This window comes from Macaca thibetana, chromosome X, assembly GCF_024542745.1.
Source record: "Macaca thibetana thibetana isolate TM-01 chromosome X, ASM2454274v1, whole genome shotgun sequence".
NCBI lineage: Eukaryota > Metazoa > Chordata > Mammalia > Primates > Cercopithecidae > Macaca > Macaca thibetana.
In genome coordinates, this window is record NC_065598.1 from 79,071,217 (window position 1) to 79,215,395 (window position 144,179).

The 144,179-nt window shown below is 36.8% G+C and overlaps 1 pseudogene across 1 annotated transcript; it reads right to left on the reverse strand.

Annotated features, from left to right (window-relative positions):
• Positions 1-7,110: 7,110 nt before the first annotated feature.
• LOC126946264 (zinc finger Ran-binding domain-containing protein 2-like) lies at positions 7,111-106,550 on the reverse strand (annotated as a pseudogene). Its single transcript, XR_007722620.1, has 2 exons — positions 106,541-106,550; positions 7,111-8,212 (listed from the first exon to the last, which is right to left on the reverse strand). The product of XR_007722620.1 is annotated as a zinc finger Ran-binding domain-containing protein 2-like (transcript).
• Between the last annotated feature and the right edge of the window lie 37,629 nt (positions 106,551-144,179).

Sequence of the window (144,179 nt, forward strand, 5' to 3'; positions counted from 1 at the left end):
ATTCCACCTCTCTGAACACATCTTAGAACACTCTGAGAAGTTAACTGAAATGTCTAGGCGATTCTGTTTGTTCTTATCCTGGCAAGTTTGCACAAAAATAACATATTATCAAATTGTATTTCTCAGTTTCTTAAGATTCCCATTGTCAATATTTAGTTAATTTACCTCAGTGAGACAGAGTTACCCAGGGCCAGTATGGCTCTCACTGGCCCCTGCACTATCTCCTTGTAGCTATATGTACTACAATGACTGTGGTACTATTTTACACATTTCCTTTATGAATATTTCACAGCTCATGAATAGAAAAAACTTAATTGGTGCATGTTGATTTTGTCTTCTGAAACTTTACTGAATTTATTTTATAGTTTTAATGTGATTTGTGGTATCTTTAGGGTTTTCTTTTTTTAAAAAAAAAAACAAGGTGGAAGTTTTAATATGGGATAAAACACAATTTAAGGTGCATATTACATGAGGAAAGATGAATTGAGTATTACACATATTGAATATTATACATATGAATATTATACATACATAAGTAAAGAAAACATAAGGATCAGGCACATGTAGGCACCTAAAAAGTAATCTCAAATACATAAGGCAATAACGGAAAGAACCATAGGGAGAAATAAACAGGTTTAGCTGGAGAATGTCATACATCTATTTCTGAAACTGAGAGATCAAGTAGACAAAATAAACAGAAGTTGGACAATTTGATTAACACTATAAATAAGGTCATACTAATACATTTATACTCAACAAAGAGAGAATACAAGTCTTTTTTTTTTCTTTTTTTTTAAATTTATTTATTATTATTATACTTTAAGTTGTAGGGTACATGTGCATAACGTGCAGGTTTGTTACATATGTATACTTGTGCCATGTTGGTGTGCTGCACCCATCAACTCGTCATTTACATCAGGTATAACTCCCAATGCAATCCCTCCCCCCTCCCCACTCCCCATGATAGGCCCCGGTGTGTGATATTCCCCTTCCTGAGTCCAAGTGATCTCATTGTTCAGTTCCCACCTATGAGTGAGAACATGCGGTGTTTGGTTTTCTGTTCTTGTGATAGTTTGCTAAGAATGATGGTTTCCAGCTGCATCCATGTCCCTACGAAGGACACAAACTCATCCTTTTTGATGGCTGCATAGTATTCCATGGTGTATATGTGCCACATTTTCTTAATCCAATCTGTCACTGATGGACATTTGGGTTGATTCCAAGTCTTTGCTATTGTGAATAGTGCTGCAATAAACATACGTGTGCATGTGTCTTTATAGCAGCATAATTTATAATCCTTTGGGTATATCCCCAGTAATGGGATGGCTGGGTCATATGGTACATCTAGTTCTAGATCCTTGAGGAATCGCCATACTGTTTTCCATAATGGTTGAACTAGTTTACAATCCCACCAACAGTGTAAAAGTGTTCAGGTTTTCTATATATAAGATTATGTAATCTTGACACAGTGAAGTTTACTTCTTTCTGTTCAACTTGGATGACTTTTATTTTTCTTGCTTAACTGCTCTAGCTAGTACTTCCAGTACTATACTGAAGAGAAGTGATGAGAGTGAATACCTTTGTCTTGTTCATGATCTTAGAGAAAAAACTTTCAGTTGTTTTACTCTTAAGTATGATATTAGCTCTGGGCTTCTCATGTATGGCCTTTATTAGGGTTGATATAATTTTCTTCTACTCCTAATTTATTGAAATTTTTATCGTGAAAAGGTGATGATTTTGTCAAATACTTTTTCTGCAGCAATGAGAAAATTATATAAATGTATTCTTCATACAGCTAATGTTATTGTATGGCAGTGATTGGTTTGCATATATTGAACAATCTTTGCATCTCAGGATAACCCCTAATTGGTTATGGTGTGTGATTCTTTCGATGTGCTGTTGGATCCAGTTTGCTAATATACTGTTGAGTCTTTTTCAATCTGTGTTCATCAAAGATATTGACCTGTAATTTTCTTTTATTGCACTGTCCTTGTCTGATTTTGGTGGCAGGGGAATTCTTGCCTCATAAAATGATTTTGGAAGTCTTCCCCACTCTCCAAATGTTTGGAAGAATTTGAAAAGGATTGGCCTTATTTCTTCTTCAAAACTTTGATAGGATTCACCAGTGAAGTAATCTGATCCTGGGCTTTTGTTTGTTGAGAGGTTTTGGTTACTAACTAAATCTTCTTATTCATCATTGATCTGTTTATATTTTCTATTTCTTCTTGATTCCATTTCCGTATATTCTATGTTTCTAGGAACATAGGCATTTCTTCTAGATTTTCCAATGTGTTGGCATGCAATTGTATATTGTAGCTTCTTATGATCCTTTATATTTCTGTGCCATCAGTTATAAGGTCTTCCCTTTAATTTTTAATTTTATTTATTTGGGTCTTTTCTCATTCTTTTCTAATTTGCTAAAGCTTTGTCAATATAGTTCATCATTTTCAAAAATCAACCCTTAGTTCTATTGGTTTTAAATTGCTTGTCTAGTCTCCATTTTATTTCTGCTCTAATCTTTGTTATTTCTTGCCTTCTTTGGTTTTTGTTTTCACTTCTCTGAGATTTAATCATAGGTTGTATATTTTAATTATTTCCACTATTGTAATGTAGACATTTATTGCTACAAACTTCCCTATGGTGGTACAGCTATTGTTGCATTTCATAATTTTGGTGTGTTATACTTTAACTTTCAGGAATGTTGATATATTTTCTGATTTCCATTATGACTTCTTATTTGATCAATTTAATTTCTACGTATTTCTAAGTGTTTCAATGTTTCTTCTGTAATGTATATCTCATTTTATATCTTCTAGTCATAAAATATATTTCATATTATTTAAATCTTCAGTTTGTTAAGACTTGTTTCGTGGTCTAACATCTATACTAAACAATGTTCTGTGTGCACTTGAGAAAACTGTATTCTGTTGCTGTAGAATAGAATGTTTTATATATGTTAGGTCCATTTGTCAATGTATTCAGGTCTCCTTTATTTTTCCTCATTGATTTTCTTTTCTGATGTTCTATCCATTGTTGAAAGTGGAATATTAAAGTCCTCTACTATTATTGTATTGCTGTCAATTTCTCCCTTTACTTTTGTTAATACATGTTTTATATACTTAGGCACTCTTATGATGGATATATATACATATATATACACACATATATATATGTATATATACGGATGTATCTTCCAGATGAATTGATCTATCATCATATATTGTCTTTCTTTGTCCCCCATTACACTTTTTAACTTAATGTCATTTTTTTTTCTCATGTAAGTATGGCCAAAACTGCAGTCTTTTGTTTACCATTTGCATGAAATATCGTTTTCATTTCCTTCACTCTCATTGTATGTAGTTTTTTAAATCTAAGTGAGATTTTTATAGACAGCACATTATTGGGCCTAGATTTGTTAATTCATTGTGCCACTCTATATTTTTGAATTAGCTAGTTTAATCCATTTATATTTAACACAATTAACGACAGTGAAAGACTTACTGTTGACATTTTGTAAATTGAGTTATGTTTGTATTGTAGCTATTTTATTTCTCTTTTATCTCTTATTGTCTTCTTTTATATGTTGTTAATTTTTGGTAGTAATATTCTTATATATTTTCTCTTTGGTTTTATGTGTCATCTCTTGGTATTTTCTCATGGTTCCCATGAAACATATAAAATATTTAATACATATGATAGTTTATTTTAAATTAATAACTTAAGTAGCATCTACACTTATAGTTACCCCACATACAATTTATTATTGATGTTGAAATTTACTTTTTAAAAATATTTTATCTGTTAAAAATATTTTGTTGTTAGTTATTTTAATATGTTTGACTTAATGTTGTAATTGAGTAATTCACTCACTGCCATTACAGTGTTACAGTATTATTTCTGTCTATATAATTGCCTTTATGTAGTAAGCTTTATACTTTCATATGCTTTTGTGTTGCTTTTTATTATCCTTTCATTTCAACCCCAATAACTCCCTTTAGCATTTAAGTCATGTCTAATGGTATTAAATTCCCTCGTTTTTTATTTCCCTGGGTAAGCCATATTTTTTCTTTCGCTTTTGCCTTAAAGAGAGTTTTGCTGAATATAATATAGAGCATCAGTTTTTTTTTTTTCCAGCACTTTGTATATATTACCCCCCCTTTCTTCTGAGCTGCAAGATTTCTACTGAGAAATCTTTTTATAGTCCTATGTGAGCTCTCTTGCATGGGGAGAGTCATTTTGCTCTTGCTGCCTTTAATATTCTCTTTGTTTTTGACTTTTGAAAATTTGATTATAATGTGTCTCAGTGTAGTCTTCTTCGAACTTACTTTACGTAGGGTCCTTTGGGCTATATAAATACAGATGTCACTTACTTCCTCGGATTTGGGGAGATTTTGGCCCTTGTTTCTTTAAACAGTTTTCTGCCCCTATCTTTCATTTTGCCTTCTGTAAATCTCATAATGCATATATTGGTTTACTTAATGCTGTCCCATAAGTCCTGTAGGATTTCTTCATTATTTTTGTTGTTTCTTTCTATTTGCTCTTTTAGTGGAATAATTTCAAACTACCTGTCTTTGAGCTTATTGATTCTTTCTTACATTTGAAGAAGTCTCCTTTAGATGCCCTCTATTAAATTTTTTCACTTTGGTTACATTACTCTTCAGTTTCAGAATCTGTCTCATTCTTTTATTTTTTTTTTGAGACTGAGTCTTGCTCTGTATCCCAGGCTGTAGTGTAATGGCACAAATCTCGGCTCACTACATCTTCCACCTCCTAGGTTCAAACAATTCCTCTGCCTCAGCCTCCGAAGTAGCTGGGATTACAGGAATGTGCCACCACGTCCAGCTAATTTTTGTATTTTTAATAGAGATGGAGTTTCACCATGTCGGCCAGGTTGGTCTCGAACTCCTGACCTCAGGTGATTCACCCGCCTCAGCCTCCCAAAGTGCTGAGATCACAGGATTGAGTGTTTCATTATTTATATGGTTTCTATATCGTTGTTGATATCCTTATTTTGTTAATGTATTATTTTTCTGATTTGTGTTTAGTTTTCTATCTGCCTTCTCTTGTAGCTTATGAAACTTCTTTAAAACAATTATTTTGAATTCTTTGTCAGGCAATACACAGATTTCCATACCTTTAGAATTGATTACTGGAGATTTATTTTGTTCCTTTGGTAGCTTCTTATTTCCTTGATTCATCTGCTGAAATCTGTGTGAGCTTCTGGGATCTATGTCAGCTGCTGAAAGGTACCTGGTAAGTTAATAACTGTGCCATCTGCTGAAATCCATGCTGTCTGGCAAAATCTGCACTGGCTTCTGAGAACCACACAGTCTACTGGGATCCGTTGCAAATGCTATGAGCTGTGCTATCTACCAGGATGTGCACTGTCAGCTGAGAACTGCAACAGATGTTCGGATCCATGCCATCTGCTGAGTCTGCATCAGCTGCTGAGATCTGTGTTAGATCCTGATAACTGGGACATCATCTGAGAGTATTACCATATTCTGAGAATTGCACCAGCTGCTGAGAGTCACACTGGCTGCTGATATCTATATCATCAGCTGATAGCTATTTTGGTTGCTGATAATTGTACTATTTTCTGAGGCTCATGCTGTCTGCTGAGATCCATGTCCTCTATTGAGATCCACACTAGCTGTTGAAATATGTGCCATAGGCTCAGCTGCACCACTTTCCGAGAAATACTCCCTCTTTGCTCTTAGCTTCCCTGACTCATTACAATTATGCTGGGTTCCCTCAGTGCTCTAGGTGAGGTGAGATGGAAGCAGTCCTTTTGAGTAGGAATCCATAAATCTAGGGATGCTGGATGCATACTTTTCTCTCTAGTTCCCTCAATTCCATGGGAGAAATCACAGGCCAAGGTAATCTCTCTCTACATGGAGCTGTGCCAGATTGGGGTAGGGCATGGTACGGGCAAAGTGGAACTGTTCCACTTATCTGTTTCGTTGTGGCTGTTCTTAGTCTTTGACTTCTCTGGGATGCTACAGCTTCTTAACTGGATTCTCATGAATGTATTTTTGTCTATACTTGATTATTAAATTGGTGTTTCTCTGAGGGTATCTTTGCTGGGACATTCTATTTTTTTTTTATCTTGTTGACATCACTCAGTATTTGATTACAGTACACAAATTTCCGTAGTCGATAGTCCAAGAATTATTTTATGACTTTCTTATGAATACAAGTTCATGAGCCTGGAGAATGCTTTTTCCTGCTCGGTTCTCATTTTCCTTATTTTCACATTCTAAAGGAATGGTAGAATCTAAACTACTAGACATATCATGACTAATTAAATGAGTTAATAATATATAGGAAAAGTTAGCTGAGGTCTTCCAGCATCAGTATCTCAAATTTGTATTGCATTATATTCTGTTGGATTGTACAAATTATTCCAAGCTTCAGTACATTAAATTCTCATATTAAAAATTAAAAAATTTGCATATATAACTCTCATTATGTCCCTTAATATCTGAGGGACATTCAGTCACAGCCTCTATTCATGAGTTTTCACACTGCTATAAGAAACTGCCCAAGACTGGGTAATTTATAAAGGAAAGAGGTTGAATTGACTCACAGTTCAGCATAGCTTGAGAGGCTTCAGGAAACTTTCTATCATTCCAAAAGGCAAAGGGAAAGCAAGGCACCTTTCTCACAAGGCATCAGGAAGGAGAAGGAATGCAGGAGGAGCTACTAAACATTTATAAAACCATCATATCTCATTACACACTTATTACCATGAGAATGGCGTGGGGGAAAACCGCCTCCATGATTCAATTACCTCCACTTAGTCTCTCCCTTGACACGTGGGGATTATGGGGATTAAAATTCAAGATGTGATTTTGGGTAGCAATACAGCCAATCCACATCACCGCCCAAAATGGAAATAAAACAATGCTATTACACAATCGCAGATGCAAAGGATACCAGAAACTGGTATGAAGTGTTTCTTTTTGCATATCTGCAAAACAAATTATCACATACTTAGTGACTTAAAACTACACCTATTTATTATATCACAATTCTATAAGCCACAAACCCAGGCATTTATGACTGAATTACCTTTCTTTTTTTTTTTAAGATGTAAATTTTAATACATTATTTCTTTTTTGAACTTGAACGGGAACCAGAATGGGATGATCCAGAAGATGACCTGTGGTGTCTGGGTAAAGTAGTGGTGTTCCGTAGGGGTTGGCCCTGGGCTCAGGGTTGTTTAGTGTTTTCACCAATCACCTGGCTTTTGGGTGACCGTGATCTTGTTCATCTTTTTTTGCGATCACCAGATGAAGAAGATCTAGAACGACTTCTCTTTCTGTTCCTCTCAGGAGAAGATGATGAACTTGAATAAGATCTTTTTCATGGGGAAGAAGAGCCCCTGTGGGACCTGGAGCTGGATCTTGATTTCGACCCATGAGATCTCGAAAGTTCTCTGGAACTGGAACGAGATCTTGACTGTGAACTGGAAGAACTTCTTGAACGGGACCTGGACCTAGACCTTGAACTTGAAGGGGAGGATGAGCGTGATGAAGATCGTGAATGTGAAGATCGAGACTTTGAGCGACTTCGTCTATTAGATTTCTTTTTATTACTATCTTCTTCTTCACTGGCATCAAGATTATATTTTGAGAGATCAGCATCATCTTCATCCTCATCCTCATCTAATTTGTATTTAGAAAGATCTTCATCCTCATCCTCTTCTTCTCCCTCTGATTCTTTATCTTCAACTTCCTTTAATATAGATGCAGGACCAACTGCTTTCCCTCTGTATTTTTTCTTTTTATGTCCAAACTCATCATATTCACCATCAGATTCTTCTCTTTCTATATATTCAACATTTTCTCTTTCATTAAAACCACCACCATATCCTGTTCTTTCTTCTAATTTAGCATACTTTGGAGTATTACACATATTACACTCTGATCTTCTGGCCTAATTCACATTGCTGCAAGTTTTACATTGCCAGTCATTAGCACTAAATAGGCCTCGGCTCTTTTCTGCAAGTGTCTTTCCTATTTCAGTGCCCCCAGCTTTCATCATCTTGGCCTCAGTTGTTTTCTCCCGACCACATCGATTACAGCTGGTTCTTCTAGCAAAGTTTACATTTCCACATGTTTTGTCAGGGCAAATCCAGTCCCTGTCACTGACTCGGAAATTCTTGGTCGACATCTTGAACGCCACCAGCACAGCCACCCGCAGCTATCTGAATTATCTTTCTAAGGACATCACAAGACTGAAATTAAGATGTCCACTAGGCTGTAGTCTTATATAGAGGGTCTGGGAAAATATTTGCTTATAAGCTCATCCATATTGTCGGCAAAAATCCAGAATAAATTTCTTGGTTTATTGCTGGCTATCAGCCAGCAATTTTTCTCAGCTTCCAGTGGCCATACTCAGGTCCTGTGCTGTGGCCTACTTAAGATCAGAGTTCACAAAGTCATGGTAAATTTTTCTCATACTTGGAATTGCGTTGACTCCCTTTTTTGCTAACAGCTAGAAACAACTTTTTAGAAGGACTTGTGTGATTACATTAGGCCTATTAAAAAGCTGTCTGATTAATAAGCCATCTGAAAAATCCCTTTTGCCATGTGTATTAGTCCATTTTTATACTGCCATGAAGAAATACTCAAGACTGTGTAATTTATAAAGAAAAAGAGATTTAACGAACTCACAGTTTCACATAGCTGGAGAGGCTTCAAAATCATGGCAGAAGGCAAAGGAGAAGCAAAGTCACATCTTACATGGCAGCAGGTAAGAGAGCGTGTGCAGAGGAAATGCCCTTTGTAAAACCATCAGATCTCATGAGACTTATTCCCTATCATGAGAACAGCACAGGAAAAACCGGCCCCCATGATTCAATTACCTCACACTGGGTTGCTCTCATGACACATGGAGATTGTGAGAGCTGCAACTCAGGATGAGATTTGGGTTGAAACACAGCCAAATCGTATCACCATGTAATGCAACAGAATCACTGGAGTAATTCCAGAGGTCAAACGTCACAGTGGAATTATGTGTACCACATACATGTAAATGTTGAGCCTTAGATCCATGCCTAGGGTCCCTTTTATCTGATATCCTCTGGGTATATTTTGTTTGTATACCCCCATCCATAACAGGCATTGCTCATTTATGCAGCAAGGCTCATCCTTGCAACAATGAATGATGTTAAGGACAAGAAAGTCATTAATCCTACCTCTATTCTGTAGTAGACTATGAAGCCAGTAGTAGACTATGAAGACCATAGTATTCTTTCTTAGAAGCAGGAGTAGGTCTTTCAAGATTCTTCAGAGTAGAGCATGGCTAAAGCAAACTACCCTTGCTATTGGCAATACAGTCTCCAATTTATGATGGCGCATCTCAAGATTTCTTAAATTTACCATGGTGCAAAATCAATATACATTCAATAAGCACACTCCTTGTCTTATAGTAGGGTATATACAGAGAAACTTATTATAAGTTGAAAATATGGTAAGTCAAATATTGCAAATATTGCATACTTTGTAGCCCCACTTCTTCCCCAGATGATAATCTTGTGCATGTCATCATGATGCATACAAATATGAAAATTATTTGCATACACATTTTCTCATATTGTGCCTTTCCAATTTTCAATTGAGATATCCGGAGTACCCCATTATTCCATCTTTACAGATACCTAGGTAACAAACCTGCATGTTCTTCAAATGTATCCCAGAACTTAAAGTATAATAATACAAAAAAGCTACTGATTTTTGTACATTGATTTTTTTATTATGAAACTTTACTAAAATTGTTATCAGTTCTAGATGGCTTTTGGATAAGATGATGGAGTTTCCTAGGTACACAATTATATAATCTGTCAAGAGAAAAACTTTGGTTTCTTTTCTTTCTTTGAATGCCTTTTATTTCTTTCTCTTGCCTGATTGCTTTGGCTAGGACTTTTTGTACTATGTGGAATAGGAATGATAAGAGCAGGCATCTTTTTCTTGTTCTTTTTCACAAGGGGAATGCTTCAATTTTACCCATTCGGTAAGCTATTGGATGTGGGTTTGCCATAAATGGCTCTTATTGTTTTCAAGAATGTTCCTTCAATGCCTGCTTTGTTTAGGGTTTATAACATAAAAGGATGTTGGATTAGGTTGCAAGCCTTTTCTGTGTACATTGAGATGATCATGTGTTTTTTTGTTTTTAGTTCTGTTTATGTGATGAATCACGTTTATTGGTTTGCATATGTTGAACCAACCTTGCATCCCAGACATAAAATCTACCTGATGGTGGTGGATTAGCTTTTTGATATGCTACTGGATTTGATATGCTACTACTTTATTAAGGATTTTTTTGCATCTATATTCATCAAGGATATTGACTTGTAGTCTATTGGTGTTTTGTCTCTGCCATGTTTTGGTATCAGAATAATGCTGGCCTGATAGAATGAGTTAGGGAGGAGTTTATCTTATTCAAATTTTAGGAATAATAGCAGTATGCATGGTACCAAATCTTCTTTGTACATATGCTGATACTTGGATGGGAATCCATCTGGTACAGGGTCTTTTATTATTATTAGGTTTTCTGTTATTAATTCAATTTCTGAACTCATTATTGCTGTTTTTAGTGTTTCAGGTTTTCTTGGTTCAATATTGGTGGGTTGTATGTTTCCAGGAATTTATCCATTTCTTCTAGATTTTCTAATTTGTGTGCTTAAAGGTGTTTGTGATAGTCTCTGTGGATTTTTTTTTTTTTTTCGTGTTTCCATGGGGTCTGTGGTAATGTCACCTTTGTCACTTCTGATTATGTTTATTTAGATCTCTCTTTTTTCTTTATTAATGTAGTCAGTAGTTTTATCGATCTTGTTTTTTCTTTCAAAAAACAAATTTTGGTTATGTTCTTTTATGTAAACTTTTGCACCTCAGTTTTTTCAGTTCAGGTCTCTTTTGGTTATTTCTTTTCTTCTGTTAGCTTTGGTGTTGACTTGCTCTTGCTCTTGTTTTTCTATTTCCTCTAGGTATAATCTTAGGTAGTTAATTTTAGTTCTTTCTAACTTCTTGATGTAGGCAGTTAGCACTATAAAATTTCCTCTTATTGCATTTGCTGTGTCCCATAGATTCTAGTATGCTGTATCTTCCTTTTCATTAGCTTCAAAGGCTCTTGATTTCTGCCTTAATTTTATTTTTTACTAAAAAGTATTTCGTAAAAGGATTATAAATTTCCATAGAATTCTGCAGTTTTGAGAGATCTTGGTATTGATTTCTATTTGTATTTTGCTGTGCTTTGTGAGGGTGAGTATAATTTCAGTTTTGTTAAAAATTTGTTGAGGATTGCTTTAAGGCCAAGAATGTAATATATCTTAGAGTATATGCCATGTGAAGATGAGAATATCTATTCTATTTTTTGGAGGGGTGGAGTGAGGGTGGAGTATTCTGCAGATGTCTGTTAGGTCCACTTAGTCAAGTGTTGAGTTTAGGTCCTGAATATCTTTGTTATTTTTTTTTTGCCTCGATAATCTGTCTAACACTTTCAGTTGGGTATTGACGTTTCCCACTCTTATTGTGTCATTATCCAAGTATCTTTATAGGTATCTAAGTACTTGTTATATGAATATTGCTACATATATATATATATATGATGGTCAAGTCTTCTTGTTAAATTTGTTCATTATTATTATGTACTGCCCTTTGTTCTTTTTGATTATTGTTGGTTTAAAGTTTTGTTTTGTCTGAGATAAGAATAGTGACCCTTGCTCTTTTCTTTTCCATTTGATTAACATATATTTCTACATGCTTTTACTTTGAACCTATAAGAGTCATTTTTTGTGAGATTGGTCTCCTAAAGGGAGCATACCGTTGGGTCTTGTTTCTTTATCCAAGTTGGCACTCAGTGCCTTTTTAGTGGGGCTTTTAGCCCATTTATATTCAATGTCAATGTTGATATATAGGGAATTGATCTCGTCATTATGTTGTTATCTGGTTGTTATGTAGACTTGATTGTATGTTTGCTTGTGTCTGTGGGCTATGTACATAAGTGTGTTTTTGTGGTGGCATATTGGTGCTGCGTTTCCCTGTTTAGCACTCCATAAGAATCACTTATAAGGTAGGTCTGCTGGATATATCACATTTTCTTTACATAGTCCACCACTAATGGACACCTAGGTTGATTCCAAGTCTTTGATATTGTGTATTATGCTGTGATAAGCATACAAGTGCAGTGTCTTTTTAGTAAAGCAATTTATTTTCATATATATATACATATTTTTATATATACACATATTTTTATATATACATATTTATATATACATACACACACACACAGTATGCTATATGAGATTACTGGTTCAAGTGGTAGTTCTGTTTTAACTTCTTTGAGAATTCTCAAAACAGCTTTCCACAGTGGCTGAACTAATTTACATTTCCAGCAATTGTGCATAAGTATTCCCTTTTCTCCTCAACCTCACCAGCATCTGTTATGTTTAACTTATTAATAATGGCCATTCTTACTGGCACAACATAGTATCTCATTGTGGTTTTGATTCGTACTTATCTGACAATTAGTGATACTGAGTATCTTTTTATATATTTGTTGGCCACTTGTATGTCTTCTTTTGAGAAGTGTTTGCTCATGTCTTTTGCCCACTTTTTAATTGAGCTGATAGTTATTTCTTTGTTGATTTATTTAAGTTTCTTATGGATTCTGGATAGTAGATCTTTGATGAATGCAGTATGCAAAAATTTCCTCCCATTCTGAGGGTTGTCGGTTTACTCTGCTAATATTTTATTTTCCTGTGCAGAAGTTCTTATATTTATTTAGGTTACATTTGTCAAGTTTTAGTTTTGAAAAAATTGCTTTTGAGGACTTTGTCATAAATTCTTTCCAAAGGCCAGTGTTCAGAATGTTATTTTCTAAATTTGTTTCTAGAATGTATATAGTTTGAGATCTTACAGTTAAATATTTAATTCATCTAGAGTTAACTTTTGCATATGGTAAAAGGTAAAGGGTACCATTTTATTTTTCTGCATGTGGCTTGGCAGCTATCCCGGAATTATTTATTGAATAGAATGTCTGTTCCATATTGCTTATTTTTTCTGACTTTGCTGAAGATCAAATGGGTGTAGGTTTTCAACTTCATTTCTGAGTTCTCTTTCCTGTTCCATTAGTCTGTGTGTGTTTTTCTAACAGGATCGTGTTGTTTTGATTACTGTGGCCTTAAAGTGTTGTTTGAAGTCAGGTAATTTGATGCCTCTGGCTTAGTTCTTTTTGCTTAGCTTTGGTTTGGCTATTGTCTTTTTTGTTTTCCTGTGAATTTTATAATTTTTTTCTAATTCTCTGCAAAATGATGTTGATATATTGATAGGAATAGATTAGAATCTGTAGATTGCTTTTAGGAAATAAGGCCATTTTGGCAATATTGATTCTTCCAATCCATGAGCAGGAGATGTTTTTCAGTTGTTTGTGTCATACATGATTTCTTTCAGCAGTGTCTTGTAATTCTCATTTTAGAGATTTTTTACCTCCTTGGTTAGGTGTATTCCTAAGTTTATTTTTGTGGCTATTGTAAATTTTATTTTATTTTATTTTATTTTATTTATTTTATTTTTGAGAAAGAGTTTTGCCCTGTCCCCAGGCTGGGGCACAGTGGCGCGATATGGGCTCAACGCAACCTCTGTCTTCTGGGTTGGAGCGATTATCCTGTCTCAGTCTTTTGCATAGTTGGAATTACATGTATCGCTACCACGCCTGGCTAATTTTTGTATTTTTAGTAGAGAGGGGGTTTCACCATGTTGGTTAGACTGGTCTCAAACTCCAGACCTCAGGTGATCCACCTGCCTCGGCCTCCCAAAGTGCTGGAATTACAGGCATGAGCCACCGTGCCCGTCCCCTAAAATTTTATTCTTGACTTCGTTCTCAGCCGGAACATTGTTGGTATATAGAAACGCTACTATTTTTTGGCTCGGCACGGCGGCTCAAGCCTGTAATCCCAGCACTTTGGGAGGCCGAGGCCAGCTGATCACCTGAGGTCGGGAGTTCAAGGCCAGCCTGGGCAACACGGTGATACTCTGTCTCTACTAAAAATATAAAAATGAGCCGGCCACGCTGGCGTGTGCCTGTAGTCCCAGCTACTCGGGAGGCTGAGGCAGGAGAATCGCTTGAACCTGGGAGGCGGAGGTTGCAGCGAGCCAAGATCATGCCACTGCACTCCAGCCTGGGAGACAGAGTGAGACTCCATCAAAAAAAAAAAAAAGAAAAAAAAAAAGAAAAAAAAAAGAAAGAAAAAGAAAAAGCTACTATTTTTACATTAATTTTGTATTCTTAAACTTTATTAAAATAATTTATTAGATCTGGGAGCATTTGATGGGGTCTTTAGGCTTTCTCTGTAAAGAAAATAATTACATTGACAGTCAAGAGAAATAATTTGATTCCTTTTCGAATTTGGATGTTTTTCATTGTTATCTCTTGCCTGATTACTCTGTGTAGGACTTTTAATAACATATTGAATAGGTGTGTGATAGGGTGTTTCCTTGTCTTTTTCCTGTTCTTAAGGGAAATGCTTCTAGCTTTTGTCCATTCAGTATGACAGTTGTGTTTTTGTCATATGTGGCTGTCATTATTGTGAAGTACGTTCCTTCAATGCCTAGTTTGTTACATATTTTTACGATAAAGGTATGTTGAATTTTATTGAAAGCTTTTTCCACATCTACTGAGATGATCATGATATTTGTTTTTAATTCTGTTTGTATGGTGAAACATGTTTATTGATTTGCATATTTTGAAGCAACTTTGCATCCCAGATATAAAGTATATTTGATCTTGGTGGATTAATTGTTTAATGTATTGCTGGATTTGGTTTGCTAGTATTTTGCTGAAAAATTTGAATGTATGTTCATTAGGAATACAAATCTGTATTTTTCTTTTATTCATTGTGTTTTTGTCAGGTTTTGGTATCCGAATAATGCTCAGTTTAGACAGTAAGTTAAGGAGCCATTCCTCTGCTTAAATTTTTAGAGTAATTTCTGTAGAATGTGTCCCATCTCGTCTTTGTACATCTGGCAGAATTCAAATGTGAATCCATGTGGTCTAGGGTTTTTTGGTTTCATATTTTTTTTAGTAGTAATTCATTCCTGGAGCTCATTATTAGTCTGTTCAGGTTTTTAATTTCTTTTTGATTCAATCTTTGGCAGTGTTATGTTTCCAAGTATTTTACTATTTTCTCTAGATTTACTAGTTTGTGTTCATAGAGGTGTTCATAAGTTTCTCCTAGGATCTTTTGTATTTCTGGGAGATTATTTGAAATGTCACTTTTGTCATTTATGATTAAACATATTTGAACCTTCTCTCTTAAAATTAATTCAAGTTAAAGCAGTAAAAAATCATAAACTTCCAATGAAAGAGGAGTCACACAGTTGTCGGCATTTAGCCATAAGGATAGTCATGATGTCTAAACAATGTGTCTTTTGACCACACTTAATTCACTATAGTTAAGAAACTGTGTTACATTAAAAAGCAATACCAAACTGAGACAAATGGGGGAAATACGGAAATGTACAAATTGTTGCCTTTCCTGACTATATCGTTTGCTAAATAATAAATTATATGCAGAGAGTTGAGAAGATTTGAGTTTTATTCTATTATTGGCCCTTGACTAAGATACCTTACTCACTTTGCCAGCTAGGTATACTGTATCATCTGTGAAATAAACTGGTTGGACCAAATGTTCTCAAAGGTATTTTCTAAAACTAAAATATTTATATTTCTCCATATATCATCTGTAGAGTTATCCATTTTGTTTGATAGAAATAATAGCACTTTATTACTTTTGTAAATAAATACATGTTTTCCCTGAGCAATGATATAATTTCTATAAGGAGAAAGAATATGGGAAAAAAAAAGTCAAGCTTTCCTTCAACATTATCTTTGTTCTTTTGGCCTCAGAATAATGTTCAAGCTCCACGTCTCTATTACAAGTCCTGGTACAGGCAGACCATTATGTGATTCTGATAATGAAGGTTATAGAAAAGATGGCATCTATTTATGCTAAGATGTATTTTGCACTTATAGTGTGTCTGCCACTATGCTAAGCACTCAACAAAAATTTATTTCATTTGATGATAAAAACCTTTTAAAGTGCCTAATGCTAAAGTATAGTTAGTAATGAGAAAACTCAGGTTTCAAAAGCTTATACATCTGTCAAAGATAATACAATACTAGTGAGTCAGGATTTAAACCTAAATCTTCTTGACACTCGAATTATGAGTGTTTTCGTGTGTGTGTGTGTGTGTGTGTGTGTACCTCTATGCAATTTAACACATGTGTATCTTTATATGACCTCTTCCACAATCCAGATACTTAACTGTACCATTAGTACATGATTCCTGGGTGCTACTGTGTTATAATCGCACCATAAAAACCCCTACTTCTCCTTAACCACTGGCAACCGCTAATCTGTTCTCCATCTCCACAATTATATTATTTTACAAATGTTAAATAAATGAAATCATGAAATATGTATCCATTCAAGATTGACTTTTCTCACTCAGCATAACTTGCTTGAGTTACAAACAAGTTGTTCCATGTATCAGTGGCTCGATTCCTTTTAATTGCTGAGTAACATTTCCTAGTATATTACAGTTTGTTTAAATATTCAAATATTCACCTATTGAAGGACATTTGGGTATTTTATAGTTTGGAGTTATTACAAATACAGCTGCTATGAATATTTGTGTAAAATGCTCCTTATAAAAATAAGCTTTTATTTCTCTGGGATATATACTTAATAGTGCAATTATTGAGACATTTGATAAATTCATTTTTAGTTTTAAAACAATTTTACAGATTGGCTTTTTACATTTTGACCAGCAATGTATGAGTGACTTGGATTCTCAAAGTTCTTGACAAAATTATTTTAGTGTTGTCATCGTCTTTTTTTACTTTATCCATTGTAACAGATATGCACTGATATTTCCTTATGATGGTACCTTGCAATTTCTTAATGGCTAGTGATATTGCATATCATTTAATGTGCTTATTTGGTATACATATATGTTGAATTTTTGATAATTTTATTTTTAATGTTGAGTTTTAATACTTATTTTTTATGTTCTAGATATAAGTCCTTTGTCTGATATGGGAGTATGATAGGAATAATAATGACTAGCACTGCCACCTTTCAAAGATGTCCACATACTAATTGCCAGAATCTAAGAATATGCTATGCTAAAGAGCAAGGGAAATTCATATTTGCAGACAGAAGTATAATTGATAATAATTTTACCTTGAAAAAGGGAGGTTATCTTGAATTATCTAGAAAGACCAAATGTAATCACAAATATACTTATAAGTAAAATAGGTAGGCAGAGGAGTTAGAGTCAAAAGAGGAGACATAATTATGGTAATAGAGGTTGCACAGTTGCCATTTCTGGCTTTGAACATGGAAGAAGGCCATGAACCGAGAAATTAGAAGAGGCTTTAGAAGCCAGAAAAGACAAAACAGAAAATGAAAAAAACAACAAAAAAAGCAGAACTAAGATTATTAATTTGAGATTTTTGAAGTACTAGTTGAGCAACATGTGATCAGGTGTTGTCATGCACAAGAATTAAGCCCTTTCTGTTGACTAATGCTGGCTGTAGGCCTTGCAGTTTTCAGTGAATCTTACTGATTTGCTGAGTATACTTCTCAGATTTAATGGTTTCACCAAGATTCAGAAAGCTGTAGTGGATAAAACCAGCTGCAGACCAACAGTGACTATGACCTTTGGTGCAAGTTTGACTTTGGGAAGTGCTTTGGAGCTTCATTTCAGTCCAAACACTGAGCTGGTTGTTACCAGTTGTCATGTAAAATCCACTTTTCATCACACATAACAATCTGATTAAGAAATGGTTTGCTGTTGTTGCATAGAATAGAGAAGATGACACTTCAAAACGATGATTTTTTATTTTTTTCTCAGCTCATGAGACACCCTTTATCAAGCTCCTTCACCTTTCCAATTTGCTTCAAATGCCAAATGACTATAGAAAGGTCAATGTTGACTTCTTCAGTAACTTCTGTGTAGTTGTAAGAGGATCAACCAGTCATTGTCAACTTTCATTGGGCAGTCAGTACACTCCTTATCTTCAAGGCTTTCATAGCCTTTGAAAAACTTCTTGAACCACCAGTGTACTGTACGTTGGTTAGCAGTTCCTGGGCCACATGCGTTGTTGATGTTGTGAGTTGTCTCCTCTGCTTTAAAACCCATTTTGAACTCCGATAAAAAATCCCTTGAATTTGCTTTCTGCTTAACATCATTTCCATGGTCTAAAATAAATATAAAATAAAGTAATAAGTAAACACAAAACAAGTAATAAGTCATTAGCAAAAAAACATAAAATGAAAAATGTGCATTAAAATGATGTACAATGTAGCTACATTTATTTAAGAATGCATTCCAATATCAAAACAGCAAATTTCAACAATGCAAAAACTGCAATTACTTTTGCCCCAACCGATACTACATTTTTAATTGAATTCTACATCAACAAACATATATGTCCACATCTTGGCTACCATGAATAATGCACAATGAGTGTGAGGATGCAGACTTCTCTTTAGGATGTGAATTTCTATTTTTTTAAAAATATATACCCAGAAGTGGAATTTCTGTAGTACAGGGTAATTACATTGGTAATATTTAGAGGAACCTCCATGCTGTTTTCAAAAATAGCTGAACCAATTTACAGTCCCAACGAGAGTGTTCAGGGGCCACCTTTCCTTCACAATTTGCCATCATTTCTTATCTATTATTCTTTAAATAATAGCCACCCTAACAGGTATGAGTTAATATCTCATTATGATTTTAAGTTGCATTTTCTTGATGATGATATATTTGATCTCATTTTCATATATTTGTGAGCCATTGTATTTCTTCTTTGAAAAAAAAATGTCTATTCACGTCTTCTGCCCACATTTTGATGAGGTTACTTGAACTTTTTGCCACTGAATTGCAGCAGTCACTTATATTTTTTTGCATATTAAACCCCAATCAGGTATATATTTATCCAATTCCATAGGCTGTCTTTTCATTTTCTTGGTTCTTTCTTTTGCTGTGCAGAAAGTTTTTAGTTTGATGTAGTTCCACTTATTTATTTTTGCCTCTGTTGCCTGTGCTTTTGGTGTCATATCCAAAAAGCCATTGCCAATATCAATGTCAAGGAGCTTTTTCCCTATTTTTCTTCTAGCGGTTTTATGGTTTATAGTCTTACATTTAAGCCTTTAATCCATTCTAGTTTAATTTTTTTGAATCATGTAAAATAAGGATCTAGTTTCATTCTTCTGCGTGTAGATATCCAGTTTTCCAAACACTATTTATTGTAGTCTTGGTACGTATGTCGAAGATTAGCAACCCATATATGTGTGAGCTAACTTTTGCATTCTCTGTTTTGTTCCATTGTTCTATGCATCTGTTCTTGTGCCAGTACCATACTATTTTGATTACTATAGATTTGTAAAATAACTTGAAATCAGGAAGTGTCATGACTTCAGCTTTATTCTTCTTTCTCAAGATTTCTGTAGCTATTTCAGTTTTTTGTGGGTTTTATACAAATTTTGGGATTTTTTTTTTATTTCTGTAAAATACAGTACTGGGATTTTGTTAGGGATGGCATTGAATCTTCAGATCTTTTGTGTAGTATCAACATTTTAAAAATATTAATTCTTCAAGTTCATGGACATAAAATATATTTTCATTTACTTGTGACATTTTCAATGTCTTTCATAAATGTTTTATAGTTTTTAGTTTACAGTTTTTTACCACCTTGGTTATATTTATTCTTACACTTTAATTCTTTTGATACTAGTGTAAGTTTAATTATTTTCTTAATTTTTTGGGGGTAATTAGTTGCTAGTTTATAGAAATGCAACTGAATGTTGTGTGTTGATTTTGTATCCTGAACCTTTACTAAATGTGTGTATTAGGTCTAAAAGGTTTAATTTAGTTCAGCCTTTATTCTTTTCTAGATATGAGATCACATCATCTACATGAGAATCTACCTTCTTCTTATCAAATCTGCATACTTTTCTTTGACTTTTTTTTTTTTTTTTTTTTTTTTTGGCCAAATTGCTCCGGTTGGGACTTTCAGTACTATGTTGAATAGAAACATGTCTGCCATTTTATTACTTTTCAGTCAACTATCACAATTTTTAAAAACCTGATATTGTTTTTACTAAGACTAGATGACTTACAGCTGATATCTATGATAGTGTGCGGTGGCACCTTTAAAAGAGACTACTAGTTCTTTAGTTTCAGTAGGTAACATTCTTGTTGATAATTCACAGTAGTTTCTCTCTGTTGTACTCTGTCAAACACATTTTCAGACATGAGTAGGCACCCAATTCATGGAATTGTACAACAGTCCAATAACAACAACACAATTGTCCAGGCATTAAAAGAAAAAAAAAAAAACAGAAAAAATAGACCAATGGAACATAACAGAGATAACAGAAAAAATCTACATATTTAGAGTCAACTGGTTATCAACAAAGGAGCCAAGAACATAGATTCGGAAAAGGATAATCTCTCCAATAAATGTTGCTGGGGTAACTGGGTATTAATATGTAGATAAACAAACTAGAACCATATATCTCACCATATACAATATGGCTTAAATACTTAAATGTAAGACACTACTATGAAACTAATAGAAGAAAACATAAAAGATACTCTTCAGGACATTGGTCAGGGCAAAGATTTTATGGATAAGACCTCAGAAGCACAGGCAACTAAAGCACAAACGGACAATAACATTATTTTTATTTTTATTTTTTTTCTAAAATTACATCAAACTAAAAGGCTCCCGCAAAGCATAAACAAAACAAAAAACACCAAAAACAAACCAAAACACCCCATAACTGACAACACAGTGAAGAAAACCTGTAGAATGAAACTATTTGCAAACTATTGATCTGACAAGGATTGATATTCAGTGTATACAAGAAACTCAAACAACTCAACAGAAAAATTAGATCTTATTTTTAAAATGAGGAAATGATCCGAATAGACATTTATCAAGAGAAGACATACAAATGGCCAAGTAGTATATAAAAAATACTAACCATCACTAGTCATTAGAGAAATGCAAAATAATAGCACAATGAGAAATTATCTCATAGCAATTATAATAGATACTATTAAAAAGTCAAAAAAAGCTGATGAGGATGCAGAGAACAGAGAACTATTAGTGTGATATTAAATTTGTAGAGCCATTATGAAAAACATATGGAGGTTCCACAAACAACTGCAGATAGAACTATCATAAGATCTAGCATACATATTCAAAGGAAAGAAAATCAGTGTTTTGAAGAGATACCTGTAATCCAATGTTTGTTGCAGTGCTATTTACAATAGTCAAGATATGTAATCATCCTAAGTTTCCATCAACAAATAAATGGCTAAAGAAAATGTTGTATATGAATGGATTGCATTTTTTAAATCAAATTTGCCACCCTGTGCATTTAAATGGGACATTTAGATCATTTACATTCAAGGTTAACATTGATATATGAAGTTTTGATTCTATCACGTAGTTGTTAGCTGGTTGTTTTGTAGTTTCTATTGTGTAGCTGCTTTGCACAATCTGTGTGCTATGCACTTAAGTGTGATTTTGTGGTAGCAGGTATTGTTCTTTTGTTTCCATGCTTAGAACTCCCTTAAGGATCTTAAGTAAGGCTGATCTAGTGGTATAGCATTTCTTTAGTAATTGTTCATCTGAAAAAAGACTTTATTTCTCCTTCACTTATGAAGCTTAGTAGGCAGGATATGAAATTATTAGTTGGAATTATTATTATTAATTAATTAATTAATTAATTTTTACTTTCAGAGTGCTGAAAACAGGACCCCAATCTCTCCTGGCTTGTAAGGTTTCTGTTGCAATGTCTGCTGTTAGCCTGATGGGGTTCCCTTTCTCCATAGTATGACTTTTTCTCTAACAGCTTTTAAAATTTTTATTTTTTTGGTGTTGACCTTGGACCCTTGGACAGCCTAGTGAGTATATGCCTTGGTGATGTTCATTTTGGATAGTATCTGTTAGGTATTCTCTGGATTTCATGCATCTGGATGGCTAGCTTTCTAGCAAGATTAAAAAGTTATTATTGAATTCTTCTCTCAAATATGTTTTCAAGTTACCCATATTACATGTAACAACATTCATTGATTAAAAGTAAAAGTTTGGAGAAAAATTTATCACACAAATGAAAAACAAAAAGAGCAAATGTCACTATTCAGATACTAAATGAAATAGACTTTAAACCAGCAACAGTAAAAAGGGACAATTAAGGGATTTATAAAAATAAAGGAGTCAATTTAACTAGAAGACTTAACTACCCTAAATATTGCACCCTACATTGGAGCACCTAGGTTTATAAAACAAGTACTTCTAGACCTATGAAATAAAAAACAGCCATAAAACAAGAGTGGGAGACTTCAACACCCCACTGATGGCATTAGACAGATCCTTGAGGAAGAAAACTAATAAATAAATACTGAATATAAATTTGACATAACCAATTAGACCTAATAGACATCTATGAAACACTCCACCCATCAAGAACAGAATATGCATTCTTATCTTCTGTACATGGAAAACAGTCTAAGATTGACCACGTGTTCAGCCATAAAACAAGTCTTAATAAATTCAAAATATTCAAAATCATACCAACTATAATTTTGGACCACAGTGGAATAAAATATGAATCAACACCATTAAGATATCTCAAAATCACAGAACTACATGGAAATTAAACAAATTTCTCTTGAATGACTTGCTAGTTAAAAACGAATTTGAGGCAAAAAACAGAAACTTCTTTAAATAAAAATAGAGACACACTGTATTAAAATTTTGGGGATACACACAAAAAACAGTGTGTAACAGAGTAAAATTTATAGAGCTAGACACCTACATCAAGTTCGAAAGATCTTAAATTAATACTCTAACGTCACACTTAGAGGAACCAGAAAAACAAGAACAAAATAACTAAAATCAGAGCAGAAGTGAATGAAATTTAGACTCTAAAATCCACACAAAGTGTCAATGAAACCAAAAGCTGGTGATTGAAAGGATAAACAAGATGAATAGACTGTCATCTCTATAAACAAAAGAGAGAGAAAAGATCCAAATAAATGAAATCATAAATGACAAAGTTATATTACAACAGATGCTATAGAAATATAAAAAAATCTTTAAAGACTATTAGGTATACCTCTATAAACACAAACTAGAAAATGTAAAAGAAGTAAATACATTCCTGGAACCAAAAAGAGGCCTGGACCAGATGGATTCACAGCTGAAATCTACCAGAGGTACAAAGAAAAGCTGGTACTGATCCTATTCAAACTATTTCAAAATATTGAGGGACTCCTTCCAAATTCACTCTGTGAGGCCAATGTAACTCTGATACCAAAATCTGGCAAAGTCAAAATAAAACTATGGGTCAATATTCCTGATGAACATAGACACAAAAAACTTAAACACAATACTAGCAACAAACATTCAGCACCACAACAAAAGTTAATTCGTCTTGATCAAGTAGACTTTATTCCAGAGTTTTAGCATTGTTTCAAAATATACAAATCAATAAATGTTGTTTATCACATAAGCAGAATTGAAACAAAAACCATATAATCAACTCAATAGACACAGAAAAAGCTTTGACAAAATTCAAGATTCCTTCATGATAAAAATCCTCAACAAACTAGTCATCAAAGGAATGTTCTTCAATATAATAAGAGCCATCTATGATGATCCACTAGATAACATTATACCAAATAGTCAAGAGCTGGAAGCATTTCCCTTAAGAACAGGAATGAAGCAAGAATGCACACTCTCACCATTCTTTGTCAAATTATCTCTCCTTGTGGATTATTTGATTCTACATTTAGAGAAACCTAAAGACTCCACCAAGGATTTTAAAAACTGATAAATTAATTCAGTAAATTTACTAGACACAAAATCAACAAATGATAATCGTACCATTTTTATATACCAATAACATTGAAGCTGTGATTCAAATCCAGAAGGCAATCCCCCTCACAATAGCCGCAAGAAAAGGAAATATGTAGGAATGCATCTAACCAATACGGTGAAAGATCTCTACAAGCAGAAGTACAAAACACTGCTGAAAGAAATCATGGATGACACAAACAAATAGAAACACATAACATGCTCATGGATTGGAAGTATCATAATCATAAAAATGTCCATAATGCCCAAAGCAATCCACAGATTCAACTCTCTCCCTATCCAACCACCAATGTCGTTTTTCAGAGAATAAAAAATATATATACAATTCATATGGAAACACAAAGGAGACTGAATAGCCAAAACAATTCTAAGCAAAAAGAACAAAGCTGGAGGCAACAAATAACCCGACTTCAAACAATACTATAAGGCTGTAGTAACCAAAACATCATGGTACTGGTACAAAAATAGTCACATAGAATGAAAGAATGGGATAGACAATACAGAAATAAAGCCACGTACCTACAACTAACTGATATTTGACAAAGTTGACAAAAGTAAGCACTGGGGAAGACTAGTCAATAAAGGCTGATGAGATAACTGGCTAGCCGTATGCGTAAGAAGGAAACAACCTCTGTTTTTCTCCAATATACAAAAATTAACTCGATGTAAATTAAAAACTTAAATCTAAGACCTAAAACTATAAAAATTATAGAAGCAAACCCAACAAATACAATTATGAACATCAGCCTTGGCAAATAATTTATGACAAAGTTCCCAAAAGCAATTGCAACAAAAATAAAAATGGAAAAGTGGGACCTAATGAAACTGAAGAGCTTCTGCACAGGAAAAGAAACTACCAACAGAATAGAAAGATAGCCTACAGAATTATAGAAAATATTCACAAACAATGCATCTGACAAAGGTCTAATATCCAGAATCTATAAGGAACTTAAGCTACTGAAAAACTAATGCAAACAAGCAGAAAAATAACCTCATGAAAACTTAGGCAACAGACATAAACAAACACTTTTCAATAGAAAACGTACAAGCAGATAACAAACATGTAAAAAATGCTCAATATCACTAAATCATCAGAGAAATGCAAATCAAAGCAATAATGAGATACCATCTCATGCCAGTCAGAATGGCTATTATTAATAAGAAAAAAAAAAACTATGCTGGTGAGGCTGCAGAGAAAAGGGAACACTTAATTACTTGGTCAGAATGTAAATTAATTCAGCCACTATGGAAAGCAGCTTGCAGATTTCTCAACAATCTACCATTTGACCCAGCAATCCCTTTTCTGGATACATATCCAAAAGTAAATAAATTGTTCTAACAAAAAGACACATGCACAGGTGTGTTCATTGCAGCACCATTCACAATAGGAAACACATAAAATCAACCTAGGTTCTCACCCATGGTGGACTGCATAAAGAAAATGTGGTATATAATGCAACATGAAATACTATGCAGCCATAAAACAAAACAAAACAAAAATCATATATTTTGCAGCAACATGGATGCAGCTAGAGGCTAATATTCTAAGTGAATTAATGAAGAAATAGAAAATGAAAAACCACATTTTTTCACTTATGAGTATGAGCAAAACATTGACAACAGGTGGATATAACAATGGTTACAATACACACTGGAGACTACAAAAGAGAGAAGGGACAGTGAGGTCAAGGGTGAAAAAACTACCTATTCAGTAATACACTCAGTACCTGGTTGGTGGTGTCATTCATACCCCAAACCTCAGCATCATGCAAAATGTTCATATTTAAAACCTACATATGTACCCTCAAAACCTAAAATAAAAGTTAAAATTTAGAAAATAGAAAATATATTATATAAACTCAATGGAATACTATTTAGCCATAAAAATGAAAGCCTGCCATTCAGAAAAACATAGATCACTTTATTTTAAGTGAAATAAGCTAGGCACAGAAAGATAAACACTGCACATTACCACTCATATATGGAAGCTATAAAAATGAACTGATATATGCAGAGATTATAATAGTGGTTATTTAAAGCTGGAAGTGGGGAAGGGATATAGAGGATGGGGCAATTGGTTAGCTGATACAAATTGGAGGAATACATTTTAGTGTTTTATAACACTTAGGGTGACTACAGTTCATTATAATTTATTGTATATTTTTAAATAGCTAGAAAATATCATTTTGAATATTCTCAACACATAAAAATAGTAAATTTTTGAGGTAATAGATATATTGATTTCCTTGATTCAATCATTATGCATTGTACACATGTATTAAAAATTACACTGTACCTGAAATAGGGACAATTAATGTGTCAACTAAAATAATAATAAAAGCTAAACAGATAAATAAATTCAACAACAAAAATAACAAAATAGTACATAACTTAAATTTGCCTTAAATTAGGCATGAACAACTTCTTTACCACACAGAACTAACTCTGTTATCTGACATTAAATGACAAATAATTTATTTGCTATTTTTGTCTTGATGTTTATAACCATCTCAGTTTTCCCGTGAAAAAATTTTATCTAGTATTAAGGAATTGTGGTGAGTATAATGTAAGAACCACATTTTCAGCTGTCATATTAAATTCAAGTATAAACTGGTGTATTTAATTTCATGTATCTAACAATGTAATAAATACTGTAGAAGACACAAAGACACATATGTCAAGGTCCATGCTATCAATATATTTTTATTTTCAATAGCGATATGATCCTGATGCTAAATGACAAGATGTAAAGAGAATGTTTAAATATATTTTTTATGGTCAGGCACAGTGACTCATGCGTGCAATCCCAGAACTTTGGAAGGCCGAGGCGGGTGGATCACTTGAGGTCAGGGGTTCGAGACTAGCCTGGCCAACATGGTGAAACCCTATCTCTACTACAATACAAAAATTAACTGGGCATGGTGGTGCTCACCTGTAATACCAGCTACTCTGGAGGCTGAGGCAGGAGAATTACTTGAACCAGGGAAGCGGAAGTTGCAGTGATGTGAGATCGAGCAAGATTCCATCTCAAAATAAAATAAAAATAAACATTTCTCAAAAGAAGACATTCATACAGCCAACAGACACATGAAAAAATGCTCATCATCACTGGTCATCAGAGAAATGCAAATCAAAACCACAATGAGATACCATCTCACACCAGTTAGAATGGCGATCATTAAAAAGTCAGGAAACAACAGGTGCTGGAGAGGATGTGGAGAAATAGGAACACTTTTACACTGTTGGTGGGACTGTAAACTAGTTCAACCATTATGGAAAACAGTATGGCGATTCCTCAAGGATCTAGAACTAGATGTACCATACGACCCAGCCATCCCATTACTGGGGATATACCCAAAGGATTATAAATTATGCTGCTATAAAGACACATGCACACGTATGTTTATTGCAGCACTATTCACAATAGCAAAGACTTGGAATCAACCCAAATGTCCACCAGTGACAGACTGGATTAAGAAAATGTGGCACATATACACCATGGAATACTATGCAGCCATCAAAAAGGATGAGTTTGTGTCCTTTGTAGGGATATGGATGCAGCTGGAAACCATCATTCTTAGCAAACTATCACAAGAACAGAAAACCAAACACCGCATGTTCTCACTCATAGGTGGGAACTGAACAATGAGATCACTTGGACTCAGGAAGGGGAACATCACACACCGGGGCCTATCATGGGGAGGGGGGAGGGGGAAGGGATTGCACTGGGAGTTATACCTCATGTAAATGACAAGTTGATGGGTGCTGACGAGTTGATGGGTGCAGCACAGCAACATGGCACAAGTATACATATGTAACAAACCTGCACGTTATGCACATGTACCCTAGAACTTAAAGTATAATAATAATAAATAAAAATAAATAAAATAAATAAAATAAAATAAAATAAATAAAAAAGAAATATATATTTTAAAATACCTGAATAAATGGAGATATGTATGTGTCTAAATGAAAAACTTAATTTCATAAAGACGATAATCATCTCCTCTTTAGTGTCCTATATAATTGCAATTCCAATTCAAATCATAATAGAATTTACTCGGAAAATTGTTCCAAAACTACTTGAAAGTGTAATGTGCAAGAATAGACCAAACAAATTTGAAGAAGAACAAAAAGTAGAGATATTTTCCAACCAGATATCCAGATATGTCATAAAGCTATAATTAATTAATTTTTTTTTTTTTTTTTTTTGAGACGGAGTCTCGCTCTGTCGCCCAGGCCGGAGTGCAGTGGCCAGATCTCAGCTCACTGCAAGCTCTGCCTCCCGGGTTCAAGCGATTCTCCTGCCTCAGCCTCCCGAGTAGCCGGGACTACAGGCGTCCGCCACCGCGCCCAGCTAGTTTTTTGTATTTTTTAGTAGAGACGGTGTTTCACCATGTTAGCCAGGATGGTCTCGATCTCCTGACCTCGTGATCCGCCCGTCTCGGCCTCCCAAAGTGCAGGGATTACAGGCTTGAGCCACCACGCCTGGCCTTTATAATTAATTTTTTAAAAAATGGTATTTGCACATGTTCAGATTACAAGATTAATGGAACAAACTACACAGTCCAAAAACATGAATATATTTCTGCATATATACGTTTATATAAATATAGTTATTACCAAATAGAGGTGGAATTAGTGACTGGTAGGGAAAAATGTTCTGTGCTGTATCAAATTTTGGAGTGATTGGCTATCTATATGAAATATAATACAATTAATTTTTATCTCACACATCCCACAAAAGTGAATGCCATATTTACTGAAGACATCAAAGAAATAGGCAAAACGACAGCTCTTTTATTAAAAAGTGCAAGAATATACATATCAAGATAAAGAAGGAGGTTTCATGAGTAAGATACAGTGAGCACAAACCATAAAAGAAAATATTAATAAATTTGATTACATTTTAACAAAAAAACTTCATGGAAAAATGTTATAAACAGAGTGAAAATGCATGCTAGAATCTAGGATAAAATATTTTCAATTTATAAAACTTAACTTACAGAAACCAATAAGTTAAAGAACATATATGAAAATAGACACACGATGGGTAATTTCTAAATGAAGAAATCTAGATAAGCAGTAAGTATAAGAAAAGATCAACTTTGCCAATCAGAAAGAAGCAAGGTAATATAACAATGACATATTTGTCCAAACCCATAGCACTGACAAAATGAAAAAAAAAAATTAACAACACTAAAAGGATGGTAAATTAGTCAACAATTTTGGTGAACAATTTGAAAAAACAAACATGAAATTTACATAACCAACAATTCACCAATAATACTCTATGGTACATAAAGAACCTCTATTACATGTATACAAAGAAATCATATATTTGAATATTTATTGTAGCATTTTTTACCACAATGGAAATTTGAGAAGAAACTAAAATGAAAATATGGTTTAAAATCATACAATAAAACATGGTACAGCCACTGAAAAAATAGAAATAGAACCACATGTATCAACATGAATATATCTGAAAAACAATACTGAATGAGAAAAGGAAGTTCTGTAAGAATATATACAATATAATGTAATTGAAGCACATTATAAAACATAAAAACAAAACCAAATAATATGTGAATACATACACAAAAATATAAATAGCATGGATCAACTTCAAGATAACAGTTGCCCCTGAAGGAGAAGCACAAGAAAGGAATGGTGAAAAGTAGGAAGGAACTTCAATTGTATTTGCAATGTTTCTTTCTTTAAAAATTGGAAGCAAATATGAGAAAGGGTTAACATTTTCTAACATTAGAAATGGCTAACATATTAGAAAATATTGAGGGCATCTAGGTGGGTGTTGGTTATACAAATCACTGTATGCTTGAAATATTATGTAATTTTTAAAATAAAAAGCACTCAAATTTTGCAGTAAGATAAACTTGAGCTCAATTTGAGAGTTATTGGTTATGCATGACATTATTTAAATCCATTGAGCCTCATCTTTATCAGTAAAATAGCAGTGATCATATCTATCTTGCAGGATGTTGGTGATGAGGAAATAATATGAAGCATGTAAAGTGCCTAGCACAGGGCCAAATATCTAGTAGACATTTAATAAATGTTAAGTATCTTTTTTTTGCATATTTACCAGTACTCTAATTGAACCATTCTATTAGTGCTACTGGAGACATGAGATGCCAATGAACTCAGTTAAAAAATTAAGCTTCCTGCTAGTAATGACTACGTTATTTTCTAAGTGCTTACAAATCATCTGATTGATAATCCATTCTATAGTTTTGTCATAGAGCCAAGCATATCAAAATTTTCTGAGAGATATTTCCGAAATTCATTTTTTAAAACTGTAAAACCTCAAGCCATTTGTCCATTCTTATTCTCCTGGTACTTTTTCCATCTTCAAGCTTCTATTGTCACTGTCTTTCCTCCATACATCTTTTCACTATTTCTAAAAATCTATCCACATTATTACACTATAAATTTATCCCACTGAAATTGTTCAGAAAAAAATATGCCAAAAGATTTTACGGAATGTCAAGAAAAAAATTTCAAAAATACCTTGAGCAATAGCAGCATCTCAGGAACTACTTTACAATTTCCCCAGCCTTTTCCTTTGATGAGAACAAGTACTCATTGAATTGGATAAGTTCTGTGCATTTTGTAAGCTTACAACTTCATTTCTGTGCATGAATTTTCTAAACCCTGTTACATAATAAAATGTTTTACAGCAAAGATTATGTCATCATCCACTTCACTATCTGTGACTGGGACATAGTAAGTGATGTTTATATGCTGAATAATAAAATGAATGCCCAAAGTTCTTCTTCTCCTAACATAGTTCTTATTTTTTTTTCCCTCACTGCGTGCTCATGAATGAAATACTGATTGGTAAAAAATGCCATGGAAATATAACACAATCAGTAATTTCATGGTAAGAAAGAAGCAATGTGTTAACTGATTTTGCCTCCCTTAGTACTTAAATTAATGCGTAAATTTTTTACTACATTTTTACTCTGTTTCCATTTAAAAATCTGTAAGTGATAGTCCAGACATATTTGGTTTTGTGATAATTTGAGATCCCTGATGGATTTGTCTCTTTTCCATCCATCACCTGAAAAGAGCCACCTCTGAAACAGACCTGACTTCAACTCCATTCCAGTTCATCCTAGTTGCTCACTGCTTGACTATCTCTCATTTTCACCAGTTCTTGTCTTTTACATTAAATGACTGAATTCATGCTTTCCAGAATTGGACCTCTAAACATTTTAAAACTTGGTTTGGATACTACCTCTGAGTCTTCCTGCTTTTGGTCGTTTTGTATATACTACCTTAGCCAACATAATTCCTACTGCTGGGGCTAATAGCTAATGGCTGCTCACTAATAAATCCATTTGAGGAACCTGATTCAAAAGGAGGATCTCATAAACTTCTAGAAGCAATTTAAAAAAGGCAGGCCTCTTGCTGTGTGGTTTATGGGTCCCACCATCTACAAATGTAGCTTCTCCAATGCCATTGCAATATCTACGCTGGAAGCAGTTCAGCAGAACTGCAGAGTAAGTGTGTGTTATCAAGTAGTTATTTGTAAAGGAGAAAAAGCTTTCTGAATGCCTTTCATAGCATGCCTGATAATCATACTGAAAATACCTTGGCAAATGAATGCTACCATTTGTAGCTTTCATCAGATTAAGGAGCCAGTCTAGTTGTGTAAAACACAATTTAATCTCAAAGAGGGGTCATGGAAAGCTGCTGTTGTTTGACCTAGTTCTAAGAGCATATTTCATCAGATTTAAGAAACGAATTGGCCCATATTTTTTAGCCTTGCAGTTAACCAAGCTAATAAACTCTACACCCAATAGAGGCATAACTAATCCTCAAATCTCATCTCCTCAGCAGCATTTGCAATAATCTGTAATGACACACTTTCAGGGTAGGACTGGATAATAAGCTGAAGCCAGTGAGAGGGGCCAGCCATGACCTACTGATAAAAGACAATGGGCTAGCTTAGATTTAGCAGCTATGCCTACATTATGATAGATCTGGCCACATCTCACAAAAGTGACCCATATGGGTCATCTCTAGTGGCTCTATAAAAAGATGCCACATTGATGTCACCTCAATTTAATATTTCATACTCATCTATTCTGTGTCCTCAGCAGAACCTCAAAATATCTGTACTTTGGGTGGAACAGTAAATAACTGGATACTGCCTACAATTCATACCCTGGAGAATTTTGGACCATCAGATAGTTTTGGAGATCAAATTTTATTGCAATAGCTACCAACTTCAACTCCATCAAAAACCTTGTATCAATAGGACTAGATATAATAGGCAAACCCCCAATAGTAGGGTGCTGAGACACATAGAAGTTCCTGACTACAGAACTTAATATTAGAGAGCATTTAGAACTATTGATGAATTCTGTCATTCATTGTTCATATCAGCCTTGTTCTTGAGATCACCCTAACTGGAAACCCATAACATTATGTCTTTATCCCTAGTCAGCAGAAAACTGAGCTTCCATTCCAACTACTGCTATAGCCATGGCTTAGTTAAAGGGATTGAGAGCCTGTTTTCTTCCCTAGCACATAGAACATGTATGGAACTAACAAGATGTTTCATAGTTTCATAGCAAGAGTTCTCACCCAGGCTTGTGACTTTCCTTTACACCCGGTGACCAAGGTCCATTGATAAGGTATATACCTCATCGGGACCCTAAGCTCAAATTTTCTGGGAATATTTACCAAAACGTTGACAATAAGGATACATTAGACCTTCAATCTTTCCTACTGGGCACCAATGCTCACTCTTGTATAGAAAACTGATGCCTCTATGTATGAGTGACAACATGCAGCATTTGCCTTTCTGTGCCTGGCTTATTTAACTTAACATAATATCATCCCACCAATCATGTATAAGCTCCCTTTTCTTCCACATCCTTGCCAGCATTCAATCTCATAGAAGTAGAGAGTAGAGAGTAGAATAGTGGTTACTAAAGGCTAGGGGGAGTACAGGAAAGACAGGGCTTAGGAGAGGTTGGCTAATGGATACAAAATTATAGCCAGATAAGATAGATAAATTTAGTGTTTCATAACTTTGTAAGGTGACTATAGTTAGCAATTTATTGTTTTGTTTTGTTTTTAGAGTAATTTTGTTTTGTTCATATAGCTAGAAGCCAGACACTGTGATTCATGCTTATAATCCCAGCACTTTGGAAGCCATTATGGGAGGATTGCTTGAGGCAGGGAGTTCGAAACCAGCCTGGGCAACATAGCAAGAGCCCATCTCTATGAATAACAATAATAATAATAATAATAATAATAATAAATAATCACTAGGCTTTGCGACACACACATGTACTCTCGGGAGGCTGACACAGGAGAATTATTTGTTGAGACCAGGATTTTAAGGCTATAGTGACATATGATCATGCCACTGCACTCCAACTTGGAGAGTGAGCTGTCAAAACAAACAAACAAACAAACAAACAAACAAAAAACCAAGATAGAAAGATTCTGAAAGGTCCTAACACATTTGTGAAGTGATTGATTTGCAAATTATCCTGATTTGATCATTACACATTGTACACATGTATCAAAATATCACATGGTGCCCCATAAATCTGTACAATTATTATATACTAATTAAAAAGTTAGAAAGAAAAGATGAGCTATAACTATATTTAGAACACTGTAGTTCAATTTACGAATTACACTGGATTGCTTTTTCACTCTTCCTTGGCCCTGAATTATTGGTAATTCCCAAATTTATGCATACTTTTTTCAAACTATAGCATAACTATTGTAAGTAATTTAATCCATAGTAAATAAATTTCAAATAAGTACTGAGTCAAATAGTCCAGGTTTACAGAATTTATATAGATCCATTCACTGTTGTCAGTGCTTGATTCTCAAACAGTAGTTAATTAGCACTCAATATGAATTGTATTAGCTATGGGGAAAATTCACAAGGAAAGGAGTAAACACAGCTCCTACACACAACAGCTTTTCATTATAATTACAATTATTTTATACTTTCTGATTTTGCTACAAGTAATATATATTATATTTGAAACAGTCTGTATTAATCATTTATCTTTCTCTCTTATCTGTTTCACTAATTTTCCCTCCTCTCTGCTCTTCTGCCCTCTCCTCTTTCTTCCACTCTCCTTCTCTTTCTCTTTTAATTTCCCTCCCCCTTCTCTTTCTCCCTTTTTCTGTATCTCTCTAGTTATCCCTTTCTCTCTACTTCTACTCTTTTCCAGTTTATTTTTACCTTTTATGATTCTATCAATCTCACTCCATTTCTCTTTATTTTCCTTTCTTGGTCTGTGTGTTTGATTTTGTTTCTCCCTTTCAACCTTCTTTTCTTTAACTTCCTCTCTCACTCTCCTCCTTCTTTATTTGTCTACATATATTGTTATCCGAAGGTATATCCCTATTTCTCATTTGCTTGCTCTCTCTCTTTCTCCTGATCTCTGCCTCTCTTTTCTTCTAAGTCTTTTCCTATTTGTCTCTTTTTCCCTACTACCCTCCCTCCTCCTTTGTCTCGTTCTACCTTGGTTGCACCTCTGGGGTCCCTTCGTATTTCCTATTTTGTTTTTTCTCTCTTTCTTTTTATTTTAATTTCTTATGATTTAATTTTGCCTATAGTTTACACAGAATAAATTAAATTTATTTTTAGTTTAGAGTAATATGAGTTTTAACACATATACAGTACATATAACCACTAACACAGTCAGGATACAGAACAGTTACAACACCTCAAAAAACTCTCATTTTTTTGTCTTTATACTCATGCTATCATGCTGTGTAGGGGTGTGTGTGTGTGTGTGTGTGTGTGTGTGTGTGTGTGTATGTATATGTGTATGTAAAATACAATGATAAAGCTATGTTTTATTTTGAGGTAAGTTTTAGAAAAGATTTACGGCTAAAATCAAATTTCATTTTATATGATTACTTATTTGTTTTAACTCCATTGATGAAAAGACTATATTTTATTCATTGAATTACCTTTGTATCTTTGTCAAAAATCAGTTGGACTTATTTGTATGGGTTAATTTCTAGACTTTTAACCTGTGCAGTTTGCCAGTATGTGTGCCCCTTCACCAATAACAAACAGTATTGATAAGTTTTATTTTATAAAAAGTCTTAAAATAAAATAATGTGTGACCTCCAACTCTATTTTTTTCAGCACTATTCTGATTATTCTAATTTCCATGCCTTTCTATATAATTTTTAAAATAAGCTAATTCATATGTAAACAAAAATTCTGCTGTAATTAAGATTTAAATTACATTATATTTATAGATAAATTTGAGGAGACTTAACATACTATCTATATTGACTTGCCCAATCCATGAACACAGTTTATCTGCTTATTTATTTACAAATTACTTATTTCATTCATCAGCATTGCAGAGTTTGTTGTGTACAGAAAATGTACATGTTTTGTTATATTTATACCTAAATATGTCTTTGTGTTTGTTTTAGAGCTATTGTAATGGTTCTTATTTTTAATTTGCTAACGTAATAAAACACAACTATATTTTAGCTTTAGCTTTTGCTTTTCTGTAGAGATAGAATCTCACTATCTTGATCGGGTTGGTCTCAGACTCCTGGCTTCAGGCAATCCTCCCACCATGACCTCCCAAACTCTGGAATTACAGGCATAAGCCACTGTGGCTGGCCTCCCAAGGGATTTTTGCAGGTTGGTCTTGTAACTTCTGACCTTAGTAAACTCACATATTGGTTATAAGAAATTCTTTATATTCCTTGAAATTTTCTATGTAGACAATTCTGTAAATCAAATGTGATCTGCAAATATAGATAGTTTCATATAATTCTTTCTAATTTGTATGCCTTTTATTTCTATTTCTTGCCTTGTTACACTGGCTAGGCATTCCAACACAATATTTAATAGTTGTGTGAGAATGGACATTCTTACGTTGTTCCAAATTTTAGGGATATAACACTTAGTCTTTAACTGAAAAGTGCTACTAGCTACAGGTTTTTGTAAATGCCTTACCAGATTGAGAAAGTTTTCTTATATTACTAGTTAATTGAAAATTTTTGTCTGGAATGGTTGTTGAATGGCATCAAACACTTTTTCTACGTGAATAAATATCATCATTTAACCATTGTTATTTAATATCTTAATATAGTGGATCACGATGATTGATATTTGCATATTAAACAAGACATAATCCTGGCTTACACCTCAATTTGTATTTGTGTATTATTTTATATAAATATTACTAGGTTATAATTGCTACTCTTTTATTGAGAAGTTTTGAATCTATGTCTGTGAAAGGTGTTGGTCATTTTTTTATTTTTTCCTACACATTCTATGGTTTTGTTACCAGAAAAGGGAGCTCATCCCAGACCCCGAAAGCTAGTTCTTGGATTTCATACAGTAAGAATTCAGTGTGAGTCGCAGAGCATGGTAAAGTGAAAAGAGTTTATTAGCGACTCCTCTATTACAGAGTAAGGCATCCTCACAAAGCAAAAGGAGGAATGCCCTTCCCTTAAAAGTAGTGTTAGCTTATACAAGTTTTTAAGAACAATGTTCTTTATTACAAAAGCTTGTGATCAGCTTGTGACAAGCTATTGATATTGTGATTTTTCTCTGTTACTTTTGATTTCAGCAAGAATGTATGAGTGTACTACTATCTTTAATGCAAAATCTACTCTTAAAACAGAATGCTTTTTGTTCTTAACATATTGGGACATTCTCATAAGTTCTGGGTCTTTATTTAGTTAGTGTATTAGTCAAGGTTCCATAAAGGGACGGAACTAATTGGATAGATGAACATAGGAAGGGGAATTTATTAAGAGAATTGACTCACACACGATCACAAGGTGAAGTCCCACAATAGGTCGTCTGCAAGCCGAGGAGCCAGGAAGTCAGTCCAAGTCCTAAAACCTCAAAAGTAGGGAAGCCAATAGTGCAGCCTTCAGTCTGTGGCCAGAGGCCTGAGACCTCCTGGCAAAAGTCACTGGTGTAAGTCCAAGAGTCCAAAAGCTGAAGAACTTGGAATCTGATGTTCGAGGGCAGGAAGCATCCAGCAAAAGAGAAAGATGGGGGCCAGAAGACTGAGCCAATCTAATCCTTCTATGTTCTTCTGCCTGCTTTTATTCTAGCCACACTGGCAGCTGATTAGATTGTGCCCACGCAAATTGAGGGTGGGTCTGCCTTTCCCAGTCCACTGACTCAAATGTTAATCTCCTTTGGCAACACCATCACAGATATGCCCAGGAACAATACTTTGCATCCTTCAATCCAATCAAGTTGACACTCAATATTAACCATCACAGGTAGCATTATTAACTTGTTCCTTCAACCATAAACATTTTGAGACCAACAGTGTCTAACCCCTTGGGAATGTAACCCAACAGATTTGGCCTTATCCAGCCTATATTTAAGATGGAATCACTCTAGTTAGGACGCCTCTGACTGTTTCATCATCGGCTAATAGTGAATCATAAAATGAGTTGGAATGGCTGTTTCTCCTTTATTTTTTTTCTGAAGAGATTATGTAAATTTGGTATTATTTCTTTATTCAATATTTAGTAGAATTTTCCAATAACACCAGTTGGGCCTGAAGTTCTCTTTGTAGGAAGGTTTTAAACCACAAAGTCAATTTTTAATAGACACAAGACAATTTCAGGACATTTATCTGTTAGTGGATGAGCTTTTAGCTTCAAGAAATTGGACCAGTTCATCAAAGTTACTGGATTTATACGCATATAATTATTTGTAGCATTCTCTCGTTACTCTTTTAAGATCTGTTGGGTCTATAAGTGAATACTCATTGTGTTTTCATTTAGTATAAAATATTTTTAATTTCCCTTGAGACTTTAATTTAACCCACAGATTATTTAGACGTGCATTCTTTAATTTCCAGGTGTTGGAAATTTATCGTCTATCATTCTGTTATGGATATCTGATTTATGTTCCACATAGTCAGACAACGTATTCTATATGACAGAAGTTCTTTTATATTCATCAAGGTTTGTTTTATAACCCATGTCATAATCTTTTTTGGTGAAGACTCCGTGGACTCTTGAAAGAAATTTGTATTCTGCTATTGCTGAGTAGAAGGTTCTATAAATGTCATTTATATCATCTTTATTGATGATGTTGTTCAGTTTTTCTACATCTTTGTTGATTTTTTTCTGTCTAGAAGTTTTATGAACTTCTGAGTTGGTTGTTAACATCTATCAATTTCCATTTCTCCTTTCTCTATTTTCTATTTCTCTTTTCAGTTCTATCAATTTTTTGCTTTAGACATTTTAAGCATTTTTTGCTTTTTATATTTTATATATTATTAGGTGCATGTACCTTTAGAATTATTATGTTATACTTTCTTGATGAAGTGACCCTTTTATAACTACATAATGTTCCCCTTTTGATACATAGTACTTTTCCTTCCTCTGAAATCTCCTATGTTTGATAATGCCATTCAAGTTTTCTTTAAATTAGTTTCAATGAGAAATATTTTTATCCTGTTTCCTTTAAAGGACCTATGTCATTATAGCAAATAAAGTTTCTTTGTAGATACCATATGATTTAGTCTTTTTAAAAAATACACTCAAACCATCTCTGCCCTTTTAATGGTATATTTGGACCAGCTACCTTTAATGTTAAGTATTGCTAATGTTTGAATGTTAGAGTTTCTGTTACAGTCCTATACTCCTCCATGGCTCTTTTAATTTTTGTTAGTCTTTAGACAGAATATTTTTTCTTGATTTGTCTTCAAGCATGTCAACTTTTTCCTCTGTCATTTCCATTCTGTTATTAATCTAATACAGTAAGTTTTAATTTTGGTTTTTGGATTTTTCATATCCCTAGTTTTTATTTGGATCTTCTTTACATCTATTACTTTGCTGATACTTTCTATTTTACCATTTGTTTGAAAAGGGGTAGCCTTTACTTTTTGGAATATAATTATATAATAGCTGCTTTAAAGTCTGATTTTTTCATAATTATAACATATGTATCATTTTTGGATTTATATCTGCTAATTATCAGTTCCCTTGAAAGATGTGACTTCCTGATTCTTTATATACCATGTATTGTTGGATTATTTCTTGTAATTTTGGATATTATATTATGGAGACTTAGATCTTGTTTAAATTCTAAGTGGAATTTTGATTTTTCTTTTGTTTTGTATTAGAAGCAGTTGACTTAATGAGGGTCAAGCCACAATTTTCTACCCACATTCTGTGGGCTTTTTTCAAATGTCACTACAGTTTTCACAGTCTCTATAGCACTTTCAGTCTGTACAGTGGGTTTGACTCTTTAGGCCCTGAATTTTGAATCCTAAGGAGAAACTTGATTTCTTTTTTTGTTTTGTTTGTTTTAGTAGGCAATAAACCTGGTCTAGTCCATAAATTCCTACATGCCCTCTGTGGTCTGTGAATCAAATATCATCAATTCAGTTTATATAACCTTTATAATGTTATTTGGATGGGTCTTGCATGTGTACCACCAATTATCTGTTCTGTAACCTTAGTGGTAGTTTCTTCTGGAGATCAATTTTTAAAGCCATTGGTGTGCTCTATAAGAAAGATCCATGCATGTGATCATTAGAGATGACCCCAGGTATACATATACCACTTTATGAAATTGCTTATTATTTTCATCAACTCCATGATTTCTTCCACACTTTATAGTTTCCTGAATACTCTCCTGTTGTTTTTTTTACCAGAAATACAAGGCCTTATTTTCTTTACTCTGCTGTACATATTTCACCACTGTGGCTGCATTCCAGGGAAAGCAGTTAGTAGACATAGAAACCAAATATAATCAGGATACACCACACATTCTTGGAACAACAACTTCTTCTGTCACAGAGAGAGACTCTTTTATCTCTGAGAGTTTTAGACATCTACCTAGCCCAAACTACGGCTTTGACACAATAGCATTACCTGGGTGTTGGAATAAGACTGAAGAGACAAAATAACTAAAATAATTTCCCCAAAGTTCTTTGAAACTTAGATACTCCCTTTCCTGTACATTAGACCAGATTTAAAGGTATTCTTCTAAAGCTCTTTTTGTCTGCACTCAGTATGGTAGTCTAGATTTTGAACTGTCTTTTAGATCAGTCAGTCAATACCAGGAAAAGTGGTGTGGCATAGGAAACTTACCCCTGGCTTGTTGGTATATCAAATTCTGATCTATTTCTCCAATTTTCCTATTACCATTTACATTTTAGAATCCTTGGATAGTTGCATTCAGTGGGAGAGAGACGAAGGAGTGTGCTTACCCCATCTCTTCTGATCTAAACACATCTCTCTTTTAATCTCTTTCTCAGATTTTATCTGTTTCTTTCTTTCATGACTCCTTTCTCTTTGCATATGTTCATTAGTTTTTATATTTTTCACCCTTTGTCACTCTCTCCATTTTCTTCCGTCTCCCTATCTCATTTTCTGTAGTGTATCTGTGCCTTATTTTGTTCTGTTTTGCTCTCTCTGCATCATTTTTTCTTCTCTGTTTTTCTCAATTTCTGCTTCAGTTTCCTCCTGTCCATCTCCCTTTCTTTACTTCTTTCTACCCTTTCCAACTTTTTTTCTTTGTCTCTCTCTGTCATTCTCTTTTCAAATAAAATCTTTCTTTCTTTTAGAGGAGCTCCTACAATAGTAATTCTCTTTTCAAAAAATAAGTGCCCCAAGAGAATTTATTTTTCAGTGGATTTCTAAGAAATGATGACAAATATTATGAAAGTAAAGGTAATTATCTGAACTAGAATTTTTGTACATTTTAATTCAATGTTAAGCTTTAGAATTTTAAATTTGAAATATTTTAACTCAAAATCCTTTTTCTAAAGTGTGATTATTTGAAAACTTGATTTTTCAACAGATGTTTACTGATTTCTACTATATGTGCAGCACTGTGAAATATTCTAAATTACAAAAGACATACTCTCTGGCATTAAAAAACTTACAACCCAGTAAAACAAATAAAATGTCAGATTTTTAAAACATTTTAATGCAGTTCTGCAGAGCATAAATTATACACATTGAAAAGCCGTTGTGCAAACAAAAGAGAAAACAATTCTAAGACCTTAGTGGTTGTCTTCATGGGATTTCCTTATCACAGTTAACAAAGGGTTCTTTACAAGTGGCAAGAACAATTTAGACATCAGATCTGCAAGTATTGTTTGTGGTATTATAATTAACACTGTGTCAAGAGACTAATTTATAATAAGCAGCCTAAATTTTCACTTACTCATTTCTTCAAATCTGAAAACAAGTAAACTTATTTCCACCCTCAGGCTCAGTCTTACCCATTACACCAGAGCAAAAATACAAAACAAAACTGTCCTTAGAAGGTGAAATATCAGTAATTCACTGTCTCATCACTAGATAATCTCATTTCTGTTATCAATTGCCCAATCCCTGTATAAACACACAACAATTTATAATTGTTAACCCATACTCTTATGAGAAACAGTTCTATCGATGGGGGTCCAGTACCTGTGTAAGAGTTTCTTTTGTGTTTACTCTGATGCTTTTCGGTGAAAACACTGTTCGACAAAGTTACTTAGGTCAACTTTTATCTCATACCTTCTCCAATGAGTTTATCTCATACACCGATAATGCAATTAGAATTTTTCATCACAGCTTGGATTCCATTCTGGTGTTCCTCCAATATCTTTATTGATACACTTTAAAAAAAATTTGAATAGTTATGGTTGATCCTGTGTGCCGTAAAGGTTTATGGGTTTTGACAAATGCTTAGATTTTTGTATTCACCATCACTCTGTTATGCAAAATTTATTTAAATGTTATTAAGCTTGTTAAATATACCCATAGTTTCTTTTTCTATCAAATAATATGTGATTTTATAATTGTATCACAGTTTGTTTTTCCCTTGATCTATTAAAGGGTATCTTGGTTGTTTTCACAATTTGACAACTATAAACAAAACTACCATAATCCATTTGCATACAAGTATTTGTGTAAATGTAATTCTTCTAATCAGTTGTGTAAATACCTAGAACATGACTCCTTGGTCATATGGTAATACTATCTTTAACTTTGTTGGACACTGCTGAAATGTCTACCAAGTGGTAGAATTTTTGTTCTCTGCATCCTCAGTAGCAACTGATATAATCAGGTTTGTGGATTTTAGCCATTCTAATAGGTGTGTAGTGTTAGTTCATAACTACTGATAGGTGTTCAATAGTGATTTTTGTTGGTGAAAAGTCTTGCCTCTATGCTGATTACTACTAACTGATCAGAGTGGTGGTTGCTGAAGTTTGGGATGACTCTGGCAATTTCTTAAAATAAGGCAATGATGGACTTTGTCACATCTATTGACTTCTTTTATGAAAATATTTATCTGCAGGATGAGATGATGTTTCATATCATTTTACTCATAGTAGAATTTCTTTCAAAATTGGTGTCAATTTTCTCAAACTCTGCCACTGCATTACCAACTAGGTTTGTATCATATTCTTTTTTCCACACATTATATTTTTATTAATTGCTTGATACATCTTTATAATGCCTTTTTAAAATTGTACTTTAAGTTCTGGGATGCATGTGCAGAATGTGCAGGTTTGTTATATAGGTATACACGTGCCATGGTGGCTTGCTGCACCTATCAACCCATCATCTACATTAGGTATTTCTCCTAATGCTATGCCCTCTTAGCCTCCCACCCCTGACAGGCCCCAAAGTGTGATGTTCCCCTCCCTGTGTCCATGTATTCTTATTGTTCAACTCCCACTTATGAGTGAGAACTTGTGGTGTTTGGTTTTCTGTTCCTGTGTTAGTTTGCCGAAAATGATGGTTTCCAGCTTCATCCATGTCCCTGCAAAGAACATGAACTCGTCCTTTTTGATGGTTGCATAATATTCTGTGGTGTATATGTGCCACATTTTATTTATCCAGTCCATCATTGATGAGCATTTGGGTTGATTCCAAGTCTTTGCTATTGTGAATAGTGCTGCAATAAACATATGTGTGCATGTGTCTTTATTCTAAATCCTCTGTTGTCATTTGAACAGTGTTCACGGTATCTTCACTAAGAGTAGATTCCATTTCAAGAAACCACTTTTTTTGATTATCCATAAAAAAAGTATTCCCTTATTCGTTCATGTTCTATTATGAGATTTCAGTAATTTATTCACATATTTAGGCTGCATGTCTAATTCTAGTTCTCTTGCTAGTTCTACCACATATGCAGTGAATTCTTCTACTGAAGTCTTGAACCCTTCAAAATTATTGCTAAGCATTAGAAAAAAACTTATGCCAAACTTCTATTAATGTTGATATTTTCACTTATTCCCATGAATCACACATTTTCTTAATGGCATCTAGAATAATGAATTTTTTTCAGAAGGTGTTCAATTTCGGTTGCCACGATCCATCAGAGGAATCACTATCTACGGCAACTATTGTCTTATAACATGTATTTCTTAAGTAATAAGGCTTAAAAGTCAACATTCCTCCTTGGTCCATGGGCCACAGAATGGATGCTGTGTTAGCAGTCATAAAAATCTCCTTATAGATGCCCATATGAGCTCTTGGGTGACTGTATACATTGTCAATGAGCAGTAATATTTTGAAAAAAAAATATTTCTTCTGAACAGTGAGTCTCACAGTGGCTTAAAATAGTCAGTAAGTTATGCTCTGAAGAGATGTGTTGTCATCCAGACTTTGTTGTTATTCAGGTTTTGTTGTCCCATTTCTAGAACACAGGCAGAGTATGTTTACCACATTTCTTAGGGACCCTATGATTTTCAGAATATTAAATGGCCATTGGCATAACTTAAAGTCTCTAGTTGGATTAGCCCTTAAAAAAAAAGTCAGCCTGTCCTTTGAAGCTTTGAGGCCAGGCACTGGCATCTCCTCTTTCGGTATGAAAGGCTTCTGCGGCATCTTATGTGAGTATAAGGCTGTTTGCACATAGAAAATTTGTTGTTTAGTGTAGCCACTTACATCAGTTATCTTAGGTAGATTTTCTGGATAACTTGTTGCAACTTCTACGTCAGCACTAGTTGCTTCACCTTGCACTTTTATGTTATGGATAAGGCTAAACTTATTAAAACTCATGAATCAATATTTTCTTCAGCTTCCTCACCTCTCAGCCTTCATAAAATGGAAGAAATTAGTGGTCTTGATCTGGATTAGGCTTCGGCTTAAGTGCATGTTGTGGCTCATTTGATTTTCTATCCAGACCACTAAAACTTCTCTAGATCAGCAATAAGACTGTTTTGCTTTCATATCATGTACGTGTTCACTGAAGTAACAGTTTTAATCTCCTTCAAGAACTTTTTCTTTGCATTCACAACTTGGCTTACGGATGTAAGAGGCTTAGCTTTTGATCCACCTCAGTTTTCAGCATCCCTTCCTCAGTAAGATAAGTTGTTTCTGGCTTTTGATTTAAAGTAAGAGACTCGTAACTTTTCTTTTGAATATTTAGAGACCATTGTAGAGTTGCTAATTGGGCTAATTTCAATATTGTTGTGTCTGAAGGAATGGAGAGGTCTGAGGAAAGGGAGAGATATGGGTGAACAGCCTGTTGGTGGAGCAATCAGAACACACTCGAAATTTATTGGTTATGTTTGCCATCTTGTATGGGCATGGTTCGTGGTGTCCCAAAATGATTATAATAACAATATGAAAGATCACTGATCACAGATCATCATAGCAGGTATAACAATAATGAAAATTTTGAAATATTTAAGAGTTACCAAAATGTGACCCAGAGACATGAAGTGAGCACATGTTGCTGAACAAAATGGCACTGATAGGCTTGCTTTAAAAAGGGTTGCCACAAAATCTTCATTTTGTAAAAAAATTAATATCTGTGTAGCACAGATAAAATAAAGCAAAGCACAATAAAATGAGGTATGCCTTTAACTCCATTAAAAATGAGCAAAATACTTGAATAGACATTTTTCAAAGAAGACATACAAATGGTCAACTGGTTTATAAAAAATTTTCAGCATTACTATCAGGAAAATGTAAATTAAAATCACAGTGAGATATTACCTCACACTTGTTAGAAAGGCTATTATCCAAAAGATGAAGGATAACAAGTGTTGGCAGAGATTCAGAGCAAAGGGAATCCTTGCACACTGTTGATGGGCATGTAAATTAGTACAGACATTATGGAGAATGAATTAGAGTTTCCTCAGAAAACTAAAAGTAGAATTACCATATGATTAAGCAATACCATCTCTGGGTATATAGTCAATGGAGATGAAATAGTATTTCAAAGAGATAATTGCACTTTCATGTTCTTTGTAGCTTTGTTTACAACATTCACAATATTAAATCTACCTATGTATCCATGAATGGACAAATGATATGGAAAATGCTATGTGTGGGTGCATGTATATATGTGTGTGCATACACATATATACATGTATATATTTATATATAAATACAAATACACCCATTGGAATTACTATTTAGCCTAACATAAAAAAAGAAAATTCTGTCGTTTGCGATAACATGTATAAATCTGGCGGACATTATGCTAAGTGAAGTAAACCAGGCAAAGCCACGCATACCACATGATCTCACCTATATGTGGAATCTAAAAACAGTGAACTTACAGAAGTAGAGAGTAAAGTGATGGTTACCCATAGTCTGGGATGGGGTGGGGTGAAGAATGGAAATATATTACCCAAAGGGTACAAAGTTTTAGTTAAAGAGGAGGAATAAATTTTGTAGCTGTATTGCACAAAATGACAAACATAGTGAATAATAATGCATTATATATTTCAACATTGCTAAAAGAATAGATTTTAATGTTCTCTATAAAAAAGTATGTGAAGTGAAGAATATGTTATTTAGATTGATATACTTATTTCACAATGTATACATACATCAAAACATATCATATCCCATAAATATAAAAAAATTATTTGTCAAATGAGAATAAAATTAAGAAAATAAAAGAAGATTATGAAATACCTCATTATTTTTATATTCATTGCATGTGGAAATAACAAAATTTCATACATATTGTGTTAAATACAATACATTATTAATTGTTTTGAAAAATGGGATATTGCCTATCAACAGCTTAGCATTTTCATAGCTATATAATATAAGGTATTATTATTATTTTACGGCTATCATATGAGCAAAACTTCAGAGCAGAACAGAAACAATGACAGAGCAGTACTGAGTTAGAAAACTCCAGCTTCTGCATCTTTGTTCTATGATCAAACTAACTGAACAAAGAATATGCTTTGCTTATGATGTGATTGGTCAATTATGCCTATGGTCAATTAAATTTCAGGTATTATTTATGTATCCAATATATTGTGTAATGTGTAGCACACAAACAGATTAATAAGTTTAATAGAAGTAGCATTCTATAAATCTTGTTGTTTTCAAGTTTTATGCACTCCATATCAGATTCTTGATGGTAATAGTCCTAATATAGATTTCTTGAAAATGACCAACTTCACCCTCAGGAGTAAGAACTCATGCAGTTTACTATACATGCATATGGAATGTAAAATGTGGAGGGTAAACATCAGGTTCTGGTATAGTCACTGTTCCTTCCTCAATAAGAAACTAAGACTACTGTAGCCCATAATATGAAGAACATATCTTTTGTTAGGCATGCCATGCTGCACTTTTCCTACTACATTTCTACATTTGTTAAGCTGTTGTTTCAAAGCCCTCATGACTTATCACAGATTGTTATTAGTCATCAAGGAGGATTTAACAAGGAAATTTTATTTTATTTTAAGTTCCGGGATACATGTGCAGGATGTGCAGGTTTGTTACGTAGGTAAACGTGTGCTATGGTGGTTTGCTGCACTTATCAACCCATCACCTAAGTATTAATCTCGCACGCATTACCTATTTATCCTGATGCTCTCCCTTCCCCCCAGCCCCCTACCGGCCTCAGTGTGTGTTGTTCCAAGAAGGGGATTTTATTACTTGCAACAAGAAATGTAGACACTGGGGATAGTACCACCAAACAGTGCCTTCCCAAAAAAAGGTGAAAACAGGGCTTTTATTAGGCTATTTAGCTGAGTCATTTTATGTAGAGATGGAGTCAACACAGGCGCAGTTATCAATCATGCTTCTACATATGTCAAATGTATAGAAAATGGACAGTAAGCTCGTCTCTGGCAGGATTTTTAGTATGGTAATGAAAAGAGTTCAAAAAAGTTCATCTCCAACTCAGTCATCTCTGAATCCAATAGGTTTTTGTTGTACCAGGGCTAGGCTTTTTCCAGCAACTTTTCTGTAATAAGAACTCAAGGTGCAAGTTACCAGTGGATAATTTTTCAGTGTGTCCCCCCAAACCTGAGAACCTTGGATTACAATTACTTGTTGATCCTAGGAAAGTCTGCAGAAGGCTTTACAATTTTGAACGTAAGTGCAGAGTATCTAGCTTCTTTTATGGAGATTAGCTTCCCACACCTCAGGCAGCTTAGCAGTCTTATCTCCAAGTGGGTGAGTGGCTAGATTGATAAGTAGGGGAGAAATCATCTTTGAATGTTTTGATGAAAAAAAAATCACGTTCTTCTTAAGGTCAGAACTGAAAATTGATCTGGTGCCATCGTACCACGGGTATGGCATCTTTCTTGATCCAGAATTATAGTCTTACATTCTCATATTGCTGTTAAAAATTACTCTTTTGAGGTTCATGTCACACAATATTTTTCCCTCATTCCCTCTGTCAGGTTTATGCCTCTCAGCCACTCACTGTCATTTTTTAGCACATGACAGCTGAATTACTGGCTTCCACTACATCTCAAGCTCTGTTGTCAGAGAGAGAAGAACAAAGGTACTGGATTCAGTTTTCCCAGGTTTTGATTATAGATTTACCAATTACTACATGCTTACCAGAAATTCTAGTCTTGAATTACTTTAGAGTTAGAAATATAAACTTTTTACTGTTCTGTATCCAACTAATAAGAATTTATAGTCTCTTGCTGTTAGTCCTTATCCTTCCCTATATAGTTGCAACCTTGTGCTCTAACAATTCACTTATCAATATACTCATCACTTACCTATTTTTGTCTCCACCACATTTACCAGATACAGTGCATATTGTAGTGCTCTTCCCAGATTCCTTCTTCCTCACTGTATCCATTGCCTAGCAACTAAAAAGATAAACTACTGGCAGCTCATGGCTTTGTCCATAAAATTGTGTATTGACCTTTGCCAAGGTTATACTCCTTCCCAGAGGAAAGTTTATATTGGAGTCTGTCTGTTGCAGGGATAAAAGAGCATAATCACTTTGAAGAGTCATCTCAGACACAGAGATGCCCATAGGCAGAATGCCAAATTATAGCTGGGCATTGTGGAACTTAAAATAAAAGACTACATTTTCCAGATTTCTTTGTAGCTAAATGTACCATATGACCTAGAAGTTGTACGTGAAACTTCTATGAGGCTCTTCTGGGAATGTTCCTTAAAGAAAGCTGATTGAGGAGAATTCACTTTTTGTTCCCTGTTTCTACTTTCTTCCTGCTGATGGCAATTACCATCTTGGACTATGACATGACCTTGATAATGGAAGTCATGTATTAAGAAGTGGAACACAAAGATAAAAATAACATATATCTGTGATAACTTGAGCTGCTACATCAGTTCTGACTTTCTACCTCCAGGCTTTTTATTGCTTGCATTCTGTCTACTTCCATCAACATACATGAACACTTAATTTCCTCTCAATAAAAGAGCTCTTCTTAAAGAATGACTTCAAGAGCTTAAAGGGAAAACATAAAATATAAAACAAAATCAACTTTATAAGAAAACTGTTCTGTCCTGTCTTTCTCTCCTCTTCACAGTTAGTTTTTGGCAGAGTTTTCTGTACACACTGACTTCTCTTTCTCACTTCCTATTTACTCCACCCACTTCAAGTTTGGTTTTTTTCTGTTTTTTTTTTTTTTTTTTTTTTTTTTTTTTTTAAAAAAAAAAAGGTTATTCCAAACCTGACAGAATATATTTCTTTTTGGTAAATTCTGTGAACTTTATTTTATGATAACTAATGTTTCACTCTGAAGTATTTCAAACTCTTGACAATGCTCTTCTCCTTATGCCACTCAAAGGTAAGTGTGTATATTTGCATATCTGAAAATTTGTAGTCACATCTCTAACTTTATTGTTTGGCTGAGTCTAGGTATCCAGGTTTGAAATCATTTTTCTAATAATTTTGAAACAATATTCTATTAGTTTCTACCCATGAGTTACTTATGAGAGATTTGACGTCCTTATGAGAATTGTTTCTTTTGCCTTATTTACTCTCCTCCAACACTTGTATTTTCTACTGCCATATCACCCAGAATGTGTATGATCTCATCATTGCTCTTTGGAACCTTTGAAATATATATCAGAATACTGGGATCTAGACAGGGGACAGAACTGGTGTCTTGGCATTCAGTACATAAACTTTTGTTTAATCTCTTTTGTAGTCCCTAAATATTATGACTAACCTTTCCCGGTATTCAAGATCCTGGAGAATTTTTCACTTAGTTTCCACAAAGAACAAACGTTCTACTCCTTAAAGGATGAAATATGGATAATGTCTTCTAGCTAACCAGGCAAGAGGAAGAGATCTGGGTGTCTAATGCTCTTCATATAGACTTTCTACATAGCTTCTTGTTTTAATCCTTCACTTTATACTCACCTTTTAATTATATATAGTGCCTTTAATTTCTGAGACTTTGTGGGGTGTGGTCTCAGAAATGACATATGGAAAATTAATGTATTCATTCTTTAATGAAAGCCCCATAAAAAGCAGAATTAGTTTCAAGTGCAATTTGTTTCCCTGTATGCCACCTTTACATTTATCTGAGTTTTGAATAAAGACCTTAAAATACAATAAATTAAAGATAAATGGTAGTGGTCTATTTTTTAAATTCCAGTCATCAGTCTATTATTGTTTCTTATAAAGAAGGACTATGCAGAGCCAGGCGTGGTGGCTCACCCCTGTAATCCCAGCACTTTGAGAGGCTGGGGTGGGGGGATCACGAGGTCAAGAGTTCAAGACCAGCCTGGCCAACATATTGAAACCCTGTCTCTACTAAAAATACAAAATTAGCCATGCATGGTGGCAGGCACCTGTAGTTCCAGCTACTTGGGAGACAGAGGCAGGAGAATCACTTGAACCCAGGAGTTGGAGGTTGCAGTCAGCCGAGATCACATTACTGCACTCCAGCCTGGGTGATAGAGCAAGACTCTGTTTAAAAAAAAAGAAAAAAAAAGAAGGACTATGCTAAACACTCTATCAAAGGCTGGTTCTTTACAATTTGTGATGAAAAAGTACCTAATAAGGCAAGTATTTATCATATTTTTAATACATGTAGTTTAATGAGATTGTCATTTTGTGGTTGTTGGCCTACTCCAACATGTATAATGAAACATGGTAGAAAAATGCTTAAGCAGTGTGATTTGAGAGATTTTGGAAAGCTAGCCTTTGGATGAATCTATTCACCCTCATCAGTGTGATAAATGGGTTAAGGAACAAAGACAGAAGTTTTAAAGCTCTGGTATAAAATATATGTTGCCAAGAAGATACTTCCTTTTACTTGGAAAAGAAAAAATGTGACTTGTTCCCAAAAAGGGTGAAATTTATATGAGAGAAATTTTAATGATTGAGTACTAGCATAGTCACTAGAAACTCTGGATGGCTGTCCTAGGTTAAGAAAATTGAATGAGGCTCTGTATAAAGACCCCAGGGGACAGGAGGGAAAGCTAAGGCCAAAACATTAGACTGTGACTGACTCAATGCCAGCCCCTCTTAATCCACTCTGACAAAAGTTACCAGTGAACAAATTGAAGTGTTATCCCACAAATCATCCCCTTTTCTGACCACTTACAAATTTTGATAATTTTCTTCTCTTGAGCCCCATGATATTGCATGCTCCTGGTTATTTTCTGATTGCTACTTCTCTGCCTTTTTCATTTATTATTTGATAAACAGAAGCTTATCAAATATTCAGCAAAAACAAACTTTTTCTAAAGCTAGAAACACAGAGTAATTTATCACACAGAACCTTTTTTAGAGGACATTGACTGATATATTGAGACACTTGTTTGACAACAGATAAACAGCAAATAATCTTCTAGTGGTTTTTTTAATCAACTTATGATAAAGGCCAAAAGCATAACTGTAAATGATAGCGCATTGAGAGCTATTCTTAACAGAAGCTAGGGAAATGAAGTTCATGCAGATAACTTTCTGTTAATCAAGTCTAAGTGTCTGAGAGGATAACACATGCTTTTCTTTGAATGCCTTCCTCGCAGGCATTCAAATATCTCACAGCCCAGAAATTGATTACTATGAATACATGTATTTGATAGCCAGCAGGCAAGATCCTCATTAATTATTTGTGAGAATAGAGGAAGAGAAGTGGGGAAAAGTGAATCTTGTGAAAGGGGAAGTGGACCCCAAAGCAAACTTTAGTAACTAAATGTTTCCCATAGATCTAGACTTATAAAAGAAGAAAGGTTTTTATTTTGTTTTATTTTTTAAGGCTTGGTATATTTTCCTCTTGAACTACATTCTCCTTGTTTTACATGTCTTTTCTCCAAAGGCAGGTCAAGGATTTACTTACTGCCAAAGAGTTGCAATAAGGGTATATTTTATACTCTCTCTAAAATGTATAATTTATTGCTGGTATTTGTTCCTTTTTTCTTTTTTTCTTTTTTTTTTTTTTTTTTTTTCTTTCTTTCTTTTTTATTTGTTTTTTTTTTTTTTTTTTTGTTTTTTGTTTCTTTTCTTTCTTTTTTTCTTCCTTCTTTTGTTTTCCTTTTTTATTTAAACGTTACAGAGTATAATCACAGTAATTCAGTGCTACTGAAACCTAATGTTTAGCGAGTTAAATGAGAAAGTTGTGTATTACCTAAATAATCTTGAGTAAATTAGAAAAACTAAAACTATACTGTAATAGAACAAGACATGCTTTTAATTTTTGAGTACTCTGATTTTGGACTGATTTACATATCTTTGTACTTGTTAAACTTTCCATGTTTGGGTCCCTTTGGCAATAAGCCCATTTTTTTTTTTAAATGAAAGTAATTGTCTACCCTCTTTTGAATTATCTGTACAAAAGGGACCTGAGTCAGCTGTGTTTCTCTTATCTTATGTATATATCATAATGGTTAAGAGAGTTAGGTCTAGAGGCAGCCTGTGTAGTTCAAGACCTGGATCTACCCTCTATTAACTGTAAACGTGGGGACCAGTTATATATGTTCCCTATGCCTTCATTTCCTTACCTATATAATGTGGATATCATCCAACTCATAGGCCATAGCAAAAATTACATGAGATATCACGTGTAGAATCTGGTGGTCTAGTAAGGTAACAAAGATAGCTGGCAACATGTTGTTTGCAACATGATGAAAAAAACCTCTTGTTTACTATTTACTGGTTTGAACTCTAATCAGGCGGTTGGTGTGTTTCTGGGTTGTTCTACAATAGGCATTTTATGAAAACTTTCCAAAAATAAACCCCATTAAATTATGCATTTCATATATCCCTAGATAAACTTACTCGAGTGACTCCAAATAAAACATCAGCATACACACACACACACACACACACACACACACACATATATATATATATATATATATATATATGCTTTACTCTTTTTTATTCATTCATTAAACATTGGCTAGAACTGAACATGTACTTTGATAGGCTTTTGATACATAATAATTACTAAGCTATAGTTTGTGAAATAAAGTCATTCATAGTCTAGTAAGGAATGAAGAAAAAATCATAACTATAATATACCAAGTGCTTATGATGTGTTTGGTTCACAGATGAAGTTACTTGACAAGGCAGGTTCTTAAAACTAGTGTAAAAATTGAAGGGAAGTGATAAATTTGTGATTTGAATATCAGCTATCTGATCTTCAAAGATCATACACTTAAGTGTTAATACTATATTACCTCTATAAACATATACAGTTGGGTGTTGGACAACATGGAGGTTAGGAGCACCAACCCTCCGCACAGTTGAAAATCCATGTATAACTTTTGACCCCCAAAAACTAATAGCCAGCCCAGCTTGTGTCCCATCTCCACTGCTCCATGTCCTTTGCTACAGTTTCCTTCAGGCAAGGGGGAACAGCAAAGATCCTTAGTGCTTTAGCCAGATGTCCCTTAAATGCAGCTGCCTGAAGCAGAAGATGCCAGTTGTTCTTCCAGAGAGCCACCCCTTCACCACCGCTCATCACCAGGAGGCCCTAGGTGACTCTGCTGCAGCCTCTGTCTGTCACTCAGTGACCTGCAGGTAAACACATTGGGATTCATCAAGGAAACGACCTGACCTATGGAAAATGGAGATGAGTAAGATAGGAAAACTGCCCACTGAGGACTGGCATAAAGACAGGGGAGACCATGGGTCAGGTTGTTCTCTTCTTCTCTACTGCCAGGAAACAGTGAATGATTGACTGTACTCAGGGACACATGCTTCTACCATGGAAATTTGCACCTCTGAGGTTCAGGAGCTCTTCTGTGAGCCCTCCCCACCAGAACATCCAGACTGACATGGAAAGCTACATGGGGTCTGGACAGAGCTGATGCTCAGGTACACGTCGAGTCCTGGGAGCCTTGGATCCCTGGGCATCCCGGCACCAGCAGCTACAGCTCCAGCAATAAGGGAGGCCTGGATCACTCATGTGCCTCCAGATATGGACAGAATCCACAGGACTTAGCAGCAACACACTATAGGCCTCACCTCCATCGCACCTCACAGGATAAGTCTCACCTGGTATGCTAGTGAGGTAACCCCAACCCCATCTAACTTCTAGGGCTGGGGGAAGAGCTGCAATTCCCTGGGACATAGTTTCCAGAGGGAGAGACAGACTGCTATTCTTGCTGCTCTGCAACCTTCACTCCTATTGTCTACTGGATCTGGAGGGAGTATAGTGGTTGGGGACAGACTCAGACTTCCACCCTGACCGACCCCCCATTCCTCCCTGCCACTAACCACTCCCTCCCTCTACAGAGCAGCAGCCTTACAGAAAAATGGTCGACTATCTTCCACACAATTACCCACCTCTGCTACTCTTTGCTGGGCAATGCTTCCTGACCTGGGCTCCAAGCACAATCACCCTGTCCCTACCTGAACATTTTACTTGGTGGCAGCTCTGTATTGCTCTGAGGAGGAAATCCCAGAGACAACCTACAGCCCCTCTACCAATGCAGCTGCAGTGGTACCACCCTTAATGTCCTTGGGTTGGGAAGGAACAAAGGGCCTGGTCACTATGCTGGACCCTCCAGCACACTGCAGTCACTGTGTGAAGAGGAACCCAGTGTTTCTACCCCGTGAGCCTCCACCTTCTACTCTCCACCATACAAGGCCCTGGCTCAGAACCATAGAACAGCTGCCTCACCCATGACTAAGCATTTCTACTGCTTGTTGCTCTGTGTTTCCCTGTGAGAGGAGCTCCCAGAGGAAAACAACAGCCCCTCTGCCACTGCCAAGGCAGTGGTTCTGCCTTTGCTGAACTCAGACTGGAGAGGAAACAGAGCCTGAGGGCTTTACTCATGATTGCAGCGTGACACTCTCCCTATGCCATAGGGTGCAGAGTTCCATTTCTCCTCCCTGTGAGCCCTCAACCCTCATTCTTCCCCAGGTAAGGCCCCCATCTTGGGACTTCAGAAAAGCTGCCCCACCCCAGACTGAGCATTTCCACTCCTAAGGTGCCGTGTTTTCCTGGGGAGGTGCTTCCAGAGGCAACCAACAATCCCTTTGTCACTGCCACAACAGCAACAGCAGTTCTGCCCCTGCTCACCTTGGACTAGAGAAGGAACAAAGAGCCTGATCAGGGGTTTTACTTGCACTCCCAGCATGATACAGTCACCATAAGGAGAAGAACCCAGTTTGTCTTCTCTGTAAACCCTAGACCCCCTGTTCTTCAATAAGCTGGGCCCCTGTCTTGGGCCAGCGGAGCAGCTGCTCCATCCCCTGGCAGAAAATTCTCAGTAGTAGTGGCCCAGTGTATCTCTAAGGTGGAGCTTCCAGAGGCAACTGAAAGCCCTTCCATCACTGTCACTGCAATGGTACTGCCATTGCTGCTCTTGAACTGTAGAACAGCAAAGATCTTGAGTGTTTTAACCACATCTCCAGCAAGTGCAGCTGTCCTAAGCAGAAGACACCATTGGTCTCCCCACTGAGCCACCCCCCCCCCCCCTCCACTACTCATCAGGCAGGGCCCCTCAGCTTGGGCCCACAATGTAGTGGTCCCATTCAAAGTCAATTTCACTGACCGGTAGTGACTCTACATTTCTATGGGGTGGAGCCCCAAGAAACAAGTGAAAGATCCTCTGCAATTACGACTTCCAAGTTTTCTTCTACTGCCTCCAAGCTGGGGAAAGAACTTAAAGATTGAGATTGCCCCAGGGCTACAGTGTACAGCCTGGAAATGCCAAGCCAAGGGCTGCAGCCAACAGTCACATGAGAGAGAAGCCAAAATTTTTAGAGCATTTAGAGGGATACTGACTGCAATTGTGAGGAAATACAAGCAAGAGCCTATATACCAGCCATTATGCTTGAGCACTATCTACAGGGTCATGGCCCAAACTTCAACATGAAAAATACTTTGCTAATATTACCCTCTGTGAAACCAAGGACAAGGGCTCTGCTACAAACGAAGACCCTGGACAAAGCCTCAGCCCTCTGAAAGCATCCAGAAAATAAGTCAACTGACTGTACTCAAATTATACCACAGTTAATGAAACATCAGCTCACACAGATAAGAATGAAGCACAAGAACTCTGACAACTCAAAAAGCCAGAATGTCTTCTTTGCTCCAATTGATTACACTAGTTCCCCAGCAAAACTTATGAACGAGGCTGAAATGGTTGAAATGACAAAAATATATTTCAAAATATGGATAAGAATGAAGATCATTGAGCTTAAGGACAAAGTTGAAACTCACTCCACATAAGCTAAGGATTACAGTAACACAATAAAGGAGGTGATAGACAAAATAGCCACTATAGGAAAGAACCAAACTCATCTGGTAGAACTGAAAAACACACTGTAAGAATTTAATAATGCAATGGCTAGTATTAACAGCATAGTAGATCAAGCTGAGGGAAGAATCTTAGGGATTGAAGAGGAGTTCTCTGAACTAATTCAGACAAAACTAAAAATAAAAGAATAAAAATAAATGAACAAAACCTTAGAGAAATATGGGATTATATAAAGAGAAAAAACCCACGACATGTTGGTGTCCCTGAAAGAGAGTGGGAGAAAGCAAACAACTTGAAAAACATTTCAAAATATTATACATGAAAACTTACTCAACCTTGCTAGAGATACTAACATTCAAATTTAGGAAATCCACAGAACCCTTGTGAAATACTATGCAAGAAGACCATCCCCAAGACACACTTTCATCAGGTCCCCAAAGTCGAAATGAAAGAAAAAATATTGAATGCAGCTAGAGAGAAGGGGCAGGTCACGTACAAAGGAAACCTCATCAGTGGATATTTCAGCAGAAAACCTTCAAGCCAGAAGAGAGACTGGGGGCCTATGTTCAGTATTCTTAAAAAAAAAAAAAAAAAAGAAACTCTAACCAAGAGTTTCATATCCAGCCAAACTAAGATTCATAAGTGATGGAGAAATAATATTATTTTCAGACAAACAAACACTAAGGGAATTCATTATCATCAGACCCGCCTTACAGGAGGCCCTTAAGGGAGTGCTAAATATATAGAAAGAGAAGACGATCACCAGCCACTACAAAAACACACTTAAGTACACACATTATCGACACTATAAAGCAACCACACACAAAAGTTTGCATAACAAAAAACTAACAACACAGGACAGGATCAAATCCACATAGATAAATATTAACCTTGAATGTAAATCGGCTGAATGTCCAAATTAAAGGCACAAACTAGAAAGCTAGAAAAAGAAGGAAGACCCACTGTCTATGTTGTCTTCAAGAGACCCATCTCACATGCAATGATACCCATAGGTTCAAGATTAGGGGATGGAGAAAAATCTACCAAACAAATAGAAAACAGACAAAAGCAGGAGTTGCTATCCTAATTTCAGACAACACAGACTTTAAACCAGCAAAGATTATAAAAGATGAAGACGAGCGTTACATAGTGGTAAAATATTCAATTTAACAAGGAGACCTAACTCTCCTAAATATAGATGCATCCAACACAGGAGCACCCAGATTTATAAAGTAAGTTCTTAGTTCTTAAATGAAGAGATTTAGATTTTCACCCCAAAATAACAAGAGACTTTAACACCACACTGACAGACAGATGTTTAAGCCAGTAAGATAACAAAGACATTCAGGACCTGAACTCAACATTTGACCAAATCGATCTAATACACATCTACAGAGCTCTCCATCAAAACCCAACAGAGTATACATTCTTCTCTTCACCACATGGCACATACTCTAAATGTCGACTCTGCATTCAGACATAAAGCAATCCAGAGCAAATTCAAAGAAACTGAAATCATACCAAACAAACTCTTGGACAACAGAACAATAAAAACAAAAATCAATGTTAAGAAAATTGCTCACAACCATGCAATTACATGAAAATTAAAGAACCTGCTCCTGAATTATGAAAAAAATGAAATTAATATTTTTGAAACTAATTGAAACAAAGATACAACCTACCAGAATCTCTGAAACATAGTCAAAGCAGTGTTAAGAGGAAAATTTATAGCACTAAATGCCCACATAAAAAAGTTAGAAAAATCTCAAATTAACAACCTAACATCACTACTAGACTAACTAGAGAAACACGAGCAAATGAATTCCAATGCTAGCAGAAGACAAAAAATTACCAAAATCTGCTGACCTGAATAAAATTTAGATGGGAAATCCTTAAAATTAATCGACAAATCTAAGTTGGTTCTTAAAAACAGTAAATGAGATGGATAAACAGATAGCTAGATAAATAAAGAGGGAAACAGAGAAGACATAAACAAAATCAGAAGTGACAAAGGGGACATTACCACTGACTGAACAAAATTAAAAAAAAACAAAAACAAAAACAAAACAAAACAGAGACTACTACAAAAACCTCTATGCACACCACAAAGAAAACCTAGAAGAAATGGATAAATTCTAGGAAACATACAACCTACCAAGATTGAAAAGAAGAAATTAAATCCCTGAACAAGTCAATAATGAATTCTGAAATTGAATCAGTAATAAAAAGCCTACCAACCATAAAAAGTCCTGGACTAGATGGATTTAAAGCCAAATTCTACCAGATGTATAAATAAGAGCTGGTACCATTTCTACTAAAACTATTCGAAAAATTGAGGAATATGAACTCTCCCTAAACCATTCATTGAGGCCAGCATCATCCCGATAACAAACCTGGCAGAGATACAACAAAAAACAAAATTTCAGGGCAATATTCTTGATGAACATAGGTGCAGAAATCATCAACAAATGCTAACAAACTAAATTCAGCAGCACATCAAAAAGCAAATCCATCATGATTAAGTTGGCTTTATTGCTGGAATGTGAGGTTTGTTCAACATATGCAAATCAATAAATGTGATTTACCACATAAACAAAACTAAAAACAAAACCCACCGAATTATCTTGATAGATGCAGAAAAGGCTTTTGATAAGATTTATCATCACTGAATATTAAAAGCCCTCAACAAACTAGACATTGAAAGAACATACAACAAAATAATTAGAGAATGAGAGCCATCTAGGACAAACTCACAGCCAACATTATACTGAACGAGCAACACCTGAAAACATTCCCCTTGAAAATGGCACAAGACAAGGATGTTCTCACTCACCATTCTTATTCAGCATAGTACTGGAAGTCTTGTGCAAAGCAATCAGTTAAGAGAGGGAAATAAAAGGCATTTAAAAAGGGTAAAGAGAAAGCCAAACTATCTCTGTTTGCAGACAATATGATTCTATACTTAGAAAACCCAACTGTGTCTTCCAAGAAGCTCCTTGAGTTAATAAACAACTTCGGTAAAGTTTCAGGATACAAAATCGATGTACAAAAATCAGTAACATTCCTATACACTAACAACATTCAAGCTGAGAGCCAAATCAAGAATGCAATTCTATTTACAATAATAACAAAAATAGTAAAATACCTAGGAATAAACCTAACAAGGGAGGTGAAAGATGTCTACAATGAGAATTACAAAACATTGCTTAAAAAATCACAGGTGACTGGCCAGGCGCAGTGGCTCACACCTGTAATCCCAGCATTTTGGGAGGTCAAGGTAGGTGGATCACCTGAGGCCAGGAGTTTGAGACCAGCCTGGCCAACATGGCGAAACTCCGTCTCTACAAAATTATACAAAAAATTAGCCAGGCATGGTGGTGGGCACCTGTAATCTCAGCTACTTGGGAGACTGAGGCAGGATAATTGCTTGAGCCAGGGAGGCGGAGGCTGCAGTGAGCCAAAATCACGCTACTGCACTCCAGTCTGGGCAAAAAAAAAAAAAAAAAAAAAAAAAAAAAAATCACAGATGAAAAAATAAATGGAAAAACATTCCATGCTCATAGATAGGAAGAATGAATATTGTAAAATAGCCATATTGTCGAAAACAATTTACAGATTCAATGGTATTTCTATCAAGCTACCAATGATACTTTTCACAGAAACATAAAAGTGTATTTTAAATTTTATAGAAGCCACAAAAGACCTTGAATAAGGAAGGCAACCCTAAGCAAGGGCAACAACGATGGAGGATTCACATTATCCAGCTTTATACAATACTACAAGGCTACAGTAACCAAAGCAGCATGGTACTGGTAACAAAAGCCACATAGACAAATGAAACAGAATAAAGAGCACAGAAACAATGTTTCTTGTCTTTGATAACCATCTTATCTTTGACAAAGTCAATCAATCAAGCAACGGGAAAAAGACTCCCTTTTCAATAAAAGAATTGGCTACCCATATGCAGAAGATTGAAACTGAGTCCCTTTCTTACATCACATACAGAAATCAACTCAGGATGAATTAAAGACTTAAATGTAAAAACCAAAATTATGAAAACCCTGGAAATAACCTAGGACATACCATTCAGGACAAAGAACCTGGCAAAGATTTCATTACAAAGACATTAAAAACAATTGCAAAAAACCCAAAAATTGACAAGTGAGACTTAATTAAACTAAAGAGCTCAACACATCAAGACAAACTATCAACAGTGGAAACAGGCAACCTACAGAATGGGAGAAAACTATACATCCAAAAAAGCTCTAATATCCAGAGTCCATAAGAAAATTAAACAAATCAACAAGAAAAAAAAAAAACTCCATTAAAAAGTAGGCCAATGACACAAATGGACATTTTACAGAAGAAGACGCACACATGGACAAAAAGCACATGAAAAAATGCACAACATCACTAATTTTTGGAGAAATTCATATCAAAACCACAATGAGATACTGTCTCACACCAGTCAGAACAGCTATTATTAAAACATTAAAAAAAAAAAAAACCCAGAATCTGAGGAAGTTGTGGAGTAAGGGGAATAGTTACACACTGCAAGTGGGAATGTAAATTTCTTCAGCCATTGTGGAAAGCATTTTGGTAATTTCTCAATAAAACTCAAAGCAGAGTTACCGTTTAACCCAGCAATTTCATTATTGTGTATATCCAAAGGAATATATACATTTTCTATCATAAAGACACATGCACATTCATGTTAATTGCAGAACTCTTCATAATAGCAAAGACATGGAATCAACCTAGATGCCCATCAACAGGAGACTGGATAACAAAACTGTGATACATATAAACCATGGAATATTACACAACCATAAGAAAGAACAAGATTATGTCCTTTGCAACAAAATGGATGGAGCTGGAGGTCATTAACCTAAATGAACTAACACAGGAAAAGAAAACTAAATACTGCATGTTCTCACTTATAAGTGGCAACAAAACATTGAGTACATATGCACTCAAAGAAGGAAACAACAGACACTTGGCTCTACTTGAGAGTGGAGGGAGGGAGGGGGATGAGAATAAAAACACACTACATACTAGGTGCTATGATTATTACATGGAGAGTGAAATAATGTGTACAATTAACTTCTATGACACACTATTTATCTATATAACAAACCTGCCCATTTACCCTTGAACATAATATAAAAGTCTAAAAAGAAGTTAGTAACTTACTGTTGACTGGGAGCCTTATCAATAACATGAATAGGAAATTAGCAAATATTTTCTTTTTTCTTTCAGAAAAAAATACTGCCAATGTTACATGTATTGTATACTTTATTCTCACAATAAGGTAGGTTAGAGAAAAGAAAATTTCATTAAGAAATCATAAGAAAAAGAAAATACATTTTCTTTTTTTAATTATACTTTATGTTCTAGGCTACATGTGCACAATGTGCAGGTTTGTTACGTGTGTATACATGCACCATGTTGGTGTGCTGCACCCATTAACTCATCATTTACATTAGGTATATCCCTTCCCTTCCCCCTCCCCACAACTCACAACAGTCCCCGGTGTGTGATGTTCCCCTTCCTGTGCCCAAGTGTTCTCATAGTTCAATTCCTATCTATGAGTGAGAACATGTGGTGTTTGGTTGTCTGTTCTTGCGATAGTTTGCTGAGAATGATGGTTTCCAGCTGCATCCACGTCCCTACAAAGGACAAGAACTCATCCTTTTTATGGTTGCATAGTATTCCATGGTGTATATGTGCCACATTTTCTTAATCCAGTATGTCATTGATGGACATTTGAATTGGTTCCAAGTCTTTGCTATTGTGAATAGTGCCACAATAAACATACGTGTGCATGTGTCTTTATAGCAGCATGATTTATAATCCTTTGGGTATATACCCAGTAATGGGATGGCTGGGTCAAATAGTATTTCCAGTTCCAGATCCTTGAGGATCGCCATACTGTCTTCCACAGCAGCTGAACTCGTTTACAGTCCCACCAACAGTGTAAAAGTGTTCCTATTTCTCCACATTCTCTCCAGCACCTGTTGTTTCCTGACTTTTTAATGATCGCCATTCTAACTGGTGTGAGATGGTATCTCATTGTGGTTTTGATTTGCATTTCTCTGATGGCTAGAGATGATGAGCATTTTTTCATGTGTCTGTTGGCTGCATAAATGTCTTCTTTTGAGAAGTGTTTGTTCATATCCTTTGCCCACATTTTGCTGGGGTTGCTTGTTTTTTTCTTGTAAATTTGTTTGAGTTCTTGGTAGGTTCTAGATATTAGCCCTTTGTCAGATGAGTAGATTACAAAAATTTTCTCCCATTCTGTAGGTTGCCCATTCACTCTGATGGTAGTTTCTTTTGCTGTGCAGAAGCTCTGTAGCTTAATTAGACCCCATTTTTCAATTTTGGCTTTTGCTGCCATTGCTTTTTGTGTTTCAGACATGGAGTCCTTGCCCATGCCTATTTCCTGATTGGTACTACCTGGGTTTTCTTCTCATGTTTTTATGGTTATAGGTCTAACATTTAAGTCTCTAATCCATCTTGAATTAATTTTTGTATAAGGTGTAAGGAAGGGATCCACTTTCAGCTTTCTACTTATGGCTAGCCAGTTTTCCCAGCAACATTTATTAAGCAGGGAATCATTGCCTCATTTCTTGTTTTTGTCAGGTTTGTCAAAGATCAGATGGCTGTAGATGTGTGGTATTATTTCTGAGGGCTCTGTTCTCTTCCATTGGTCTATATCTCTGCTTTTGTACCAGTAGCATGCTGTTTTGGTTACTGTAGCCTTGTAGTGTAGTTCAAAGTCAGGTAGTGTGATGCCTCCAGTTTTGTTCTTTTGACTTAGGATCGTCTTGGCAATGCGGGCTCTTTTTTGGTTCCATATGAACTTTAAAGCAGGTTTTTCCAATTCTGTGAAGAAAGTCATTGGTAGCTTAATGGGGATGGCATTGAATCTATAAATTACCTTGGGCAGTATGAACATTTCCACAATATTGATTTTTCCTATCCATGAGCATGGAATGTTCTTCTATTTGTTTGAGTCCTCTTTCATTTCATTGGGCAGTGGTTTTTAGTTCTCCTTGAAGAGGTCCTTCACATCCCTTGTAAGTTAGATTCCTAGGCATTTTATTCCCTTCGAAGCAATTGTGAATGGGAGTTCACTCATGATTTGCCTCTCTCTTTGTTGGTTTATGGTGTATAAGAATTCTTGTAATTTTTGCACATTGATTTTGTATCCTGAGACTTTGCTGAAGTTGCTTATCAGTTGAAGGAGATTTTGGGGTGAGATGATGAGGTTTTCTAAATATATAATCCTGTCATCTGCAAACAGGGACACTTTGACTTCCTCTTATCCTAATTGAATACCCTTTATTTCTTTCTCTTGCCTGATTGCCCTAGCCAGAACTTCCTACACTATGTTTGATGGGAGTGGTGAGAGAGGGCATTCCTGTCTTGTGCCAGTTTTCAAAGGGAATGCTTCCAGTTTTTGCCCATTCAGTATGATATTGACTGTGGGTTTGTCATAAATAGCTCTTATTATTTTGAGATACGTTCCATCAATACCGAATTTATTGAGAGTTTTTAGCATGAAAGGCTGTTGAATTTTGTCAAAGGCCTTTTCTGCATCTATTGAGATAATCATGTGGTTTTTGTCATTGGTTCTGTTTATATGCTGGATTACGTTTATTGATTTGCGTATGTTGAACCAGCCTGGCATCACAGGGATGAAGCCCACTTGATCATGATGGATAAGCTTTTTGATGTGCTGCTGGATTCGGTTTGCCAGTATTTTATTGAGGATTTTTGCATCGATGTTCATCAGGGATATTGGTCTAAAATTCTCTTTTTTTGTTGTGTCTCTGCCAGGCTTTGGTATCAGGATGATGTTGGCCTCATAAAATGAGTTAGGGAGGATTCCCTGTTTTTCTATTGATTGGGATGGTTTCAGAAGGAATGGTACCAGTTCCTCTTTGTACCTCTGGTAGAATTCGACTGTGAATCTGTCTGGTCCTGGTCATTTTTTTGGTTGGTAGCCTATTAATTATTGCCTCAATTTCAGAGCCTGTTATTGGTCTATTCAGGGATTCACCTTCTTCCTGGTTTAGTCTTGGGGGAGTGTATGTGTCCAGGAATTTGTCCATTTTTTCTAGGTTTTCTAGTTTGTGTAGAGGTTTTCATAGTATTCTCCGATGGTAGTTTGTATTTCTGTGGGTTCGGTGGTGATATCCCCTTTATCATTTTTTATTGCTTCTATTTGATTCTTCTCTCTTTTCTTCTTTATTTGTCTTGCTAGCAGTCTATCAATTTTGTTGATCTTTTCAAAAAACTAGCTCCTGGATTCATTGATTTTTTTGGAGGGTTTTTTGTGTCTCTATCTCCTTCAGTTCTGCTCTGATCTTAGTTATTTCTTGCCTTCTGCTAGCTTTTGAATGTGTTTGATCTTGCTTCTCTACTTCTTTCAATTATGATATTAGGGTGCCAATTTTAGATCTTTCCAGCTTTCTCTTATGGACATTTAGTGCTATAAATTTCCCTCTACACACTGTTTTAAGTGTGTCCCAGGGATTCTCGTATGTTGTATCTTTGTTCTCATTGGTTTCAAAGAACCTCTTTATTTCTGCCTTCATTTCATTATGTACCCAGTAGTCATTCAAGAACAGGTTGTTCAGTTTCCATGTAATTGAGCAGTTTTGAGTGAGTTTGTTTAATCTCAAGTTCTAGTTTGATTGCTCTGTGGTGTGAGAGACAGTTTGTTGTAATTTCTGTTCTTGTACATTTGCTGAGGAGTGCTTTACTTCCAACTATGTGGTCAATTTTGGAATGAGTGCAATGTGGTGCTGAGAAGCATGTATATTCTGTTGATTTGGGGTGGAGAGTTCTGTAGATGTCTATTAGGTCTGCTTGGTGCAGAGTAGAGTTCAATTCCTGGATATCTGTGTTAGCTTTCTGTCTCGTTGATCTGTCTTATGTTGACAGTGGGGTGTTAAAGTCTCCCCTTATTATTGTGTGGGAGTCTAAGTCTCTTTGTAAGTCTCTAAGGACTTGCTTTTTGCATCTGAGTGCTCCTGTATTGGGTGCATATATATTTAGGATAGTTAACTCTTCTTGTTGAATTGACTCCTTTGCCATTATGAAATGGCCTTGTTTGTGTCTTTTGATTTTTGTTGGTTTAAAGTCTGTTTTATCAGAGACTAGGATTGCAACCCCTGCCTTTTTTTGTTTTCCCTTTGTTTGTTAGATCTTCCTCAATCCCTTTATTTTGAGACTATATATGTCTCTGCTTGTGAGATGGGTCTCTTGAATACGGCAAACTGATGGGTCTTGTCTCTTCATCCAATTTACCAGTCTGTCTTTTAATTGGACCATTTAGTCCATTTACATTTAAGGTTAACATTGTTATGTGTGAATTTGATCCTTTCATTATGATATGAAGTGGTTATTTTCCTCGTTAGTTGACACGGTTGATTCCTAGCATCGATTGTCTTTACATTTTGGTTTGTTTTTCCAGTGTCTGGTACCGCTTGTTCCTTTCCATGTTTAGTGCTTCCTTCTGGAGCCCTTGTAGGGCAGGTGTGGTGGTGACAAAATCTCTAAGCATTTGCTTATCTGTAAAGGATTTTATTTCTCCTTCACTTATGAAACTTATTTGGCTGAATATGAATTTCTAGGTTGAAAATTCTTTTCTTTAAGAACTTTGAATATTGACCACCACTCTCTTCTGGCTTGGAGAGTTTCTGTTGACAGATCTACTGTTAGTCTGATGGTCTTCCTTTTGTGGGAAACCCGCCTTTTCTGTCTGGCTGCCCTTAACATTTTTTCCTTCATTTTGACTTTGGTGAATCTGACAATTATGCGTCTTGGGGTTGCTTTTCTCGAGGACTATCTTTGTTGCATTCTCTGTATTTACTGAATTTGAATATTGGCCTGCCCTGTTAGTTTGGGGAAGTTCTCCTGGACAATATCCTGCAGAGTGTTTTCCACTTGCTTCCATTCTCTCTGTCACTTTTAGGTACTCCAATCAGATGTAGATTTGGTCGTTTCACATAGGCTACTCGGGGGTCAGGGATCCACTTGAGCAGGCAGTCTGTGCGTTCTCAGATCTCAAACTCCATGCTGGGAGAACCACTACTCTCTTCAAAGCTGTCAGACAGGGACTTTTACATCTGCAGAGGTTTCTGCTGCTTTTTGTTTAGCTATGCCTTGTCTCCAGAGGTGAAGTCTACAGAGGCAGGCAGGCCTCCTTTAGCTGCAGTGGGCTCCAACCAGTTCAAGCTTCCTGGCTGCTTTGCTTACTTACTCAAGATTCTGCCATGGTGGGCGCCCCTCCCCCAGACTTGCTGCCACCTTGCAGTTAGACCTCAGACTGTTGTGCTAGATATGAGGGAGACTTCGTGGTCGTGGGACCCTCCGAGACAGGCGTGGGATATAATCTCTTTGTGTGTCATTTGCTAAGACCCTTGGCAAAGTGCAGTATTAGGGTTGGAGTGACCCGATTTTCTGGATGTTGTGTATCATGGTTTCCCTTGGCTAGGAAAGGGAATTTCCTTCTCCCTTGCACTTCCCAGGTGAGGCAATGCCTCACCCTGCTTTGGCTCTCACTTGGTGGGCTGCATCTGCTGTCCTGTCCCCACTGTCTGACATGCCCCAGTGAGAAGAACCCCGTACTTCAGTTGGAAATGCAGAATCACCTGTCTTCTGTGTTGCTTACGCTGGGAGCTGGAGGCTGGAGCTGTTCCTATTTGGCCATCTTGGAAGTGCCCTAATCAATATATTTTCTATTCATTAAGTGGAAATGAATCATCACAAAGGTCTTTATCTTTGTTGTGTTCATGTTGTGTAGGCTGAAGAGGAGGAGGAAGAGAGGTTGGTCATGCTTTCATGGGTATAACAAAGGCAAAAGACATGGAGAATGTGGAAGGGGAGAAAGTAGATATTTATTGAAAAAAATCATGTGTAAGTGGACCTATGCAGTTCAAACCCATGTTGTTGTAGGGTCAACTGTAATTTCCATATGAGTAAACTCATTTACAAATTTTGCTAGGGCTTTAGCCTTAAGGTTTCACTCTTGCTGTTTCATCTGCCAGAAATGTCCTTCTGTATTTCCATTCCTGCATTTTCAATGTTTAGCACCTTTTAATTCTTCAAGTTTTAGCTTAAATGTCGTTTCTTTGAAAGTTTTTTTTTTTCTGTTTATACTATCTAAAATATTCTCACCTTCTTATTCCTTAACAATATGTGTTTTCTTTACAGTTACTAGGATTTATAATTATTCTATGTTATTTTTTACTTTTTTATTTTCTGAATTCCCAGAAAACTCCATAAAGACAGAGATCTTGTCTATTTTATTAACCATTATGTTCACAGTACCCCTATAGGTGCCTGGAATACAGTAGGTGCTTAATAAATATTGATTCAATTAATAAATAAAAAAGGATTATAAAAGCAGTAAACCTAGAAAGGGCTTCATTGTTTTGGACTAAAATTTTATATATTTTGAAACCCAGGAAAAAAATACAATTTTTATACTTGGTACTATATAATGAGGGAATGTCTAGGTCATGTCATTTGTTCCTTATTAATAACACTTTGCAATTTTGTCATAGCTAATTCCATTAAAGCAGTTCTCAGTCCAGGAGATGCGTAATTTACAAACATGCAAAAAATTAATTGTCTCCTGCTCACAACGGTCAATCTTCAGTTCTTTTACAATAAAGACTTATTTTTAAAGCACAGAAGATTGATCTTTTAATATGTTAACATGACACAGCCTCAATTATATTAACTTAAAACTTTAATAAAGTTTTGTAACAAAACAAATAAAGCTTTAGCTCATGATTTCCACTTGTCACATAATAATGAAAATTACTCAATAGGTATTCTTTTCAGATTTACACCCTTCCTGCTTTGTTTTACCAATAGAAGAATTTTACGCTGGTATCTAAGTTTAAAGCCTCTAATTTTTCCTCTCACAAATTCCTCTTTATATATATATATATTTTTAAATTTATTTATTATTATTATACTTTAAGTTCGAGGGTACATGTGCATAATGTGCAGGTTTGTTACATATGTATACTTGTGCCATGTTGCTGTGCTGCACCCATCAACTCGTCAGCACCCATCAACTCGTCATTTACATCAGGTATAACTCCCAATGCAATCCCTCCCCCCTCCCCCCTCCCCATGATAGGCCCTGGTGTGTGATGTTCCCCTTCCTGAGTCCAAGTGATCTCATTGTTCAGTTCCCACCTATGAGTGAGAACATGCGGTGTTTGGTTTTCTGTTCTTGTGATAGTTTGCTGAGAATGATGGTTTCCAGCTGCATCCATGTCCCTACAAAGGACACAAACTCATCCTTTTTGATGGCTGCATAGTATTCCATGGTGTATATGTGCCACATTTTCTTAATCCAATCTGTCACTGATGGACATTTGGGTTGATTCCAAGTCTTTGCTATTGTGAATAGTGCCGCAATAAACATACGTGTGCATGTGTCTTTATAGCAGCATAATTTATAATCCTTTGGGTATATACCCAGTAATGGGATGGCTGGGTCATATGGTACTTCTAGTTCTAGATCCTTGAGGAATCGCCACACTGTTTTCCATAATGGTTGAACTAGTTTACAATCCCAACAACAGTGTAAAAGTGTTCCTATTTCTCCACATCCTCTCCAGCACCTGTTGTTTCCTGACTTTTTAATGATCGCCATTCTAACTGGTGTGAGATGGTATCTCATTGTGGTTTTGATTTGCATTTCTCTGATGGCCAGTGATGATGAGCATTTTTTCATGTGTCTGTTGGCTGTATGAATGTCTTCTTTTGAGAAATGTCTGTTCATATCCTTTGCCCACTTTTTGATGGGGTTGTTTGTTTTTTTCTTGTAAATTTGTTTGAGTTCTTTGTAGGTTCTGGATATTAGCCCTTTGTCAGATGAGTAGATGTCAAAAATTTTCTCCCATTCTGTAGGTTGCCTGTTCACTCTGATGGTAGTTTCTTTTGCTGTGCAGAAGCTCTTTAGTTTAATGAGATCCCATTTGTCAATTTTGGCTTTTGCTGCCATTGCTTTTGGTGTTTTAGACATGAAGTCTTTGCCCATGCCTATGTCCTGAATGGTACTACCTAGGTTTTCCTCTAGGATTTCTATGGTATTAGGTCTAACATTTAAGTCTCTAATCCATCTTGAATTAATTTTCTTATAAGGAGTAAGAAAGGATCCAGTTTCAGCTTTCTACTTACGGCTAGCCAATTTTCCCAGCACCATTTATTAAATAGGGAATCCTTTCCCCATTTCTTGTTTTTCTGAGGTTTGCCAAAGATCAGATGGCTATAGATGTGTAGTATTATTTCTGACGACTCTGTTCTGTTCCATTGGTCTATATCTCTGTTTTGGTATCAGTACCATGTTGTTTTGGTTACTGTAGCCTTGTAGTATAGTTTGAAGTCAGGTAGCGTGATGCCTCCAGCTTTGTTCTTTTGACTTAAGATTTTCTTGGAGATGTGGGCTCTTTTTTGGTTCCATATGAACTTTAAAGCAGTTTTTTCCAATTCTGTGAAGAAACTCATTGGTAGCTTGATAGGGATGGCATTGAATCTATAAATTACCTTGGGCAGTAGGGCCATTTTCACGATATTGATTCTTCCTATCCATGAGCATGGTATGTTCTTCCATTTGTTCCTGTCCTCTTTTATTTCACTGAGCAGTGGTTTGTAGTTCTCCTTGAGGAGGTCCTTTACATCCCTTGTTAGTTGGATTCGTAGGTGTTTTGTTCTCTTTAAAGCAATTGTGAATGGAATTTCATTCATGATTTGGCTCTTTGTTTGTCTGTTACTGGTGTATAAGAATGCTTGTGATTTTTGCACATTGATTTTGTATCCTGAGACTTTGCTGAAGTTTCTTATCAGCTTAAGGAGATTTTGGGCTGAGACAATGGGTTTTTCTAAATATACAATCATGCCATCTGCAAACAGAGAAAATTTGACTTCTTCTTTTCCTAATTGAATACCCTTTATTTCTTTCTCTTGCCTGATTGCCCTAGCCAGAACTTCCAACACTATGTTGAATAGGAGTGGTGAGAGAGGGCATCCCTGCCTTGTGCCAGTTTTCAAAGGGAATTTTTCCAGATTTTGCCCATTCAGTATGATATTGGCTATGGGTTTGTCATAAATAGCTCTTCTGATTTTGAGATACGTTCCATCAATACCGAATTTATTGAGAGTTTTTTGCATGAAGGGCTGTTGAATTTTGTCAAAGGCCTTTTCTGCATCTATTGAGACAATCATGTGGTTTTTGTCTTTGGTTCTGTTTATATGCTGGATTACGTTTATTGATTTGCAAATGTTGAACCAGCCTTGCATCCCAGGGATGAAGCCCACTTGATCATGGTGGATAAGCTTTTTGATGTGCTGCTGGATGCAGTTTGCCAGTATTTTATTGAGGATTTTTGCATCGATGTTCATCAGGGATATTGGTCTAAAATTCTCTTTTTTTGTTGTGTCTCTGCCAGGCTTTGGTATCAGGATGATGTTGGCCTCATAAAATGAGTTAGGGAGGATTCCCTCTTTTTCTATTGATTGGAATAGTTTCAGAAGGAATGGTACCAACTCCTCTTTGTACCTCTGGTAGAATTCAGCTGTGAATCCATCAGGTCCTGGAGTTTTTTTGGTTGGTAGCCTATTAATTATTCCCTTAATTTCACAGCCTGCTCTTGGTCTATTCAGGAATTCCGCTTCTTCCTGGTTGAGTCTTGGGAGAGTGTAAGTGTATAGGAAATTATCCATTTCTTCTAGATTTTCTAGTTTATTTGCATAGAGTTGTTTATAGTGTTCTCTGATGGTAGTTTTTATTTCTCTGGGATCGGAGGTGATATCCCCTTTATCATTTTTTATTGCATCTATTTGATTCTTCTCTCTTTTCTTCTTTATTAGTCTTGCTAGCAGTCTATCAATTTTGTTGATCTTTTCAAAAAACCAACTCCTGGATTCATTTGTTGTAAGGGTTAATTTCAGGGATCAACTTGACTGAATTAAAAGATTCCCAAATAGGCGATAAGGTATTATTTCTGGGTTTGTCTGTGATGATGTTTCCAGAAGAAACTGGCATTTAAATCTGTGGACTGAGTAAAGAAGATAGACTCTCAGCCAGTGTGGGCAGGCATCATCAAATTGACGAAGGGCCTGGACAGAACAAAAAGGCAGAGGATCTTTCTGGATTTTGGAGCTGGGATACGCTTCTTCTCCTGCCTCTGAACATCAGAACCATAGGTTCTCTGGCCTTTGAATTCGAGGACCTGTAGTAGCAACCCCTCAGTTTCTCAGACCTTTGTACTCAAGTCTTTGGACTGAGAGTTACATCATCAGCTTTCTTAACTATTTAACTTGCAGACAGTCTATCTTGGGACTTTCCAGCCTTCATAATTACATAAGCTGATCCCCTTAACTAATTCCCTTTTGTCTATCTATCTATCTATCTATCTATCTATCTATCTATCTATCTGTCTTTCATATTTTTTTCTGTGTCTCTGGAGAACCCCAATTAATACAAATATATATGCCGAAATTCTGAAAAAACAATACTAGCAAACCTAACCTAACATCATATTAAAAGGATCATACACCATGATGTGGTGGGGTTTATCTCAGGAAAGTAAGTGTGGTTGAATTTAAAAAAAACAAAAAAGATCCATACAATGCATCATGGGCATAGATTGAAGAAAAAATGATTATATAAATTGATGCAGAAAATACACTTGACTAAATCAAGCACTTTTTTTGATACATTCTATAAACTAGGAACATAAAAAAAAAACTTTTCACAATATGATGAAAACTGTATATGAAAAGCCGAGATCTAACATCATACTCAGTGGAGAAAGACTGAAATATTTCCCCTTAGAATGAGGAACCAAACAAGGATGTTCGTTTTCACAACTATATTTAATGTACACTAGAAATTCTGGACAGAGCAATTGAACCAGTAAAATTAATAACAACAATTTCCCAAATTAGAACGTAATTGTAAAACTATATTTTTAGATGCCATGGTCTCATTTCTAGTAAGCCCTGAAAAGTACACTAAAAACTGTTAGAACTCATCAAGAAATCCAGCAAAATTGCAACATACAAAATCAACACATAAAAATTAGCCTCGTTTCTACACAAAAGCATAAGTAATCTGAAAAATGAATTTAAAATAATCAATTAACAATAGTTTCAAAAATACTTAGGAATCAATTTAACCAAGAAGGCAAAAAGCTTACATATTAAAAATTATAAAATATTACTGAGAAAAAATTAAAAAGAGAAAACATGAAAGATATCTTGTGTTTATGATTTGAAGGTTTAATATTGTTAAGATATCAATACTACCTAGAGTAATCTAGAGACTGAATGTAATCCTCATCAAAATCTCATTGTCATTTTGTGAAGAAATGTAAAAACGCATCCTAAAGCCCACGTAGATTCTAAAGGGACCTTGAATAACCAAAACAGTCTTATAAAAGAACAAAGTTTAAGGACTCACTCTTCTAGATTTCAAAATTTATATACAAAGGTAGATATAGTACTCCAAACCATGTGTAACTGGCATAAGGACAGACATATAGACTAATGGAATAGAACTGAACACCCAGAAAAAGTCTTCACATATATGGTCAAATGACTTTTGACAAAAATGCCTGGTCCATTATATTGGGAATTAAAATAATTTAAAAAAAATGGTGCTAGGAAAACTGGATATACCGAAATATGAATGATGGAAGTTTAGTTTTTACCACATACAAAAATGAACTCAAAATGAATTGAAAAACTCTAAATTAGCTACTACTCAATACCAGACTCCTAGGAAATTTAAAGGAAAGCATAGGGGGAAAATCTGCATTACATTGGTTTTGAGAGTGGTTTCCTTAATATAACATGAAAGGCACAAGCATTAAAAGAAAAAATGAATTTTCTTATAAAAATTTTGTGCATCAAAATCACAATAAATGAAGTGAAAATAAAATCTACAGAATGGGAAAAATATTTGCAAATCGTATATCTGCTAACGGATTAATATCTAGAATATATTGAGAACTATTCAACCACCACTACCACTCAATAAAAAGAAGACAAAACACCCAGCAAATAAAATTGACTAAAGGCTTGAATAAAATTTTTTCCAAAGAATATACACAAATGGCCAATAAGCCCATGAAACAAATCTCAACATCATTAGTCCTTAAAGACATGCAAATTATAGCCACAGTTAGATATCACTACATACCTACTAGGATCACTATAGTTTGTTTATTTATTTTTCAATAGATTTTTGGGGAATGGGTGGTGTTTGGTTACATGAATAAGTTCTTTGGTGGTGATTTCTGAGATTTTGGTGCACCCATCACCTGAGCAGTGTACATTGTACTCAATCTGTAGTCTTTTATCTCTTACCACACCCAAGCCTTTCCCCTAAGTCCCTAAAGTCTAATGTATCATTCTTACGCCTTTGCATCCTCATAGCTTAGCTCTCACATATGAGTGAGAACATACAATGCTTGATTTTCCATTCCTGAATTATTTCACTTAGCATATTAGTGTCCAATTTCTTCCAGGTTGCTGTGAATGCCATTATTTCATTCCTTTTTATGGCTGAGTAGTATTCCATGGGGTGTATATATACATGTGTGTCTGTGTGTGTGTGTGTGTGTGTGTGTGTGTGTGTGTGTGTGTATCACTATAATTTAAAAGAAAGTGGAAAGTAAGTGTTGATGAAAATGTGGAGAAATTGGAACCCTTGTGCATTGTGCTGGTGGGAATGTAAAATGAGGCATCTGCTGTGGAGAACAATTTGGCAGTTCCTCACAAAGTTAATTATAAAATTATCATATGACTCAGCAATTCCTCATTCAGTTATAAACTCAAAAAACATTGAAATTAAGTTTTCAAATAGACAGATGAACACTGGTATTCACAGCAGCATTATTCACAATAGAAAAAATGTGGGGAAAAAAAACTAAAGTGTCTATCAACAGATGAATGTATAAACAAAATATGGTATATGCATGCAATGGAATATCATTCAGCCATAAAGCTGAAGTTTGATACATCCTACAACAGGGGCGAACATTAAAAATATCATGTTATGTGAAATAAGTCATTCACAAAAGGACAAATATTGCATGATTTCACTTACATGAGGTTCCTAAATTAAGTAAATTCATACAGACAAAACAAAATAGAGTCTGCTGGGACTGGGATCAGGGAGGAATGAGAATTCTTGCTTAACAGGTACAGAGTTTCTGTTTGAAAACATGTAGTCGGGGGAGTGGGTGGCATCTAAGATGGCCAAATAGGAACAGCTGCAGCCTCCAGCTCCCAGCATGAGTGACACAGAAGATGGGTGATTTCTGCATTTTCAACTGAGGTACTGGGTTCATCTCACTGGGGCATGTTGGAGAGTTGGTGGTGGTCCAAGGCTGCAGGCCGACCAGCAAGAGCTGAAGCAGGGTGAGGCATTGCCTCACCTAGGAAGAGCAAGGGGGAAGGGAAGTCCTTTTCCTACCCAAAGAAAAATGAGACACACACCACCTAGAAAATCGGGTAACTCCCACCCTAATACTGCACTTTATCAAGAGTCTTAGCAAATGGCACACCAGCAGATTATATCCCACACTTGGCCCAGAGTGTCCTACATCCACAGAGCCTCCCTCATTGCTAACACAACAGTCTGAGATCTAACTGCCAGGCGGCAGCAAGGTTGGGGGAGGGGCGCCCACCATTGTTGAGGCTTAAGTACCTAAACAAAGCCACATAGAAGCTCGAATAGGGTGGAGCCCAACACAGCTCAAGGAGGCTGGCCTGCCTCTGTAGATTCCTCCTCTGGGGACAGGGCATAGCTAAACAAAAAGCAGCAGAAACCTTGGCAGAGGTAAATGCCCCTGTTTAACAGCTTTGAAGAGAGCAGTGGATCTCCCAGCACGGAGATTGAGATCTGAGAAGGGACAGACTGCCTACTCAAGTGAGTCCCTGACACCTGAGTAGCCTAACTGGGAGACATCCTCCACTAGGTGCAGACTGACATCTCACACCTCATACAGTGGGGCACACCCCTGAGACAAAGCTTCCAGAGCAAGAATCAGACAGCAACACTTGCTGTTCAGTAATATTCTATCTTCTGCAGTCTCTGCTGCTGATACCCAGGAAAACAGGGTCTGGAGTGGACCTCAAGCAAACTCCAATAGATGAACAGCTGAGGGTCCTGACTGTTAGAAGGAAAACTAACAAAGAGAAAGGACACCCACACCAAAATCCCATCAGTATGTCACCAACATGAATGACCAAAGGCAGATAAAACCACAAAGATGGGGAAAAAGCAGGGCAGAAAAGCTGGAAATTCAAAAAATCAGAGTGCATCTCCCCTTCCAAAGGAACATGGCTCATTGCCAGCAACAGAATAAAGTTGGATAGAGAATGACTTTGACTAGTTAAGAGAAGAAGGCTTCAGTTGATCAAACTTCTCAGATCTAAAGTAGGAACTATGTAACTAGGGCAACAAAACTAAAAACCTAGAAGAAAGATTGGAGGAATGGATAACTAGAATAATCAATGCAGAGAAGACCTTAAAAGAATGGATAGAATGGAAAACCATAACACAAGAAATACGTGACAAATGCACAAGCTTCAGTAACTGACTCAATCAACCAGAAGAAAGAGTATCAGCGATTGAAGATCAAATGAATGAAATGAAGCGAGAAGAGAAGTGTAGAGAAAAAAGAGTAAAAAGAAATGAACAAAGCCTCCAAGAAATGTGGGATTATGTGAAAAGACCAAATCTACCTCTGAGTGGTGTGCCTGAAAGTGAGGGGGAAAATGGAACCAAATTGGAAAACACTCTGCAGGATACCATCCGGGAGAACTTCCCCAAACTAGCAAGGCAGGCCAACATTCAAATTCAGGAAATACAGAGAACACCACAAAGATACTCCTTGAGAAGAGCAACTCCAAGACACATAATTGTCAGATTCACCAAAGTTGAAATGAAGGAAAAAATCTTAAGGGCAGCCAGAGAGAACGGTTAGGTTGCACACAAAGGGAAGCCCATCAGACTAAGAGCAGATCTCTCAGCAGAAACTCTCCAACCCAGAAGAGAGTGGGGCCAATATTCAACATACTGAAAGGAAAGAATTTTCAACCCAGAATTTCATATCCAGTCAAACTAAGTTTCATAAGTGAAGGAGAAATAAAATCCTTTACAGACAAGGAAATGCTTAGAGATTTTGTCACCACCAGACCTGCCCTACAAGAGATCCTGAAGAAAGCACTGAACATGGAATGGAACAACAGGTACCAGCCATTGCAAAAACATGCCAAAATGTAAAGTCCATTGATGCTAGGAAGAAACTGCATCAACTAAAGAGCATAATAACCAGCTAATATCATAAGGAAAGGATCAAGTTCACACATAACAATATTAACTTTAAATGTAAATGGACTAAATGGTCCAATTAAAAGACACAGACTGGCAAACTAGATAAAGAGTCAAGACCCATCAGTTTGCTGGATTCAGGAGACCCATCTCACATGCAGAGATGCACATAGGCTCAACAAACAGAGAGCCAAATCGTGAATGAAATCCCATTCACGATAGCTTCAAAGTGAATAAAATACCTAGGAATCCAACTTACAAGGGATGTAAAGGGCCTCTTCAAGGAGAACTACAAACCACTGCTCAGTGAAATAAAAGAGGACATGAACAAATGGAAGAACATACCATGCTCATGGATAGGAAGAATCAATATTGTGAAAATGGCCATACTGCCCAAGGTAAGTGATAGATTCAATGCCATCCCCATTAAGCTACCAATGCCTTCCTTCACAGAATTGGAAAAAACTGCTTTAAAGTTCATATATAACCAGAAAAGACCCCGCATTGCCAAGACAATCCTAAGTCAAAAGAACAAAGCTGGACACATCACGCTACCCAACTTCAAACTACACTACAAGGCTACAGTAACCAAAACAACATGGTACTGGTACCAAAACAGAGATATAGACCAATGGAACAGAACAGAGTCCTCAGAAATAATACCACACATCTGCAGCCATCTGATCTTTGACAATCCTGAGAAAAACAAGAAATGGGGAAAGGATTCCCTATTTAATAAATGGTGTTAAGAAAATTGGCTAATCGTAAGTAGAAAGCTGAAACTGGATCCTTTCCTTACTCCTTATAAGAAAATTAATTCAAGATGGATTAGAGACTTAAATGTTACACCTAAAATCATAAAAACCCTAGAAGGAAACCTAGGTAATAATATTCAGGAAATAGGCATGGACAAGGATTTCATGTCTAAAACACCAAAAGCAATGGCAATAAAAGCCAAAATTGACAAATGGGATCTCATTAAACTAAAGGGCTTCTGCACAGCAAAAGAAACTACCATCAGAGTGAACAGGCAACCTACAGAATGGGAGAAAATTTTTGCAATCTACTCATCTGAGAAAGGGCTTATATCCAGAACCTATAAAGAATTCAATCAAATTTACAAGAAAAAAACAAACAACCCCATCAAAAAGTGAGCAAAGGATATGAACAGACAGTTCTCAAAAGAAGACATTCAAACAACCAACAGACACATAAAAAAATGGTGATCCTCACTCGCCATCAGTGAAATGCAAATCAAAACCACAATGAGATACCATCTCACACCAGTTAGAATGGCAATCATTAAAAAGTCAGAAAACAACAGATACCGGAGTGGATGTGGAGAAATAGGAACACTTTTACACTGTTGGTGGGATTGTAAACTGGTTCAACCATTGTGGAAAACAGTATGGCAATTCCTCAAGGGTCTAGAACTAGAAATACCATTTGACCCAGCCATCCCATTACTGGGGATATACCCAAAGGATTATAAATCATGTCTCTATAAAGACAGATTCACACGTATGTTTATTGTGGCACTATTCACAATAGCAAAGACTTGGAATCAACCCAAATGTCCATCAGTGACAGACTGGATTAAGAAAATGTGGCACATATACACCATGGAATACTATGCAGCCATAAAAAAGGATGAGTTTGTGTCCTTTGTAGGGACATGGATGCAGCTGGAAACCATCATTCTCAGCAAACTATCACAAGAACAGAAAACCAAACACCGCATGTTCTCACTCATAGGTGGGAACTGAACAATGAGATCACTTGGACACAGGAAGGGGATCATCACACACTGGGTCCTATTATGGGGAGGAGGAGGGGAGGGATAACATTTAGGAGACATACCTGATGTAAATGATGAGTTAATGGGTGCAGCACACCAACATGGCACATGTATACATATGTAACAAACCTGCACATTGTGCACATGTACCCTAAAACTTAAAGTATAATTTTTTTTAAAAAAAAGAAAATTACCCTTACACTTAAAAAAAAATTTAGTAGTAATGGTCATCTACTATTGTGGATATAGTTAATGTCACTGAATTGTATACTAAAATATGGTTAAAGTGACCAACTTTCTAGCCCAATTTGTCACTCTTCATCCTATGATCTGAAACCCACTATGTCAGTAGCAAGTTAGATATTTGTGATATATATTATATCAGTCCTTTAAACCCAAATATAACATTTATGACAGTGAAAAATTTGGGGATGCTTTTAAAAGTGGCTACTATAAATTTAATATTGAAGATTATACACAGCTCCAAATTTCTTACACTTTTAAGTTTTTTGACAGTGAAATGGATGTGAACTGTAAGAATCTGGTCCTTGCAGGTCTTTCTGGTTTAATTAAAGTCTTTGAATGTTTCTGTCCACCTCTCTTATAGTTCACAGGTGGCCAAACCAAATGATTCACCAAGAAATTTTGGGCCAACTAAGAATATATGTTGTTGTAGAGAGTAGTTGTTAACTAGATGGGGAATAAAGGCAATTTTAAATTGCAGTTACAGATATTTCTGCAAACTTATCTAGCATCTATTCCAGAGCATGAAAAATCAGTTTTAAGCAATGGAGGATAAGAGGCTTTGGCCTCAAATATTTCAAGAGATCCACAGTTTGCTAGCTGTGCAGTATGTGCAAGTGATTTCATCACTCTGAGCTTCAGTTTCCTTATCTGAAATATTGTAATAGTAAATATCTTCCCAAAGCATTAAAATGCCTGTTGACTGAGATAATGTAAAGCAACTAGACCAATAAATAGTGAATAATAGTACCTAATACAGCAATAGAATCACCTTTCTCTTTCTGAGATGGTTTCTTGTCTATTCTTGTGTCTATTCCAAGCCAGTAGATATTCGCTATTACCAATTATAAAAAAGAACGATCAGATATGTATTCAGTTTAACTGCTCAGTTAATCCTAGCATCTAGGGATGAATAATCTCAGATTTTCCGCTATCTAGTCTGAAAGTGACTATAGTTCTGTCGTAAGTGGAAGTGAGAGATGGTTAGAACAAAAGTTAATAAAAAGAATGTGTTGTTTAAAATTTCTGTTAGAAAAGTGAAATAAGTTTTGAGATTTGTTACACAGCAGGATGACTATAGTCAATAATAATATATTGTATATTACAAAGTAACTTAGTAAAGTTCAAATATCTCACCAAAAACAACAATAGGCAAGTGAAGTGATGGATATGTTAATTAGTTTGATTTAAACATGTATCAAAACATCACATTGTACCATATAAATGTATACATTTATGGTTTAGCATTGAAAGTAATATTGATAAAAATGAATTTTAAAAATAATATATTGAGCCATATAGTCTAATACCTACATTCCAAACTATTATTTGTGAAACATCATTTAGAAATTAACTGTACCTTCATTTCTTCACAGTGTTCTATGAAAATATATCTGTTTTTAATAATGTGATGATTTCTTAACTTCTCTATGTACTTTTGCTGATCTTTCTCTCTTATACATAAAAATGTGGGGGTTTTGTGCCTCTGTTAAAGCTCTTATCATAGTCTTGCTCAGAACACACTTTTTAAAGTTTGTGTTTGTCTCCCCACTACAAGGAGCTCCTTAAGAGAGAAGGGCTTCTGTTTGGGACATTTCATGTATTCTGAGTAATACTTAATGCAGTAGCTGGGACATATTAGGCAATTAGCAAATATTTGTTGAACTGCCTCTGTTGTTTGGTTATCAATGCAACTCATTTGTATTACAGATTTTCTGTGTTGTCCATTTGTAAATTCTTCAATCCTTGGGATCCTTGAAAGGCAGTGTTAGAATAATTCAACTACCAAACTCTTCACCAGCTTAACACCATTTACACAGAATATGTTACACAGAATATTTCAGATAAGGAAACTAAAGCTCAGAGTGATGAAATCACTTGCACATATTGCACAACTAGCAAATGGTGGATCTCTTGAAATATTTGAGGCCAAAATCTCTTATCCTCTCTTAACATGTATCTTATCACAGAAACATGTATTACTAGATTACAAGGCTTATTTTCATAAAATCTCTGTATAATCTACTTCATAAATTTGCACCTCACCTATCCACATAGTCAAGGACCTGGAAAACTCAAATTATTTTCTGCTATGCTTTAAGCCTCCCTGCTTCTGTGTACAAGATAAGAGTGTGAAGTCTTCATTATTGTACCGTTTTCACACCCAGGCATAAGTTATGGATATAGCAACAGAGATTGAAATTTCTTTGTGCTTCTCATTGGCTTCGGTTCGCTGCCTTAAACGGACTGAGTCAAGGCCATGTTTTCATGCCATAGACATGCTATTCAAATACCAGTGTGACCACATTTGAAAAGCCATCCTGTACCACTTCATTGCCGCAGATGTCTTTTACATCTGGCAAGGGCCGTTTCTCTGCATGTCAACAGTAATTCAGTTTAACAGCTGTCTCTTTTGACAAGCTTAGTGTCAGACTCTAAAATGACAGGGTGACAGTTTTTCTTTTCTTTAACAGAACATAGTGCAAATTAACTATTTGAATACAGAAGCATTGAATGTATTTAGAGCAGTTTTTTTTTTTTTTTCTGAGTAAGCTGAATAGGCTTTGGGATTTTATTTGTATGATTACATGGTCTATAAAGCTATTGAAGCTGATGATTCAAGGCATTTTGCAGGGAACTTCGATCTGTACCTTAAATATACTCACGTACAACATAACAATTAAATGAGGGTAAAGCAATTATTGTAAAGAAACAGTGGAATTTGAGACATTGGTGAAATAAACACTTGTGTTGCATTGTCTAAACTTGCCAGAATTCTCTGGATTCAGGTCACGGAGAGTTAAGTTCTTGCAGATATCACAGCCGATTGTATCATAGGCTAATTTTTTTGTTTGTTTGTTTCAGACAGTGTGTACACCATCTTTTCTAAATAAAACCAGCTACAGGAGAGGAATCTTGGAAAAATCATGAACATTTAACTATACTGGCCTATGTGCTCCCGTATTTCCATTTTTCTGTTAATCTTTCTTCTAATGTCTGCCTGCCTCCAAGTAATACCCAGGAACTCTACTTGTCTCCTATATGGTTCTCTTGAGTTCAACAAATCTTGACTATGCAACTACTTTCTGCCACAAAGCTAGTCACTGGGGATACTTTGAGGAGCAAAAGCAGATATAACCCCTGTCTTCATAGAGGTTTCTGTCCATTATATATATTAACTTTCTACTACTATTGTAACAAATTATCACAAACTTAGCAGTTTAAAGCAGCACAAGTTTATTATGTCACATTTATGTAGGTCAGAGAAGTCCAGGTACAGCATGGCTCAACTATTTCCTCTGCTTAGAATCTCACAATACCCAAATCAAGATATTGGCAAGTCCACTGTCTTCTAAAGGCAGTAAGGAAGAATATGTTTACTTGTTCATTCAGGTTATTGGCAGAATTGAATTCACTGTGGTTGTAAGACTCAGTTCCTCATTGTTTCATTAGGCACCTTTTCAGGTAGTTCATTTTAGTGTATAGAATTGCAGTTGATTTTTATGTGTTGATTTTTTATCCTGCAAATGCACTGAATTCATTCATTAGTTTTAACAGATTTTTTTTGCGGGATTCTTTAGGACTTTCTATATATGATAATGTCATCTGCAAACAAAATTTTACTTATTTCTTTTGAATGTGGATGCTTTGTATTTTCTTTTCTTGCCTTGATGCTCTGATTAGGAATTTGTGTACTGTGTTAACTACAAGTGGCCAGAGTAAGCATCTATGTCTTCATTTTGTTTTAGAGAAAAAGCTTTCAAATTTTTACCTTACAGTATGATGTTAGCCATGGCCTTGTGATACATGGCCCTTATTGTGTTGAGTGAAATTTCTTCTATACCTAATTTGCCGAGAGTTTTTATCATGAAAGGACATTGAGTTTGTCAGCTGCTTCGCTACATCTATTGAAATTATCATGGTTTTTGTCTTTCATTCTTTAATGTAGTGTACCACATTCATTGATTTGTGTTTGTTAAAAATTCTTAGCATCACAGAATAAATACTACTTGATCATGATGTATGAGTCCATTAACATACTATGAAATTTGGTTTGCTACTATGTAGTATTTTTACATTTATGTTCATCAGGGATATTAGCCTGTAATTTACTTTTCTTATAGTGCCATTAGTTAACTTTGGTATCAGGCTAATGCCGAATTGGTAAAATTAGTTTGAAAATATTCTCTCTGTTTCAAATATTTGTAACAGTTTGAGAATAATCGGTTTTGATTTTTCTTTAAATGCTTAGTAGAATTCACAAATAAAGACATCAGGTCCTGGACTTTTCTTTAATGAGTCAGTTTCTTATCAGTGATTCCATCGGTCATTTATTACTGTTCTGTTTAGATTTTCAATCTGAAATGTAACTAATTCAGTTTTGAAATGTTGTATGTGTCTAGAAATTTATCAGTTTTTTTAGGTTATCCAATATGTTAGAATATAGTTGTTAGAATACCTGCATTCTTATATATTTTATTTTTTGTTGCAATTATGAATGTGCATGTGTTCCCGATTTGGCTCTCAGCTTGGGTGCTGTTAGTGTATAGGAATGTTACTGATTTTTGTACATTGATTTTGTATTCCAAAACTTTACTTCAGTTGCTTATCAGCTCAACGAGCTTTTAGGCAGAGACTGTGAGGTTTGGGGGATTTTCTAGATATAGAATCATGTCATCCAAAAACAGGGATAGTTTGACTTCTTCACTTTTCATTTGGATGCATTTTGTTTCTCTCTCTTGTATGATTGCTCAGGCCAGGAATTCCAATATTGTGTTAAGTATGAGTGGTGAGAGAGGGGATCCTTGTCTTCTTCCTGTTTTGAAAGGGAGTACTTCCAGCTTTTGCCTATTCAGTATTATGTTGGCTGTGGATTTGTCATAGATGGTTTTTATTATTTTGAATTATGTTTCTTCAATGTCTAGTTTATTGAGGGTTTTTAACATGATGGGATGTTGAATTTTATCAAAAGCATTTTCTGCATCTATTGAGGTAATCATGTGGCTTTGTATTTAGTTCCATTTATGTGATGAATCACATTTATTGATTTGCATATGTTGAACCACCCTTGCATCCCAAGGATCAAGCTTACTTGATCATGGTGAATTAGCTTTTTGATGTGCTGCTGGATACAGTTTGCTGGTATTTTGTTGAAGACTTTTGCATCTAAGTTCATTAAGGATATTGGCCTACTTTTTAATTAGACTTCTCCAGGTTTTGGTATAGGCTGATGCTGACCTCAAATATCCCTACCTTTTCAATGAAGTTACAAAACACCACTCAAAGTGATCAGAGATGACACAAACAAATGAAGAAACATTCCATGTTCTTGGATAAGAAGAATCAATATCCTTAAAATGGCCTTCTGTGAAAATAAATTTACAGATTCAATGCTATTTCTATCAAACTACCAATGACAGAAATAGAAAAACACTATCTTAAAGTTCATATGCAACCAAAACAGAGCCCATATAGCCAAGGCAATCCTAAGCAAGAATAACAAAGCTGGAGGAATCACACTGCCCATTTTCAAACTTCACAAAGGTACAGGCCAGGATCTAGAGCATAGACAGGTGCAGGCTAAGAGTGGCAATTGGGTCTGGGGCATGCTTTTTTGGGGGTGGTGGCAGCTCAGCCTCAGGGTAGCACTACAGTGGTGTTTTCTTGAGGAGGTGCCCAGCAACAAATCCCTCTTCAGGGGTTCCATGATGGTGATGGCTGTTGGTTACTTCAGTGATTAAAGTGGTCAGGGTCCTCTGCAGATTAGGCCACTGGGACCAAGGTGGCACCTGCTTTGTCACTAATATTGATAGTCTTTGCCCTTTTCCTTTGTTACCATGATCTTCACACATCTCAGGTATGCTGATCTCCCCAGAAACTTCTTCTATGTGGTTATATTTTTTTCTGCACTATTTTACTGGATGTTTTTAATTGGACTCTTGGACCCTCTCAAGGCTATTTTCATTCACTGATAGTTGTCTAATTATTGGTTTTCGTAGAAGAATAAAGCTGTTATCTCCCACTTTATCATCTTGATGACACCATTTCCCAAATATTTAGATCCTTATATTTTAAATATCAAAAAATATTTTAAGAGTCATCTCTGGAAATGGCCTCATGCTTAAAACCTATGGTTTATGGCCTAAAATTAAGGCTCAATATTATGCAAGCCTTGCCATCTGGGAGAACCTTGGAAGCCTCAAATGGCCTCAATGCAAGTTTAAAGTTTCCCTCTCTGTTTTACTCCCACAGAAGAGTTCCCTATTCAAACACCTTTCACTGTTATGGAGAAGACACTGTTTCTGCTTACCCTGAGGAGCAGGCTATTGGTCCCTTGCAGACCATGAAATTATTCACAGAAATCTGTCATATTCTTCCACGAAAACTCAGTTATGTGGGTTGGTAGACAGTGGATCTGTATTTTTGTAAAGGAAAATTGAGAAGACTAGTCTTCCTAAAAATGACTTATTAATAGTGCAATCACATCAATACAGCAGACAGTGGGATGAATTTGTGAGCCAAAGAGCTCTGATTGATGTTACTCATTATACAATATAAGAAAATGCAAGCCAATGAATACAGTAGTCTTTTGTGGCCTAGTAAATGGTTTTGCCAAACCAAAAGTGAAAAAAATTATAATCAGGAGACAAGACATGTAAATTTTAAAGACATTTAAGTTTTGTATCTAGTTCTGTAAGTGACTAGTAACATAACTTAGATAATTTATCTTCCCTGTGTCTCTGCATTTCTACTTGTAGAAAAGTCTGTGAAAGGGTTAGACTCAATTGTTTCCATACCTCTACTTATTTCTGAATTTTTTTTTTTAGCTGAAAAACATTTATAGAGATACATTTTACCCCGAACTTATACACAATATAAAATGTTGTGGGACATGTTGGAAAGTAGAGAGCTACTACAAATTGACCTTTTGTGGTGCAAGAGGGGGACCCTTCAGATCCTGAAAATCTTTTCAGATTTTGGGGAGTTAATGCAAACTAAAAAAGTATTTTTTCTGATTCCCTTTCTTCATTCCAATGTTACAAATCATACCCATTTTTTTATCAATACTTAATGACTATACATATTTATGGGATACATATAATATTTTGACACATGCATATAATGTGTAATGATGAAATCAGTATAATTGGCATATCCATCACCTGAAACATTTATCATTTTTTAATGTTAAGAGCATTCCAAATTTTCTATTACAGTTATTTTGAAATATATAAAAATTATTGATAACTATAGTCACCTCACTGTGTTACCAAATATTAGAACTTATTACTATTATTTAACTGTATTTCCATTAATCAAACTTGCTTAACTCCCCTATACCCCCTATTCTTTCTGGATAACTACCATTCTACTCTCCTCCTCCATGACAACAATATTTTTACCTCCCACATGTGATTTTTTTTCTCTACATGGCTTACTTCATTTAATATAATGGCTGCTAGTTCCATCCACATTGCTGAAAATGACAGGATTTTATTTTTTCTAATGGCTTTCAATGTGTATATATATGTATACAACATTTATTCATTTATCAATGATTGGGCACAGATTAATCCCATAACTTGATTATTGTTAATAGTGCTACAGTAAACATGGGAGAACATATATGTCTTTGATTTACTAAATTCCTTTATTTAGGGTATATACCCAGCAATGAGACTGTTGAATCACATGGTAGTTCTACTTTTAGTTTTATAAAATAAAAGGAGGATTGGGGAGGGGTCAAGGTGGCCCAATAGGAGCAGCTCCAGTCTGCAGTTCCCAATGAGACCAACACAGAAGGTGGATGAGTTCTTCATTTCCACCAGAGGTACCCAGTTTATCTCACTGGGACTTGTTAGGCAGTGGTTCAAACCCATGGAGGACTAGCAGAAGCAAGGTGGGGAGTTGCTTCACCCAGGAAGTGCAAGGAGCTGGGGACCTCCCTCCAGGAACCAAAGGAAGCCATGAGAGACTGTACTGCCTGGAGAGGTCAAAAGATAAATAAAATCCTTTCCAGACAAGAAAATGCTGAATGATTTTGTCACCACACCACAAGGCTTGCCCTACAAAAGCTCCAGAAGGAGGAACTAAATATGGAAAAGAAAAACTGGTACTGGTCACTGCAACAACACACCAAGATACAAAGACCAATGACATTATGAAGAAACTGCATCAAATAATGTGCAAAATAACCAGCTATCATCATGATGCCAGGATCGAATTCACACATAACAGTATCAACTTTAAATGTAAATGAGCTACATGCCCCAGTTAAAAGACACAGCCTGGCAAATTGGATAAAAAGTCAAGACCATCAGTGTACTGTATTCAGAAGACCCATCTCATGTGCCAAGACACACATAGACTCAAAATAAAGGGATGGAGGAATATTTATCAAGCAAGTGGAAAGCAAAAATAAAAAAGTAAGGGTTACAATCCTAGTCTCTGATAAAACAAAGATAAAAAGTCAAAGAAGGACATCACATAATGATAAAGGGGTCAATGCAGCAAGAAGAGATAACTGTCCTAAATATATATGCAACCAATACAGAAGCATCCAGTTTCACAAAACAAGTTCTTAGAGAGCTACAAAGAGACTTAGACTCCCACACAATAATAGTAGGAGACTTTAACACCCCACTGTGAATATTAGACAGATCAATGAAACAGAAAATTAGCAAGGATATCCAGGACTTGAACTCAGCTCATTATCAAGCAGAGCAAGAGCAAACAAATTCAAAAACTATCTGAAGACAAAAAATAACTAAGATCGGAGCAAAACTAAAGGAGATAGAGACACACACACAAAAAAAATCCTTCAAAAAGTCAATGAATCCAGTAGCTGGTATTTTGAAAAGATTTTTAACAAAATGGACCATTAGCTAGACTAATAAAGAAGGAAAGAGAGAAGAATCAAATAGACGCAATAAAAAATGTTAAAGGGAATATCACCACTGATTCCATAGAGACACGATCTACAATCAGAGAATACTATAAACACTTCTATGAAAATAAACTAGAAAATCTAGAGAAAAATGGACTAAACCAAGAAGAAGTCAAATCCCTGAATAGACCAATAACAAGTTCTAAAATTGAGGCAGTAGTTAATAGCCTACTAAAACAAAAAAAGTCCAGGACCAGATGGATTCACAGCCAAATTCTACCAAAGGTACAAAAAGGAGCTGGTACCATTTTTTCTGAAACTATTCCAAACTGTAGAAAAAGAAGGACTCTTCCCTAACTCATTTTATGGGGCCAACATCATTCTGATACAAAATCTGGCAGAGACACACACAGAAAATTTCAGGCCAATATCCCTGATGAATATCAATGCAAAAATCCTCAATAAAGTACTGGCAAACCAAATCCAGGAGCACGTCACAAAGCTTATCCACCAAGATCAAGTCAGCTTTATAGCTGGGATGCAAGGTTGGTTTAACATATGCAAATCAATAAATGTAATCCATCACACAAACCAATCCAATGACAAAAACCACATGATTATCTCGATAGATACAGAAAAAGCCTTTGATAAAATTCAACATCCCTTCATGCTAAAAACCCTTAATAAACTAGGTATTGATGGAACATATCTCAGAATAATAAGAACTATTTATGACAAATTCATAGCCAATATCATACTGAATGGGCAAAAGCTAGAGGGATTCCCTTTGAAAACTAGCACAAGACAAGGATTCCCTCTATTACCATCGAATCCAACACAGTATTGGAAGTTCTGACCAGGGCAATAAGGCAAGAGAAAGAAAGGATATTCAAACAGAAAGACAGGAAGTCAAATTGAGTGTGTTTGCAGATAACAACATTGTATATTTAGAAAACTCCATTGTCTCAGACTCAAAACTCCTTAAGCTGATAAGCAACTTTGGCAAAGTCTCAGGATACAAAATCAATGTGCAAATATCGTAAAAATTCCTATACACCAACAACAGACAAGCAGAGAGCCAAATAATGAGTGAATTCCCATTCACAATTGCTACAAACAGAATAAAATACCTAAGAATACAACTTATGAGGGACATGAAGGACCTCTTCAAGGACAATTACAAACCACTTCTCAAGGAAGTAAGAGAGGACAGAAACAAATGGGGAAAAAAAAATCTGTGCTGTTGGATAGGAAGAATCAATACCATGAAAATGGCCATACTGCCCAAAGTACTTTATAGATTCAATGCTATTCCCATCAAGCTACAAGTGACTTTCTTCACAGAATGATAAAAAACGACATTAAATTTCATATGAAATGAAAAAAGAGCCCGTATAGCCAAGACAATCCTAAGCAAAAGGAACAAAGCTGGAGACATCATGCTACCTGACTTCAAACTATACCAAAAGGCTACAGTAAACAAAACAGCATGGTACTGGTACCAAAACATATATAGACCAATGGAACAGAACAGAGACCTCAGAAATAACACCACATATCTAAACAATCTGATCTTTGACAAACCTGACAAAAACAAGAAATGGGGAAATGATTCCCTATTTAATAAATGGTGCTGGCAAAACTGGCTAGCCATATGCAAAAAACTGAAACTGGACCCCTTCCTTACACCTTATGCAAAAATTAGCTGAAAATGGATTAAAGACTTAAATATAAAACTCAAAACTGTAAAAACCCCTAGAAGAAAACCTAGGCAATACCATTTAGGACATAGGCATGGGCAAAGACTTCATGACTAAAACACCAAAAGCAATGGCAACAAAAGCCAGAATTGACAAATGGAATCTAATCAGACTAAATAGCTTCTGCACAGCAAAAGAAACTATCATCAGAGTGAACAGGCAGCCTACAGAATGGGAGAAAATTTTTGCAAGCTACCCATCTGACAAAAGTCTAATATCCAGAATCTACAACTAACTTAAACAAATTTACAGGAAAAAAATAACTCCATCAAAAAGTAGGTGAAGGATATGAACAGACACTTCTCAAAAGAAGACATTTATGTGGCCAACAAACATATGAGAAAAAGCTCATCATCACTCATCATTAGAGAAATGCCAATCAAAACCAGAATGAGATACCATCTTATGCCACTTAGAATGGCAATCATTAAGAAGTCAGGAAACAAGAGATGTTGGTGAGGATTTGGAGAAATAGGAACACTTTTACACTGTTAGTGGGAGTCTAAATAAGCTCAACCATTGTGGAAGACAGTGTAACTATTCCTCAAGGATCCCAAACCAGAAATACCATTTGATCCAGCAATCCCATTACTGGGTTTATACCCAAAGTATTATAAATCATTCTACTATAAAGACACATGCACACATATGCTTATTGCAGCGCTATTTACAATAGCAAGACTTGGAACCAATCCAAATGCCTATCAATGATAGACTGGATAAAGAATATGTGGCAAATATACACCATGGAATACTATGTAGCCATAAAAAAGAAAGAATTTATGTCTTTTGCAGAGACATGGATGAAGCTGGAAGACATCATTCTCAGCAAACCAACAAAGGAACTGAAAACCAAACACCCCATGTTCTCACTCATAAGTAGAAGTTGAACAATGAGAAGACACGTACACAGGGATGGGAACATCACACATTGGGACCTGTCAGGGAGTGGGGGACAAGGGGAGGGAGAGCATTAGAACAAATACTTAATACATGCAGGGCTTAAAACCTAGATGACGGGTTGGTTGGTGCAGCAAACCACCATGGTGCATGTATACCTATGTAACAAACCTACATGTTCTGCACATGTATCACAGAACTTAAAGTACAATTTTCTAGAAAAGGAAAAAAAAAAAAAAACCTCCATACTATTTTTTTTTTATAACGGTGGTACTAATTTATATCCCACCAATACTTGTGAGAATTCCTCTTTTGCTGCATCCTCATCAGCATCTGTTATATTTTGCCTTTTGATAGTAGCCACTATAACATAGGTGAGATGTCTCACTGAAGTTTTGATTTGCATTACATTTATGTTTAATGATGTTGAGCATTTTTTCATATATCACTTTGCCATTTATATGTCTTGTTTTGAGAAATGTCAATTTTATTTTTCTATTTTTGAATTGGATCATTTGCATTTTTACTATCTAGTTGTTTGAGTTGTCTATATTTTCTGGATATTAACCTCTTATCTGATGGATGGTTTACAAATATGTTTCTCTCATTTTTTTACGTTGTCTCTGTTCTGTTGATTGTTTCTTTGATGTGCAGAGGCTTTTTCGCCTTCTATAATCCCATTTGCCTATTTTTACTTTGGTTGCCTGTGCATTTGAGTTCTTAAGCAAAAATTCTTTGCCCAGATCAATGTCCTATAGCATTTGCTTAATATTTTTTTCTAATAGTTTCATAATTTTGTGTTTTCCATCTGTCTTTCATCTACTTTCATTTTATTTCTATATATGGTGAAAGACAGGGGTTAATTTTATTTTTCTGTATATAAATATTCATTTTATCAACACCTTTTGTAAATAGACTGCCTTTTCCCCAATGTATATTATTGGACCCTTTGACAAAAATGAGTTGGTGGTAAATAAATTCATTTAGATCGGGGTTCTCTACTCTGCTTCACTGACCTATGTGTCTTTTTTTATGCTGATACCTTTTTTATTATTAGAACTTTGTAGGATATTTTAAAGTCAGGTATTTTGATGATTCCAGCCTTGTTCTTTTTGCTCAGAATTACTTTGACTATAAAAGGTTTCCTTCTGTGTTCCCTATAAATATTAAGATTTTTTAACTTTTATTTTAAGTTTAGGAATACTTGTGTAAGATGTGCAGGTTTGTTTCACTTCTTTGCTATTATGAATAGTACTGCCATGAACATAAATGTGCATGTATCCTTATGATAGAGTGGTTTATAATAATAATTCTGCTGATAATTTTAATGTTATTTTGATAGCTATATTATTGAATCTGTATACCACTTTGTGTATTATGAATATTTTTATCAATATTCACTATTCCAATTCATGAATATAGATTATCTTTCTATTTTTGTGTTGTCTTCAATTTTGTTCATCAGGGTTTTTTTTTTTTTTTTTTTTTTTGCACAGATATTTTACTTTGCTTAAATTTATGCCTAGGTATATATATTTTTAGCTACTGAAAATGAAAACCCTTTCTTAAGTTGTTTTTCAGGTTGTTAACTGTTAGCATATAAAAATGCTACCGAGTTCAATAAGTTGATTTTGTATCCTGCAACTTTACTGATTTCATTATCAGCTCTATCAGTTTTTGCTGGAATCATTAAGTTTGTCTAAATATAAGATTATGTCATCTATGAACATAGACAATTTGACTGCTTTTTTTCCAATTTGAATGGCCTACATTTCTTTCTCTTACAAAATTGCTCTGGCTAAGACTTACAGTATTAATGCTGAATAAAAGGAGTAAAAGTGAACATCGTTGCCGTATTACAGATCTCAGAGAAAAAGCTTTCAGTATTTCCTTGTTCAGTATAAAGTTAGCTGTGCATTTGTCACATATGGTCGTTATTGTTTTGAAGTGTTTTACTTATAAATCTAATTTGCTGATTTTTTTTTTAACCTTGAAGAAGGTTGAATGTTACCAAATACTTCCTCTGTATCTATGGAGATAATCATATAGTTTGGTCATTACTTGGTCAATATGATGGATCAGATGTATCAATTTGTGTATATTGGACCATCCTTGCATCCCTGGAATAAATCTTCCTTGATCAAAATGTATTATATTTTTGATATTTTATTGTATTAAGTGTGCTTGTAGTTTATTAAGGATTCTTGCATCTATGTCAATCAGGAATATTAGCCGATAGTGTTCTCTTTTTTCAATTTAGGTAACATTTTTATATTGTCCAAAATATTTTTTAACTTTTATTTTAAGTTCAAGGGTACATGCGAATGTTTGTTATGTAGGTAAATGGCATGTCATGTGGCTTTTGTACAGATTATTTTGTCACCCAGGTAATAACCATAGTATCCAATAGGTAGTTTTCCAATGCTCACCCTCCTCTCACCCTCCTGTCTCAAGCAGCTACTGATGTCCTTTGTTCCCTTCTTTGTGGCCATGTGTATTCGATGTTTAGCTCCTCCAGCCTTGAAGGGTACTTATCAGGCCCTAGCCAGAGATAACCATGCTGGAATTTTCTCCACTGATAAGCAGCACACTCCTCCAAAAATTCACCCTAAAGTAGCCTTTTGTTCATTATAACAGTAAAAAAACAGATGTCTGGGTGGAGGTTTTATATGCTAATAAGACGTGCAATGTGTGTACTAGCACATACACTCACAGAGCATACGTGCCCAAAGAGACTTCTTAAAACATGGTTGCAAGTAACACCCCCTTGGCTATTTATAAAAAAATCATGTAAGAGTCTCATAAAGAGAATATTCCAGCACTAGCTGTTGCTGGCTCATTCTTTTGAGCAGCCTGCTCTGTCTCATCTTTCAGAGTATACTCTCTCTTTAAATGAACACTACTACTGCTACTACTACTACTACTACTACTACTACTACTACTACTACTACTACTATTAACTCTACCACTACTACTATTACTAACATTCCAACTGTACCAGGCTGGGGCTGTTTTGCACTTCTCTCTAGGAAGGTACTTTATCTTCCTTCAATAAACTCTGCTACTTAACCTTTGCTATGCATCTATTGTCTGAATTCTGTCTTTCAAGTTAGGCAAGAACCAAGGATTACTACACTTCCTGGTAGCATACTGTGGTGCTGTGGCTCAGATGGCCTTTCCTGTGAACTGTTCTCTGAAGTAAGTGCTGAAGGTGGTTGAGTCCCCAGGTTGACTGCCTCTGATTTTTCTGCATTGCCTAATGCTGTCCTTGCCACTTTAAGGTGAAGTGTTTTCTCTCCCTCCCTTGCTCACATATAAGCCTCACAGATCAGACTGCTTACCCCTGCCCTGCTGTCCCTTTGTTCTTGGCAGGGCTTTCTCAAATTTCTTTCTTCACTCTTACGTTTGACATACCAGGCTGATTTGGAGGTTCTTTCTGCTGTGTATGTCAGAACTTCTCTCCATTTGTCCAGGGCAAATGGAGTTTTTATCTACACAGAGAAAAACTTAATTTCTGGATAAAATGTCTTTTTGGCCAGATTCCCTTTGTGAAACCTACGAAACCTAATGGATGTGACCACTCACACCTCCCCCCAAAAATAAAGACAGAAATCAATTCAGTTAGACACCAACATTCTTGTCATCATAAAATTAGGCTTATTTGTTCTAAGGATTCCAAAAGCTTTCCCATTTCCAAAGCCCCAAGGGCTGCAGATACTTAAGCAATAAACGCTCCCTCAAGAAGAGAGCTGCTTCATGGACACCCACTTCAGGACGGAGCTGGTCCAGGGGAGCACCAAGGGATACCTGGGTATGGGTCCTTGAGCCAAAGAAGACAGGGATGCCTGATATCCCTTGCTGGACTGCAGGACTGGCCTCCTAAACGATTCAGGTTCCCTGGAAAAGGTCAGATAAAAAACAACTTCTCATTCAGGCACCTTCCTGATTCATTTTCCTCTTTCTTTTGAAACATGTGAAGGACAAATATAAATTATAAGTGAGCCACCCAGACCCATCTAGGTCCAGGTCCCCTTTTCTATAGAGTACCTTTGCCAAGTTAAAGAAAACCTAGGAGAGCTCTCAGCTGATACTGGAATCAAGGGATTCCAACAATTAACTTTTACATTTTATTAACTTGTTCATCCTCATGAAACAAGCCTTCTCACAAGGAAAAATAAAAACATATATAAGTCAGCATTCTGCTGCAAGGATAACCTACAATTGGCAGATGCCACCTACCTCATGGTAACTACAGCTGTTCCCGTGCAGGACACCAGTTGGGACTACAATACACAGAGGGGAATACAGGCCAGAAACAGTATGCTCCTATGCCTAAGGTAATAAAAATGAGTAACACCAAACAAGGAAATTATAAGTTAGCCACCATAGACCAAGGGCCAAATAACAACCCCACAGCCTTTCTCAAAAGGCTGCAAGAAACGCTTATCAAACATACCAACCTAGACCCAGGAATCCCCAAAGGACAACTAGTCCTAAAGCATTACTTTCTTACCCAAGCTGCTTCAGATATTAAGAAAATAATTACAAAAATCAGACTTATGACCCGAAGTCCATATGTCAGAAATCATCAAATTGACGTCCTCAGGCTTTTATAACTGAAATCAGGATGAGGAGAACAGGGCCAACGAGAAGGAGAAATGGAAAGACAGGACACAGGCTCAATTATTGGGTGCTTTACAAATCAGCCAGGTCCCTCTAGGTTATGCTAAAAATCCCCTCCCTGGGAACTGACATAAGAGCAGAAAGCCAGGCCACTGAAAGGTAAACTGTCCTAATGTGCCAAATAGTAGAAAGACTCAAATGGCCTTTCCTCTCTGTCACAAGCTTGGCCACTGGAAAAGGGACTGTCTCAAGAGACGAAAGGCCCCAGGCGAAACCCCAATCCAGTAATGGATTTGAGCAGAAGTGGTCCTCTTCTCCAGCTGTCTCTGAGATCTGACATCATCAGAAAAAAAAAAAAAATGATACCAAGGCAATTCTAAAGGTGTCAGGTAAGATTATAATTTTTTTTTTTTTTGATTCAAGAGCTGATTACCCTATGCTAACCTCCTTCTCTGGGCAACTTTTCTCCAAAATCCTGTTGGGTAGTGAGGACAAGTGGCAGTTCCCCCAGAAAACTCACACTCCACCCCCCCTTATTTTGTGATAGAGTCTCATTCTGTCACTGAGGCTGGAGTGCTGTGCCACAAGCTCACCTCACTGCAACCTCTGTCTCCCGGGTTCAAGCGATTCAGCCTACTGAGTAGCTGGGATTACAGGCACCCGTCCCCATGCCTGGCTAATTTTGTATTTTTAGTAAAGACAGTGTTTCAACATGTTGGCCAGGCTGGTCTTGAACTCCTGACCTCAGGTGATCCACCCGCCTGGGTCTCCCAAAGTGTTGGGATTACAGGCGTGAGCCACTGTGCCCAGCCCATATCCCCTTTTTATTACTTAAGTGACCAATTGCTATTTACCCACCAGTCCCTGGTAATGCCTAAATGTCCCAATATTCTTTTGTGTAATAATATACTCTCCAAAACGGGTGCCTGGATAATATTTACCCAACATCCGCATTCATTTTTCCCTCCAATAGCCCCATTTCTCCTGGGGAAGCCACATAAACCAACCTTTACCCAATAACTTCAACCTGGAAAGCCCCAATTTAGGGTTTCAAAAATAGTCCATACTTATTCAAGCAGGCCCTAGCAAAAAATCTAACTGAGCTACCTCTTGATGAGGGAGAACTTCTACAATATATAAATTACTTGCTCTTCTGCCGCACCCCCACAGAGCTTACACAAAGGTTTGGCATGCAGTACAAACCTTAAACTTTCTACAAAGAGGATACAAAGTATCCAAAACCAAAAGTGTAAGTTGAGGAAAGTAAATATAAAGAAAATTATGAATATGAAGTTGTATTTTTGGTAAAGTAGGTCATAAAGAAAATACAATTTTGTATAAAAAACATCTTGTGTGGTTAAATTCTGATTCTAAAACAAAATGACCGGCTGTTTTAAAAAGAGTGATATTCAGGAGAAGTAAAAATATCCGACCATGTCATAGATTGTCTGTGTAAGTTGTGATAAGATTTGTGAAGATAAATTTATGGAAGGAATTTTGTATGTAAGTTGATTATAATTGGAAGAAAATTATTTGTGATAGTATTTCTAACATTGGTTCCCTCTGTTAAAAAGGTTTTATTACAGTATTAAACTGGTTTTAATGAAATTATAAGAAGTTTTACTTTAAATTTTATAACTTGATTCTTTTAAAAATTTCTTAGAATTTTATCTCAGAAGTTCACCCTTTGCTGTCTTCACTGTTTTCAGCTTTTTCTCTCCTGAAGAAAGTCTGAGATAATAACTCTTTCCAGTTTCTTGTCAGCTCCTGTAAATTTTTCCTTCAGTGCTAACTATTATTATGGCCTAATGCTAAAATGTTGTATCTTAAAAGTAAAAAAATAATAATAATTAAAACAACATTTTCCTCTAACATAACTTAATGCTGTGCTCTTGGCTTTTCTTAATAAATCTAAGTTCTCAATATAATTAGAACAGTTCTTATGCTGTTCCTAAGAGTCATGTATTTCTCTGATATATTCATAACCTTGAACATACCCTTCCTGTTTCTGATTAAATTCGAGCATTTTTTTTTTCATCAAGTTTGACCTCCAACTTATTTATATGGACTTCCCATAAAGAGAAATAGTCACACTGAAGAAGGTTTTTCTTTGCCTTTTTGGTAACTAGCTTAAGAAATAAAATTTTATCAGTCTTATGCTGTCTTTATTAGGTTTTTAGTTTCAGGAGAAAATATTAATACTCTTTAGTTCATGTAACTTTAAAAATACTTAATTAAAATCTTTAAAAAAAAATCTATAAAATAAAAATGTCTTCGCCTGTAATTCCAGCACTTTGAGAAGCCGAGCAGGGCGGATTACCTGAGATCAGGAGTTTGAGACCAGCCTTGCCAACATGGTGAAACCCCATCTCTGCTAAAACTACAGAAATTAGCTGGATGTGTTGGTGTATGTCTGCAGTCTCAGCTACTCAGGAGGCTGAGGCAGAAGAATTGCTTGAACCCAGGAGGCAGAGGTTGCAGTGAGCCAAGACTGCTCCATTGCACTCAAGCCTGGGTAACAGAGTGAGACTCTGACTCAAAAATGAATAAAAATAAATAATAAATAAATAAAAAGTTTTTCATCATTTTGAGATTTGGTCTAAATTATACAGATCAAATATTAGGTTTACTAAATGTTTTATGGTCATGAGCTGTTTCTATAACTTAATAATTGTTCAGTTTTCTTGCTTCAGAGCTATTAAATTCTAGGTAAGTCTTGGGGACATGTGGAATTACACATGCCCCGTGGCTATGCTGGGAAAAGTAAAATTTTATCTGTGGTTACATACCTATCCTTTCTTAACAATTGAAGGGGAAGTTGTTCACTAACTTATTTGTCCCCTAACGTGGACCTCCTGGACTAACATTCATCAGTACCTATTCCCCTTACCTTCTAGGTCCAAATCTCAGAGAGAGTAACTATAGCTTTTTTCCCCTTATGGCTCTGTTAATTAGTAAAGATTTTTACCGTGTAAAAAATTTAAAGTTTTCATTTTGACTAAATAAATGACTTACAGTAACATATGTCATCATAGTATCAAGTGTTTAATCCTTTGATATTTGACAAATATTCCAAAGTCAAATTCTTAATTAAGCCTCTTTAATCTCATTAACTCTTAAATATTAAGTCCTCTAAAGTTCAAAAGAGACATATTTCGCTCATTTGGTATATTAAAATCATACAGAGAGCACTGTCAACTATAAAATGATAAAATGTTTTTGGCTTTGTTTGGGCTGAATTCACATAAATGTGCTATTGGTATGTGTTTTCCAAAACTGTGTAACATTCTTTTAATTCTGATGTGTCTCAATATGTTATCAGTAATAAATATGAATATATTTCCTTGAGTGTATCTCCTTGCTATATTTATAACCCTGGACACACTGTTTTTCTTGTGATATATTTTCTGACCTTGCTATCAGGGTGATACTTGGCTTCATATAATGAATTTGGAAGTGCTGAAATAATTTAAAAATAATTGGTGGGGGGCAGAGCAAGAGGGCAGAATAGGAAGAGCTCCAGTCTCCAACTCCCAGCGTGAGCGACACAGAAGACCGGTGATTTCTGCATTTTCAACTGAGGTACTGGGTTCATCTCACTGGGGAGTGCCGGACGATCGGTGCTGGTCAGCTGCTGCAGCCCCACCAGCGAGAGCTGAAGCAGGGCGAGGCATTGCCTCACCTGGGAAGTGCAAGGGGGAAGAGAATCCCTTTTCCTAGCCAGGGGAAATGAGACACACCATACCTGGAAAATCGGGTAACTCCCACCCCAATACTGCGCTTTAAGCAAACAGGCACACCAGGAGATCATATCCCACACCTGGCCGGGAGGGTCCCACACCCACGGAGCCTCCCTCATTGCTAGCACAGCAGTCTGTGATCTACGGGCAAGGCAGCAGCCAGGCTGGGGGAGGGGCGCCCGCCATTGCAGAGGCTTAAGTAGGTAAACAAAGCCTCTGGGAAGCTTGAACTGGGTGGAGCTCACAGCAGCTCAAGGAAACCTGCCTGTCTCTGTAGACTCCACCTCTGGGGACAGGGCACAGTAAACAATAACAAACACAGCAGAAAACTCTGCAGACGCAAACGACTCTGTCTGACAGCTTTGAAGAGAGCAGGGGATCTCCCAACACGGAGGCTGAGATCTGAGAAGGGACAGACTCCCTGCTCAAGTGGGTCCCTGACCCCTGAGTAGCCTAACTGGGAGACATCCCCCACTAGGGGCAGTCTGACACCCCACACCTCACAGGGTGGAGTACACCCCTGAGAGGAAGCTTCCAAAGCAAGAATCAGACAGGTACACTCGCTGTTCAGAAATATTCTATCTTCTGCAGCCTCTGCTGCTGATACCCAGGCAAACAGGGTCTGGAGTGGACCTCAAGCAATCTCCAACAGACCTACAGCTGAGGGTCCTGACTGTTAGAAGGAAAACTATCAAACAGGAAGGACACCTACACCAAAACCCCATCAGTACATCACCATCATCAAAGACCAGAGGCAGATAAAACCACAAAGATGGGGAAAAAGCAGGGCAGAAAAGCTGGAAATTCAAAAAATAAGAGCACATCTCCCCCGGCAAAGGAGCGCAGCTCATCGCCAGCAACGGATCAAAGCTGGACGGAGAATGACTTTGACGAGATGAGGGAAGAAGGCTTCAGTCCATCAAATTTCTCAGAGCTAAAGGAGGAATTATGTACCCAGTGCAAAGAAACTAAAAATCTTGAAAAAAAAGTGGAAGAATTGATGGCTAGAGTAATTAATGCAGAGAAGGTCCTAAACGAAATGAAAGAGATGAAAACCATGACACGAGAAATACGTGACAAATGCACAAGCTTCAGTAACCGACTCGATCAACTGGAAGAAAGAGTATCAGCGATTGAGGATCAAATGAATGAAATGAAGCGAGAAGAGAAACCAAAAGAAAAAAGAAGAAAAAGAAATGAACAAAGCCTGCAAGAAGTATGAGATTATGTAAAAAGACCAAATCTACGTCTGCTTGGGGTGCCTGAAAGTGAGGGGGAAAATGGAACCAAGTTGGAAAACACTCTTCAGGATATCATCCAGGAGAACTTCCCCAACCTAGTAGGGCAGGCCAACATTCAAATCCAGGAAATACAGAGAACGCCACAAAGATACTCCTCGAGAAGAGCAACTCCAAGACACGTAATTGCCAGATTCACCAAAGTTGAAATGAAGGAAAAAATCTTAAGGGCAGCCAGAGAGAAAGGTCGGGTTACCCACAAAGGGAAGCCCATGATACTAACAGCAGATCTCTCGGCAGAAACTCTCCAAGCCAGAAGAGAGTGGGGGCCAATATTCAACATTCTTAAAGAAAAGAATTTTAAACCCAAAATTTCATATCCAGCCAAACTAAGTTTCATAAGTGAAGGAGAAATAAAATCCTTTACAGATAAGCAAATGCTTAGAGATTTTGTCACCACTAGACCTGCCTTACAAGAGACCATGAAGGAAGCACTAAACATGGGAAGGAACAACCGGTACCAGCCATTGCAAAAACATGCCAAAATGTAAAGACCATCGAGGCAAGGAAGAAACTGCATCAACTAATGAGCAAAATAACCAGTTAATATCATAATGGCAGGATCAAGTTCACACACAACAAACTTAACCTTAAATGTAAATGGACTAAATGCTCCAATTAAAAGACACAGACTGGCAAACTGGATCAAGAGTCAAGACCCATCAGTCTGCTGTATTCAGGAGACCCATCTCACACGCAGAGACATACATAGGCTCAAAATAAAGGGATGGAGGAAGATTTACCAAGCAAATGGAGAACAAAAAAAAGCGGGGATTGCAATACTAGTCTCTGATACAACAGACTTTAAACCATCAAAGATCAAAAGAGACAAAGAACCCATTACATAATGGTAAAGGGATCAATTCAACAGGAAGAGCTAACTATCCTAAATATATATGCACCCAATACAGGAGCACCCAGATTCATAAAGCAAGTCCTTAGAGACTTACAAAGAGACTTAGACTCCCATACAATAATAATGGGAGACTTCAACACTCCACTGTCAACATTAGAAAGATCAATGAGACAGAAGGTTAACAAGGATATCCAGGAATTGAACTCATCTCGCAGCAAGCAGACCTAATAGACATCTATAGAACTTTCCACCCCAAATCAACAGAATATACATTCTTCTCAGCACCACATCATACTTACTCCAAAATTGACCATGTAATTGGAAGTAAAGCACTCCTCAGCAAATGTACAAGAACAGAAATTATAACAAACTGTCTCTCAGACCACAGTGCAATCAAACTAGAACTCAGGACTAAGAAACTCAATCAAAACCGCTCAACTACATGGAAACTGAACAACCTGCTCCTGAATGACTACTGGGTACAAAACAAAATGAAGGCAGAAATAAAGATGTTCTTTGAAACCAATGAGAACAAAGATAAAACATACCAGAATCTCTGGGACACATTTAAAGCAGTATGTAGAGGGAAATTTATAGCACTAAATGCCCACAAGAGAAAGCAGGAAAGATCTAAAATTGACACTCTAACATCGCAATTAAAAGAACTAGAGAAGCAAGAGCAAACACATTCGAAAGCTAGCAGAAGGCAAGAAATAACTAAGATCAGAGCAGAACTGAAGGAGATAGAAACACAAAAAACCCTCCAAAAAATCAATGAATCCAGGAGTTGGTTTTTTGAAAAGATCAACAAAATTGACAGACCACTAGACAGATTAATAAAGAAGAAAAGAGAGAAGAATCAAATCGATGCAATAAAAAATGATAAAGGGGATATCACCACTGACCCCACAGAAATACAAACTACCATCAGAGAATACTATAAACACCTCTACACAAATAAACTGGAAAATCTAGAAGAAATGGATAATTTCCTGGACACTTACACTCTTCCAAGACTAAACCAGGAAGAAGTTGAATCCCTGAATAGACCAATAGCAGGCTCTGAAATTGAGGCAATAATTAATAGCCTACCAACCAAAAAAAGTCCAGGACCAGATGGATTCACAGCTGAATTCTACCAGAGGTACAAGGAGGAGCTGGTACCATTCCTTCTGAAACTATTCCAATCAATAGAAAAAGAGGGATTCCTCCCTAACTCATTTTATGAGGCCAACATCATCCTCATACCAAAGCCTGGCAGAGACACAACAAATAAAGAGAATTTTAGACCAATATCCCTGATGAACATCGATGCAAAAATCCTCAATAAAGTACTGGCCAACCGGATTCAGCAACACATCAAAAAGCTTATCCACCATGATCAAGTGGGCTTCATCCCTGGGATGCAAGGCTGGTTCAACATTCGCAAATCAATAAACATAATCCAGCATATAAACAGAACCAAAGACAAGAACCACATGATTATCTCAATAGATGCAGAAAAGGCTTTTGACAAAATTCAACAACCCTTCATGCTAAAAACGCTCAATAAATTCGGTATTGATGGAACGTACCTCAAAATAATAAGAGCTATCTATGACAAACCCACAGCCAATATCATACTGAATGGGCAAAAACTGGAAAAATTCCCTTTGAAAACTGGCACAAGACAGGGATGCCCTCTCTCACCACTCCTATTCAAAATAGGGTGGGAAGTTCTGGCTAGGGCAATCAGGCAAGAGAAAGAAATCAAGGGTATTCAGTTAGGAAAAGAAGAAGTCAAATTGTCCCTGTTTGCAGATGACATGATTGTATATTTAGAAAACCCCATTGTCTCTGCCCAAAATCTCCTTAAGCTGATAAGCAACTTCAGCAAAGTCTCAAGATACAAAATTAATGTGCAAAAATCACAAGCATTCTTATACACCAGTAACAGACAAACAGAGAGCCAAATCATGAATGAACTTCCATTCACAATTGCTTCAAAGAGAATAAAATACCTAGGAATCCAACTGACAAGGGATGTAAAGGACCTCTTCAAGGAGAACTACAAACCACTGCTCAGTGAAATAAAAGAGGACACAAACAAATGGAAGAACATACCATGCTCATGGATAGGAAGAATCAATATCGTGAAAATGGCCATACTGCCCAAGGTAATTTATAGATTCAATGCCATCCCCATCAAGCTACCAACGAGTTTCTTCACAGAATTGGAAAAAACTGCTTTAAAGTTCATATGGAACCAAAAAAGAGCCCGCATCTCCAAGACAATCCTAAGTCAAAAGAACAAAGCTGGAGGCATCACGCTACCTGACTTCAAACTATACTACAAAGCTACAGTAACCAAAACAGCATGGCACTGGTACCAAAACAGAGATATAGACCAATGGAACAGAACAGAATCCTCAGAAATAATACCACACATCTACAGCCATCTGATCTTTGAAAAACCTGAGAGAAACAAGAAATGGGGAAAGGATTCCCTATTTAATAAATGGTGCTGGGAAAATTGGCTAGCCATAAGTAGAAAGCTGAAACTGGATCCTTTCCTTACTCCTTATACGAAAATTAATTGAAGATGGATTAGAGAATTAAATGTTAGACCTAATACCATAAAAATCCTAGAGGAAAACCTAGGTAGTACCATTCAGGGCATAGGCATGGGCAAAGACTTCATGTGTAAAACACCAAAAGCAACAGCAGCAAAAGCCAAAATTGACAAATGGGATCTCATTAAACTAAAGAGCTTCTGCACAGCAAAAGACACTACCATCAGAGTGAACAGGCAACCTACAGTGTGGGAGAACATTTTTGCAATCTACTCATCTGACAAAGGGCTAATATCCAGAACCTACAAAGAACTCAAACAAATTTACAAGAAAAAAACAAACAACCCCATCAAAAAGTGGGCAAAGGATATGAACAGACAGTTCTCAAAAGAAGACATTCATACAGCCAACAGACACATGAAAAAATGCTCATCATCACTGGCCATCAGAGAAATGCAAATCAAAACCACAATGAGATGCCATCTCACACCAGTTAGAATGGCGATCATTAAAAAGTCAGGAAACAACAGGTGCTGGAGAGGATGTGGAGAAACAGGAACACTTTTACACTGTTGGTGGGATTGTAAACTAGTTCAACCATTATGGAAAACAGTATGGCGATTCCTCAAGGATCTAGAACTAGATGTACCATATGACCCAGCCATCCCATTACTGGGTATATGCCCAAAGGATTATAAATTATGCTGCTATAAAGACACATGCACACGTATGTTTATTGAAGCACTATTCACAATAGCAAAGACTTGGAATCAACCCAAATGTCCAGCAGTGACAGATTGGATTAAGAAAATGTGGCACATATACACCATGGAATACTATGCAGCCATAAAAAAGGATGAGTCTGTGCCCTTTGTAGGGACATGGATGCAGCTGGAAACCATCATTCTTAGCAAACTATCACATGAACAGAAAACCAAACACCGCATGTTCTCACTCATAGGTGGGAACTGAACAATGAGATCACTTGGACACAGGAAGGGGAACATCACCCACCGGGGCCTATCATGGGGAGGGGGAAGGGGGGAGGGATTGCATTGGGAGTTATACCTGATGTAAATGACGAGTTGATGGGTGCAGCACACCAACAAGGCACAAGTATACATATGTAACAAACCTGCACGTTATGCACATGTACCCTACAACTTAAAGTATAATAATAATAAATAAATTAAAAAAATAATTGGTAAGAGATCTTTGTTAAATCTTTGGTAGACTTCACCAATGAAGTCATCTACTACTGGACTTATCTTTGTAGGTGTTTTTTTTTTTTTTTTTTAAATTACTGTTTCAATCAATATGCTTCTAGTTGGTCTATGCAGGCCTTCTATTTGTTCTTGATTCAGTCTTGGTAGATTATGCTTCTGTGGATTTTTATTTTTTCTCTAGGTTACCAAATATGTTCACATTTAATTATTCAAATGATACCTTATGATCATTTTATTTCTGTGTAATCAGTTGTAATGTCTTCTTTTTATATTTCTTCTTATTTATTTGAATCTCTCTTTAGCTAAGTGTTTGTTAATTTCATTTCTTAAAAGTAACTTCATTGTTTAATTTTTTTTTCTGTTTTTTTAATTTTATTTCTGCTCTAAGATTTATTTTCTTTTCTCTCTTAATTTTTTGTTGTTTCTTTTTTTTTTCTAATTTTCTGAGGTACAATTTCACTGTGTATTTGAGTTATTACTATAATCATCTTTCTTCATACTGCTTTCCTGCATCCTTTAAGTCTGGATATGTTGGTTTCAGTTTCATTTGTCTTATTTTTTCAATTCTTTTAAAAAATTTATTTGACCCAATTGTTGTATAAATGTATGTTGTTTACTTTCCACGTATTTTTGAATTTTACCATTTTTCTTCCATTATTAATCTAGTTTGATATAATTTTGATTGAAAGAGATACTTGAAATGATTTCAATTTTCTTAATTTTGTTAAGACTTATTTTGTGACCTAACATTTGATATATCCTGGAGAATGTATCATGTGTGCTTGACAAGAATGAGTATTTTACTGCTTTTGGGTAAAATGCTCTCTGCATATCTTTTAGGTTCATTTTATCTATAGTGTTATTCAAATCTGCTGTTTCCTTATTTATTTTTTTCTGAATGATCTATCCATTTGATATGGTGTGGTTATGTCCCCATGCAAATCTCATATTGAATTGTAATTTCCATAATCCCTAGGTCTCATGGAAGGAAACTTGTAGGAGGTAATTGAATCATGGAGGTGGTTCCCCATGTTGTTCTCCTGATAGTGAGTGAGTTATCATGAGATCCAATGGTTTTATAGTGGGCTTTTCCCTCTTTGCTTGGCGTTTCTCCTTCTTACCTTCATGTGAGAAAGGATGTGTTTGCTTCTCCTTCTACCATGATTGCAGGTTTCCTGAGGCCCCCCAGCCATGTGGAATTGTGAGTAAATTAAGAATTTTTCTTTTATAAATTACCCAGTCTTGAGAAGTTCTTTGTATCAGCATGAGGACGAACTAATACAGTATATTGGTACCACAGAGACTGGGGTGCTGCTATAAAGACATCCGGAAATATGGAAATTACTTTGGACTGGGTAACAGGCAGAAGTTGGAACAGTTTAGAAGGTTCAGAAGAAGACAGGAAAATGTGGGAAAGTTTGGGACTTCATAGAAACTTGGAAGGCTCAGAAGACAGAAAGATGTGGTGTTGCGGGAAGTCAGGGACCCTGAACGGAGGGCCTGGCTAGAACAGTGGCAGAGGATCATAAACTGTGAAGATTTCATGGACATTTATCAGTCCCCATAATTAATACTTTTATAATTTGTTACTCCTGTCTTTACTGCAATCTCAGAACATAAATTGTGAAGATTTCATGGACATTTATCAGTTCCCAAATAATACTCATAATTTTTTATGCCTATCTTTAATGTCTTAATCCTGTTATCTTCATAAGCTGAGAATGTACATCACCTCAGGACCACTATTGTACAAATTGATTGTAAAACGGGTGTGTTTGAACAATATGAAATCAACGCACCTTGAAAAAGAACAGAATAACAGCAATTTTCAGGGAAAAAGGGAATGCAACCATAAGGTCTGACTGCCTGTGGGGTTGGGCAGAATAGAGCTATATTTTTCTTCTTGCAGAGAGTCTATAAATGGACGTGCAAGTAGGAGAGATATTGCTGAATTCTTTTCCCAGCAAGGAATATTAATAATTAATGCTCTGGGTATGAATGCATTCCTGGGGGGAAGCCTATAAATGGCCGCTGTGGGAGTGTCTGTCTTATGCAGTTGAGATAAGGACTGAAATACTCCCTGGTCTTCTGCAGTACCCTCAGGCTCACTCTGGTGGGGAAAACCCCACCCTGGTGAATTTGAGGTGAGACCAGTTCTCTGCTCTAGAACCCTGTTTTCTGTTTTTTAAGATATTTATTAAGACAATATGTGCACAGCTGAGCATAGACCCTCATCAGTAATTCTAATTTTACCCTTTGCTTTGTGATCTTTATTGGCCTCAGAAACATGTGATCTTTGTGACCTACTCCCTGTTCATACACCCCCTCCCCTTTTGAGGTCCTTAATAAAAACCTGCTGGTTTTGCAGCTCAGGTGAGCATCACAGACCTACCGATATGTGATGTCACCCCCGGCGGCCCAGCTGTAAAATTCCTCTCTTTGTGCTCTGTCTCTTTATTTCTCAGACCAGCTGACACTTAGGGAAAATAGAACCTACACTGAAATATTGGGAGTGAGTTCCCCCTGTAATGTGGGAAAGTTTGGAACTTCCCAGAGGCTTGTTGAATGGCCTTGATCAAAATGCTGATAGTGATATGGACAATGGAGTCCAGTCTGAGGTGGTCTGAGATGGAGATGAGGAACTTGTTGGAAACTGGAATAAAGGTGATTCTTGCAATGCTTTAGCAAGAGACTGACAGCATTTTGCCCCTGCCCTAGAGATCTGTGGAACTTTGAACTTGAGAGAGATGACTTTACAGTATGTGGCAGAAGAAATTTTGAAGCAGCAAAGCATTCAAGAGGAAGCAGAGTATAAAAGTTTGGAAAATTTGTAGCCCAATGATGCAATAGAAAAGAAAACCTATTTTCTCAGGAGAAAGTCAAGCCTGCTGCAGAAATTTACATAAGTAACAAGGAGTCAAATGTACCTACTAAGACAGTAGGGACAATGTCTCCAGAGTATGTCTTTGAGGGAGCTTCTCCCATCAGAGGCCTGGTGACCTAGGAGGAAAAGATAATTTCCTGGGCTGGACCCAGTGCCCCTGCTGTGTGTGCTGGTGACCTGTGTCCCATTTGCTTTAGTAGTTGCTAAAAAGGGGCAAGATACAGCTCTGGTTGTGGCTTCAGAGGGTGCAAGCCCAAGCCTTGGCAGCTTTCATGTGGTGTTGAGCCTGCAGGTGCCCAGAAGTCAAGAGTTGAGGTTTGGGAACCTCTGCTTACATTTCAGAGGATGTATGGAAACGACTGAATGTCCAGGCAGAAGTGTCCTGCAGCAGGAGGAGCCCTCATGGAGAACCTCTGCTAGGGCAGTACGGAAGGAAAATGTAGAGTTGAAGCCCCCACACAGTCCCCACTGGGGCACGGCATAGTGGAGTTGTGAGAAGAGGGCCACCATTCTCCAGACCCCAGAATGGTAGATCGACCAACAGCTTGGGCTGTGGACATGGAAAAGTCACAGACACTCAATGCCAGCCATGAAAGCAGCTGGGAGTGGGGCTGTACACCACAAAGCCATAGGGACAGAGCTGCCCAAAGCTGTGGGAGCCCAACTCTTGCATCAGCATAATTGTGTTTTGAGATGTGAGAATATCAGATTTAGAAGGAGTCAGGGGTGGAATGATATGGTTTGGCTGTGTCTTCACTGAAATATCATCTTGAATTGTAGTTCCTATAATCCCCACATGTCACGGGAGGGATGCAGTGGGAGGTAATTGAATCATGAGGGTGATTCCCCCATACTGTTCTTGGGATAGTGAGTTCTCACGAGATCTAATTGTTTCATAAGGGGCTTTTCCCCCTTTGCTTGGCACTTCTTTATGCCACCAGGTGAGAAAGGATGTGTTTACTTGCCCTTCCACTAGGATTGTAAGTTTCCTGAGGCCTCCCCAGCCATGCTTAACTATGACTCACTTAAACCTGTTTCCTTTATAAATTACCAGTCTCAGTAAGTTCTTTATATCAGCATGAGAATGCACTAATACCACATTATTGAAAACAGGCATTAATGTTTCCTACTATTATTGCATTGTGTCTATTTCTTCCTTAAGTTCTGTCAACTTCTGCTTTATATACTGCTTTGATGTTGGTTTTATATATATTTATAATTGTGTTCTTTTCCTCTTGAAAGGACTCTGTTCTTAACACAAAACAACCTTATCTGACTATTTCAATTTTTAACTTAAAGTCGATGTTTTTCTGGTATAAGTATGGCTACTCCTGCTTGCTTTTGGTTACATTTGCATGAAACATCCTTTTTCTTTTCCTCAGCTGTAGTCTATATGTGTCTTTAATTCTAAAATGAGTCTCTTATAGATACCACAAAGTTGGGTACTTTTGTTTTTCTTTTTCTTTTTTTTTTTTGAGATGGAGTCTCACTCTACCGCCCAGATTGGAGTGCAGTGACGTGATCTCGGCTCACTGCAAGCTCCACCTACCAGGTTTGCCATTCTCCTGCCTCAGCCTCCCGAGTAGCTGGAACTACATGAGCCCATCACCACCCCCAGCTAATTTTTTGTATTTTTAGTAGAGACTGGGGTTTCATCATGTTAGCCAGGATGATCTCGATCTCCTGACCTTGTGATCCACCCACTTCAGCCTCCCAAAGTGCTGGGATTACAGGCGTGAGTCACTGTGCCTGGCAAAATTGGGTACTTTTTAATTTTTATTCATTCAGCAAATCAGACTCTTGATTAGGAAATTTAGTCCACTTATATCTAAAGTTAAAATTGATGGGTAAGAACTTTCTACTTCTACTTTTTTATTGTTTTCTCTCTGTTTTAGACTAATAACCATATTTTAAGCCATAATGACTTAACTTTAATCTTATACAGCAGGAGTCCCCAAACCCTGGGTCATGGACTGGTACCAGTCTATGGCCTGTTAGGAACTAGGATACACAGCAGGAGGTGAGCATCAGTGAGTGAGCATTACTACATGAGCTCTGTCTCCCATCAGATTAGCAGCAGCATTATATTCTTACAGAAACACAAATACTATTGTGAACTCTACATGCAAAGGACCTAGGTTGCATACTCCTTATGGGAATTTAACTAATGCCAGATGATCTGAGATGGAACAGTTTCATTCTGAAACCATCTCCCCACCTCAGTTGGTGACAAAATTATCTCACAAAACCAGTCCTTGGTGCCTAAAGGCTGGGGATCACTGACAGGAACTGTGTACTTTATTTTCTTTTTATGGACACATTTTAAATTATTGATGTGAGATTTTATGTCTTTCATATATTACTTTTATTATCAAATTTCTGAGATTATAATTATTCTTAATATTTTGGTTTTTTAACTTTTTATGTTAGTGTTAACATTATTTATGTGCCATCATTGCAGTATTACAACATTCACTATTTGTCTATGTATTTACATTTATCGGTGAGATTTGTACTTTCATATGCTTTCTGGTTACTGTTTAATATATTGTTGTATTTGAATAATTCACTGTATCAATCTTATACAGCAAGTCGAGTGGTAAACTATTCCCTCAGTTTTCATTTTTTTAGAAGTTTTTCTTTCTTTTATTCTTAAATATCTGTTTTACCTAGTACAGTATTTGTCTTTGGGAGATTTTTTCTTTCTGTTTATGGACTATATCATTCCTTTCTTTCCTGGGCAGCAATTATTCTACTGAGAAATCAACTGATAGTTCTATCAAGAACTCTTCTGTATATGACAAGTCACTTCTCTCTGTGTCTTACATTCTTTGTATTTTATTTTGATTTTGTTCAATTATAATATGTCTCCATGTGGTCTTCATTAATCCAAATGTCCGTTTTCCTCTGTATATTTAGAATGCTTTCTGTCAGCATTTTAAATGTGTAATGTATGTAGTTTCTCAATAAATGGAAAACAATTGTACATGTTTATAAGGCATATATCATATTTTTATACTTACATACAATGTATAATGTTTAAATGAAAGTAGCTAGGGTATTCATTACATCAAATATGTATTATTATTTGTATTAGAATTCTTTCAAATCTTCATTTCATTTCTATAATAAATTATTGTTATCTATTGGCATCCTATTGTGCTATCAAATATTAGCATTTATTTATTCTACCTATGTTTTTACCTGTTACCCCAATTTTTTCTCCCCCATATGCCCCTACATTTCCCAGCCTCTAGTGACAATTATGTTACTCTCTACTTTGATGATGTCAACATTTTTAGCTCCCAGATATGAGAGAGACCATGTTATATTTATCTTTCTGTGCCTGGTTTATTTCTCTGAACTTAACTGTTTCATACATGTTGCTGCAAATGACATAATTGCATACTTTTAATGGCTTAGTAATATTTTATTCTGTATATATACTAGTTTCCTTTTACCCATTCTTCTGTTGATGAACATGTAGGTTGATTTTTATCTTGGCTATTGTGATTAATGCTGCAATAAACATGAGAGTGCAGATGTCTCCTTATTATATTGATTTTTTTTTTTTTGATATATTCCCAGTGCTGGAATTGCTAGATTGTATGGTAGTTCTATTTTTAAACAATTGAGAAAACTTCATACTGTTTTCCATTGTTGTTGTACTAATTTATATTTCTACCAATGGGTGCTTAAATGTTCCCTTTTCTATACCTTCTCAGCAATATCTGTTTTTTTAATATATATATTTTTGAAAATGCTAATTTTAACTGGGATGAGTTGTTATCTTATTGTGGTGTTGATTGGAATTTCCTGGATAATTAGTGATGTTGAATATTTTCTTTCACACACCTGATGGCCATTTGTATGTCTTCATTTGACAAATGACTGCTCAAATATTTTTTCCGTTTTAATTTGATATTTTTTGATATTGAGTGCAAAATATATATTCTCATTATTAATTCATTCTCAGACAGATAGTTGCAAATATTTTCTCCCACTCTGAAGGTCTTATCTTCACTTTGCTGTGCAGAAACTTTTCAGCTTGATATAATCCCATTTGTCTATGTATGCTTTGGTGGCCTGTGCTATTGAAGTCTTACTAGAAAAATCGTTGCACAGACCAATGTCCTGAACCATTTTTTCTTAATATTTTTCTGTAGTAGTCTCATCGTTTTGGGGCTTATATTTAAGCCTTTAATATATTTTGATTTAATTTTTCTGTACAGTGAGAGATAAGGGTCAAGTTTTATACTTCTGTATATAGATATTCAGTTTTTCTAGCATCATTTATTGAAGAAACTGTCATTACCTCAATATATGTTTTTGGCATCACTGTCAAAAACAAGTTGGCTGCCAATGCAAGGATTTCTTTTCTGCCTACTCTGTTCCCTTCTATTTGTCTATGTGATTGTTTTTATGTCAGTAATGTACTGTTTTTGTTACTATAGCAGTGTAGTATAATTTAAAGGCAGTTTATGTGATGCCACAGGCCTTATTTATTTATTTATTTATTTATTTATTTATTTATTTGCATAGTATTGCTATGGGCCCATTTAAATTTTAGGGTTTTTTTCCCGTTTCTGAGAAAAATGTCATTGTTATTTTTAAAGGGATTTGGCTGAATCTATAGATTTTTGGCGGTGGTATAGATACTTGAGCAGTATTAATTCTCCAAATACATAAGCATATAATATATTTAACTGTTTCTTATTTAATTTCTTTTAACAGTGTTTTATAATTTTCATTGTAGAAATCTCTTACTACTGTCATTAAGTTTATTTCTAGGTATTTTTGTAGTTATTATAAATTGGATTTTTTTTTTTTTAGATTGTTCATTGTTGGCATATAGAAATGCTACTGATATTTTATTCTGCAACTTTACTAAATTAGTTTATCAGTTCTAACAATTTTTGTGGTAGACGATTTAGCCTTTTCTAAGTATAAGATTATGTCTTCTGCAAATAAGAACCAATTTATTCCTATTAAATCTGGATGACCTGCATTTCTTTATTCAGTTTAATTGCTCTGACTAGGATTTCCAGTACTAGATTAAATAAAAAGTTGAAAGTGGACATTTTTATGTAATTCTAAACCTTAGAAGAAAAGTCTTTATTTTTGCCTATTCAGTATGATGCTAGTTGTGGGTTTGTCACATATGGTATTTATGGTTGAAGGTTTGTTTACTCCACACCCAATTTGTTGACTTTTCTTTATAATTAAAGAATGATAATTTTTACTGAAATTTTTGGTGTCTATTAAGTGATTATATGGCTTTTGAACTTAATTCTATTAATACGTGTATCTCATTTATTGACTTGTATGCATTGAACCACCCTAGTATTCTTTGGATAAATTCCACATGATCATGGTTAATGATCTTGTTAACGTTTTGTTGAATTTGATTTGCTAGTATGTTCTAGAGCATTTCTGCATCTATGTTTATCAGAAATATTGGACGATATATATTTTTTCTTCCAACTTTTATTTTATTTTCAGGGACTATGGATGCAGATTTTTTTATTGAGGTAAATTGCATGTTACTGGAGTTTGGTGTACAAACTATTTTGTCACCCAGGTGGTGAGTATAGAACCTGATAGGTAGTATTTTTATCCTCACCCTTCTCCCATCCTACATCCTCAAGTAAGTCCTGGGGTCTACTATATCTCCTTTTGTGCTTATGTGTATTCAGTGTTTAGTTTCCACTTATAAGTGAGAGCATGTAGTACATGGTTTTCTGATTATGTGTTAATTTGCTTGACATAATGGCCTCCAGCTGCATCCTTGATGATGCTGAAGACATGATTTCATTCCATTTTTTAAAACCATGTAGTGTTTTGTGGTGTATATGTGTCAAATGTTTTTATCCAGTCCACCAATGATGGGCTTCTAGGTTGATTCTATATCCTTGCTATGGTGAAAAGTGTTATATGTGTATCAGTCCATATGTGTATGAGTCTTTGTGGTAGAATGACTTATATTCTTTTATTTGCCAATTATAGCATTGCTGTATCAAATAGTAGTTCTGTGTTAAATTCTTTGAGAGATTTCCAAGTTGATTTTCATAGTGACTGAACTAATTTATATCCCCACCAGTAGTGTGTAAATGTTCCCTTTTCTCCGGAAAATTACAAACACATTTTTTTTTTTAATAATAAACTTTTTGACTGGCATATTATGGTATCCTATTGTGATGCTTATTTACATTTCTCTGATGATTAGTGATAGTGAGTGTTTTTTTTTTATTATTATACTTTAAGTTCTAGGGTACATGTGCATAATGTGCAGGTTTGTTACATATGTATACTTGTGCCATGTTGCTGTGCTGCACCCATCAACTCGTCAGCACCTGCCAACTCGTCATTTACATCAGGTATAACTCCCAATGCAATCCCTCCCTCCTCCCCCCTCCCCGTAATAGGCCCCAATGTGTGATGTTCCCCTTCCTGAGTCCAAGTGATCTCATTGTTCAGTTCCCACCTATGAGTGAGAACATGTGGTGTTTGGTTTTCTGTTCTTGTGATAGTTTGCTGAGAATGATGGTTTCCAGCTGCATCCATGTCCCTACAAAGGACACAAACTCATCCTTTTTTATGGCGGCATAGTATTCCATTGTGTATATGTGCCACATTTCCTTAATTCAGTCTGTCACTGATGGACATTTGGGTTGATTCTAAGTCTTTGCTATTGTGAATAGTGCTGCAATAAACATGTGTGTGCATGTGTCTTTATCACAGCATGATTTATAATCCTTTGGATATATACCCAGTAATGGGATGGCTGGGTCATATGGTACTTCTAGTTCTAGATCCTTGAGGAATCGCCATACTGTTTTCCATAATGGTTGAACTAGTTTACAATCCCACCAAAAGTGTAAAAGTGTTACTATTTCTCCACATCCTCTCCAGCACCTGTTGTTTCCTGACTTTTTAATGATCGCCATTCTAACTGGTGTGAGATGGTATCTCATTGTGGTTTTGATTTGCATTTCTCTGATGGCCAGTGATGACAAACATTTTTACCTATGTCTGTTGGCTGTATGCATGTCTCCTTTTGAGAAATGTCTGTTCATATCCTTTGCCCACTTTTTGATGGGGTTGTTTATTTTTTTCTTGTAAATTTGTTTGAGTTCTTTGTAGATTCTCGATATTAGTCATTTGTCAGATGAGTAGATTGCAAAAATTTTCTCCTATTCTGTAGGTTGCCTATTCACTCTAATGGTAGTTTCTTTTGCTGTGCAGAAGCTCTTTAGTTTAATTAGATCCCATTTGTCAATTTTGGTTTTTGTTGCCATTGCTTGTGGTGTTCTGGACATGAAGCCCTTGCCCATGCCTATTTCCTGAATGGTGTTACGTAGGTTTTCTTCTAGGGTTTTTATGGTATTAAGTCTAGCATTTAAGTCTCTAATCCATCTAGAATTAATTTTGGTATAAGGAGTAAGAAAGGATCCAGTTTCAGCTTTCTACTTATGACTAGCCAATTTTCCCAGTACCATTTATTAAATAGGGTATCCTTTCCCCATTTCTTGTTTTTCTCAGGTTTGTCAAAGATCAGATGGCTGTAGATGTGTGGTATTATTTCTGAGGACTCTGTTCTGTTTCATTGGTCTATATCTCTGTTTTGGTACCAGTACCATGCTGTTTTGGTTGCTGTAGCCTTGTAGTATAGTTTGAAGTTAGGTAGCGTGATGCCTCCAGCTTTGTTCTTTTGACTTAGGATTGTCTTGGAGATGCGGGCTCTTTTTTGGTTCCATATGAACTTTAAAGCAGTTTTTTCCAATTCTGTGAAGAAACTCATTGGTAGCTTGGTGGGGATGGCATTGAAAGTATAAATTACCTTGGGCAGTATGGTCATTTTCATGATATTGATTCTTCCTATCCATGAGCATGGTATGTTCTTCCATTTGTTTGTGTCCTGTTTTATTTCGCTGAACAGTCGTTTGTAGTTCTCCTTGAAGAGGTCCTTTACATCCCTTGTAAGTTGGATTCCTAGGTATTTTATTCTTTTTGAAACAATTGTGAATGGAAGTTCATTCATGATTTGGCTGTCTGTTTGTCTGTTACTGGTGTATAAGAATGCTTGTGATTTTTGCACATTAATTTTGTATCCTGAGACTTTGCTGAAGTTGCTTATCAGCTGAAGGAGATTTTGGGTTGAGATGATGGGGTGTTCTAAATATACAATCATGTCATCTGCAAATAGGGACATTTTGACTTCTTCTTTTCCTAACTGAATATCCTTTATTTCTTTCTCTTGCCTGATTGCCCTAGCCAGAATTTCCAAAACTATGTTGAATAGGATTGGTGAGAGAGGGCATCCCTGTCTTGTGCCAGTTTTCAAAGGGAATGCTTCCAGTTTTTGCCCATTCAGTATGATATTGGTTGTGGGTTCGTCATAAATAGCTCTTATTATTTTGTGATACGTTCCATCAATACCGAAATTGCTGAGAGTTTTTAGCATGAAGGGCTGTTGAATTTTGTCAAAGGCCTTTTCTGCATCTATTGATATAATCATGTGGTTTTTCTGTCTTTGGTTCTGTTTATAAACTGGATTATGTTTATTGATTTGCATATGCTGCACCAGCCTTGCATCCCAGGGATGAAACCCACTTGATCATGGTGGATAAGCTTTTTGATGTGCTGCTGGATCCGTTTTGCCAGTATTTTATTGAGGATTTTTGTATCAATGTTCATCAGGGATATTGGTCTAAAATTCTCTTTTTTGTTGTTGTTGTGTCTCTGCCAGGCTTTGGTATCAGGTTTATTTTGGCCTCATAAAATGAGTTAGGGAGGATTCCCTGTTTTTCTATTGATTGGAATAGTTTCAGAAGGAATGGTACCAGCTCCTCCTTGTACCTCTGGTAGAATTCAGCTGTGAATCCATCTGGTCCTGGACTTTTTTTGGTTGGTAGGCTATTAATTATTGTCTCAATTTCAGAGCCTGCTATTGGTCTATTCAGGGATTCAACTTCTTCCTGGTTTAATCTTGGGAGAGTGTAAGTGTCCAGGAAATTATCCATTTCTTTTAGATTTTCTAGTTGATTTGCATATTGGTGTTTGTAGTATTCTCTGATGGTAGCTTGTATTTCTGTGGGTTCAGTGGTGATATCCCCTTTATAAATTTTTATTGCATCTATTTAATTCTTCTCTCTTTTCTTCTTTATTAGTCTTGCTAGTGGTCTATCAATTTTGTTGATCTTTCCAAAAAACCAGCTCCTGGATTCATTGATTTTTTGGAGGGTTTTTTGTGTCTCTATCTCCTTCAGTTCTGCTCTGATCTTAGTTACTTCTTGCCTTCTGCTATCTTTTGAATGTGTTTGCTCTTGCTTCTCTAGTTCTTTTAACTGTGATGTTAGTTTGTCAACTTTAGATCTTTCCAGCTTTCTCTTGTGGACATTTAGTGCTATAAATTTCCCTCTACATACTGCTTTAAATGTGTCCCAGAGATTCTGGTATGTTGTATCTTTGTTCTCATTGGTTTCAAAGAACATCTTTATTTCGGCCTTCATTTCATTATGTACCCAGTAGTCATTCAGGAGCAGGTTGTTCAGTTTCCATGTAGTTGAGCGGTGTTGATTGATATTCTTAGTCCTGAGTTCTAGTTTGATTGCACTGTGGTCTGAGAGATAGTTTGTTATAATTTCTGTTCTTGTACATTTGCTGAGGAGTGCTTTACTTCCAATTATGTGGTCAATTTTGGAATAAGTGCGATGTGGTGCTGAGAATAATGCATATTCTGTTGATTTGGGGTGTAGAGTACTGTAGATGTCTATTAGGTCCACTTGGTGCAGAGTTGAGTTCAATTCCTGGATATTCTTGTTAACTTTCTGTCTCGTTGATCTGTCTAATGTTGACAGTGGGATGTTCAAGTCTCCCATTATTATTGTATAGGTGTCTAAGTCTCTTTGTAAGTCTCTGAGGATTTGCTTTATGAATCTGGGTGCTCCTGTATTGGGTGCATATATATTTAGGATAGTTAGCTCTTCCTATTGAATCGATCCCTTTACCATTATGTAATGGCCTTTTTTGTCTCTTTTGATCTTTGATGGTTTAAAGTCTGTTTTATCAGAGACTAGGATTGCAACCCTTGCTTTTTTTTGTTCTCCATTTGCTTGGTAGATTTTCCTCCATCCCTTTAGTTTGAGCCTATGCATGTCTCTGCATGTGAGATGGATCTCCAGAATACAGCGAAGTGATTGATCTTGACTCTTTATCCAGTTTGCCAGTCTGTGCCTTTTAATTGGATCATTTAGTCCATTTACATTAACGTTTAATATTGTTATGTGTGAACTGGATTTTGTCGTTATGATATTAACTGGTTATTTTGCTCGTTAGTTGATGCAGTTTCTTCCTAGTATCGATGGCCTTTACATTTTGGCATGTTTTTGCAATGGCTGGTACCGGTTGTTCCATTCCATGTTCAGTGCCGAGGGATCTGCTGTTAGTCTGATGGGATTCCCTTTGTGAGTAACCCTACCTTTCTCTCTGGCTGCCCTTAAGATTTTTTCCTTCATTTCAACTTCGGTGAATCTGACAATTATGCGTCTTGGAGGTGCTCTTCTTGAGGAGTATCTTTGTGGCGTTCTCTGTATTTCCTAAATTTGAATGTTGGCCTGCCTTATTAGGTTAGGGAAATTCTCCTGGATGTTATCCTGAAGAGTGTTTTCCAACTTGGTTCCATTTTCCCCCTCACTTTCAGGCACCCCAATCAGATGTAGATTTGGTCTTTTCACATAATCCCTTACTTCTTGAAGGCTTTGTTCATTTCTTTTTCCTCTTTTTTCTTTAGATTTCTCTTCTCACTTCATTTCATTCATTTGATCCTCAATCGCTGATATTCTTTCTTCCAGTTGATCGAGTCGGTTACTGAAGCTTGTGCATTTGTCACGTATTTCTCGTGTTATGGTTTTTATCTCTGTCAGTTCATTTATGTCCTTCTCGGCATTGATTATTCTAGTTATCCATTCTTCCATTCTGTTTTCAAGATTTTTACTTTCTTTACGCTGGGTATGTAATTCCTCCTTTAGCTCTGAGAAGTTTGATGGACTGAAGCCTTCTTCTCTCAACTCATCAAAGTCATTCTCCATCCAGCTTTGATTCGTTGCTGGCGATGAGCTGCATTCCTCAGTTGAAAATGCAGAAATCACCCATCTTCTGTGTCGCTCGCACTGGGAGCTGGAGACTGGAGCTGTTCCTATTTGGCCATCTTGCTCTACCCTCTCGTGAGTGTTTTTATTTTATATGTTTGTTGGACACGCACATGTTTTCTTTTGAAAAGTGTCTGTTAATGTCCCTTACACATGTTTAATGGCGTTGTTTATTTCTTATTTGTTGAACTGTATAAGGTCCTTATAGATTCTGTATCTTTGACCATTGTTACATGAATGGATTGCAAACATTTTCTCCCATTCTGGAGGTGATCTGTTTACTCTGTTGATATATCCTCTTGCTGTGCAATGCTCTATAGTTTAACTGGGTTAAACTTGTCAATTTTTGTTTTTGTGACAATTGCTTTTAACATTTTTTGTAATACAATCTTTGAAAAAATCCTGTATCCAGAATGATATTTCTTAGTTTATCTTCCAAGGTTTTTATAATTTTAGGTTTTAAATTACTGTTGTTAATACATCTTGAGTTGATTTTTGCACATCATGTAAAGAAAAGGTCCAGTTTCAATCTTCTGCATATGTTACTGTTATGATATCTTTGGGGTGTTTTTTTCTGGCTGGAAACCTGTAACCGGTGGTACCTATACCCAAGTTTTGCGCAGGACTGCTGGGCTAATTTCCCCGACTCAGCCTAGCAGGCTGTGCTCAACTCATGCTACTGGCATGGATGCAGCACCTCCAAATGAAGACTGAGAGTCAGGCATGAAGTAGGAAGGGGTGTGTGATTGAGCATTGCGTCCAGCCACAGTGCCATCAGACAGAGATGCTGCTGTGGGGCAGGCTGCTCTAGGTGCCGGCATGTGTGCTGGCTCTCTGTGAGACTGCGGTTGGATCAGGCACACTACAAGCAGCTCTCCCAGCTAGAACAGGGAATGTGGTGGCACTTGGAGACACCAGAAACCGCAGGTCCCCAATGAGGGAGTGAGAGACCTGGCTTGGGGAGTTTCCAAGTCTGGGCTCCACAAAAAGCTACAGCTCTTCTCTCCTTCCCTTCACCCACAATGTGGCAAGCAAGGGCCATGTTTCAGCCCTGTTTGTGTCACAACTCTTTTAGTTTCACCTTTTAGTGGGTCCCTAACTCTTGTCCTACGACCGGAAACAATGAGGTATGCAGACACTTGAAGGGTGAGCAAGAAAAGAGAAGCATTAATTGAGCAATAGAACAGCTCAGGTTCCCGCAGCTAGCAGCTCCTTTCTACAACGAGGGTGTCCTGTCAAGTGTTCATCTCCTAGCAGTGAGGGTAGCTCCTCTCTGCAGCTGGTTTTCCCATCCTCTGTTCTGCTGTGGCTGAGCCCTAGGCTTTGATGGGTACCAGGAGGAAAGAACTGTGTGCCAGTTGGTCTATGGGCTGCCATGGGTGAGACTGGAAAAGGCACCACAAGCTTCCACTCCGATCTGGGAGAGTGGCAGCCCAACCCCCCAGCCTTCAGGTCCTCCCTGGCCTAAATGTGGGACCTCACTGGCGACCTGCCCCCTTCCACCCAGGAGCCTATTTGTCTCCTGCCACAGTCCATGGTGCCCAGGCTGTTTGTGGTAAGGAGAACCTGCAGGTCATTGCTGAGCTGCCTTCAGCTCCTACTCAGAGTTCTCTCCATGCTCATTGGCACACGAAACGCAGAGCGTACCTAGGCAGCAGGGTGCTGGTGTGTCAGTGCTGCCCCGAGCCTGTGCACACCCGGCCAGGCTTCAACAGTGCCTAGTCTTTGCCTAAACCCTGCTCCAAGATTAGAGCGGGTGCTGGGAGCAAGAAAAGGTCAGGCAGCAGGAGCAGCCGTCTCCAAGCCTGAAAGGGCAGGGGACATTCTGAGGACCCTGAGGATGCAGAGTTCAGAGATGCCTGGGCCCTGCACCTGAGAGGGTGGGGCTCCTGCCCACACCATGGAGCACAGAGTCAGCTCCAGCTGTGCCTCCTCTGTGCAGCCTGAGTCAGAGGCTCCAGGTCCTCTTAGGGCCCCTCTCTGGCTGCCCCTCTGTGCCCGACTTTTGCTCCCCAGCTGGCAGGTGGCTTGGTCTGGTCCCATCACAGCAGTCCCCAAGGAAGTGGGCTCCCTGGGGGTTCCAGCTTGTCCCTGGCTCCTGCCAGCTTCATGGAGCACAGCACTGCCACAGGTCCAGCTTTGCCTTCTCCTTGTACCCTCCCTGCAATGTTTACAGTCAAGAGTAGTGGAGGCTCTAGGTATAAAGGAAGGTCCTGCCTGGCCACTTGAGGGTGGGGGCAGTGTAATCAGCCGCTTCAGGAAAGTGGGACTCAGGGGACTTACCACCACCATTGCTGTTCCTGGAGCCACTTCTGCCACCACAGACGGTGCCTCCCTGTGCAACTGGTGTGAAGACAGTGGCTGCTCTGGATAGCCTGCTGCTGCCATTGATTCCCCATCTGAAAAGGTACATCTAACTGCTATTAAGATCGGCATGATCATTTATCTTAACTGCTTTATGCTGATAGGGGGTGTATTAGTCAGGGTTCTCTAGGGGGAAAGAACTAATTGTGTGTGTGTGTGTGTGTGTGTGTGTGTGTGTTTATTATAATATATATTACATATATTATAATATATGTGAGTTTATTAAGTATTAACTTACATGATCGCAAGGTGCCACAAGAAACTGTCTGCAAGCTGAGGAGCAAGGAGACCCAGTCTGAATCCCAAACTGAAGAAGCTGGAGTCAGTTGTTCATGGGCAGGAAGCATCCAGCAGGGGAGAAAGATGTAGGATGGGAGGCTAGGCCAGTCTGAGTTTTCTCGTTTTTTCTGCCTGCTTTATATTCACTGCAGCTGATTAGATTGTGCCCAACAGATTAAGGACGGATCTGCCTTCCCCAGCCCACTGACTGAAATGTTAATCTCCTTTGGCAACACCCTCACAGACACACTCAGGGGATCATTATTTTGTAACCTTCAATCCAATCGAGTTGACACTCAGTATTAACCATCACAAGTCCACCCCTTGTCCAGTTGAACCCATACACATCTCCTGAGATTATACACAATCTTAAAAGAAAGACAATAATAAAGTTATAATTATGCCTAACATACTACAACTACTCTTCATATGACCCGAAATGCAACAGACCCCATCCCAAATACTATTACATAAAGTTAACAGCGTTTAAATGCTGATATAAAGTCAATAAATCTTATGTCATGTGATAAAGGAAAAGGAAATAAAATTAAAGTATTCTTATTACAATTGTATACGTGCACAAACATGTTTTTAACAAAAGAAGGAGGAAATATTCATGACAGTTACAGTCCTCATTGCTGCACATTGTCATGTGGTCGTAACTGGTATTGATGACTACCTTCTTCTACTACTCATTCTGTATTTCCTTTCCCTTCAGTAAGCACCACAGCAGGTAGTGGTTTCTTTCCTGGTGAAGTGACTCAAATCTTCATTCCTGAGGGATCTGGGCCATTTGTAGTCCTGCCTGTATTGAACTGTTGTAGTTTCCCATTGACCTTAATCACAGGACAATGGTAATATTAAGAGACGACGTACTGGACCTTCTGTATTCCATGCGTACTCTTTCTTACCTCTGTTATGGAGTAGTAGACTGATTTCATATTGATAGTCTGGGTCAGTTACCCCAGCCAACACTATAACTCCCTTCTAAGCCTATTGACTTAAAGATAGGAGTGCAAAGTGTAGAGGTGGCAATCTTAACTTCCAATTTAACGGAATCATTGTTGTGTCTCCTGGTGGCAGCATTCCTCCTTCTGGAACTAAGACCTCTAGGCCAGCAGAGTGTAATGTGGTGGGAAAAGGAAGCAAAAATTTTACTAGTGGATCACTAGGAGTTTTGGCGAGTGGTGCCATCTCCACTTCTACCCCTTGATTCCTGGACCCATGAATCCTGGCCATGGGAGAAACAGTACCATATATTGGATGCTGATGCAAAGCATATACGTCTCTCTGGAGATCTTTATCTCAGACCTGCAAAGTATTGTCACCTAGACGGCATTGTAATTGTGACTTCAAAAGGTCATTCCACCGTTCTATCAATCCAGTTGCTTCAGGATAATGGGGAACATTGTAAGACCAGTGAATTCCATGAGCATGAGCCCACTGATGCACTTCTTTAGCAGTAAAATGAGTGTCTTGGCCAGAGGCAATGCTGTGTGGAATACCATGACGATGGATAAGGCATTCCGTGAGTCCACAGATGGTAGTCTTGGCAGAAGCATTGTGTGCAGGATAGGCAAACCCATATCCAGAGTAAGTGTCTATATCAATGAGGACATACCTCTGACTTTTCTATGATGAGAGAGGTCCAATATAATCAACCTGCCACCAGGTAGCTGGCTGATCACCATGAGGAATGATGCCATATCGAGGACTTAAAGTTGGTCTCTGCTGCTGGCAAATTGCGAACTCAGCAGTGGACATAGCCAAGTCAGCCTTGGTGAGTGGAAGTCCATGTTGCTGAGCCCATGCATAACCTCTATTCCTGCCACCATGGTCACTTTGCTTACGGGTCCACTGGGCGATGACAGGCGTGGCTGGGGAAAGAGGCTGAGTGGTGTCCACAAAACGGGTCATCTTATACACTTGATGATTAAAATTATCCTCTGCTGAGGTAACCCATTGGTGAGCACTCACATGGGATACAAATATCTTCGCAGTTTTTGACCACTCAGAGAGGTCCATCCAAATACCTCTTCTCCAAATTTATTTGTCACCATTTTTCCAATCATGCTTCTTCCAAGTCCCTGATCATCCAGACAAACCACTGGCTACAGGCCATGAATTAGTATATAATTGCACGTCTGACTTTGCTTCTTCCATGCAAAGTGCACAACCAGGTGCACTGCTCGAAGTTCTGCCCATTGAAAAGATATCCCTTCACCACTGTCCTTCAGGGATATCCTAGAAAGGGGCCGTAGAGCTGAAGCTGTCCACTTTTGGGTGGTGCCTGCTTATCATGCAGAACCATCTGTGAAGCACGCAGTTCATGATAGGCAGTTCAGGTCGCTTGGTGACTTGACCCATAGTCAAATGTTCAGTTTCCACCAAAGCTCAGTAACAGGCCAAGAACTGTCTCTCAAAAGGAGAGTAATTCTCTGGAGAAGATGGCATGGCCTTGCTCCAAAATCTTAGAGGCCTATGCTGTGATTCACCCATGGGGTCCTGCCAAAGGATCAAAACAACATCCCTATCTGCCACTGACACCTTAAGCACCATTGAACCTGCTGGGTCATATCCCTCAAATGTCAGAGCAGCTTGCACAGCAGCCAGGACCTGGTGCAGAGCCTTCTCCTGTTCTGGACACCACTCAAAACTGGCAGACTTTTGGGTCATTCAATAATTGGACCGGAGAAACACATCCAAATGAGCAATGTGTTGCCTCTGAAATCCAAATAGCCCCACTAGGCATTGTGCCTCTTTCTTTGTGGTGGAAGGGGCCAAATGCAGCAACTTATTCTTCACATTAGAAGGAATATCTCATCAGGCCACACACCACTGGACCTCTAGAAATTTTACTTAAGTAGGAGGTCCCTGGATTTTAGTCAGATTTATTTTCCATCCTCTGGCACACAAATGTTTCACCAATAAGTTCAGAGTGTTTGCTAATTTTGGCTCACTGGATCCAATCAGCATAATGTCAGCAATGTAATGGATCAGTGTGATATCTTGTGGAAGCGAAAAGTGTTCAAAGTCTCTCCAAATAAGATTATGACACAAAGCTGGAGAGTTAATATACGCCTGAGGTAAGACAGTAGAGGTATATTGCTGGCCTTGCCAGCTGAAGGCAAAATGTTTCTGGGGGGACGGATGGACAGAAATGGAGAAAAAGGCATTTGCCAAGTCAATGGCTGCATACCAGGTACCAGGAGATGTGTCAATTTGCTGTAGCAATGAAACCACATCTGGTACAGCAGTTGGAATTGGAGTCACCACTTGGTTAAGCTTATGATAATACACTGTCATTCACCAAGATCCGTCTGTCTTCTGCACAGACCAAGTGGAAGAGTTGAATTGGGATGTGGTGCGAATCACTACCTCTGTGTCTGTGAAGTCCAGCATTTCCACCAGGGATGTGATATTGTCCTTGACTTATTACTTTCCTAGGTGGAGGCAGCACTATTGGCTTCCATTTGGCCTTTCCCACCATAATGGCCACCACTCTATCAGTCAGGGAGCCAGTGTGGGGGTTCTGCCACACATTGATGCCACACATAGAAGCCTGCTCCCATAGGAGCTTTTAGCAGGCCCCCATAGGCCCTCATCAGCTGCTAAGTATGTCTATGCCAATTATGCATTCTGGCACTGGGAAATGACTATAGGTTGAGTCCAGGTACCCACGGGATCCACAGTAAGTCAGACTCAGAGCTAAAACTCCATTAATTACCTGATCTTCATAACCTCCTACTTTAACTGGAGGACCACGACATTTTGGTTCCCCTGGAGTCAACGTCAGCTCAAAACCAGTGTCCAGGAGTCCCCAAAATGTCTGATAATTTTCCTTCCTCCAATGCACAGTTACACTGGTAAAAGGCCAGAGGTCTCCTTGGGGGAAGGATAGGAGAAAGATTCACTGCATAAAGTGTTGGTAATGTAGTGGGGTCCTTCCTCAGAGGTGACCTGGCCTCCCCTTCATTCAAGGGGTTCTGGGTCTGTAAACTGGCTCAAGTCTGGAATTCGATTGAGGGACTGTTTTGTTCATTCGACCTGGAAATTTTCTATTTTTATAATTTAAGTAGGAATGCAGTAGGCTTCCTATCAATTTCACTTCCAGGAACAGCGTGATAAATTAGCCAATGCCAGAAATCTACACAAGTCAGACTATTATGATTGCTGCTTTGCCTCTGCTGTCCATTACGGTAGCTACACACACCTCACCTTTGACTGTTGAGTGCTGCCACTTGGCCACTGCCACCTCGGGATCCAATTATTCTCAATGTATTTAAGTTTTGTAGTTGAGTGACTGTGGTTTCCACTGTTAGATCTGACATACAGAGGAGAGCAATTACAGGGTTCTTCAAAGATGCAGGTGTTACCCTCACAAATTTATTTCACAAGGTATTGGTCAAGGGTATATCTTCTGGACCCTCCCAGCTGAAATGAGTAGGTCTAAAGTGACCTACTCATGTCCACTCCAACATCCCAAACTCCCTAAGCCTTTAGATACCTTTCTCTACATTAAACCAAGGGATATCAGGCATTTCCAGCTTGCTCACAGTGGATCATCTTTTAATCCATATTTTGGGTAATCAAGCAAACAAACTATTAGAACCTTTTTTTATCTCCCTGAGCTGCAACATTAAATTCTGTGTCCCTTCTTAGTGGGCCAAAATTAATAATTCAGCCTGATCCAACTCTATGTTCCTTCTACCATTATCCCATACCCTTAATATTCATTCCCATGCCTGTTCTCCAGATTTTTGTTCATATAAATTAGATAACTCAAACGGTTCTTTTTGAGTGTAGCACACCTTCTCATGGGTCATACTCTAAACCTCGCCTCTAGGGGTCCGCCAAGACTTTAGTTATAGGTCTAGAAACAAACAGGGGTGCTGGGGGTGGCTTCTGAGGAGGATCAACATAATTTTGCCTGGTGGCAGCCTCAGGGGAGGCCATCACTGTTGCTTCAGGCAGCACAGGGTTTATCTCCTCAGACAATGGTGGAAAGGTTGATGGCAGCATAGGTTGGGGAAGGGATGTTGCCACCACTGGGGGTGGGAAGTTGTTCCTTCCTGCAAAAACGGTTCATTAGAGTTTACAAACAGAGTGTTCCCAACTTCATCAGGGTCTTCCCACACCTTTCCATTCCAAGATACAGGGTCCCATTCTTTTCCAATCATTTAACCGAAGACACCGGACGAGGCTGTGCATGCACCTTTCATAGCAGGTCAGCCACTTACACGATAAGAGCTTGTGTCTGTTTTTCCACAATTTCAGCTCTTTCCCACTGGAAATAAGACTACCACTCAGGGAAATCTCAGAAGATTTGAAGCTCAGTATCTGCTTCTGAAGCTGGGAGACAGAATTTCTGAGTTCATCATGTTTTTTTTTTTTTTTTTTTTTTTCATCCTGAACTTAGGAGCGACCAAACAGCTTCATTATATTCCTTGGTTCTCCACAGATGGTCAAAGGTATTATGTACAGAGTCACTAAACTCCCTGCCTCTCAAGAGTGGTGAATCAGGAGTATCAAAAACATTAATTTTGTATAACTCTCTAAACAGTTTATGCCAAGGGCTATCAGTATGCTCCATACTATTAGAAGCAGAGTCCTTAGCATTTTGTGGTCTAATCATATTAAACAGTCAACTCCAGAAACCCCAAAACCAGTGAAAGAACTGTATCCTTAATATTCTGTTTCTCTAGAACCACTCCTGGTACCAAACTCTGTATTAGCCAGGGTTCTCTAGAGGGACAGAACTAATTATATGTGTGTGTGTGTGTGTGTGTGTGTGTGTGTGTATAGTAACATATGTGGTATATATGGTAACATATGTGGCATATGTGGTAACAAATTCTTAATGTTTACTTGTCTGAAAAATAATTTATTTCTCCTTCTTTTATGAATCTTAGTTTATCTGAAAATGAAATGTGTGTGTGTGTGTGTGTATATATATATATATATACACATATATATATATATATACACATATATATATATATATATATGAGTTTATTAAGTATTAACTTACATGATCACAAGGTCCCAAAAGTGGCTGTCTGCAAGCTGGGGCTCACGGAGAGTCAGTCCGAGTCCCAAACTGAAGAACTTGAAGTTGGATATTTAAGGGCAGGAAGAATCCAGCAGGGATGAAAGATGTAGGCTGGGAGGCTAGGCCAGTCTGGCTTTTTCACGTTTTTTCTACCTGCTTTATAATTGCTGGCAGCTGTTTACATTGTGCCCAGCAGATTAAGGGTGAGTCTACCTTCCCAGGGCCCACTCACTCAAATGATAATCTTCTTTGGCAACGCCCTCACAGACACACCCAAGGGATCATTACTTTGTATCCTTTAATCCAAACAAGTTAATACTCAACATTCATTATTCCAGGGCTTTTGTTTTGGGAGAAATTGCAGTCAGATTTTCTCTCAGGGGCCTACCTAAGGGTCCCTAGCAAAAGGGAGCCATCATCCAATTGCATGAGCATTTTGAGTTTGATGACCCATCTCCCTTATTTTTGTTCAACCCCACAATTGTCAAAAGCTGCAAACAGCTCAAAAGAAAAGCTTCCTTGACTCTGAAAAACAAAACAAAGATCAGCAATGTTCCAAGCAAAAAGTGAAGAAAACATTACTTGTGTCTTCCATTAATTCAGTCCACCCACTTAAACTCCTGGTTACAATCTCCAAGGTTATCAGAAACTTGCACTCAAGGACTATAATCCATCTCTAGAAGAGGATCAAAACAAGACAACAATTGTCTGTGTTTGTCAAAGTGTCCTATGGAAATCACACTAAAAAACACAATTGACAAATTTGTCCACCTCTGTGGTCTACAATATACTAACCCAATAACCCTAATTATAATTGATAACACATACTCAGACATTTGGATTTTAGAAGTTCCACACAGTTTTGGAACATACACCAACACTATCCACCAAAACATATCCTGAAGACTAAATGCTATCTTTATCTTGACTATTTCATGTAACTAAACAAGTTAAATAATTCTGTTTACCTCTCTTCTGGATGCTCCAGGAGTGAGAAAAGACAATTTTGAAGCTGAAATTTTATTTTGGGAAAGATAAAATATGTTAAAGATTTAAAACAGTTGATATTAAGAAATGGAATTTCAGGTTACCATACATCATTTATTTAGCCGAAATGGTGAATCAAAAAAGAAGGCAAAAACATTTATTTATTTATTTGTTTATTTGTTTGTTTATTTATTTTCAGATGGAGTTTCACTGTCACCACGCTGGAGTGCAGTGGCACGACCTCAGCTCACTGCAACCTCTGCCTCCAGGTTCAAGTTATTCTCCTGCCTCAGCCTCCCTAGTAGCTGGGACTACAGGTGTGCACCACCATACTCAGCTAATTTTTGCATTTTTAGTAGAGACAGGGTTTCACCATGTTGGCCAGGATGGTATCGATCTCTTGCCCTCATGATCTGCTCGCCTCAGCCTCCTAAAGTGCTGGGATTACAGGTGTGAGCCCCCATGCCCGGCCAAAAACCTTTACTTATTAAGAGGGAAGACTTAGCTTTCCAAACAATCTGTCTCTTGTCTTTTCCTTCTTTTTAAAAATAGTTTATTTCCAAGGAAAACAAAGATCTTCCATCATCCTTTAACATTACCTGAAAATCTTAATCAGTTTTACCATGAGGTAAGATTCTTATAGACTTTTTAATAACTCTTTACAAATTTTTGTTAAATAGCAGGTCGGTGCCTCAAGATAACCTTGTTGTGCTTTGATTCCAAAGTTCAATTTACAGAAAAAGTCAATTGTACTTTTTTGAATGTAGTCAATAGAAGTTTCTTCAACATGATTATTTTTTATAAGCTTTCCACAATTTGTTCAGATCTTTAGCTTTTAAACAATCCTTTAACCATCTAAACTTAGGCAGAAATTTACTTTCCCATCCCTTCTTACAATCTTTTACCAAAACCACATTTTACTCTTCTTACATACTTTGTATGTAAATTTATTTTCAGTAGTCTCAGTTACATGTTACAGTGTTAACTCTCAGCAATTTTTAATTTTGGTGGAAAACTCGGTAAGTTATTTTAATTATATATTAGGTGTGGATAAGGTCTGACTCTTTCCAGCATAGTTAGGAGCGTGGTTAACCCCAAATTTTAACAGGCCTTACCAAACTGTAAAGCAGGCAAGTTGAACAGTTTTCAAAAGCCAAAAAAGCAGTTTATGATCTTAAAGCATTTAGCAAACCTAATTTGGACCACACATCTAAATCTTGAAGACAATTTTATTTTACCAATCATTTTAAAAACTTTTTATTTCTCAAAGATTAAAGTCATGTGAACTAAAAGGCATCAAATTCTATTTTTCTTTTAGAATATTTGATCTAAGTGCTTCTTTTTCCTTAAGCCAGTCAATTATAACTCTTTTTATATAATCATCACACACATAACACATATATAACTACACAGACAGTCAGAAGGGTATCCAGCAGTTGTAAGATTTTCTATCTGCCAATCTCTTAATTGAATTACTGGCCTCAGGGAGAAGCCCTTCAAGAAACAAGTCTAGGAAAGCATGCAGTTTCTAAGATTTAATAAGCAGGCACAACTGATAGACAAATCAGATTTTGAGAGGAATCCATCCATCTGTAATGCTTGGGGTTTTGTGAAGAAAACAGAGATTTTTCTCAAAATGGAGTCAGTGGCACCTTCTCCATTTTCCCAAGGAAACCCAGGTCACAAGAAGTAATCCTGGAGTCCTTCATTTGTTCATTAAGAGTGGCAAGACAAAAATGGAGAAAAATAATTAAGTTGACTGAGAATAAAAAATCTTTCTTTCAGCAAAACTGGATCCACTAAGAGAAAAGACAGAAAGCCCTTTTAAATATACCTATAGCTTGGATATCCATCGTTCATTAAGCTGATTTTAACTATAATACTCCTTTTTTAAGATGTCCTTTTAAATCTTTTATTACCCCACTATAGCCATGCCAAATGGCCAATACTTCTGGCTTTTGAACTCACGGAAGAAAAAATAATACAGTAATTTTTACCATTCCTGCAACCAGTTTGCACAGAGAGAGAGAAGCCAGAAGTCTAACTGGTAAGAACTTTTAAGAACTTTTACCCTTTTGCCAGCATGTCAGGCTTCTGGGTTCTTTTCTCTGAAGCCATGGAGCCCTATTGCCCCTGGAATCCTGTGAAGGGGGAACAGACAAAGATAAATTGTTTCTTATCAAGAAATTACCAAGAGGTTTGAGATTGAGAGAAATTAAAATCTACCCGGTTTGGGAGATCCATCCAAGGGGTGTGTCCTGTGGTATGGAGATGTGATTAACAACCCATTAAGAGAGGACAAGGGAGGAAAATAGGAAAAAAAAAAAAAAAAAAAAAAAAAAAAAAAAAAAAAAAGAAAACAACAACAACAACAAAACTTTTTTTTCTTTTTTAAGGGTCTGAGAACCAAAAGAGTTCCAGTGTTTTCAGATGCATTCAAGAGGAGTGAAGGCTGAGGATGATTGGTTACCCAACTGGAAAGAGGGAAAAAAGGCATCCCTTTTTTCTCTCTCTTTCCAGCAAATATCAAGGGTACATTATGGGGAGAAAAAAGAGGCATCCTTATTTTGCCTTCTGACCTTATATCCCTGAGTTCCCACAACCTTTGCAGGTGGCATCCCGTGGATGCAAGTGCGATCTTCACCCATGTAGTGTGGAGGCCTAATATGTACGAATATTCACACTTACGTACATGCTACCCTATCCTCTCACTGTCGGTAACCCTTGGGTTTCCTAGACCTTATCTATGTCATGGATGTGAGAATGACCTCCATCCATGAAGTGGGAGGTCCTAATAGACAGGAATTAGTTATGCTCACCTGTCCTGTGTCGCTTGACTCCCACTGTCATATGTCTCAGGTCTAGTGTTCCATTTCAGGGCTTCAAACTAAAGCTTTGGACAAAAAGTTACCTCAGGAGGGTCTACCGCCCATTAAATTACTTCCAGGTGGTCCTTGCCCAATTGCAGTTAGCAACTGGCGGGGGCCACTTCTCCATTGCCTCCCTATCATAAGCAGGTGGAGCTGTGGAACCAGGTCCTCCTCAAACAAGGGAGATAAAGGGAGTCCTTGGAATCGGGACTTGTCCCAATAAGATGTTTTCCAAAATGAAAAAAGCTAACCGCTCACATAGAAAAGCTCTCTGTATTCACAGGACTATGTTGACTTCTGACATACTGCAAGAAGGAGGACTTAAGTGCAGGGGAGGGATGTTGCCTGGGGGAAAAAAGTCTTTTGCCTTATGCAAATGGGTTCCTTCAACAGGGGAAAGAGAAAAACAAGGAAGAGGTCTCCCCAACTACAAATAAGAGGTTAGAAAGGCTTTCCTAAGATGTCCCTCAGGGTCATGTCAACAGAGAAGGGATGCCTAGATAGGAGAGTAGAACTGGAAGTCCCCCTCTGGAGGGGGAGTCCAGAGTAGGTCCACTCTCCTTCCCTCAGTCCCCAGAATCACACAGGGCTCCTGAATGGCAATGGCAGTCTGAACCACTGAAGTTGGGGAGAGAAGCCCCAGGGTCTGCTAGTCCTGTGTGGAAGACCAGCCCTGGACCCAACGACCTGTGTTTCCAGGGATGGCCTGCCTTCCACTGGTCCCCATCACAAACTGGACAGCGTTGAGTTGTCTTCTCCCTGCTGACTGGACAGTCCCTCCTAAAATACCCTTACCTGCCATATTTGGGGCAGTCAACAGGTGCATCTCAGGGACTCTGGGGTCTGTCAGCCCACAAGATGGCCATTAGAGTCTCTGCCTTTCTCCTGTATCTCCCTTCTTTCTTCTAAATTTCCTACTGGTTCCCACTACAAAAGACTGAGGTGGCCATTCTCAGGAGATGTTCCAAAGTACCATCTAGTCCCATAGCCTATTTCTGCAGCCACTTCCTGACATCAGGGGCTGCTTGTGTGATAAAGTCACCCACTAGGAATAGCTATACCTTTACTGAATCAGCAGATAGAGAGTTGTGTTTTTACTGAGGTCTCTCATAGCCTTTTCAGGAAAGCAGTGGTATTATCATCTAATCCCTGCTCTACCACAGATAGTTTGGTGTAATTCAGAGGCTTAGTATTAGCCCTTCATAAGCCCTCCAGTATACACATCTGAAAGTGTTTCCTTTCCCATTCTCCTATTTTATTATTGGAGTCTAATTTAGAGTCTTTCAATGGTACTTCCATTCTTCCAATCAGATAAGTTTTATCCCCTTTCCTGGCCCTATAAGAGATACACAGCTCATTCTCAAAAATATCTGCTGCTTACAGGACAGCCTGATTTTCAGTGGTAGTCAGGGTTTGATTCAAAATTAACATGACATTCTTCAAAGGGAGTTTAAATATTTGGGGTAAGTTCTGGAAAGCCTCTGTATACCTGTCAGGGCCATCTGAAAACTTGACAAAATTTTCCTTAATTTTCCTTAAGTCCTGTAGAGAAAAGAGGACCTGGCCCTTAATAAGGCTGTATTCACTAGGCATCTGTTGTAGGGGCAGTTGAAACTGGGAATGGCCTAAAGCAAGGATTTCTAGTCTGAGGCAAGCTTAAGAGAGAACCTGGATAGGGAGGAGCAAAGGGGGTTGATTCCCCTGCTAGAGGTACCTCTGGTGTTTGCTTCCCTAATTCCTAGGGATTGCCCTTGCAGTCTCTCCTGAGATGACTGCTAGGAGGGATGAATCAATCCTACAACATGGGCAAAGGTCTGGATAACCCTGCAAGGCAAAGACCTGCACATATGGAAACTTGGACCATTTGCCCTTGCATTTCCAGAAAATGTCCAGCTGTAGGATGGCATTGAAGTTAATGCTTCCTTCCTGAATCCATGCTTCTTTTCTTTGCCTCAAGATGCTTGGCACTATGTTGGCAACCTAGGAAATGACAAGACCATTTCCACCACAAATTTATGTACAGATACAAAGGCACACTTTGCTTCATCTGTGCTAATCTTGACCTTCCATTTTATACTTTTGAGCACTAAGCCAAATGCTTATTATACCCAGTAATATTATCTCTGTTGCTTGCAAAATTCTTAACATTGTATATAAAGAAGAGATAGAAGCCATGACAGCCATGGAAGGAAGGAAGGAAGGAAGGAAGGAAGGAAGGAAGGAAGGAAGGAAGGAAGGAAGGAAGGAAGGAACAGACTAGAGGCCTTAGTGCCAACATCTTAATGGGTGGTCAGGGACAGGAGTTAGTCTGTGGACTTTCGATAACACTGAGGTGTAGCATTGGCCAAATACCCTCAGTTACCCCAGGACCTTCTTTCTGGTCACATGTGACAGTTAGACCTCCATGAAGGGAGACTGATTGGAACAAAGCCAATGTTCTCAACACCCGAGAGTGACAGAGAATTGACAGTGTCACCCCAGCAAGTCTGTCCTATATATCTTGAGTCCAGCAACCACATCAGTTGCTATTAACTGGCTGACAGAGGCCAGGTATTTTTATTTCACTTTAGCTATTGTGGAGTTTAGGGACTGAGTAAAGAAGAGAGCAGCAAGTCCACTTTTACTCACCCTTCCACAGATCCTGGACAAGCACAAAACATGTTACAGAATCTTGGGGGTACTGTTTTTCTGGCCAGAAACTTGTGGCCAGTGACGCTTTTGCCTGAATTTTGCTCAGGTCTACTGAGCTTGTTTCACCCACACAGCCTAGCAGGCTGCACCCAGTTCATGCTACCGGCCTGGATCTATGCCTCTAAATGAAGACTGCAAGTCAGGCATGGAGCGGCAAGGGGTGTGTGATCGAGTGTGGGGTCTGGCTACTGCATAGTCACACATGCTGGCTTCTGCCACAGGATGGGAAGCTCCAGGTGCTGGCATGGGGGCTGGCTCCCTGTGAAACTGTAACTGGACCACGCATACTACAAGCAGCTTTCCCAGCTGGCACCAGGGTATACAGTGGCACCCAGAAGCTTGGAGAAACCGGGAACTGCAGGGCCCCCAAGGAGTTACAGCCCTGGTTTGAGGAGCTCCCAGGTCTGGGCTCACCAAAGGGCCACAGCACTTCTGTCCTTCTCTTTATCCACAACATGGCAAGCAAGGGCAATGTTTTACACCTATTTGTGTTACAACTCTTTTAGCCTTGCCATTTGGAGGGTCCCCAGTACTTGTCCTGTGACCAGGAAAAATAAGGTACGTAGACAAGTGAAGGGTGAGCAAAATGAAGATGAGCTTTAATTGACCAATAGAACAGCTCAGTCTTCCACAGGGGGCAGTTCCTTTTCACAGCCAGGGTGTTCCATTAAGTGTTCAGCTCCTAGCAGAGAGGCAGCCCAGGCCCCAGCCTTCACATCCTCCCTGGCCTGAATGTGGGGCCTTACCAGGGACTCAATCACTTCCACCCAGGAGCCTGTCTTCCTTCTGCCACTGTCCATGGTGCCTAGGCTGCTTGAGTCCAGTGGCACATGCAGACCAATGCTGCCATCATCACCATTCCTCAGCTTCCCCGCCATGCTCATTGGTGCCCAAAGTCTAGAGGTGGCCAAGACAGCAGGGGACGGACATGTCAGTGATGCCCCACATACGCACATACTTGCCTGGGCTGTAACACTGCCATGAGCTTGGCCCTAAACCTGCTCCAAGTTTGGAATAGGCAGTGAGAGCAGGGAGAAGTCAGGCAGTAGTAGTAGAAATCCCCAAGCCTGTTGGGGCAGAGGGACCTTCCCAGGACCCCAAAGGTGTACAGTCCAGAGACACGCGGGTCCTGTACCTTGGAGGGCCGGGCTCTAATCTACTCCATGGGGGATGCTAGCAGCCCTGGCCATGCCTCCTCGCAGTCTGGGATGCGAGCTCTGGATCCTTGCTGGGTACCTTTCTGTCCACCCCTCCAAGCCTGATGGCTCTGCTCCCTCTCCAGCGGGATGCTCAACCCAACCCCACTGTAGCAACTCTCAGGGAGATGGACTTTCTGGTGCCTCCCACTCTCTGGCTCCTGCTTGCTTTGTAGAGTGCAGCACTGCTCAGGGCAGACCTCTGCCTCCTCCCGCTACCCTCCCTGAAGCAGCGGTGAGCAAGAATGGCAACGCAGAGCTGAGTTTGGAACAGCGGAGACTCCAGACCTGGGAGTTGGTGCCTCCTAGCCACTTATGGCAGTCTGCTGCCTTAGAATCGTGGGGCAGAGGGGACCCACTGCCACCACTGCTGCTCCCGCAGCCTCTCCTGCCATCACTGCCTGCATCTCCTTGCTTCAGCCAGCATGATGACAGTGGCCTCTCCGGATGGCCTGCCACTGCCATCTTGATAGTTAGCCAGTTATCTCCGCACCATTTATTGAGTAGAAAGTTTTTTCACTATTGCTTGTTATCATCAGCTTTGTCAAAGATCTGATGATTGTAAGTGTGCAGCTGTATTTTTGGTTTCTCTGACCTGTTCCATTAGGCTGTGTCAGATTTTGTACCAGTACCATACTGTTTTGATTACTGTAGACTTATAGTGTAGCATGAAGTCAGTTACTGTTAATTCTTTTGGCTTTTTTTTTTTTTTAGGAGTCCTTTGGCTATTAGCACTCTTTTTAGTTTTGCATGAATTTTAAAATAGTTTTATTTTTCTATTTCTGTGAAGAATGTCATTGGTAGTTTGATAAGAATAACATTGAATTTGTAAATTGCTTTAGGTAGTATGGCCATTCTAATGATACACATTTTTCTTATCCACAAGCTTGGGATATTTTTTCCATTTGTTTGTGTTACCTCTGATTCTTTCAGCAGTGTTTTGTAGTTTTCATTGTAGTTATATTTCACCTCCCTGATTAGCTGTTTTCCTAGGTATTTTATTCATTTTTTGTCTGTTGTAAATGGGATTGCATTCATGATTGGTGTTCCAGTTTGGAAGTTTTTGGTGTATAGAAATGCTACTGATAGATTAATCTAATTTTATAGATTAATTTTGCATCATGAAGCTTTACAGAACTTTGGTTTGTTTTTGTTTTGTGGCTCGCTACAATCTCCTCCTCCCAGGTTCAAGCACTTCTTGTGTCTCAGCCTCCCAAGCAGCAGAAACTACAGACACCTGCCACCATGCCTGACTAATTTATGTATTTTTAGTAGAGAGAGGGTTTCAGCATGTTGGCCAGGTTGGTCTCAAACTCCTGACATCAAGTGATCTACCCACCTCTTCTTCCCAAAGTGCTGAGATTGGAGGCATGAACCACTGTTCCTGGCCTGAAGTTTGTTTTGTTTTTATTCAATTCTATGAGCCTTTGGGCAGAGACAATCAGTATTTTTAGATATCTAACCATCTCATATATGAAAAGAGATAGTTTTGCCTCCTCTCTTCCCACTCAGGTGCTTTTTATTTATTTCTTCTTACTGATTGCTCTGGTAGGAATTTTAGTGCAATATTTAATAGGAGTGATTAGAGTGGACGTCCTTATCTTTTTTTGGTTCTCAAGAGGGAATACTTCAGGCTTTTGCCAGTTCAGTGTAATGTTGGCTTAGGGTTTGTCATAGATGGCTCTTTTTATTTTGAGGTACATTCCTTCAATGCCTAGATTCTTGATGACTTTTAACATGAAGAGATGTTTAGTCCTATCAAAAGCATTTTTGCATCTATTCAGATTATCATGTGTTATTTTTAGTTATCTTAATGTGATGAATCACATTTATTAATTTACATATGTTGAACCAACCTTGCATCTCAGACATAAAGTCTACTTGATCATGGTGGATTAGCTTTTTGATATGATGCTGGATGCAGTTTGCTAGTATTTTGTTGATAATTTTTGTGTCTATACTTATTAGAGATATTGACCTGAAATTTTCTTTTGTGTGTGTGTTTTTGCCAGGTTTTTTATCAGAATGATGCTAGATTTATGCAATAAGTTAGGAATGAGTCCCTCCTCCTCAGTTTCTGGAATAAAATAAGTAGAACTGGTACTTTTAAATATATATCTGGTAGTATGTGACTGTGAATTCATCTGGATCTGGGCTTTTTCTGGTTGTTAGGCTTTTTGTTACTAATTCAACTTAAGAGCTCAATGTTGGTCTCTTCAGAAATTCAATTTCTTCCTGGTTCAATTTTGGGAGGCAGTGATTTTTCTGGAATTTATCCATTTAATGTAGGTTTTCTAGTTTGTGTGCATAGGGGTATTCATAACAGTATCTGAGGATTTCTGTATTTGGGCGATGGTTAGTGGTAATGTCCTCTGTCATTTCTGATTGTGTTCTTTTGGATCTTCTCTCTTTTTTTGTCTAGCTAGTGACTTTTCAATCTCATTTATTCATTCAAAGAACATACTTTTGTTTCATTTGATCTTTTTTTTTAAATTTTCACATCTCAATTTTATTCAGGTCAGCTGGTTGAAATTTCAAATCAGAGGTGAAATGAATGAAATTTGAAAGTGAAACAGCAAACCATCCACAAAGCTAGCAAGATAAATGAAATTTCAGAATGAATAAAATTTCAGAGAAATAATATTTCTTGAAGAAGAAATTTCTGAAGAAAATTTCAGAAGCAATTTTATTTCTCCTGCTAGCTCTGTGGATAGTTTCCTTTGATTTTCTTGTTCCTCTAGATCTGATATTAAGCTGTTAATTGGAGATATTTCTGCATCTTTTTGTGGGTGTTTTTTATTATTAACTTTCCTCTTAACACTGCACTAGGTGTATCCCAAAGATGCTAGTATGTGGTATCTTTGTTTTCATTAATGACAAATAATTTCTTGATTTCTGCCTTAATTTCATTTTTTACTCCCAAATCGTTTAGAAGTAGGTTTTCATTTTTTCTGTTATTGTATAATTTTAAGAGCTCTTCATTGTATTAATTTAGATTTGTATTGTGCTGTGGTCCAAGAGTGTTGCTTGCATGGTTTTAAAAAATTTTTTGAGAATTGCTTTATTGCTGACCATGTGGTCAATCTTAGATTATATGCCAATGTGGAGACGAGAAAAATGCATATTCTGTTGTTGGGTGCAAAGTCCTATAGATGTATGCTAGGCCAATTTGGTCAAATGTTGAGTTCAGGTCTCAGACACCTTCATTAGTTTTCTGCCTTGTTGATCTGTCTAACACTGTTAGTGAGGTGTCGAAGTCTCCCACTATTATTGGGTTGTTATCTATGTCTCCTTATATGTCTCTAGAAACTTGTTTTATTGAATCTGGGTGCTCTAAAGTTGAGTTCACATATATTAATGATAGCTAAGTCGTCTCATTAAACTGAACCTTTTATTACTATGTAATGCCCTTCTTGGTTGTTCTTGATTGCTGTTGGTTTTAAGTGCATTTTCTCTTAAACTAAAACAACTATTCCTGCTCCCTTTTGCTTTTTTTGCTTGCTTGAGATATCTTTCTCCATCATATTATCTTTAAACTATGGATGCCATTGAAAGATGGATGAATCTCTTCAATATAGCATACAGTTGGGTCTTACTTATTTTTTCGGCTTGTGACTCTTTTTTTTTTTTTTTATTGGAGCATTTAGCTTATTTATGTTTAAGGTTAATACTGATACCTGAAAATTTCATCTTGTCATTGTGTTGTTTGCTGGTTGTTATGTAGACTTGATTGCGTAGTTGCGAATGGTGTTAACAGGCTATATCCTTAAGTGTGTTTTTGTTGTTGCCAGTACTTACCATTCATTTTCACATTTAGCTTTCTCTTAAGGATCTTTTGTAAGTTCCATCGGTGAACAAATTTGAATGTTTACTTGCCTGAAAAATAATGTATTTCTCCTTTTTTTATGAATCTTGGTTTACCTGAACATGGCATTGTTCATCGAAAATTTTTTAAGAATGCTAAACATAGGCCCCCTTTGTTTTCTGCTTTGTTGGTTTTCTGTTAAAAGGTCTAATCATACCCTTATGCGGCTTCCTTTGTAGGTTGCACTTCCATTCTCCTTAGCTGCCTTTAACTTTTGTTTCATGTTGACCTTGGAGAATATGATTACGTTACCTGAGGATAGTCTTTCAGGACAGAATCTCACCTAGTTTCTCTGAATTTTCGGTATTTGCATGTTGACCTCCCTAGTGTGGTTGGAAAAAATTTTATGGACAATTTCTCTAGTATGTTTTCCAAATGGCTTGCTCTCTCTCCCTCTTTTTCTGATATGCCAATGTGTTATAGATTTAGTCTCTTTATGTAATCCCATAATTCTGAGAGGTTTTGTTCATTTTTAATTTTTTAAAATTATTTTTGTCTGACTTGATACACGGATCAGTCTTTGAGATTTAAGGTTCTTTTCTCAGCTTGATTTATTCTGCTGTTAATACTTGTGATTGTATTATGAATTTTTTGCAGTAAATTTTTTAGCTCTAGAAGATCAGTTTGGTTTTTTCTTAAAATGTTTGCTTTTATTATTTTTCAAATCTTGTATCATTTTATGACATTCATTATATTTCTTAAATTAGGTTTTAACTTTCTCCTAAATGTCTTTGATCTTCATTATTATCCAGATTCTGAATTCTGTGTCTGTCATTCCAGCCATTTTAGTCTAGTTAAGAAACATTTCTAGGGAGCTAGTCCAGTCATTTGAATGTAAGACACCCTGGGTTTTAGAGTTGCCAGACTTCTTACACTGGTCTCATCTGCTTGGTTGGTGTTCCTTTCATCTTTGGAGTTGCTGTCCTTCAGTTGGAGATTTTTGATTGTATATTCTTTGAGGCTCTTGAGGTCTTGATTGTAATTTAAGTTGTGTTTAGTTGATTGTCTTTATTTCTGGATGATTTTAGGCAGCCAAGCCTTAGTTGAGGGCTCCTGGAGTTTGTCCTCTAACTCGGGGGTGGGGAGGATCTGACACAAAACCCTTGGCTTTTTACTCTGGCCTTCAAGGTTAAGAATCAAATGGTGCTGGAAGTCCGAGCCAGGGCAATCAGACAAGAGAAAGAAATAAAGGGAATCCAAATCAGTAAAGAGGAAGTCTAACTCTCACGGTTTGCTGATGATGTTGTGATCATATACCTAAAAAACCCTAAAGACTGATCCAAAAAGCTCCTAGAATTGATAAATGAATTCAGCAAAGTTTCAGGATACAAAATTAATGTACATAAACCAGTAACTCCGTTATATACCAAGAGCAATCAAACTGAGATCAAATCCAGAACTCAATCCCCTTTACAATAGTTGCAAAAAATAAAATAAAATCCTTAAGAATACACCTAAGCAAGGAGGTGAATGACCTCTACAAGGAAAACTACAAAACATTGCTGAAATAAATCACAGATGACACAAGCAAGTGGAAAAACATCCCATTCTCATAGATGGGTAGAATCAATGTTGTGAAAATGACCATGTGGCCAAAAGCAATCTAAAAATTCAATGAAATTTCCATTAAAATACCACCATCTTTCTTCACAGAACTAGAAAAAACTAGAAAAGGCACTTCTAAAATTCATATGAAACAAACAAACAAACAAACAAAAAAGTTCTGGGATTACAGGCATGAGCCACTACACCCAGCTTTTAATTTTTTTCTTAGTCTTCCTATGTGGGATATACGTGGTTTACTTACTCCAATTACAATATTACAGTATTCTGAATTTTCTTTGAAATTTATGATTAAGTATAACATCATTAGATTTTTCCCTGTCACATATGATCATCTATTTCTTTCAGACTGGAAAACTCCCTTAGCATTTCTTATAGAAGAGAGAGGTCTGGTGTTGATGAATTCCCACCAGTTTTGCTTCTTTGTAAAAGTACTTATCTTTTTTAGTTTTAGAAGGACAACTTTGCTGAGACAAATATTCTTCATTAAGAATTTCTTTTTTTTGTCCTTCAGCAATTTGGATATAACATCCCACTCTTTCCTGGCCTGAAAGATTTCTGTTTAGAAATCTACAGAAAGTGACAAAAGGGAAATTTGTAAAGTTCATAAAAAAATTGACTTCACAGATAAAAATTAAAAATAAAAACTGTATTTCTTAACATAACTTCATCAAGTACAAGACATTTGTGTAAATAATCACACAAGCCATTTAGTTTATCCGTATATAATTGAGGGTCCTGGGAATTTAACCAATTCAATGAAGTATTTATCACATTATTTACTGAAGAAAAAAGACAGCCCTTTAAAGACTTTTCAAGACTAGGAAAAAAAAGATGCAGAAGGAGCCAAATCATAACTGTAAGTTGTATGCTTAATTATTTCCCTTTGAAACTTACACAAAATTATCCTGGCTTAAAAAGAAAAATGACCAGGATCATTGTCATAGTAGAGGATGAGTCCCCGGATAAAGCTTTCATAGAAAATTCTTCTGTTAAAGCTTTGGCTAATGTTCTCAAAACATTCCTATAATAAGCAGATGTTGTAATCGTTTGGCCCTTTAGAAAGTCAGCAGGCAAACTGCCTTGAGGATTACCAAAAAAGTGTTGCCATAATGTTTGTTCTTGATTGATCTGCTTTTGCTTCAACCAGACCACATCGTCTTCTCAGTAGCCTTTATGTTGATTGTATTTTGCCTTCAGGATAGTACTGGTAAAGAAGTGTTTCAGTTTTATCGCTGGCTATAATTCTTTCAAGAAATGCTTTAGGATCTTAACATCACTTATTTAAAATTTCCATTAAAAGCTCTGCTTTTTTGTCTGCAACTGATTTGGGTGCAATGGTTTTGGCAATTTTCGAGTAAAAAGTTTCCTCAACTTTTAATTTTTAGTCGGAATTGTGTAAGTTTAATCAACTAAGACCTCTATGGTATTTGTTATTGTTTTTGCTGTTAACTGCTCATCCTCTTCAATTACGGTACAAGCAAATTTAAATTATTCCTTACAAATTGATGAAAATGAGCTGCTGCAGCAGACTTTAACTTTGGTCCCTTCTCTAAATAATTTGTTTATTTGTAAACTGCTGACTTATTTGGGGCATTTTATCCATAAATTTTTCATAAAGCATCGATAAGATCACCGTTCTTTCACCCAAGCATCACTATAAATTTGATGTTTGTTTCTGCTTCAATTTTGGAAAAATTCATGTTGCTTTTTTTGAACTGGTACATTTTCCTTTTTACTCTTTCAAATTAGATCCCATTCAGACATGTTATAATAAGTAAGTACATGTTTACTTTGGTGCAAAAATAAAATTTCATAAACACTTTTTTCCACAATATGCATTTTTACCAACTTTTTGATGATCCCTTATATTCCATTGTGTGTGTGTGTGTGTCAAAATGTTATTATCAATTTATTTGTTAATTGGCTCTTATGTTACTTCTATATCTTGATTTATTTTTGAAACATGCTTAAAAACATAATTTATAATAAAGGAAAAAAGAAATAAAATGCTAGAATGAACATGAGAATGAGAATGGAGACACATCCTTAAGATATCAATTTTTTTTCTTTTGACTATATACTCAGAAGTCAACACTTTACTTTCAATAATACACATAATCTCCAGTCAGAAGAGCATATATGGATATGAAAAGTACTGTAAACAAATTAGACGTAACAGACATAGAACATTCCCCAACAACAACAGAATACACAATTTCCTCAACCGCACATAGAGCATTCTGCAGGATAGATCATACGCAGGCCACAGAAGAAGTCTTCATATATTTGAAAATATTAAAATAATTTTTATTACAATAGAATGAAACTAGAAATTAATAAAAGGGAAAAACTATAACATTCATACATGTGAGGAAATTAAATAACACACTATTTAAATAGCAATCAGGTCACTGAAGAAATCACAAAGGAGATTTTTAAATACCAAATGAAAACAAAAAGAGATCTACCAAAACTTATGAGATGCAAGTAAAGCAGTGCTAAGAGAGATATTTATAGTTGTAAACAGAGATGGTGAAAAAGAAGAAAGACCTCAAGTCAATAACCTAACTGTACACTGTGAAGGAACTAACAAAAGAAGAGCAGGCTAAATAGAAAGACAGATCAGGGAAAATACAGTAAAGATTAGAATGAAGATAAATAAAATAGACAAAGAATAAATGAAGAGAAAACGCAATAAAAAGTTTGCTCTGTGAAATTATAAATAAAATTGACAAATTTTTAGTGAGACTGACCGAGAAAAAAAAAGAAGATTCAAATTATTAAAATTTAAAAAAATGAATATTACTAATGGCTTTACAGGAATAAAAAGGATTGTAAGTTCTCACCACAAAATATTGTAACCATGTAAACTATGCCCATGTACATTAGCTTGATTGTGGGATTCATTACACAGGTATATTTATATTTAAAAAAAAAACTCCATTATACACCTTAAATATATACAAATTTTAAATTGTCAATTATACTTCAGTAAAAGCAGAAATAAAAAAAAATCAGGGCATTAGAATCTCCAACTATTATTGTAGAACTATTTCTGCAATTTTGTCAGTGGTTGCTCCATAGAGTTTAGATCTCTGTTGTTAAGTTCATATATGTTTTCAATTCTTATATCTTCTTTGTGAATTAATTTTCTTCCCTATATTTAATGCTCTTCTTTTTCTTTTGGAATAATTTCCTTTTAACGTTTATTTTGTCTGATATTGGTGCTGATACCTTAGCCTTTTTTTCAGTTTCTATTTGAATGAAATATCTTTTCCTGTACTTTCAACGTATTTTGTCTTTGGATCTAAAAGGAATCACACACATTTAATTATATAATAGATCATTAAAAACATTTTTTTTCTACCGATCTCTACATTTCATTGGCCACCTTTATTTACTCACAGTTCATGTAGTTTCAGATAAGAAAAGTATTACTTCTGCCATTTTGCAACTTATTTTCTATATATCTACTAGAATGTTTGTACCTCAGTTTCTTCATTACTGCCTTCTGTGTTTAGTTGATTTTTTAATAGTGACATATTTTATTTCCTTCTCACTTTCCTTTGTGTATTTTCTATGTGTGTATGTGTGTGTGTGTGTGTGTGTGTGTGTGTATATATATATATTTTTTGTGTGTGTGTGTGTGTGTGTGTGTGTGGTCACCACTGGGATTATAGCTAATGTCCATATGTGATAACAATCTAACTTGAATTGTTAACAACTTTACTTCAATAACATACAAAAATGCAACTCCTATAAAGCTCTGCTCCCATTTATGATATTGACATCACAAATTGCATCTCCACACACTATGTGCCTGATTATATAGCTTGTTAATCTTCTCATGTATTTGTTGTTAAAATCATGTAAAATATAAAATTGTGTTTACAAACTAAAATTAAAATATAGACTTTTAGTTTTGTTCATGCATTTCTTTTTACTGGTGATCTTTATTGAAATGGATTCAAATTACTATATTGCATTTTGTTTTAAACTTGAATGATGCTATTTTCCATTTTATGTAGGGGAAGTCTGCTGGTTATAAATATCAGCAAGTTTTGTTTCTGGAGGAGTGTCAGTTTTTCCTTCATTTTGGAAGATCAATTTGCAAGATGTGGAATGTTTGTTTGTTTGTTGGTT